The sequence below is a fragment of the Phocoena sinus genome, chromosome 10 (assembly GCF_008692025.1).
Source record: "Phocoena sinus isolate mPhoSin1 chromosome 10, mPhoSin1.pri, whole genome shotgun sequence".
Classification (NCBI taxonomy): Eukaryota; Metazoa; Chordata; class Mammalia; order Artiodactyla; family Phocoenidae; genus Phocoena; species Phocoena sinus.
In genome coordinates this window covers 10,998,722-11,136,271 of record NC_045772.1, presented here as the reverse complement: position 1 = coordinate 11,136,271, position 137,550 = coordinate 10,998,722, and the positions used below count along the sequence as shown (strand labels likewise).

Below are 137,550 nucleotides of genomic sequence, written 5' to 3'. Positions count from 1 at the left end.
GAAGGTTCAGATGTGTGTCTCTTTATTAGCACTTTCTCTGAGTGGAGGACGCCTCTTCTGGGTTGTATCTAGGACTTCAAGTTCTTGCTTTTGCTCTTTTCTTTCTCATCCAGTGCTTTCTGCAAGTTCACGTTCACCACATTTTTCCGGTGCCACCGTCCTGCAGAGAGCAGGGAAGGAACCAGCACAAATCACCCAGAGGACCTCTGGAGTGTCCAGGCCCCAGTGGTAACCCATATGTCTTCTGAACCCGCCCCAGAGTTCTAACTGCTGCTGTGGTCTCTCTCTGGACCTTGGAGCCAACACACCCTGCCCAGGGAGTGCCCACCTCCCACGCCCCCAGCGCCCCACCTACCCAGATCATCCGTCTTCCTGCCATGCCAGTGCTCTAAGTCCCTCACTGATTTCTCAATCACCTCAGGGGTGTAGGAGGCCCTCATGAGGCTCTTCATCTCCTGTGGGGCCCCTGTGGAACCCCATGAAGAAATCCCCAGAAGCCCCAAGTCAACAGAGTTCAGGTACTCCAGGGTTCCTATGTCAGTTTCCCCTGTGGATGGTGGATTGTGGAAGGGCGGGGTGTGCGGAGAGTTAGGCAGAGGGAGGCCGGCCTAGGCTCAAATACCAGCTCCATCACTTATGAACAGTGTGGCCTCAGACAAGATTTTAACGTCTCAGAGCTTTGGTCTCTTAATCTATTCAAAGGAATAAAATGTTCTCGCAAGACTGGGAAGATTACGTTCATTGGAGCAGCTGGCACGTGGCAACTGATACCTGTATTTTCAGAAAATGTGTATGTCTGTGTGTAAAGTTAAAACACACACATGCAAGAAAAGAAGTTACCGTGATCAAAAGTCAGAAAAATCATCAAACAGAAGACCAAATTCCAAAAGATAACAAGGATTTGAATGATCCGTTACAGAATATAAAATAAGTATCATTTAATGTGTGAAGTCGTGAAAAAGAGAGTAAAAGTATAAGCAAAGAATAAGAAACTAACACAACATGGTAAAGCAACTATACTCCAACAAAAAAAATAAAATAAACTAACACAACATTGTAAAGCAACTATACTCCAATAAAAAAAAAATTAACACAACATTGTAAAGCAACTATACTCCAATTTAAAAAAAAGTAACACAACATTGTAAAGCAACTATACTCCAATAAAAATTAATTTTAAATAAATAAATAAATAAAAGTATGAGAAAAGAATAAGAAACTACCCAGAAAGAACAGACAGATTAGTAAAAGAAGCAAATGGAATTTCAGAAATTAAACATAATAGTTGAAAGGCAATGGATGGTAAGAGGCCTGGGATTTGCTTCAGAATAAACTGGGGTGGGGCTTCCCTGGTGGTGCAGTGGTTAAGAATCCACCTGCCAATGCAGGGGACACGGGTTTGAGCCCTGGTCCGGGAAGATCCCACATGCTGCGGAGCAACTAAGCCCATGTGCCACAACTACTGAGCTCACGTGCCACAACTACTGAAGCCCATGTGCCTAGAGCCCGTGCTCCGCAACGAGAGAAGCCACCGCAACGAGAAGCCTGTGCATTGTAACCAAGAGTAGCCCCTGCTCGCCGCAACTAGAGAAAGCCCGCGCGCAGCAAAGAAGACCCAACGCAGACAAAAATAAATGAATAAAATAAAATATAAATGATATATAAATAAACTGGGGTGGGAATGAATGGGTGAGTGGGTGGGGAAAAAGATGAAACAAGGTTAGTCTTGTATTGATAATTGTTGAAGCTGTATGATAAGTGCACCATGTATTTATTAAACTATTCTAAGTTTGAAAATTGACATCATAACGTTTAAAAACAAATTCAACAAACAGGTAAAAGAGCTGATTATATACAGCTGAGAAAAAATGGTAAACTGGTAGATATATCTAAAGAAATTAACTAGAATGCAGCACAGAATGGGGAAATAATGATGTGGAAAATATGAAAAAGCTGTTAAATGAAGATTAAATGAGAAGGCCTAACATATGTCTAATTGTAGTTCTGAAGGAGAGAGTGGAGAAAACGGGGAGGGGCAATAGGTGGAAAGCTAGTGGCTGGAATTTTTCCAGAATTGATGAAATATATGAATCCTTAGATTCAAGAATAACAATTCCCCAGTGAGTGTACGTGAAAATAATTCCTTACCTAGGTACAACCAAGTAAAATTTAGAACACCAGAGACAAAGAAATCTTAGAAGTAGCCATAGCGAAAAGACAGATTAGTTACAAAGGATAACGAGTTTGATTAACCATCAAAGCCAGAAGGAAATTAATTAACATCATCAAAGTGCTTACAAAACGAAATCAACAATCTAGAGCTGTTTACAATAACTGTCTTCCAAGAATAGGATGAAATAAAACTTTTCTGAGCTTAAAATTTACCAACAACAGAATCTCTCCCCAAATATCTTCTAAACAACATACTTCAGAAAGAAAAAAATAATCCCAGAAGGAAAATCTGAGATAAAAGAAGGAGTAGTAGGCAAAGAAAGTGGAAACCTTGAATAGATCTAAATACACATCAATTATGATAACAGTAGCAATGTTGAATATATGGGCAAAATAATGACTGTGATAGATAAGTGAAGATTTAACATATGCTAAGCACAGTTTTCATTCAAAACTTTACAGAACTTACTGAAATCAACCCTAAGAAGATGGGGGTGATTATTACCCTCATCTTGCTGTTCAAGTCACTGAAGCACAGAAAGGCTAAATCACTTGTCTAAAGTGACACAGCTGGTAAGTGAAAGATGGAGGACGCAATCCCGGACCTGTGGCTCCAGAATCCACAGTTTAAACTACTTTGCTTATGTATAGTAAAAAAAAACCCTGTAAAATAATAACATGTTAGCTGATATGGGGGATGGAGAGAATAAATGTGAAGCTGTCCAGCATCCTTATATTGTTCAGAAAAGCTGAAATACCTTGATTAACTTTAGAATTTGCTAACTATGCATGTAAAAATGTCAAAGATAGGGAATTTCCTGGCAGTCCAGGGGTTAGGACTCCACGCTTCCATGGTCGGGGAACTAAGATCCTGCAAGCCACACGGCGTGGCCATAAAAAAAAAAGTCAAAGATAATCACTGAGAGAATAGGAAAAGTAAGGACAAAAATTGGATTGGGGAAAAAGGGAAGCTCACTCAAATCCAAAACAAGGGAAGGAGAAAGAAAGCAGCATAGAAAAATTAGGACAAATGGAAGATACAAAATAAGATCATAAAAATAAATCCGAATATATCGGTAATTAAAATAAATATAAATGGAGTAGGCCAACTGATTAAAAAACAGATGCTCAGGCCACAGAAAATATTTTCCAGATATATATTAGTTAAAGCATATTTAAAGCAAAAGGACACAAAGAGGATAAACATGGAAATACAGAAAAAGATTAATACCACAAAAATACAAATCAAAGCAATCTGGTCATACTATACTAATATTGGACAAAATAGACTGTAAAGCAAAAGCACTATAAGAAATAAAAGCAGGGCTTCCCTGGTGGCGCAGTAGTTGAGAGTCCGCCTGCCGATGCAGGGGACGCGGGTTCGTGCCCCGGTCCGGGAAGATCCCACATGCCGCGGAGCGGCTGGACCCGTGAGCCATGGCCGCTGAGCCTGCGCGTCCGGAGCCTGTGCTCCGCAACGGGAGAGGCCACAACAGTGAGAGGCCCGCGTACCGCAGAGAAAAAAAAAAAAAAAAAGGTGGGGAAAAGCCTCCTGGTGGGCTTCCCTGGTGGGGCAGTGGTTAAGAACCCGCCTGACAATGCAGGGGACACGGGTTCGATCCCTGGCCCGGAAAGATCCCACATGCCACGGAGTAACTAAGCCCGTGCACCACAACTACTGAGCTTGGGCTCTAGAGCCCACGAGCCACAGCTACTGAAGCCACCCGCCTACAGCCCGTGCTCTGCAACAAGAGAAGCCACCGCAATGAGAAGTCCGCGCACCGCAACTAGAGAAAGCCTGTGCTCAGCAACAAAGACCCAACACACACCAAAATAAATAAAAGTATTTTTTAAAAAAACGCCTCCTGGTAATAATGTGAACTCTGGCCCCAGACTGCCAGAGTTCAAATCCCAATCCCAACCCTGACTATCCCTAGCTGTGTGCCCTTAAGCAAGTTACTTAACCTTTCCATGCCTCATTTTTTCTTTCTTTAAAAAAAAAGGGGGGGGGGGAATTATAGCACTATAGCATTCACTGTATAAGATTCTTGTGAGAATTAAAATGTACATGAAGTACTTAGAGCAGGGCTTGGTGAATGTTACACGCGACCCATAAATGTAGCCATTATTATTATTTAAAAATAGTTCCAAAGAATCTACAAACAAATTATCGGAAGTAATAGGTGAGCTGAGTCAGGCTTCTGGATATAAGACTAAAGAACAGAACTTAAAATTGCCTCCATGTATACAAGCAGCAAAGTTAGAAAATGTGATTTTTAAAAAGTTACTAGGGGGAAGGGTAAGCTGCGACAAAGTGAGAGAGTGGCATGGACATATATCCACTACCAAACGTAAAATCGATAGCTAGTGGGAAGCAGCCGCATAGCACAGGGAGATCAGCTCCAGGTGCTTTGTGACCACCTGGAGGGGTGGGATAGGGAGGGTGGGAGGGAGGGAGACGCAAGAGGGAAGAGATATGGGAACATATGTATATGTATAACTGATTCACTTTGCTATAAAGCAGAAACTAACACACCATTGTAAAGCAATTATACCCCAATAAAGATGTTAAAAAAAAGATACTATTTGCAATAAGCAGCAAAAAAATAGATAAATAAGAGATTCTTCAAAACAGGTCTAACAAAAAGCTGCGTAATCTTTATAAAAAAAATGACAAAATGTTATTGACGGATATTGAAGGAAGATTGAAATTAACGGAGTTGTAGACCATACTCATGGATTGGAAAATTCATTATCATAAAGCTGACAACTGTCCCTAAATTGAGCTGCAGGTTCAATGTTCTTCCGATCAAAATACCAACAGGGTTTTTCATGGAAATTGACAAGCTGATTCTAGAATTTATATGGAAGAGCGAAGAACCTAGAATAGCTAAGACATTAGCTGCTTCTGCTGCTGGTGATGGAGTGGGGACAGCCCAACCAGATATCAGACTACTTATAATACCTTGATAATTAAAAGTGTAATATTAAACCAGTGGGCAGAACAGAGAGCCTGGAAACTGATCCATGCACACAGGGAAACTTGATGGATACCAGCGGTACCACTGCAGGTCACTGGGGTGGGGGGAAAGATGAGATTATTCAATAGAAGGTACTGAGACAATTGCTAATCCACATAAAGGAGGAATTAACAGTGAATCTCTGCTTCACACTGAGAAGAGAAATCAACTCCAGATGGTTTAAAGACTTAAATGTGAAAAGCAAAACTAAATATTTTAGAAGACGATGTAAAAGATTATCTTTATGACTCAGCATGGCATAGGAGTTCTTCAACCCACTCCTCCTGGAACCTTCTCTATCTCAGTAAATAACAATTCCATCTTTTCAGTTGTTCAGGTCAAAAACCTTGACATCTGGGCTTCCCTGGTGGCACAGTGGTTAAGAATTCGCCCACCAATGCAGGGGACACGGGTTCGAGCCCTGGTCTGGGAAGATCCCACGTGCCGCGGAGCAACTAAGCCTGTACGCCACAACTACTGAGCCTGCGCTCTAGAGCCCACGAGCCACAACTACTGAGCCCGCGTGCGGCAACTACTGAAGCCCGCGTGCCTAGAGCTTATGCTCCACAACGAGAAGCCCACGCACCACAACGAAGAGTAGCCCCCGATCGCCGCAACTAGAGAAAGCCTGTGCGCAGCAACGAAGACCCAACGCAGCCAAAAAAATAAATAATTTAATTTATGAAAAACAAAAGAAAAACCTTGACATCAACCTTGATTCCTCTCTCACACACCCCAAATCCATTGACTAGCACATTCTGTTTGCTCTGCCTTACACACATAGCCAGACTCCTCCTGCATCAGGTCACCTTCACCATTATCTCCCTGTGCCGCCATACTGGGAGTATCCACTAGAGTCATGCAATGCACCAGCCCTGCTCTCGAGACCAAGCCTCCATCATTAACCCCACCTGGATTTTTGCAGTCACCTCCTCACTGCTTTCCCTGTTTCTGCCCAGCTCCCTTACTTTTCTTCTCAGCATAGCAAAAGTAGTGATCCTTCAACCTAAGTCAAACAGTGCCCTTCTCTGCTTAAGACCTTCCCGTGGCCTTCCGCACCTAGCCCGTTTCCTCTCTGATTTCTTCTCCCTCGTCTAGCCACTGCTGTACCTCCCCAACCTGGAGCAGCAAATGCCAAGATCTGGGCGGCTGGAAACAGAGGGGGACACATGGGTGAGGCACACTGACAGTTGGCTGCAGAGAGCAAGGCCCTAATTTGTAGCACTTGCCAATTTGTGGAGTGTCAATGCAGTTGACCCTTGAACAACATGGGTTTGAACTGCTCGGGTCCACCTACGTGTGTATTTTTTTTTCAATAAATATAGTACCTGTATGTTCCTTTTATAGATCTTTAAAAATTAACTAGGCATGGGGAAAGTTTGTGTTTGGTAGGAAGTCACAATACATGGGATCAAAAGAACTAGGGTTTGAGTCCTGATTCTATCCAAACTATCTCAGCTTCCTGGCCTTGGGTGAGTCATTTATCAGTTCTTTTGTTTTTGGGTCAGAGATAGCAGTACTTGGATTTTTGACTGTGGGGTGGTATAGGCGGGGATAGTTGGCACCCCTGACTCCCCCGTTGTTCAAAGGTCAATTGCACGACCACGGCTAATTTTAAGATCGCTCGTGATGCCAACAGTTCAGTAAAATTTAACAATCGACTCTTAGAAGCTGGAGCAAGCTGGTTTGCACTGGTTCCAAGGGTTTGCCCCCTTGACACAGTTGTGTTTCTCAGGCTGGGTGAGGGGTACACAGACGCTTTTTATATCATTCTTTTAAGTGTATGTAAACATCACCGTATAAGGGCCTACGTAAGAACTACTGAGTGATCATTGTTAAAGACAAGTGGAAGGCCGATTCCTGAGGCCCAGAACAGGACAATCTGAGCTGTATTCTCTCTCCTCTCCCCAAGCACCACCCCTTCTTCAAGCTCAAAGAAAAACCCAGAAAGGCTTCCAGTGGCTGTCTGGTTCCTCGGGTGATGGGGATCTGAGCCAGGTAGGAGGTTTACCAGGCCCTGGGGACACTGGAGAAGGCATGGCGTAAGGATGGAGGAAAGAAGGGGGCCAGAAAGACTTGACCTTTTGCAGTGAGGTCAAACTAGAACGTGGGGCCGGAGAGAAGCCACCACTTGCCGACCAAGGACCGGCATCCGAGCAATCGGTTAAACGCTTGGGAGCGGGGTCCTAGCTCCGGAGGTGACCCAGTGCCGGAAGAAGACTCTGGGACTCAGGAGGCAGAAGAAAAACCTGGATTTGAGTTTCACATCCACCTCCTACTACTCCGGGCAAATTGTTTCCCATCTGCCTGTGACATGGAGCTAGGAGCACTCCCCGGACAAACAGGACCGAGGGGGACCCAGAGGACACATTGCGGATGTCCGGGCCTCCGACCCACACTTTGGCCCAGAGGTGCCACCAGTGGGATCCGAGAAAGAAAAGCGCTGGCTTGTCAGCTAGTAATCACTCACTGTGGGAATTCCCGGGCGATCCAGTGGAATTCCATTGCAGGGGCCACAGGTTTGATTCCAAGCCTCAAGGCTCAGCCAAAAAATGAAAAAAAAGAGGACTCACTGGGGGCTGCAGGCCAAGCTCCTCCATAGAATCCTGCCATGTTATTAGCCCCATTGTACCAAGAAGATTGGCTGAGGCTCAGAGGTTAAGGATCCTGCCCGAGGCCACACCCATCGGCTGAGCTGACCTTTGAACACAGGAAGCCTGGTACTGTCCCTGTAACCAAAGGTGGCCAGACCAGGGGTGCCCCGGCCTCCTCTTGGCAGATTAAGACACCAGAGGTACAGGGAGAGTAAGGGCTGACTGCCAACTGGGAGGGACCATCTGTACAGTGAGGACAGACTCGCCAGGGTACTGGGCATTCCCAGCACTCGGCATAGAGCCTGGCACAGAGGAGGCCCGTGGTGGCCGTGAAATGAGTGTCCCTGGAGATGTATCCTGGGGTCTTAGATTCCTTTGGGGGTCCAAGTCCTCCCTTGCCCAGTGCCTTGGGGACTATGGGTGTTCACAGCCCCCACCCTTGCCCTTCAGCCTGACCTTGAAACAAGTTTGACCGCATGTTGTAGCCCAGATCATAGTAGCCTGAAAAGGCGGTGGTGATTTCAGTGGGACTCTGGATCCTGCTGGGCCGTGAGCTTGCCCTTTTCTGGCCCTCCAAGGCTTCACCAATGGCCCTTTGAGCCTGAGTAGGGAGGGAGGGAGGGAGGGAGGAGAGACAAGGGGTAGAGAAGCAGCGTCAAGTCCCCTATCTCCCCTCTAACTTCTCCTGCCTCTGACCCTGCCTCCACCACCCTCACCCCACCCTTAGCCTGCAGCCTTCAACCCACTCCCAGGCCTGGGAGCTGGCATAGCTGAAGTCCCTCCACACTCCCACACCACCCCACCTCCCACATGGGCCTCGGGCATCAAGCATGAGAATGATCACGAAAGCTTCTCCCTACATTGGGTACCTACTATAGAACATCACCAGGAGACATCTTTATAAATTAGGAAAACTGTGCCTCAGGGCAGGGACTTGCCCATCACATAGCTGGTGAACGAAGCCCTGGCTTGCCTACTACAAAGGAAGCACCACACAAGTCAACTCTAGGTGGCTCCTTATATTTCACCAGGGGCAGCTCCTTCCTTGTACCAATGGGGAAACTAAGGCCCGGAGTGGTTGAGCTCAGGCCTAAGAGTCATTAAACCTGGGTTTGGGTCCCAACTCTGCTATATACCAGCTGCTGATTTGGGCAAGTCTTTGCTCCCCTCTGGGCCTCAGTTCCCCTCCTCATAAAATGAGGGTGGGGGCAGAACTGGGTGGCCTTTGAAGTAGCTTCCAGTTCTGATATTTGCTGGCCTGATGACACTTGTGATCTGGGTCACAGCTGGATTAAAAAAAACAAAACAGGTCTCTTGATTTAAGCCCAGGACCACGATGGCCAAAGAGAGAAATGTTACCTTCCCAAAGCCAGGAGGTGCAGTGAGAGATCGTGACCATACAGCCAACCTTAAGTTGGGACAAGATCCTCCAAGTGGGGCAGGGAATTTAGGATTGTGACCTCCCAGACTAGCAGGTTGTGGGGTGTGGGGCGGTACCCCCACCTTAAGATGACAAATTGAAAAGGGGCCCCGCCCATAGCCTTTGTGACCCTGGCTCTCCTGCTTGCTCTGTGTGACCCTGGGCAGATCGTATCACCCCTCTGAGCCTCAGATTCACCATCTGTTAAAAAAGGAAGCAATGACTCCTGCCTGGCCTGCTGCTCAATAGTCACCATGAGGGTTGAGACGGTGGCTCTGAAAATACAACTTGAAATGCCAGAGCAGGTGACCATTTGACCAGAAATGGCAGTTAAGTTTCATCTCAACTTTCAGTGGATCAGCATTGAGTTCCTAGAATGATGTACCAAGTAGGAAAAAGTGCCAGAATCGATTAGTGATGTCTGCCATGAATGCGGGCTAGGAGAGTTATGGAATGCATGCTGTGTATTTGCCAGCCTGATCTAGTCTAACTGCCTCACTTTACAGATGTAGAGACTAGAGCTCAGAGAGGAGAAGTAACTTATCCAAAGTCTTTCAGTGTTCTGGGGCAGAGCCAGGATTCAAACCCAAGTCTTCTGATTTCCAATCAATCCTGTCCCCTTTAGGAGACTTGAGCTAAAAGCATCTATTTCAAACACAAGACTTCTAACTGCAAAGTCATATGGGCCAAGGCTCCAGAATCTGCTAGCCAGTTTGGATCCTGTTTAAGTTTGGTTAATTTACTTAAGCCTGTTAAGCCTTGGGCTTCTAATCCATAAAATGAGGATAATTATAGCACCTCCCTCACTGGGAAGATTGAACGGTTAGATGCGAAGACTAAACAGTGCACAGGATCTGGCACAGAGCACGTGCTCAGTAAACACTACTTTCTGATGATATTATTACAGGGACTCAGTACTCAAGAGCAGCTTCCTTAGGGGTCCTCATTGTCAGTCTCCATGCATGACCCTCCTGCCGCCCTTAGCCTCCTGTGCCCATTCTGACACCTGCTCTTCGGAGATCAGCTGGTCCACCACGTTGCTCCCAAACTTGTGACGAATGTTGTTGGGAATACTGCTGCTACTCTGGCCCTGTGCTCCCAAGTTGGGGTCTTCCAGCCCCTGGCACGGCTGAGCCCCCTCTCGGAAGGAGGCCCTCCTCTCCTTCAAGGAGGGTCTGTAGCTCTCCTTCTTCAGGGACCCCGGCTGTGAGTCCCTCTGGGGAGAGTCCTGGCTGACAGCCTTCAGGGGTGGAGGCCGGATCTCCTCCAGGGAGGCCTGCCCGAGGGAGCTGCCTCGGGGGCTGTGTCCTTGGTGCATGGATGGCTGTGGGGAGACTGGGAGCTGGTACTCGCCCTTGGAGGTATCCAGTGGGCTACGGGCAGTTCTCCAGGGGTCCGTGTCCTGCTGGCCTTTCTTGCTGTTGTTCAGATGGGCCCTGGTCAAAGTGGTTGTACCTAAAAAGGGAAGAGAGAGGGAAGGAAGGAGAGGAGACAGACAGATGTAGAGAGTGGAGGGCAGGAAGGAAGACGGTGATGGGGGTGGGGGTGGGGGGAACAGACAGACACGGAGCCGCAGAGATCCAGAGCAGGAAAAAAGACAGGGACGGAAAGAAGTCATGGGAGCCAGAAGCATGGGTGAGAAATCAGGAGAGAGACCAAGGGAGAGGGTAGTTCAGCCTGCCAAGCCTCCCGCTGGACAGGGCAGCCCTCATTGTTTCTGACAATAGGGACTGCAGCCCAAGCCTGACCAGCCTTGAGGCTAGCTGTGTGACCTTCAGCAAGGGCTGTGACCTCTCTGTGCTTTAGTGAACCTGGCTCCATTTGGGTAGTTCCCTTCCCCACCTTGAACCCCTCCAGCAATCCAGCCAGGAAAACCAGCAGCTGTGGAAGCTGGCAGAGGGCATCCCTCAGCTTGATCAAGTCACACGGCTGGAAAAGTACTAGAGCTGGATTGAGCCAGCCTTTGCTCCACATTTAGAGCTGCTCCCCAGCCCCACTTCCCTCCTCTGTTCTCCAGCTAATGGAGCGGTGTTTTCCCAGCTGCTTCCGGGCTCTCCCATCTCAACAGCTCCCCTCCCCTCCCCCCACCCCACTCCTGCCTTGACTCCCAGTTCCGAGGATCTCCCGTTCCCAGCTTACAGGTCTTCTCCTCATTCTCTTCCCCCATCCCTGGCTCCAGCCAAACAGACCACCACTTCTTCCCCACCACACCCTGTGACGTCCAACCTCCCAGCGTCTGCTCAGGCTAGTTCGCTGCCCGGAAGGCCAGCCCCTCATTTTCCCTAAGTCAAAATCCTACTGCTTGGGCTTCCCTGGTGGCGCAGTGGTTGAGAGTCCGCCTGCCGATGCAGGGGACGCGGGGTCGTGCCCCGGTCCGGGAAGATCCCACATGCCGCGGAGCGGCTGGTCCTATGAGCCATGGCCACTGAGCCTGCGCGTCCAGAGCCTGTGCTCCGCAACAGGAGAGGCCACAGCAGTGAGAGGCCCGCGTACCGCAAAAAAAAAAAAAAAAAAAATCCTACTGCTTCCTTCCAATGCAGCCCCACCAGGAAGTCCTCCCTGACACCCACCCCAAGCTGCCAGGGCCATCGCCTCCTCTCAGCGCCACAACTCTGTCCCCAGCACGCTCTACAGGTCTGTCTGGATTTTCCCCTTCTCCAACCTTGTGAGCTACAAACCCTCTCATTTCTCTCCTCCATGCGGGAGGGGAGTCACTGAGGCAGGTCCACAGGTGAGTCAGTCCTGAGCCTCCCTCAGCACCCCCCAGAGCCCTGTGTACCAGAGATGTTGGTGACACCCATCAGTGAGCGAGTGAGTGAATAGATGGCTGCGGGGGTGTCAGACCCAGGGTCACCCTGCACCCCATCAGTTCTAAAATGTCCTTCCCTCTCATGTTAGCATCGCTGACATCAGGCTGTGTCTGGCAACCAATGGGCCCTGGTCTAACCAGCGATGTTTTCTTTCTTAGTGACAGGTAAGTAACAGTGCATCTTACAACCCACTGGATGGAGACTTAAAATACACGTTTTGAATAATGTTTTACACATTATAATACCCAAGTAATATGTAAACTCTTTCTTACTGGGCAAAATCTAGAAAACGAGTCAGTCCCCACCCTCTCCCCACTTCCAGCTATGCCCACAATCCTCAATCCCAGGTTATAGCTGTAAGCTTCTTTGAAGAGCTTCCCTCCCAGACGTTCTAGGTGGGTCCTAGCGCTTTTGAAAGATGCATAGTTTGGCTTCACTTTGGTTTATAAATGCGATCAGATTCCATGTATTGCTTTGTAACCTGCTGTTTAAAAATTTAACACTGTGCCTTGGGGATCTCTTCTTGGCCACAAACACACACCTAACTTTCCTTTCAGACCGTGCAGGCTTTAGCGGCTGCCCTGCCGGTGGATGTCCAGGTTTCTTTTTCAGAGAAAGCTGCTGGAAATGGCAGGTTTTGCCGGCCACAGAGGTTTTTATTTCAAGCCCCCCTTGCCCACCCGTGGGGGCTGCAGACCCTTCCCCAGGGCAGTAGAGACAGAGAAAGCTGAGGACCAGGCCTGCCCGCTTCCTCCTCGCCCTTCTCCTCCCCACCATCCTCACCCCACAGAGCTGAAGTGGGAGGATCCTCTTCTTGACCTTTTGTCATCGACACAAAAGAGGAAAAACCTGTTCCCCAGAAACCAGACTGCCTACCCTCCCTCCCGTCCTGGGTTCTGCCCCAACAAGCAGATAGCCGAGCAAAGGGGCGCTTCTGGGGACAACTAAGGCTTCCAGGACGGGGACAGCGACCCTTCTCAAAAGAATGGAGGCAGAGAGCATTAAGAGCACTCAGCTCCAGCCTGATCAACCACGGCCCTCCCTGTGCTCGTGGGGAGACTGAAGCCCAGCGCAAGGCTGGGCTCCTGAGCCCATAGGTCTCAGGGCTCAGGACTCCAGGATCCGTGCTCCCATTTCTCCCAGACTGTGCTCCTGCCCGCCTCTAGACACAGTGTATATAAATTGTCTGCTCACCCTCCACCTGCCCTTTGGGCTTATGAGCGCTCTAATGGTCAGGACCTTGTCTCGTGTCCCCTGGCTCAGAGAGCCAATACCTTCACCAATTCAGCCATCAGGCAAGCGCCTACTGTGTGTCAGTGCTGTGCTAGGCACTGGGGCCCCAACAGTGAGCTAACTGGGTCAACCCCACCCCCCCTTGGGCTTAAATGTTTGTGGAATGAATGAATGAATGTCTGTAGCTGGCATTCCAGGAATCTCAGTGCAATCCCACGCTTCCTCCACTCCCTCCCCCTGTACAATGGTCAGAGTTCATCCTACTTTACTTGCTGTTGTGAGGATCAAGCGATCAGTCATCAGAGTTCTCCAAGCTGCGTCATTTATCAGAATCCCCTTCAGGCACTCTTTAGAAATACAGATTCCTGGGCCCCTCGTAGAGCTGCTTCATCAGAATCTTCTTGGGAGAGGCTGGGATCTGAGTGTTTAACTAGGCCTCCAGGTCATTCAGGTCTTTGGAGAGAGCTTCCAGCAGGAGCCTTGCCCCAGCGTCCCTGGATGCGCCTCTCTCCACATCCCACCCGCCAGCCCCAGCCGCCAGCCCCTCACCCGTGGGGACCTTTCTCAGAGCTGACCTGACCCAGTCATTCCTACATGGAAACCCTTCCCCTCATCCTCAGGGCAGAGGCCCTGCCCTTGGGATTGGTCCCAGGACCCCAGCCCAGCCTCCTTGCCCACCTCCCTTCTCCAGCCTTCAAGCCATATTGAATTTCATTCAGCTTCACCAAGTCACCAGCCCACTCTAACTTCCAGACCTTTGCCTGCACTATTCCCCAGGCCTGGGACACGCTTTTCTCCCCTCCTTGGGCCACACCACTCCCTGCTTTTGGCTCACTCAGGACCTACATGGACCTTCCACTCACAGAGACCAGGCCCCTGCTGTGTTCTCCCATATCCTGCCTTTCTGGTGCACAAAGGGTTGCTGCTTTGCCCCTGAGCCTTGAGAGTGAAGCCAAGCAGGACCCTGTAGGGCCCTCCTGGGCACAAAAGCCTTTCCGGGTTCCCCATTTCTTATTTGCAAGTTAAAGGCTTCAGCCTCCCTAGACCTTCCCTGAGTTCCGAGGGGAGATTCAAACAGCTGCTACTCAGGGAGAGGAAGGGATTCGGAAACAAAGGAGGAACCATCAAGAAACAGTAGTGCAGGGGATTCCCTGGCGGTCCAGTGGTTAGGACTCTGCACCCTTGCACGGGTTCAATCCCTGGTCCGGGAAATAAGATCTCACAAGCCACGTGGTGCGGCCAAAAAAAAGAAAAGAGCAATAGTGCAGTGATTAAAGCAGGGTCCTGGTTCCTCCTCAAGGGATGTACATAACAATATCTTCCGGTTCTTCTTCAGGAACTAAGGTGCCCATGCAGGTGGAGGATGGTAACTTCAGGCCAAGCACAAGACTCCTGGAGCACCGCCCTGCTACCTCACCACCAGCCAATCAGAAAGAAGGCACACACCCTGCAGCCCTCACCCTAAATGTTGCCTATAAAAACTTCTCCCTGAAAACCATCAATGAATTTGGGGGTTTTGAACATGAGCCACCCATTCTCCTTGCCTGGCCCTGCAATAAAACTTTCTCTGCTCCAAACTCCGATGTTTCGGTTTGTATGGCCTCACTGTGCCTCGGGCACATGAACTTGTGTTCGGTTACAAGAGGGGACACTGCGGTGGGGTCATAATCCCCAGGCCTGGCAGATGGGAGAGGCTCAGCAATACTCCGTGCCCTCCCTTTTCCTTCTCTCTTCGAACAGAAGCCCTGGGGAAGTTAGGGCCACATAGTGGGTCCGGAGGCCAAAGCAAGACTGAGGGAGAGAGGGAGGGGGTTAGTCTCTGCTGCCCCCAGGGGGTCCCTCCGGAAGTCCTGCATGTGCATTCAGCATGTCCCTGGTCCCCCGTCCTACCTGCTTGGTGGTCCAGCTCCATCAGCTCTTGCTCTGTGACAGGTAATGCCAAGCTTAGTTCTGCAGACAAAGAAATACACACAGTCATCTCAGATGACAGAGAGGGCTGAACGGGACGGTCTGTGACCGTCTGCCCAGCCCCTGACCAGAGGTCCCTCCGTGCTGCTTCCAGTACTCTCAGTCACCCAGGAGCCCCCACCCCATCCATCCACCACCCCTGGCAATGGGTCTGCTTCCTTGACCCTTGCAGGCTGTGCTGTCTGTGGAAAGCCCTGGTCACCCCCATCACATGTGCCTTAAAGGCCCTTCTCAAACAGACTGGGGGCCTGGGACTCCCCTTCTTCCTTTGCAATCTTTTTCTTCTATAATATTTTCTTCCCCATCTGTACCACCCAACACTCCCCTAGGAGCCCCCAGCAGACCCCTTGCTGGGAGGGGCATTGCCCCAAGCCCACCATCCTGGCGACTGTTTGCCTCTCTGCAAATAGGATTTTGCCCGTTCTTTTACCAGCTGGTCATTCAAGGAAAGGAACCAGCTTGGCCAAGGTGGAGGAGAGCCAAGAGCAGGAACGGACTCTGGGATGATCTCAGCCTTTCCTCCAAAGAACAGGCCTTTGGGTCAAATTAGAGTGTTAGCATCTTCAGAAGCCTCTGGAGCTTTCAAGTTTGGGTTCCTTTTTCCTAGGTCATCTTTTTCTTATTCATATTCTCTTATTTCATTGCATGTGTTTTTTTAAAGGCTTCTGTGAATTTTGTAATTCAACTAGGGTAAGACAATTTATTGTATAATTGGATAAGGAAAGCATAGAAGCAGCAAGTCAGAGCTGGAAGGGATCTTTGAGATTAGCTGATCCAGTCCCTTCGTTTTATTTATTGATTTTTATAAATTTATTTATCTATTTTATTTTTGGCTGCGTTGGGTCTTTGTTGCTGTGCAAGGGCTTTCTCTAGTTGCGGCGAGCGGGGGCTGCTCTTCATTGCAGTGTGTGGGCTTCTCATTGCAGTGGCTTCTCTTGTCGCAGAGCAAGGGCTCTAGGCACACGGGCTTCAGTAGTTGTGGTGTGGGGTCTCAGTAGTTGTGGCGCGGGGTCTCAGTAGTTGTGGCGCATGGGCTTAGTTGCTCCGCAGCATGTGTGATCTTCCTGGACCAGGGCTCGAACCCGTGTCCCCTGCATTGGCAGGAGGATCCTTAACCACTGCGCCACCAGGGAAGCCCCAGTCCCTTCATTTTACAGGTAAAGAAACTGAGGTCCCAGGGAGAAGGAGTGACTTGTCTGAGGTCACCCAGCAAGTTGGTCTGCTGGTAAATTCAGAGCAGGTTAAGAATCAGATGAATTTTGTAAAATCACCAGGCAAAACACCCTATTAATTCTGACTTGTTTGGTGGTTGTGCCGCTTCTGATATGACTTTTCACGATCCTTATCCTCCTGGTATTCATACACTATGTTCCCCGCCTAACAATTGAGTGTGGGCCGGACCTAGTGACTTGCTTCTGATCAAAAGAATATGACAAAAGTGAGAGGATGTCACATCCAGGATTAGGTTAGTGACTTCTGTCTTGTTCACACTCTTCCTCTGGTCTCCTTGCCTTGTTCGCTCTGATGGAAACAGTACCATGTTTTGAGCTGCCCTACAAAGAGACTCATGTGGAAAGAACTGAGGGTGGCCTTTGGCCAAAGCTAGTAAGGAACAGAGACCCTTATTCCAATAGTCCTCAAAGAACTGAATGAGGGACTTCCCTGGTGGCGCAGTGGTTAAGAATCTGCCTGCCAATGCAGGGGACACGGGTTCGAGCCCTGGTCCGGGAAGATCCCACATCCCATGGAGCAACTAAGCCCCTGCGCCACAACGACTGAGCCTGAACTCTGCAGCCCGCGAGCCACAACTACCGAAGCCCAGGCACCTAGAGCCCGTGCTCCGCAACAAGAGAAGCCACCGCAATGAGAAGCCTGCACACTGTAACAAAGAGTAACCCCTGCTGGATGCAACTAGAGAAAACCCGCACGCAGCAACGGAGACCCAATGCAGCCAATAAATAAATAAATAAAAATTAAAAAAAAGAGAACTGAATGAATCCTACCACCTGAATGGTTCCTCCCCAGTTGAACCTTGATATGAGAATACAGCCCACCTGACACATTAATTGTAGCCTATGGTAGACCCTGAGCCAGAGGACCTAGTCAAGCCACACCCAGGATTCTGATCCATAGAAACCGCGAGATAATAAATTTGTATTTTTTTAAGCATTTAAGCCACTTAAATGGTGGCATTTAAGCCACCATTTTAAGCCACTAAGCTTCGTGGTGATTTTTTAAATGCAGCAATAGATAATACGTATTTTGGTGCCAAGAGTGGGATGCTGCTGTAACAAACACCTAAAAATGTGGGAGTGGCTTTGGAACCAAGCAGTCAGTGGAGCCTGGAAGGATTTTGAGCAACATGATAGAAAGATCCCAAGTTGCCTTAAACAGAGGGTGCTGCCAGTACAGGCACAAAAGGAAGTGAGGAAGATGTTCTTAGATCCTGGAGGAGGACTGGTCCCTGTTACGTAGTGGCAGAAACATGGTGACTCTGTCATCAGCAGTTATGTGGAAAGCAGAATAAGTGACTAATGAACTGGGTGATCCAGTGAAGATTTCCAAGCAAAGTATTGAAGGTGCCTCCTGGTTTCTTCTTGATGCTTGTAGTGAAATGTGAGAAGAGAGAGAGAAATTTGAAGGACGGACTGTTAAATAAAAATGAGGCAGGACTTAGTCATTCTGGAAATTCTCATCCTCTCCAGATGTCAAAAGATGCTAAAATTAAGAAATAGCTTCAGAGGACTGTTGGTAAAATGTAGCCAAGGCTGTGACTGTTTGTTATATCCTTAGAAAGATGAAAGATCAGAGTATTATTCAGTCCCACAAAAGGCCCTTTAAAGAGATAAGGACGTGCCTCACAAATCCTCTTAATGGAATAGGGCCTCTCAGAAGTTTAAGGATGCTCTCCGTCAACAGAAGCCCCAGTGGAAAAGAATGTGACTTTTGGCTAATGGAGAGAATCCCTATAAGTTTCACAGCTTTTGAGAAAAGTATATTGGTGAAAATACTGACAGCACAGAGTGAAAGGGACAGAGAGAGTACAAAAGGAAAAGAGATCAGTGAACTCCCACATTCTACTGGCAGAAAACAGTCTGAGAAAACTACTCAGCCGCAAACATGTGCTCCCTTAAAAAAAAAAAAAAAAGAAAGAAAAAAAAAAGATATTGTATCAAGTAAAAGCAAGAGTCCATACATATGGCAGAGCAGAGAGCCATGGACAATTATCTCCAAACCTTGAAACCAAATCAAGGAAAGTCCAACATTTGCCTGACTGGATTTCAGAATTGCTATGGACCAGTGGATACCTCATGTCTGAATTTTCCTCGTTTTTGAACAGGAATATCTATAGCTCTTATCCTATATCTGCCACACCATTGTACGTTGGGTGCGTTCAGGCAGATAGCTTAGTTTCACAGATCTACTGATAGAGAAGAATGACACGCAAGGAGCCTCATCCACACCTGGACCCGATTTCTAGGGCCAGATTCTAAAATTGAAGCTGTTGCTGTAATCGGATGAGACTTTTGGAGCTCTTGGGAGAGGATGAATGTATTTTGCATGTGGAAGGGATATTTAGCATCAGAGGCTAGAGGGTGGACTGAGGTGAGCAGTAACATGGCTCCCAGTGACCCTTAATTCCTCAGTATTTACACACTTGTGTAATTCCATCACTTTGAGTATGGGCTGAACCTACTGTCTTGCTTCTAACCAGTAGAATATGGTGAAAATGATGGGAGGCCACTTCCAAGATGAGGTTATAAGATTGTGACTTCTGTCTTGTTCGCACTCTCTCTGGCTCTTCTCGGCTCTTCTTGCACTGATGGAAGCAGTTTCTTTGTTGTGAGCCGCTTTCTGGAGAGGCCCACGTGGCAAGGAATTGAGGGCCTCTTGCCACCAACTCGAGAGGAACTGAGACCCTCAGTTCAACAATCTGAGGAAGTAATCCTGGCCATGGAGAGGGCCCTTCTCTAGTTGAGCTTTGAGATGAGACCGAAGCCCTGGCCAATATTTTGATCACAGGCTGTGAGAGACCCTGAGACAGATGGCCCATCGAAGCTAGATCTGTATTCCTGACCCACAGAAACTATGAGATAATGAATGTTTTCTTAAGTCACTAAGTTTGGGGTGACTTGTTATACAGCAGGAGATGACAAATACAGCTCATGTATTAAGTATTCTCACATCTAGTAGATTAGTCTCTCTTCACAAGGACTCAGTGAGGTGTTTGGAGAAAGTATTAACTCACCCTCTTTCGCAGTTGGAGAAAATGAGGCTCAGAAGAGAAATAGGACCTCACCCAGGTGGTGCTGAAACCAAGCCCCATTTCTATCTCCTTCAAGTTCTCTTTCTGCTCCTGTCCCCATTCCCCATCCCCAGCCACCCACCTGATGTGTCCACAGGAGCTGCCCATCTGCCCCAATAGCACCCTCAGTCCAGAGTGGCCCGGACTGGCTTGAACAGAAGTGTAGACTCACGTCAGTTTCTGATTTGGAGAGAAAATCCCAAGAGACGTCGGGTCAAGGAGGGAGGGAAAGTAGATCCTGTTACGGTCTGAGCATTCCACTCACAAGCAACTCTGAATAGAGAGAAGGAAGATGAAGCCCCATGTCCTGGCAGACCCCTGGCCCACCTTGAGGTCCCTGCCTCACCTCTCCACTCTCTCTCGTAATGTCAGAAAACGGTGAACCACCCTGGTGTGTGCGGAAGCCCAGGAGTGCAGATCTGCGCAGCACAACTGCTGCTGGAGACCAGTGGATGGATGCTGGGGGGCAGCCCCCCACGTGCACTGGAGTTGCCACGGCAATCACTGTACACAGGGCTCTGTTACCTCAGCGGAATGATAGGCCCACCCTGGGGAACAGAGGCCAGGGAGAGCCAGTACTAAGAGGGCAACAGGGGGCTTCAGGTGTTGTTTACTCTCTCATCCCCTAAAAATGTCCCCTGAGTATGCACCACAGGCCGGGTTCCGTGCCTGGCAGAGAGGGCTCAGATGCCATCAAGTGTGAAGGATGTTCTTGGGATTACAAAGCATTAAGTAGAGGGATTGATTAGTCATTTCTGTGAAATGCCCAGCACACTCCCTGGCACAGGGTGAGGTGTCACCTGTAATTCTCAGCCAACCCCATAAGTGATTCAACAGCAAGTCCTGCAAAATACACCAAACTCACACCCCTTTACCCACCTCCACATCCCCGCGGCCCCTGGTAGAAGCCAGCACCACCCCTTGCCTGGGTTACCAGATTTGCCTCCTCCCTGGTCTCCTTCTTTTGCTCCTGTGCCCTGCATTGATTATCTACTGCTCCATAACAGCATTACCACAGGCTCAGCAGCCTAACATACTTTATCACAGTTTCTGTGAGTCAGGGTCTGGGCATGGCTTAACTGGATTCTCTGCTTTGGAGCCTCAGAAGGCTGCAGTCAAGGTGTTGGCTGGGGCTGTGCTCTCCTCTGAGGCTCGACTGGGGAAGGATCTGCTTCCAAGACCATGAGGTTGTTGGCAGGACACAGTTACTCATGGTTTGTTGGGCCGAGGGGCTCAGCCAGAGGTCATCCTCGGTTCCTTGCTATGTGGGTCTCCAACACGTCACTCACTTCATCCAAGCCAGCAAAGGAAAATGCCCAGCACAAGATGGGCATTATAATCTCACGTACTGTAATCACAGAAGTTCAACTCTTATAGACTAAACGTTTGTGTCCCCGCTAAATTCATATGCTGCAGCCCTAACTCCCAATGTGATGGTATTTGGACGTAGGGTCTTTGGGAAGTAATTAGGTTTGGATGAGGTCATGAGGGGTCCCCACGATGGAATTGCTGTCCTTAGAAGAAGTGAAAGAGGGACCAGAGCACTGCTCTCCCCCTCTTCCCCTCTCTCTCTCCAACATGTGAGGACACAATCAATGAGAAGCCAGGAAGAGAGTTTTCACCAGGAACCAAATCCACTGGCACCTTGATTTTGGACTTCTAGCCTCCAGAACTGTGAGAAATAAACCTCTGTGGTTTAAGCCAGCCAGTCCTGTTATAGCAGCTCAAGATAAGACAGCATCCCACACCATTGCTATATTTTGTTGGTTAAAAGCAAGTTGCGGTTTCCACCCACACTCAAGGGAGGGGATTGCACAGGGGGTGGATGTCAGGAGGCAGAGATTATGAGGACAACCCTAGAGTCTATCCACCAAGTCTCTTTCCCACCTCAGCAGCCAAGTGATCTTGTTAGAACTTATTTGGATCACGTCACCCCTCTAATCAAAACCTTCCAGTAGCTTCCCACCTCAACCAGAGGAAAACCTGTCGTCCTTCCATTGATTTGCAAGGCCCTACCATAGATGTCCACCCCTTTCTCTGACCTCATCTCCTCCACCTTTCCTGATCACTCCCTTGGCCCCAGCCATGCTGGTCTCCTCTGTTTCTTGAACACACCAAGCCCAGTCCTGCCTCAGGGTCTTTGCACTGGCCATTCGCTTTGCTTCAACTTTCTTTCCCTAGATATCTATGTGGCTTACTTTTCCAACCTCCTTTGGGACTCTGCTCACCTTCCCAGACCACCCTTTAAAAAAAAAAATCGTAACCCACCCCACACTCCCCATTCCCTTTATTACTCTTTTTTCCCACAGCACTTGTGTCACCATCTCATACCATATATATATATATATATATATATATATATATATATATATATATGTACATTTGTTCTTTCCCCCAGGTAGGATGTGAAGCACACATGAAGAGGGAGATTGTGTTCACTGCCATGTCACCAGCACCTGGACCAGTGCCCACCTCACAGTAGGTGCTCAGTAAACATGTTGATGGAATGAGCTCTGGGACTGGAGAAGGAGGAAGGGGTGGGGGGAGAGTCTTCATCCCCTGAGATTGGCTCTTTGGCCCCCAAAGGCTCCAATAACGGACCTAAAGCTGGTAGGAGAAGGATGGCATGGAGGCAAGAGGGTTCCAGACTGCCCTAGCCCTCTTCCACTGCAGACCCCATGGGCCCTCAGCCCCCTGCCACTAACCCAACACCCGCAGCAGTAACAGAGCACCTGATTGCCCCAACGCTGGGTTAGGGGCTGGGGTCCATCACTGACAACCTCGGTCCCTGGCCCTACTCCTCTTGTCCAAACTTAACCCAGGAAGACTGGACAGCTGAGATCAGAGAATCCCCATTAGGTGGGGCCTGGAATCATCTTGAAGCCCCAAAGGAGGGTTTAGACAGTCTGTTTCCGGGAAACTCCAAATGCAGTCACATAGGTCCCAGTCTACCAGGTTACTTGCTTCTCCTGTAGCTTCCTGATTCCCACTGCCAGAGCTCAAAGACCTTCTCCCAGGGGCTGATGCCGCTTCTCCAGCCCCTCCCCGCATCGCTCCCCGAAGGGTCTTATTCTGATCCAGGAAGGGCACCCAAGGTGGAGACCACCTTCCTTTGGCCTACTTCTTTTTTTTTTTTTTTTTAATTTTATTGGCATAAGTTGATTTACAATGTTGTGTCTTTTTTTTTAATTGAATTTTTATTTTATTTTGGGGTATAGTTGATTTCCAATGTGTTAGTTTCAGGTGTACAGCAAAGTGATTCAGTTATACATATACATATATCCATTCTTTTTCAGATTCTTTTCCCATATAGGTTATTACAGAATGTTGAGTGGAGTTCCCTGTGCTGTACAGTAGGTCCTTGTCGATTATCTATTTTATATATAGTAGTGTGTATATGTTAATCCCAAACTCCTAAATTATCCCCCCGCCACCTTCCCCCTCTGGTAACCATAAATTTGTTTTTGAAGACTGTGAGTCTGTATCTGTTTTGTAAATAAGTTCATTTGTATCGTATTTTAGATCCCACATATAAGTGATATATGATATTTGTCTCTGTCTGACTTACTTCACTTAGTATGATAAACTCCAGGTCATCCATGTTGCTGCAAATGGCATTATTTCATGCTTTCTTATGGCTGAGTCAGATTCCATTGTATATATGTGCCACATCTTCTTTATCCATTCCTCTGTTGATGGACATTTAGGCTGCTTCCGTGTCCTGGCTCTTGTAAATAGTGCTGCAGTGAACACTGAGCTGCTTCTGAGCATCACCTCTTCTGAAAGGCCCCAGGGCCTGTGGGACACCTCTTTGAACACTCATTTCAGGTGAAGACCAGCTGTCTCCCCTCCCACCCCCTCCTCCTAGAGGGCTGGACCCACAGCAGGAAGGGATGGTGCACCGGCTAACCTAGGTTTCACTCTGTCTGGCTTCCTGGTACCCCTTCCAGGAAAGGTCCCAGCGTGATCCATCTGACAGGCGGCAACAGGCGGCTTCCTTTGCCAAAACTAAGTAATAAAGCAGTGTCCCCAGCGTGTGGGTGTGTGTGGAGGTTCCCTTCCTCGGTGGATTCTAAGGAATCTGAAGGAGAAGGAAACATGGGGTAAGGACGGAACCAAGGGAGAAACGGGCTCACACAGCTACTCGGAAAAGGCCAGTTTTATTCCAGTGTTGTTGGGAAAAGAAGCGCTCTACCCATTAACTCTAAAAACTTGTTCGTCTCCTTAGCCGATGAGGCATGGACCAGCTGCGGGCCATGCTGGGGTCACTCCACTGGCAGGAGTTGTGGGCGAGGGTAGGAGAGGCCACTGCTCACGCCTTCCCGCCTTTCCCCTGGGACACCCGGGTCTCCGGGGGGGCCCGGTGGAACCACTCGAACCAGGAGCCATCATAGATGGCCACATCGGGCTTGCCGCAGAGGTAGGCGGCCAGGGCGATGTGGCAGGCAGTGACACCCTTTCGGCATGTGGCGATGATGGGCTTTGCGAGGTCCACCTTCTTGGCCTCGAACATGGCACGGAGCTCCTCCGGGCTCTTCTCGAAGCCATCCTCCATCAGGAAGTCCATGAAGGGCATGTTGACTGAGCCTTGGATGTGGCCCGAGTCCAGTCCTGGGCAGGGGCAGAGGACAAAGGGAAGGACAGGGTTAGGAGCGACACAGTGGATGGGGGTAAGTGGGGCCTGGAGGTCACAATCAACCGTGGCTATAAGGAGCGGGAGCTTTGCAAATAAAAATAACATCTTTGCCCTTCTCAGAGCTCAATTTATTCCAGCCCTACCTACATCCACTGCTCATGACACCACCCCCCCCACACCAAAATCTGCCTTGAAGCAGGAATGTCCTACCTGCTTGAGAGGACAGGGAGGAGTCCTGGCTCTACCATCTACTAACCTTTACCTTGGGCAAATTGCTTCACTTCTCTGAACCTCAGTTTTCTCATCTGTAAAATGGGCTCAGTGGTACGTACCTATCTCATAGGGTTGTGGAGAACAGCAAATGGGATGATGACTGCAAATGCTATGGGCTATTGCTGAGAACACGGTGGTGAAGGGGAGACACAGCCCAGGCTCTCAGGGAGGTTAGTCTAGCAAGGAAGATAGAGGTTAAACACATAACCACATAATTCACTAAATATAATGTCACGCCATTTTACAGATGAGTACACCGAGGCTTGGCAAAGTGAAAAGGCTAGCCTGAGGCCACACAGAGAGGTAAAGGCAGATCCAGGATTACACCGAGGCCCGTGGTTTTCCTGTCAAGCACACAGTGTGGAAAGAGCCTGTGACTTGGTTTTAGACGTAAGTTCAAATCCCAGCTCTGCCACTTACTGGCAAGGTGACCTCAAGCAAGTCACATAACCTCTCTGGGCCTCAGTATCCCCGTGGGTAAAGTGGGAATGAGTGTTTGCATGTGTAAGGGCTGTTGTATAGGGTAAAGCACTGACTTACTACAGCTGGCCGAGCCACCCTGATGCTGCTGCTTCTCTACCACTTCCCCACCTACGATGGGGTACAGGTGAGAATGGGGGCAGTGTGGTCCCTTCAGGACCTTCCTAGCAGCCCTGAGAGGCTTTGACGGAAGCAGAATGGGGGCGAGGATAGCTCCAGGGTCCATTCCAGAACCTTCTCTGCACCCAGGAAGGCCCCCTGCCAAATCTGCCTTCAGAATAGCCAGCATGTGGGGCAAATGGGGCCGGGCCATGGCCAGAGCTGGTGCCACGTGCAGACCCGAGGCCTAGGTCACTCCTTGTCCCCAAGCGCCCTACACCCTGGCAGACTGGGCACTGGGAGGGGGGCCCGAGGAAGGTTGGGGTGTCTCTTTGGGCTCCCCTTCCTCCAAAATTCCCCACTTAACCCAGACTGTGGGGCAGGGCAGGACCAGACTGGGCAGCAGTGGGAGGGAAAGGACCTGACCGGGGGTAATCAGGACACCAGCATGCAGCCAGGCATGTCCTGCACATCTGAGCCTCAGTTCCCCACCTTTGAAATGGGGAGATAACTCCACCTTCCTCACAGGCTTGTTGGGAAGTCAGCTTCTGCAGATGAAAACCCCTAATGACCGTGGGCACCCAGGAGGTGAGCAATCATGCCAGCAAAGTCCCATTCTCCTCACCCCGAGGCCAAAGGATTCAAAATTTGCTGGCACGAATCAAGCGCTCCTTTGATTGACTAGATGTCCTGACTTATAAATTCTTTTTTTAAAAGGATTTCCTTTTTTTTTTTTAACTTTTTCCTTTTTTTTTTGCCTGCATTGGGTCTTTGTTGCTGCGCACGGGCTTTCTCTAGTTGCGGCAAGCGGGGCTGCTCTTCGTTGCGGTGCGCGGGCTTCTCATTGCAGTGGCTTCCCTTTGTTGCAGAGTATGGGCTCTAGGCGTGCGGGCTTCAGCATTTGTGGCACGCAGGCTCAGTAGTTGTGGCTCGCAGGCTCTAGAGCGCAGGCTCAGTAGTTGTGGCGCACGGGCTTAGTTGCTCCGCAGCATGTGGGATCTTCCTGGACCAGGGCTCGAACCCATGTCCCCTGCATTGGCAGGCAGATTCTTAACCACTGCGCCACCAGGGAAGTCCCCTGACTTATAAAATTATAGTGGTTTCTTCCTGTTGTGATTTCACTTTTTGCCTAGAAACTTTGATCTGAGATCAGATGTGTACTGACCCTACCAATGAAGGGCAATTGGTCTGTTGGCTTCAAAGGTGTTCTTTTCCAAGAAACCCAACTTTAAAATATTTCAAGGAGTTCCCTGGTGGCCTAGTGATTAGGATTCCATGCTTTCACTGCTGGGGCCCAGGTCAGCCCTTGGTCGGGGAACTGAAATCCCACCACAAAAAGAAAAAGTTTCAGTACCCAGGCCGTGGGCTGGATTTAAGTACATTGAAGAGCACAAGTGCTTGTTGAGTCCTGAACGCTGTTTTGTTTCTTTCCACCCATCCCTGATGAAACAGCTTTATTGTTTTCTTCTAATTAATAAAAGGCACCACTCTGAGTAAAGAAGTTGGGGGCAGGGCGTTCTACAGACTCCAGCCCCCACACTGGGCCAGCATCAGGAGGTGGGAGCCTTCCCTTTCTGCCAGGGAAGGCTCGGGACCTGTCTGAGGAATTTAAATGAGCAGGAACTGGCCGCCTTCATGGGGGGAGGGCTGAGATGAACTTGGCCAGAGAACCTCGGAGAACAGCCAACGAGAGGAAGGGCGCTTGGCGCCCAGGGACAAGGGCTCCTGCTGCTGTTCCAAGTCCAGCTTCAGCTGCAGGCTGGTGGCTCTCCCTGGCCCCAGCAGGCGTGCCGCCAAGCTCAAAACCTCTGGCACCAGACAATGGGCTATCTCAAGAACTTTATCTTCCTCAATCCTCACTGAGCTGGGGAGAGAGATGAGCCTCCTGGCACGAATAGGGGGCCCAGGCCCAGAGAGGTGAGGTAACTTGCCCCATGACACACAGCACAGGTGTGATGTGCAGTCAGGTGTGCCCAACCCCAAAGCCTGAGCCTTCCTGGAAAGAGTGGCTGAAGCAGGGGAATGGCTGAGATGACCTCTCCTGATGCCTGCTCAGAGGTCTGGGACTTGATGTTCCAGCTTTGGGCAAGGAGATGCTAGTCTAGTTGGTGAATTAGCATCCCTCGGGTCACTGATAGGTATGGGTTTTCAAGGCCAGGAAAACCTGTGTAGCTCTTTCTTGCTTTCGTCCTAAAGACACTAAGGAACCCAGTGCAGGCAGCCCCAGTGGGCAGCCCCCAACCCTGGCGGCTGGGAGGCTGCTCAGCACTCCTCCTGACCCCCACCCCAGTCCCCATCCCCGGGAGGAGACACAGGCAGGAGCCATACAACCCCATGATGCAATGTGAAGCAACACCTGGAAGCTATGACCTTTCCCCGCCACCCTCCAACCCTATCCCCATGTTTGCTTACACAGCAGTGGCCTTGGGAAATAACACCACTTTGATCCTGCGACTGGGGTCAAGTCTTGGCCTCTGTGTCTGGATAGAGAAGTTTCTGCTCCCTTTCCCCACCTGCAAAGTGGGACCACTTTGAACCCCCGCCTGCCTCCCCTGTCAGGCTGCTGTAGGTACCCGGGGGCAGAATGTATATAAAGTGTCCTGCAAATAATAGTATGCATTAGGGGGTCAATACCCTTCCTCTTCACCCTCATGGACCCCCCCACCTGGGGTGGGCGGTGGGGAGGAAAAGAGAATAAGGTTTATAAAGACACTGAGCTGGATCAACTCCCACCTCTGTTCCCTCCCTTTCCCCAAGGCTCCTACAAGGTAAGTGGTGTCCCTTTCATTAGGAGGAGGGCTCAGAGGTGGAGGGAACTGCCCGAGGCCACACCAGGATGTAAACTCAGGTCTGTCTGACTCTCACCTTTTGCCCCTTACAAACAGGACTGAAGGCACTGGGGGCACAAAACTGAGGCCAGAGGGGAAATTACTCGCCTGAAAGCGGCAGGAAGTGGCTGTTGGGTTTCTAAGGCCCTGTTTCCAGCTCCTCTTGGGGGTCTTTCCTTCCAGGGACACCCACACTTCCCTGGATGTTACATCTGGACAGTTGAGCCCACGGGGTGCCTCTGTGATCCCACCACAAGCGGGGGACTGTGAACTCAGCAGAGCCTCACGTGCCGATATTCCCCAAATGTCTTGTACGGGAGGCTTTCCAAGCAGCCCGGCCTTTGCACAGGTCCTCATCCTTCTCAAAATACCTTTCCAGCCACTGCTGCATTTAATAAATACACAGCCAGGTGGGTAGGGCTGGCATTACTCTTTTCATTTTATAAGGGAACCCAAAGAGGCCAGCAGTTAACTGATTGAGGTCCCAGCACAAAGGAGGAGCAGGGCTTAAACTGGGGTCCATGCTCCCTGGTCTCCAGATGGGAACTGGAGGAGGGGGGAAGCGGGCCACAGAGAAGGGGAGGGACTTTAGAATTCAGGGCTTTCAGGAGGTCTTACCTGCAGCCGCAGGCTTTTCCCCTCTGAGCCTCAGTTTCCTCATCTCTAAAATGGGAGTAAGGAGATGGGATCTGGCGTCTCTAACCTCTCCCTTTACTTATTCTGTCTGCTTCAGAGCAAGATGGGGAGCAGCTAGAGAAACAATTCCACCTCTCCTCCCTCCAGCGGCAGCTTAAGTCCCAAGGAGTGAAGGTTCCTTGAACCAAGGCCAGGAGGAGGCTGCAGGAGCTCCGTGCCAGGAGTCTCTGGAAGGTGCTAAACAAACTTGAATCTTCAACTCCAGAACTTCAGAGAGCAAGCTGGGCAGGAAGAACACAGGGCTCGGAGAAAGCCACGATGGGGAGGGCAGAGCCCCGCTCTTTCCACTAACTACCCAAGTGGGCTTGACCTACTCCTTCCTTTGTGCACCACAGCCTCTCTTCTGACTGAAGCGTTGACCTTTCAGGCCCTCCAGCTCTAAGAGTGTTGGAAGCAGCTTTCACGGCGCTCTCTCCTCAGAGGCGCAGAAAGGAAGGGATTTTTCAACAAGTTAGTCCAAACGTTGCACAGCAGTTGGATTCCACAGAGGCGCCCTGACTGAGGACAGAGCCGCAGCCCCCTCCAGCCATCCTGAGGGCTCAGCCAGCCTGGGCCCCGAGAGGCCCTGAGAGCAGTGAGGTCCTGGCCACCAGAGGTGTCCAGGCAGGGGCTGGAGGGCGCCCAGAAGGGCTGATGGCAAGACTTCTGTGGTCCTCTCTGTTAGGAGTTTCTAGCTAGAACTCAGCATTTCCTCTCCTGAGACTCCCCCCACCTCCAGCAGTGTAGAACCCTCCCCACCCCCCCACACACCCTTTGTCCAAAGGAGAGAACTCATGAGCCATCTCCCTAAAGATGCCTAGCGGAAGGGCTCCCTGCTGGCCCTGGGAGGTGCGGAGTGGGCAGAATGATGGTGCATCCTGGTTTAGAGCACTGGTTTGAAACTAGGCAGCACTGGGTTCAAATCCTAACTCTGCCACTTAACTGAGCAAGTAACTTAAGGAAGGTCAGGGGGTCCAGGAGAGCTGGAGGGAGGGATGGGATGCTGGGGAAGAGCATTGTTCATGTCTCTAAGAATTTCTGAAGAACTAGAGAGGTCCTGAGGAAGCTTCTGTTCAGCGACGCATGCGTGGCTCACGGACACTTTTGGGCATGTGGTGGAGCTAGCGCCTGGGCGTGGATGTGGGTGGATATGTCATCAGTCACCTCTGCTGATGCCACTCCATACAGATGCTAGGTCGCGCCTTAGCATGTGGCTATGGGAACACATGCGTACGTCCTCATGCATCAGAGCTTGAAAAGCCTTTAGGTTGGGCTCTACCCTCTCATTTTACAGATGGAAAGACTGAGGCCCGCATGGGGGTACTGAGGGCAAAACCTGGAGAGGGTCTCAGACATCCTACTTCCCATCTCTCCATTGGGCATTGCTCCCCTGGGACCATCCCCACCACGGGGACACCTACCTACTGCATCTGGCTCCGGCTGCGTGCCCAGGTACCGCCCTTGGGCCCGAGAATCCACCAGCTGGAACCTCTTCGATTCGAGGTTCTCCAGCACCTGCTCGTAGGTCTTGAGCAGGGAGCGGTCCAGTGTGGCTTTGAAGACAGCTGGCTCTGGGCGTGAGGGCTCAGATGTCACCGGGTGGCCCTCCTTCAGCCAGTTCCGGAAGCCACCATTGAGCACGGATACGGTGCGGTGGCCAAACACGCGGAACATCCACCAGACCCGCGGCGCATAGAAGCTGCCCAAGTTGTCACCATCGTACACCACCACGTGCGTGTCGTTGCTGATGCCCAGGCTGCCCACGTAGTCGGCGAAGCCCGCCTTGCTGGGCAGCATCATCTCGTAGGGCGACGCTCTGTCCCGGCACTCCTCTATGTCAAAGAAGGAGGCGCCGGGCACATGGCGCTCTAGGTATTCCTTGCGGGCCTCGCGGGTGCCCGGCGAGTACCAGGAGGCGTCCAGCACTCGAAGGCCAGGGCCCAGCCTGCCAGCCCGGACGGACTCCGCCAGCCACTTGGTGGAGACCAGCGCCCGGTACAGCACCTGCTGAACCATGGTTTCAGCTCTCCGTATCACCTGGCGCGGGTGGGAACCAGGAAAGAGACCGGCAATGAGGACTGTGGGTTCAGTGGGGTGGGGCCTGGGAGGAGGAGCTTTTTGCCCACTGCACTCCCCCACGGGTGTCGTGTTTACAGCAATCAGGCAGTGGGGTTAGGTTTGCAGATTCCCGAAGGAAAGCCTGCTTCCGCCGCTCTCTGCTACCCCCTCCCGCGCAGAAGGGGCTGGGGCAAGCGGGCTCCAGATGGACGAGTTGGCGGGGAGGGTGTCTGGCCCCAGAAGCTACAATACTCGCCCTCAGGATCCTGACAGAGAGTGCGGCGAAAAGATGTCCAAGATGGGGGAAGAAGGCATCTTGGGCTTAGAGCCCCCTTTCCTGGTAGGGTAGGGGAGTGGGCGCATGGGGAAGGGTTCGCACACGCCCTCGCCCTCGCCCCCGCCTCTCCTCTAGCAAACCTTCCTGCGGCCTCTCAGCAACCTGGGCTCGCCCGCCTCCTGAATGCCTGAGTCCGGCCCGGTCCAGTGCCCTCTGCCCCAGTTGGGTCCAGGGTTCCCGGGGCACCCCGCCCCGCTCTCGCCACCGGGACCCTCCCCTGGATGGCAGGTGGTCCGGTCGGCGGCCCAATCCCGAGCGGCCCGGGCGCCTGCCTCCGCCCCACGCCGCCGCACTCACTCGCCCTTGCCGCCGCCCCGGCGCTCACCCCTGCGGGCTGGAGAAGTTGGCAGGTTCAAACCCTGAGCCCGCAACTCCCCGGCCGGCCCACACCATCGCGCCGCCGCCTGGGGGTGGATCGCGCGCCGCCCTCCCTGCCCCGCGCCCCCGACGCCGCGCCGCGCCCGCCCCCGGCCACCCCCCGGGCTCGTGCCGCCTCTCGGACCCCCGAGGATGCGCCGGGGGCGCCGGGCGGCGCGGGGGCGGTGCGGAGCGGGGCTGGGCGGCGCGGGCACCCCCCCCCGCCACGGCCTGGCCAGTGGAAGGCGCCGGCAGCTGAGGGTTCCGAGTGGCCTCGGGGTGGGCTGTGCCGGAGTCTCCTCCCTTTGGCCGGCCGCAGGTTGGTGGCGGGAGCGGGGGACAGCTGAGAGCGCGGGGAGGGGGCGCTCTGCGCTGGGCCATGGCCGAACCCGGAAGCCGGGAGCCCGAGACTGGGGTAACTGCTGCGGCGCTGCGCTTGCCTTTCTTTAGGGGGAGGTCGACCGTCCGGGTGCGCGGCTCAGGGCTCCCCCGCGGGGCCTGAGCGGAGCAGGGGGCCGCAGTCTCGGAGGGAAGGCACGCCCCTGGCTTCACTCTAACGATGGCTGTCCGCGGCAGCTGGGGGCGGCCCGCAGGGTGGGGTCGGGGTGAGTGGCAGGGGGAGGGGGACGGGGGGGGCGGGATCCCCTGGTGCTAGCGGAGAGGGTAGGAGGGAGGAGGACTAATAAAGCCTGACGGAGAAGCCAGGGAGGCCAGCTGACCCAGAGGCTCCAGGAGAACAAACTGGCAAAGAACTTGCTAGAGTGAAATGGAGCTAACATTTGTCAGGGCCTGCTTGGTGAGGCACTTTACTGGGTACTCCCACGGGTGTCACTTACTTCCCACAACAACCCTGCGGAGTAGGCCAGAAACTTATTTAAAGACCAGAGAGAGAGGCCCAGCGAGTTGCCTAGCGGCCTGCGGTGGCAGTGAGGCCAGGCTGTTTGTTAAGCCCGATGGGAAACCCACCTGGCAGGGGCTACTTTTGTTTACCTTGCTCATCCCTGAAGCCACATACTTTTATTTTTTTTAACATCTTTATTGGGGTATAATTGCTTTACAATGGTGTGTTAGTTTCTGCTTTATAACAAAGTGAATCAGCTATACATATACATATGTTCCCATATGTCTTCCCTCTTCCACATACTTTTAAAACACTGCTTTTGTCCTTAATTTAACCTATTTCATTGTGAATGTATATAATTTAATTTTTAACGGTGGCTGTGTTTAACAACCAGTTGGCCTAATTCCTGCAAATCTAACAACTGGTTCTTGGGAGCTGGCGGGGACACCACTGCCCCTACTCAGCTTTTACATATGCTGTTATACATGCCTGGAATGCTCTTCTCATCCCCCTTTAAAAAATTCTTTTTATTCTGAAACAATTATATTCTCACCGAAAGTTGCAAAAATTCATACTTTGATAAGCATTTACCCAGGGAATCCTCTGAGCTTTGTGCTTTGCAGTCAAGGGAGAGAGGGTGCCAGGAAGGGCGAGACTGGGGAAGGCCTTGCAGAATGCCCAGTCTGACTGGAGCCCTCTTATTCCAGGGCCCACCCCAGATGGCAGCCTGGGACTCACCCTTCCCCTAGCACAGTTGTGTACACTCTGGAGACGGGCCTGGGGCTGTCCTGTTTGTCTTGGGGTCCTTGACTCCCGGAGAGGGCCAGGGGACCTGGTCCACACCCTTCAGTGACACACACAGCCTGCTCTTCCGGAACCTCCTCTACCTCCCACGGTCCTTTCTGAGAACTGCCAATCCAGCATAGGGGGCAGCGTGTGTGTGTGTGGGGGGGGGGGGCGGGCAGGATGAGCCACCTATGAAGTAACTTTGAAGAAATAATGGGATTTTCTTTTGCGGTACGCGGGCCTCTCACTGTTGTGGCCTCTCCCATTGCGGAGCACGGGCTCGGGACGTGCAGGCTTAGCGGCCATGGCTCACGGGCCCAGCTGCTCCACGGCATGTGGGATCTTCCCAGACCGGGGCACGAACCCGTGTCCCCTGCATCGGCAGGCGGACTCTCAACCACTGCGCCACCAGGGAAGCCCGAAGCTGTTTTTAATGATTAAAACCAGCCATGTGCAGGGCATTATGGTGGCGCCTCAACGTTCATTATTTAACCTCACTGTAAGAGGTGAAGGTTGGAAGCTCCACTCTAAGAAATGGAAATGGCGCAAGGACCCTCACATGCCCGCTTTCACACTCCTAGTTAAGCAGGGGAGTGGATTTGCACTGATTTGGAGGGGCTCTGGCTCCAAAATCAGGGTTCTTTCCACTCTAAATGGATCCTTGGGGAAAACACCAAGGAGCCCCAAGAATGGGGAGGGGGCAGGGGCTGCTGTGGTTCACAATGGGGTCTTCAAGTAGGGGCCCGCTGTATCCCCCAAAATTATCTAGCTGCGGCGGAATCCACAGGCACTGCACTGGGATCGCTCCTTAGCCAAAGCCTCTTTGGCAGCCTCACCCTGAAGGTCAAACTGTGGTTTCCAGTTTGAGCGCAGCAAATCAGTTTGGACTTCCCCTCCTCCCACCTTCCCCAGCCTTCCCACCCCAGGCTGAGCTAGCGGCCCCCCTGTGCTCCCACTGAATTCCAGAAATTCTGCAATTACGTTGTCTCTTGAGCAGGCCTGTGGCTGCCTTAACTCCCAGGGCCGGACAAAGTCAGGAGTTTCTTAGTGTCCAGCATAGGGCCTGGCCACGTGGAAAACATGGTTTCCAAAAGCCAGGCTGCAGCGAGACTGCAGGAGGGCGCTGGGCACCAGGTAATCCGCCGTGGACTCCTTAGGCCCTGGTCGTCATTGACCTGGGGTTGGGGAATAAGTCTAGCCTGAGAAGTTGCAACCTGGCTGCAAATCCTGAGGCTGCCCCTGACCAGCTCTGTGACTGAGGGCAAGGCATATCTCTAGCCACCAGTGGTCTTATTCAGAAACAGGCAACCCCACAGTCACTACTGAAGGCTGTGGTGCTCATTAGTATATGGTCCGCAGGGGCACTCCACAACACGCTCCGTTCTCTACCCACCCCCTTCCCCTTGGCGCCAGGGCTGCCTGGTACGAATGCAAGGTTGCGCCCTGCACAGGGGGTGCATGGCTGGGGGGTGAGTGGAGCTGACCTGCAGCTCACACTCCACTCACCCAGCCCCATGCCCTGGTGAGGCTCTGCCTCTGCCTGGCTGAAGGGGCACCTTTCTCTACCCTGCCCAAAGGCACCTACTGGACAGGGCGGACGGTGGGCGGGGTGGGGGTGTGGGGGGAGGTGCTTGCCTAGGCGCTTTGCCCGTTTGGAGCATCTCTGGAGCATCTCTGCCCTGGAAGGCCGTGAGTTGACTTGTCATGGTGCGCTGGTGAACTGCTGTACACTGAGCTACTGGCCTGCAAGGGAGAGGAGGGGCCGGGAGGGAGTGAGGCCCTAAGTCACTATTTCCAGAGAGGAAACTCCAGGGGCAAAATCTGACCTTGCTGGACTGCCTGGTGTGAAGCCTGGCACCACCACTACTTCTTAGCTGTTGACCTTGGTCAAGTTAGTGCACTTCTGTGAACTTCAGTGTCCCCTCTGTGAAACAGTGAGGAGAAAAGCAACCTTCTTGAGGCTACCCATGCAGCAAATAATTGAGAGCCTCCCCTGTGTCCCGCAGTGGTGTAAGGTGTGAGAATTAAAGGGCACATAGGGAGGACTCAGTCAATTCCAGCTGCTATTCCTCTGAGGCCGCTTATATAAATGATTGATGAATGAGTGAATTCCACCAGGGACCTTGGTTGATTGCAAGCAAAGCTGAGCTACGTCTTAGGGAGGGACTTTGCCCCTACTTGCCTTAAAGTGCCAGTGGGGCCTTCCCCTGCTTGGGCCCTCTCCCTACCCACCCCGCAGCAAGCACCGGCGAGGGCCCCCGCCAAGGGGTCACGGTCATTCGGTCACTGCTCTGTGTATATATCCAAGGCTTGGCAGGAAAGCAGAGGGAAGGTCCCGGTGACCGACGTCTGCCTCTGGGTTCACCAACGCTGGTTTTCCGCATTCCCTGGACTCTGACCTCCCTGGGCTCCACCGCCCCTTCCGGCCCTGGCCGCAGCCCCGCCCCAGTCCCAACGACACAGGCGTTTCCCACCCCCGGCCCGGCCGGCCTCTTCCTCGATTCCCTCCTGACATCCTCCTTGTCGGCCAGGCCTGCAGCCCCAGTGTCGCCGCCGCTATGGCCTCGCAGCAGCTCTTCCGCGCGCTCGTGTCGGCGCAGTGGGTGGCCGAAGCGCTCCGGGCCCCGCGGGCCGGGCAGACCCTGCAGCTGCTCGACGCCTCCTGGTACCTGCCCAAGCTGGGCCGCGACGCGCACCGCGAGTTCGAGGAGCGCCACATCCCGGGCTCCGCCTTCTTTGACATCGACCGGTGCAGCGACCGCACGTCGCCCTACGACCACATGCTGCCCGGGGCTGCGCACTTTGCCGAGTACGCGGGCCGCCTGGGCGTGAGCGCCTCTACCCACGTCGTGGTCTACGACGCCAGCGATCAGGGCCTCTACTCGGCGCCGCGTGTCTGGTGGATGTTCCGCGCCTTCGGCCACCGCACCGTGTCGGTTCTCGACGGCGGCCTCCGCAACTGGTTGCGCCAGGGCCTCCCGCTGAGTGCGGGCAAGAGCCGCCCGGAGCCCTCAGAGTTCCACGCGGTGCTGGACCCCACCTACGTCAAGACGTACGAGGACATCAAGGAGAACCTCGAATCCCGGCGCTTCCAGGTGGTGGACGCCCGCGCCGCAGGCCGCTTCCGGGGCACCGAGCCCGAGCCCCGAGAAGGTAACCCCGATGTGCGAGGGGCCCGGGAGGTCCCTGGGGTGCGGGGTCAGGCGCACCTTGAGCACTGCCCTCGCCTCGCCCTTGCCTTTAAAGGCCACCGCGTGGGGCGGGGGCCGAGAATTGCTTTCTGGTCGCCTCACTGGCGTTATTCTAAAGTAAGGGCGATAATACTTGTCCCACCTCCACCCCAAACTAGTTGGGAACCCAGGGGGCCCAGTATAAGTGTGAGAACCCAAACAGCCCCACCCCAGTACTATGGATGTAGGGGTCACTGCCAAATAGGAGGGGTGGGCAGGCCCAGTTGAGGAAGAGCCCCAAAGAGAGGGGGCTTGATCAGGTGTAGGACCATCTCTGAGGAGGATGAAGCCGGGGAAGAGGAGTCTGGGGTGGAGAGTGAAAGGCCCTCAGAGGGACCAGAGTCTTGCAGAGGGCAGGATAGAGCGGCGCTAAGTAGAGAGAGAGGTAGCTGCCCCAGGTTGGAGCGGAAATGGCTGCCCGCCTGGGTTGGGGCAGGGCCTTCTGCCCATGGGCTGGGTTCCCCGGGCAAGGAGCAGAGGTGGGGAGGGGTCCCCACAACGCAGGTGGATCAGTGACCCCTTTGGTGTGGGCTTTTTAGATGGGTACTGTTATCATACCGAAGGGGAAATGGAACCTTAGAATGGCTGCCTTGCCCCAGATCTCAGGAAGCAGCCAGGCATTGGACTCCAGTACCTTTACCTGCAGTGAACAGCCAGTAATCCCCCAGCCATTTGTCTCGTGTCCGCTTCGAGGCGGGTGCAAGGATCTTGCCATTTCCTCTGGGAAGCTCTCCCTGAAGGGCATCCCCCATTCCCCTGAATCAGGGTTGGATGGAGCTTCTGTTTTGTTTCTAGAGTAGCTTGGGTTCACCCTGTCCTAGCACCGTTTGGGGTGACCTGAGGGCCACCATGCTCCCAGCGCATCCTAAAGACTAACCCAGTAGCTGGACGGAGTCGATACCCCAGAGAGATCTGGTGAATTCACAAGGTCCCTGCTACACGGAACCCTGCAGAGCTGTTGACATAAGGTCAAACTGCAGGAAACTGCTCATAGCCAACCATTTTTTATTTTTTAACATCTTTATTGGAGCATAATTGCTTTACAGTGGTGTCTTAGTTTCTGCTTTATAACAAAGTGAATCAGCTATATGTATACATATATCCCCATATCTCTTCCCTCTTGCATCTCCCTCCCTCCCACCATCCCTATCCCACCCCTCCAGGCGGTCACAAAGCACCGAGCTGATCTCCCTGTGCTATGTCAGCCAACCATTTTTGAATCTACATCGGTGGCAGTTTAAGACGGTTCAGCCTAATGGGGATGCCGCCTTGAACCTGTGGGGCACTTCAGCTCAGCCCCCTGGGTGGGGGTGGGGCTGGGGGGGTGGAGCAACATAGGGCAGCGAACCAGAGCCAGACCTGGCTTCAGAACCCTGCCGCAGGTCGCACCGTCTGTGTGACGTCTGGCAGGTCACCTAATCTCGGAACTGCAGCTTCTGCATGTCAAAGTCAGGGTAGAACACAGAGCTTAAAGGATGCAGTGAGGGTCAAATGAGAGCAAGCGTAGTGTGTAAAGCACTTAGCTCCGTGTTTGCACACACAGGATGCACTCAAGAAACGGGAAGTGATAAAATTAACACGTGCTTCCCTGGCTGTGGCTCTTTACAGGGGTGCTTAATGCTTACCTCAAGCAGGCTTGCGCATTCGTAAAATGGGAGCTAACAGTAAACACCCAGCAGGCCTGTTGTCAGGGTGGCTGAGCTGATTTGTGTACAGGCTCCATCTAAATCAGTGGAGAATATCACCGTCCCCATCGTCCCCACTCCACAGCCTCAGACCTGGCCAAGCGCGCCTCTAATTTGCCACATCGGTCCGGCAGGGAGGTTCCCTTGCTTGGTGGGGTTCGAGGTATGGGGACAGCCCTCCTCTGACAGTAGCCACCCTGGGTTCAGAGCTGAGGCCTGGGTTCAAATTCCAGGCAGCAGTCTGCTAGATGCGTAACTTTGGACAGTTGCGAACTTCAGCATCTCCGCCTGTAGAACGGGGATTCCTGTAAACAGTGCCCGGGCTTCCTGGCTGTGAGGACTGTATGAGACGATGCTTGCAGAGGGTTTAGCGCGTGGCTCCATGGAAGGCTCTCAGTACTGCAGGGGCCACTCATACTGCCCTTGTATTTGTTCCCTGCATCTCGCTCTCCCGCTGCAGGCATCGAACCCGGCCACATCCCTGGCACTATCAACATCCCCTTCACAGAATTCATGACCAAGGAGGGCTTGGAGAAGAGCCCCGAGGAGATCCGCCGCCTCTTCCAGGACAAGAAGGTGGACCTGTCCCAGCCCCTGGTGGCCACGTGCGGCTCCGGCGTCACAGCCTGTCACGTGGCCCTGGGGGCCTACCTCTGCGGCAAGCCCGATGTGCCCCTCTATGACGGCTCCTGGGTGGAGTGGTACATGCGCGCCCAGCCCGAGGATGTCATCTCCGAGGGCCGGGGAAAGACCCACTGAGGCTTGGCGGGACACAGGAAGCTCGGGTGACACCCAGCCACCAGCAGTGCCCAGCCTGGTGGTTCTGACTCTGCTTTGACCAGTATAGGGTTTCTTCCTCCAACCCAGGTGGTGCATAGGGTGACATCCCAGAGGCCAGCAATTCCGCTGCCTCGTGGGCTCTCAGTGGAGGCAGCAGAGAAGGTGGTGACGGGAACAGGGGGAGGGGAGCTGCCCACGTGGTGCTGAGCTGGAGCCCCACCTCCCCTCTATTGAGGAAATAAAACAGTCAAGTGCTAAATCCTTCTAACTGAGGCTGCCTCAGCTTTCCTCGGCTCTTTGGCCAGTGGTTCCAACATGCCCAGCGAGGGAGCTTCGTGGAGCGGGAGGGTCTTGAGGACGCTGTCCCTGCCTTCTGAGCGGTGCTGGGGTCCCAGAGCCCTTCCAGTCCTGTGACTGAATGTCTCCCAGCGAACTGTCTTCTACTTCTACGGCTGGGGTCTCCCTTCTGGCTTCTGGGCTATTTAAGGTGTGTCTGCTGTGCTCTGTCTGGAATCACACCCAAACACCCCCTGCAGGTAAGCCATACATCTCATTTCAAGACAGAGATGGTTCTAGAACTTAATGGGAAGCTATCCCACGCTGTGGAGTACTGTGTCAGCCCAGCCAGGATGTTCTGGAGAAGGGCAGAGTTTAGCCAAATCGGAGGAGAAGCAAGCTCTCGACTCTGAGAGTCACACTTGGAGGCTAAGCTCTGGGAGCTCCACGGGGGTGGGCATTCTGGGAGTTTGATCCTTTCTGCTCAAGGAGAACCCTTCCCCCAAGGCTTCCCCAGTAGGGGCTCTGTTCCCCCTCTGCGTTTGTCTTTGTGCAGAGGTAGACATGGGTGTCTGAGAAGGCCCCAGGCTCCCCCTGTCAGAACCTGGGTTCTGGGTTACCCCTCCCCATCTTCCAGCTCCCGGGGCCCCTCTTGGTAGCAAAGGGCCAGGTGTCAGCCAGCACTGGGGGGAACCCTAGAAGGAAAAAAAAACCAGAGGGGGCAGTGACTTACCCAAGGTCACGTGATGGGTTCACAACAGAGCTGGAACCAGACCCAGATTTCTCAGAATTTACTCTTTCTCACCTACAGTCCCCAACACATTTCCTCTGAGGCTGAGTTGTGTCTCCCAAGACCACAGGATCTGTGGGGGACCAACATGACAGAATCCTGGTTTTCTGAATAAGAGGTCTAAAGCAGGCCCCACCTCTCTGAGCCTCAGCTTTCTTATCTATAAAATGGGAACAATACGTACTTCAGAAGAAGGGATTTCAGACAAGGACTTGGCCAAGAGCCCCGTGCTGAGTCCCATCTTTCCAGCTCAAGGTTTCTCAAACTCGGGATGACTGACATTTGGACTGGATCATTCTTTGTTGTTGTAGGTACTGTCCTGTGCATTGGAGGATGTTTAGTAGCGTTTCTGGCCTCTACCCACTAGATGCCAGCAGCACCAACCAGTTGTGAGGACCAAAAATGTCTCCAGATATGACCAGATATCCCCCGAGAGGCAAAAATCACCCCCCAGTTAAGCACCAGTGCTGTAGGAGCAGTGGCCACACTTGACCACAGCAGTCAGGACCACTGTAGACAGGGATCCCCACGTGGAGGGGACCCCTGTCTGCCCATCATAAACCCCTTCCCCTGGGGGCTGAATTTAACAGTTTAGAAACTTCCTTCCTTTCGCACTGGTTTCAGACAGACCTCGTTTTCTCTGCTAGAAATGTCTGCCTCTTCAAGGAGCTTGGTTTGTCAGCAAACACATGTGAGGCTCTGATCTGGCTTCTGGCTCTGTTGCCCCATGCAAGGCTGCCTGACTTTGGACACATGGCTGAGCCTCTTTGAGCCTCAGTTTCTTCATCTTTAAAATGGGAGTAATCGTACCTTCCTTGAGCAATATGGGGGTTCAGTGAGAGAATCCATAGAAACTGTTTAGCTTGGTGGCAGGCACAGCGTCAATATCAAGTGTTCTTGTTATTTTTTAAAGGGCTTTTACTTATTCAGCATGTTCAGTGCCTCCTGTACCTCCAGCATTGTGGGGGCGGGGGGCAGTCGGAGGGCAGGGCGGGGAACGTGAGTATGAGAATTGTGTCCCTGCCCTGGAAAAGCCTCCCAGCCAGGAAGGAGAAACTGGCCTGTGGTATATTTTTAGAGAGAAATAGTGAAATGATCTCTTTTACAACAGACTCAGAGATGTTGAGTGATTTGCCTAAGGGCACACAGCTATTTTGAGAGAGGCGCCTAACTGGAGTTAGAATTCTCAGAGTAGGAGCCTCTCCAGTGGGTTAGGAAAACCTGAGTTGGTTTTCCCAATTTCAGGATCAAAGGGAGAAGGGAGTGGAACTCAGGGTTTGGAAACACACATGGCAAGCTCATGGAAGGTGGCCAAGTGTCACCCAGCCTCCACAAGGAGACACCTTGAGCTGAGTCATGAGATTTAAGCAAGGAGATTTGGTTAGGCTCCCACCCCGCTCCCCAGACCCACCATCCCTATCCCGCTAGCAAGGAACCCCGGCTGATCTGAGCTGGGGCTTTTTCCCCCTGGGAAGGTTCTCCATGGATCTGGACAGGTTCAGAAGCGGGAGAAGGGAGATGGAGACGTGCCTTTCTAGGTTTCTCGGAGCTGCGCTTGGTTTAACTTTGCAGGAGTTGGCTAGGAAAGACCCAGGGCCACCCTGAGCCCTGCCCTGCCTCCTGCATGTCTGAACTCCCAGAATAATTAATTAACCACTCCCTGCAGAGTCCAGGCCTCTGCCAGCACCTGTCCCACCCGCCCCACGTGTTCCAGGCAGGAACTTGCAACATCGGACAACGGGGATGATGAAATTTTTGTCTACTTGGCAAATATTTGCTGAGCACCCGCTCTGTGTCAGGAACAGCTGGAAGATTGCCAACCTTGTCTCACCAGCTGCACTGGATCGTGTCCACTCCCTGGCTCGTTGCCTCCAGGGATCATGGCCCGAAGAAGCCCCCACCCCACGCCGTGGGCTGAACAACAGAGCGATGTGCTTATTTGGTCCTGGCACTGCTCGAGGCCCCCTTCCAGGTCGGGGCCTCAGTCATCTCATCTGGAAAATGGGAGCAAACTGCCCTGTCACACCCAGGGTGGGTGTGATGTCAGATAAGGGAAAGCTCTAAGGCGTTTTCTATTGTAGGTCATCCCTACTGGAAATAACCCCAACTAGTCATTATATAAGCAGCATGGAGCTTATTATCCTTAACACATGGAGAATGAGTCATTCGGGAGAAGATGAAATTTTCAGGTTAACTGAAGCTTTATAATTTTAAGCACCCCCCAATTTAACAGAGGGTGGGACACAGTGTACTGAGGTTACCCAAACTCTCTGTAGCTCTGTTTCATCACTTTATTGTGGCCGCAGTTTGCCCCTAAGCTAAATGGCCCCCATTGCTGTGACTTTCCAGTCCTCGAATCCTTGCAACTCCAAATCATCCTTGCCAACTGTCCTTCCCAGTTACTATCTGTGTTCTGCAGAGTCTCCACCTGCTTCTAGGTGGGTCCACTCCCCCGGTATAATACCCCCTATTCTAGGCCTTAAACCACTGTGTTGAACCAGGGCTTCCAGCAGCCTGCTGGGCCCCTCACCCTGGTCCTCTATCCATGTCCCCTATCTCAGTGTGCATGGCCACCGCACAGGGGTCACCTGTGCCCAGACCCGGCAGCCAGTTCTCCGGATTTGGCCTCCCTTCCCCACAGCCAATCAACACCCAGGCCCGTGATTTCCGCCTCTATTCCCACTGCCTTGGTCCGAGTCACCGCCACCCTGCCCCCCGGCCCCGTGCCCAAGACACATAGATGCAACCTGTCCAATTGTTAATTCCAGCACACACCCACAGGGACAGGCCCTGTACCAGGATCTGGGGCATGGAGGATAAAGACAGACTCTGAGAGGCGGAATTGTCCTAGTGGAGAGGGGCGGACAGACAGACCATGGCAGGTGTGGCGAGGGGTATCAGCGATGAAATGGAACAGGAGAGGGTGGAGCCGGTCGTTCTGGGTCTGAGAAGCAGCTCTGCACAGGCCAGTAGCCCCTTTCTGAATCCCCTGGACTGTTCCCCCTCGCTCCATGTAGAGAAGCAGCAAGGGATAGCATTTAAAGCACAGCCTCTGGAGGCATCTGGACCTCCAGCTCCCTGGCTGTGAGTGTGCTTTGATTTCCTCATCTGTAATGGAATAATCCAGTACCCACCTTACAGGATCAGATTCACACAAGCACCGAGAACAGAGCCTGAACAGTAAGCCCTATATACATGCATTATTCATTACTAAGATTCTGTCCTACTCAGGTCGCTCCTGCCTCCCTGTGCTGGCCTGGATGCCTTGAGAGTAACATATTTTATTCATGGTTCTCTTCCTGGCCCAGCACAGTGACAGGTCAGGGCTTCACAGATGTTTGACGTATACATATTCATTTATTTATATTTTGGCCTCACCGCGTGGCATGTGGGATCTTAGTTCCCTGTGCCCCCTGCAGTGGAAGCACAGAGTCTTAACCACTGGACCTCCAGGGAAGTCCCTGTTTTACATATACATAAATATCCCGGCCAGGCTAAGAAAGACCCTAATAATCCCTCTTTACCTAGCACTTTCCATGTCCAGGGAGGTTGCTAAGTGTTTTGTACCCACTTAATCCAACAACCCTGAGAAACGGGTGTTATTATATCCCCTACTTTACAGGTAAGGAAGATGGTGGCTTAGAGAGGTCAGGTGACTCGCCTGAGGTCCCAGGAAGGGTAGGGCTGGGATTGGAATTCTGGATGGAATGATTTCATCATTGTGAGACAGAACTGGGGAGGGGGTCCTAGATGCGGGAGTGGGGGTTCTGTCTGGGTGGGGGGTTTCAGAAGCCCCGTACAAGCGCACTCACACAGGCACACATGCTCACACCTCTGCTCACAGGTGAGGAATAATGGAACCAGAGCCTAACTGGCTTGCCAGGCTACATGTGCACTCTGATACGTTTCTCCAGGACTCGATAAAAGATGTACTTCCCTGGCAGTCCAGTGGTTAAGACTCCGTGCTCCCAATGCAGGGGGACCAGGTTCGATCCCTGGTCGGGGGACTAGATCCTGCATGCCACAACTAAGAGCCCTCGTGCCGCAAGTGAAGATCCCGCAGACCACAATGAAGATCTCACGTGCTGTAACTAAGACACGGCACAGCCAAATAACTCCAGTGGTTAAGACTCCACGCTCCCAATGCAGGGGGACCAGGTTCGATCCCTGGTCGGGGGACTAGATCCTGCATGCCACAACTAAGAGCCCTTGTGCCGCAACTACATATCCCGCAGACCACAAAGAGGATCTCGCGTGCTGTAACTAAGACCCGGCACAGCCAAATAAATAATTTTTTTTTTAAAGATGTACTTCCTCTCTTTAAAGAACATAGTAGCAGTTGGCAGAGAAGAATGCAAGGATGGAGGCAATCACTGAGTGCTAAAAACCATGCACAATAATTAGGTGCAAGCATGTGATAAACTGCAGAATTGTGTGGCCCAGAATGAGGTGGGAGGGGCTTCCAGAAGTTCCTAGTGAGCTGGGTACCAGGGAGGCTTCTGGGAGCCAGTGCAATGGTGCAGCCCCCTAGGGAGGCTGGTTCCTGTCCACTCTTCATTCTCACCCTCTTCCCCTGTCAGCCTCCACTCCCTCTCACTCCTGCCTCTTGCAGCTTTTCCCCATTTCTGAACCATGAAAGGCTTGAAAAATCACATAGGTACTAAATGAAACTGCATATGCCTTTACCTTGTGAACCAGCCATCCCACTTCCAGGAATTTTCCCTGAAGATACACCTCCAACAATAGGAAAACACTTATGCATAATTGGGTTACTTGTTACAGCAGTACAGTATTTGTCATTGTAAAATATTGGGAACAACCTAAATATACGTGTATAGGAGAATGGTTAAATAAACTCTGGTACATCCACACAATGGAGAGCTGTACAGATGTGAGAAGAGTGAGGAAAATCTCTACAAAATGATGTGGCCTGATTTCTAGGCTGTATTGTTAAGTGCAAAACGGCAGTGGAAAAGATGCTACTTTCTGTGTAAGGAAGAAGGGGCAATAAGAAAATAGGCGTGTATCTGTAATTCCTGCAAAAAGAATACAGGAAGAATAAACCAGAAACTTTATTTAATGAACTGACTACCTGTGGGGATGGGTGGGAACAGTGTGGCACAGATGGGGGACACCTTCTACTTTTCTGTATATGATTTCTTGCTTTTTTTTTTTTTTTTTTTTTTTGTGTAGGCGGGCCTCTCACCGCTGTGGCCTCTCCCGTTGCGGAGCACAGGCTCCGGACGCGCAGGTCAGCGGCCACGGCTCACGGGCCCAGCCGCTCCATGGCATGTGGGATCTTCCCGGACCGGGGCACGATCCTGCGTCCCCTGCATCGGCAGGCGGACTCCCAACCACTGCGCCACCAGGGAAGCCCTTTTGCATTGTTTTGACCTTAAGAACTATGTTATGTCTTGCTCACTCAAAAATTTATTAGATTAACAAGTATGTGTGGAATAAAATGTTAATACCAATAGAACAAGTAAACCTACCTCTACTTCAAATGGATAATATAACCACACTGAACAGGGGAAGAGAACTAACCCAGTAACTCCCCCCACCCATCCAAGTAACTCTTGAACATGGCTTTTTTTTTTTTTTCCGGCCGTGCCACACAGCTTGTGGGACCTTAGTTCCCCGACCAGGGATTGAACACGAGCCACTGCAGTGAAAGCACCGAAACCTAACCACTGGACCGTCACGGAATTCCCTGAATGTGGTATTTTGGCTATTTCGAATATATATATCCTCTCAGTCAAAAGACAGGAGAAAAAAAAAACCTGAAAATAAATATTGAACTCTTGTGAGTAAGTTTGTTTTTCACAGCGTTATGGGTTACCAGTTATGAAACTGTTACAACTGAGCAAATAAGTAAATGTATTGCAGGTACGGGGAACTGACATTTTCCGTATTGGAGAGAGGAAAACAAATGTGGAAAGGCTGAAGGCTAGAATGAAATCCGTGATGCCGGATTGGAATTGGAGGTATCAGTGTGAACTCAGGATTTCTGAGATAGAGATACGAATAGATGTGTGTACACGCGTGCACGCATGCGCACATGTTTCCTAACTGGAACTATTCCATGAGAGGGCCTGGAAGCAAAGAGCCTAGCTAGTACTTACCTTGGCTCTAAATACTGTTAGCATCGAAAGGAACGGGAGGTGCTGGGGTGGGGAAAGTCCAATGTGAGCCTGGATCATTTTGCTGTGCCAGAAGCTAAGGAAGTTCTGGCACAGCAAAAGTGAAGGGCAGGTGTCAAAAGGATACAGAAAAGGGGGGAGGGGAAGTTATTGTTTAGTGCAGGGGTTGCCAACCCCTGGGCCGCAGTTAGGAACTGGGCGGCACAGCAGGAGGTGAGCGGTGGACGGGCCAGTGAAGCTTCATCTGCCTCTCCCCGTCGCTCCCCGTCGCTCAAGTCACCGCCTGAACCAACCCACCAACCCCACCCCACCCTGTCAGTGGCAAAATTGTCTTCCAGGAAACCAGTCCCTGGGGCCAAAAAGGTTGGGAACCACTAGTTTAATGGATACAGATTTAAGTTTTTCAAGATGAAAAGGGATGGTGGTGATGATATGGCTATAATGTGGATATACTTAATGCCACTGAACTATACCCTTCAAAATGGTGAAGATGGTACCAAGGAAAAACTCGTCCTCTACCCTCTCAGGTTTGTGTTTTGGGGGCCAAGACAGAGAGAAGAGAAGAGAGTTTTAGTTGTTTTTTTGCTTTGTGGTTTGCAGGATCTTACTTCCCAGACCAGGGATTGAACCCAGGCCCTGGCAGTGATAGTGCCAAATCCTAACCTCTGGACCAGGGAATTCCTGAAAGAAGACAGATTTTAATCACAGACGTACATCTGGGAGTTCACAAAGAAGTATGACTCAAGGAGGGAATTTGGGGCTTAAATACTATTTTAGTAAGGGAAAGGGAAGGGAAAACAAATTACTTTTAGGAAAGATAAATGGGTCCTTAGTTTTGAGACAATGTCTGTTTAGGGGTGGTTTGGACTTGCAGTCTCCGAGGATAAGAGTCAATTTTCCCTGGTTGCTCCTGGAGAGGGGATTTACAACAAGTTCTTTTGAGATTTTGGGGAGTCTCTGCTTTTAGGCTGATAAAGTAGTTCAGGAAAAAAGCCTACTCTCAAATGCCTTCAGCTCAAAATAATTTTTCTGCCACAGTGGCATAATCTGGACCCCTTCAATGGTCAGTTTTATGTTAAGTGTATTTTACCACAATTTTTTAAAAAGGTGAAGCACTTTATTTAAGAAAGTATTTTTAAAAAAGGATACAGGGGCCAGCTTAGACGAGTTCCTATTGACCAACTCTTAGACTTTCAGCATCAAAATACAGAATAATAGTGACAGTGCTAGGGCCCCCAAGGACCCGGGCAGACTGGTGCGCCCCCTGCCGGTGAAGCCGAATCGCCGGCCACAGTCCCGCAGGGTCAAGACCGGCCGGGAGCCCACTGAGGCCCCGCCTGCTGGTGGAAGAGAGCAGCGCGCAGGCTGAGGGCATCCAGCCGGGCCCCGGGCTGGGAAAGCGGCACGTTCAAACCCAGCTACACTTTTGTGCAAACTGGAGAAAGGCACACCTCCCTCCAGACCCTTGGCTGCCCTTCCGCGATGCGAATGGCGCCCCCTGGAGTCTGCAGACATTACAGGCCCACAGTAGGGGCTCTTCAAGGGGAGTAGGGTCCGCATCTTCATTTTGGAAACGCTAAAATCGAGCGCTTGGGGCAGGCTCTGTGAATATTTGTTGACAAATTAGAGGAAGTTCCAGGTAAATGCATTGTAGCATACTTGTTACCTTATAGATATTCAAGTTTGTGGACCAATTATCTCTGAGCCCCGTCTGTAAAATGGGTATAATAATACCCATCTGGGCTGGAATACTTCTAGCCCAGGTGTGGCACATAGTAGGTGCTCAGTCATAATAGCTAACATTTACTGCATGTAATAACACTAAGAAGTATGAATAATGTTATGATGTAAATATTGCAAATGGTGTAAAGTGAGAGTTGAAGAGGTTACGTAACTAATTAGCGAGGTCTCACAGCCAGGGAACCATGGAGCAGAGATGCAAACTCTGGACCCCGGGCCTCTGAAAGCATGTTTGAGTACTTCTGGCTGGTCAGGACACACTCCCTATATGCTTGTTCTTCTGCTCAGGTGACCTGAAAAGGTGCTGACTCAGAAACAACAACCTCCACTCCAAGGTAAGAGGCAGAACTGTCAGCCAAGGCAGGGAAAGGAGTGGATTTGATGTAAAAGAAAAACCACACACAAAAAAGGAAGAGTTGAGACTAATCAGAATGTTCTGACATTCTGAACGTGGGGAAGAGGAGTACCGAATCCAAAAAACCCAGCAGGGACGAATGACATCTTAGTCGTGGAACTGACAGCAGATGTGAACAAAACCCTCAGATGTGGGGGACGCTGATTAGAAGATGAGAAGTTCAAAATAGGACACAGTGATGTGCTCAGGTGAGAACTTCAGCATGCATTTTCTGTTCCTTCAGCTCTATCTGGCAGTAGAGAGTTTCCCGGGTCCGTTTAGTTCTTGGGGGTTTAGCGTGAGGAAATGGCAGCCGCTCTGCTCTGGAAGCTGGGTCATTCGGGGTGGCCTTTCTCTCTGCCTCTCCCTCCGACCCCAGCAGGGAAGTGTTTGTTGGGTTGGTTCATCCCTGGCCAATGGGAAATGGATCTTAAGGGGCAGCCTTTGGCTCAGTCTCTGATCTTTGGCCCAAACGACCATAGACGGAGTGGCAGGATCGGCTTCACGAAAGCCAGGATTCACTGAGGCTTTGCCCCGACAGTGTGCTGAGTGCTCGTCATGTGGCTTCACGTGTTAGCTGATTGAATCCTCACAACAACTGCATGAGCCAGGTACTATTATTCCCAATTGAGATATGGGGAGCTGAGGTTCAGAGAGGTTAAGTAACTTTCCCAAGATCACCCAGCGAGCAAGCTTCAAAGCCTGGGCTGGCATCCTTACCTGGGAGCTTTGTGCCCCTTAATCACCTCTCTGTCCCGTCTCACTTTCAAGCCCTCTTCAGAGCCATGTTAAAAAAACACCCGAGAGCTGCTCTTCCCGGAAGGGGACAGCAGGGGGCAGTGCAACCAGCCGGCATTTGAAGTTCGGCTGTCCTCCAGGGTAACCAATCTCCAGAGAAAGTCTCTAAGGGATGCTTGGTTTTATCCTCTAAATGGAGAATACACGCATAAAACTATGAAGAGTACCAGTCTGTGATTACAAGCAGAACAGTCTGGGATTCCACGTTTTGTCAAAACCTCTCAGACTCACCTCCCCCAAACCGAAGCCCCGTCTAGGGCAGGGACCGCCTCTGGCGCCTTCATCTCTGTGTTTCGATGTCTGTCATCTAGTCGGTGCTCAACAGACAGTCATGGCACTGAAAGATGATTGGTGGGAGGGAGGGTGTTTCTTCAGGTGGGAACAGTTCAGATGCTTACTGAGGGGACGCTGGTGTCTAGGGATAGCTGGGGGTTTCTGAGGAAGGAAGTGGGTAAGACTGGATCATCAAAAGCCTTTCCCTCCACTCTGGGACCAAAAGTGCTGGCCTAGCCTCCCCGACACTTTCAGGACCCCAGCCCACGATGGTGATGAGCCCTGGCACTGGGCTAAGCGGGTCTGCACTGGACCACCCATGTGAGTGCAGTTTCCCCATCTGTACCTGGCGAGGTTAAGAACGCCTGTGCAAGGGTGCATCGAGACTCCGTGTTGTCTTGGACTTCAGAGTCGATGAGACAGGCTCGGAGGCCGGCTCTGCCCTTGGTAGCCGTTCCCAGCATCACTTAGGGAGGCCCATGGTCTTGGAGCCTCAATCTCATCTTCCATAAGATGGAGGTGGGAATAGGATCAATTGCATGGGGCTGTTGTGAGAATTATGCACGGGCTTGGCCTGGTCCAGAGTAAACCCTCCATCGGTGACAGCTGCTGTTGCTGTTACAGAATGCCTGGGACACGGTCTCTGGCATGTTAGATGAGTAAAGGGTGGCTCCTGCTATCACCTGTCTCCCTGAGCACACCTGTTACATGGGGTGATGCGCTTAGAATAGCATCTGGCACATAGGAAGCACTGAAGCAGTGAAATAAAATACAGCGGAAGCCAGTGTGAAGGAAGAAGACCGATCCCTGTCCTAAAAACACTCCCAGCATTGGGGAGTTTTTGTTCCATTCGCCCCTCCTAAGCCAGGACCAGTGACACCTGTGATACAGCAGCCCAGGGATCGTGTCTGTCCTCAGAATGATCACTGTGCAGTGGGGGAAACACAAGAAAACAGGATATGAGCAGGGAGGAGGAGGGGGCTCTGGGCAGGTCACCCCCATTTCTCCCTCCCGGCCCCAGGTTCTTGCCCCAACCCGACTGTGCACCAACGCCAGATTAAACTTCCCCAAGTGCCACATGGATGACATGCCTCCCTAGCTTAAAAGCTCCATGCTGTCCAAGTGTGCTGCGTGGTCCCTGCTCCTCGCCAGGAGAGGCAGCCCCAGGGGGGCGAGGGCTGGCCCGAGAAACCTGGGGTCTGCTCCACATCCGCTGAGTAATGCCGTGCAAGTTTTCTACGCCTCCCGGCCCCGGCTTTGTCACATCTGCAGCAACAGGCTGGGTCAGGCAAGCCCTGGGCTCCCGCGGCTCCATGATGCTACACTTCCGCCTTCTCAACTTTCACTCCTCATATGAACTTGTTCATTCAAACCGGCCCCCTCTTGGTCTCTGGGGTATGGCTCTTGTTCCTTGCTCTCCAGACTTTGCCCCGTCCTCTTCATCCACTGGAGCCACCCCCCCCCGAGAGGGCCTTCCTAGGTTCCTCCCCACCCTAGGCTGGGGACAGCCCCACCTGTCCTCTCCAGTCCACGCTGCTTTCCTGAGTATCACACCTGCAAGGACAGTTTTTGCTTGGCCCACAGGCACTGCAAATACAGGCTCCAAACCGACCTCCTCAACGCTGATCACTCCCCATATCTGCCTCTCCCGCTTCAGGGAAACACTGTTGGTTCAAGCCAGAAGCCAGGGCTGTCCGTGTGGCCCCTCCTCCTTCCTCCTCCTCCCTCCTTCCCAGTCCCTTCAACCTTCACTTCCGCCTCCCAAGTATCCACTGAAGCCGCCCACTCCTGTCTGGCCCAGTTGACAGCACCTTGGTTGGGGCTTCCCCACTTCTCACCCAGGTGGCCTCGTGGCTGGTCTCTTGGGGCTTCGAACCATCCCCTCTGCAGCCCCCAGAGTGATCCAAGTTACATATCTGAGCGCATCACTCCCTGCCTACACCCCTTAAGTGGAAAAGAAATAGTCCCTGCTCTGGTTTTGTTTCAGCTGACGGTGCTTGAGGACTCACCCACCAAGTGCCAGGAGTCCTGCTGACCTTCCAAGGCCAGTTCGTATCCTATAACCCATTTCATTCATTCACTCATTCATTTATTCAGTATACTAAAAGCCACGGGCTATGCCAGGTGTTTTACCGACATAACTTAATCTCAGCAATGTTCTCCAGTAGCAACTATTCTAATTCCCACTTTGCAAAAGAGAAAACCGAGGTCCAGGGAGGAAGTTGCTCAAGATCATACTTGGATTTGTGTTTAAGAGAACACGAGTCCCCAGCAGCAGAAGTCTAGCAGCTGTGACCCATTCCCTGCCGAGGGGAAAGGTTTACGGAGAAAGCAGAGCCCGAGGGGTAACGGAACCCGCCCCCCCAACCCCGCCACTGCCGTGCAGGACCAGGCTGCCCAGTGTGTGACACTGAGACCACTGAGGGGAGCCTCAGACCCTCCCCCCTTAATCCAGGACCAGGACCGAAATAGTGAGAAGGAAAGGAGGTTAAGGAGGACAGCGTCCCTTCAGCCCTTGTCCCTCCCTGGTCCCAAACCACATGAGGAGCTGCTCCCTTCCCACATCCTGCAGGGCCTGCAATAGCAGTCCCACCTCTGAGTTATCTGGCTCAGAAGGGCACCCACAGAACCAATCCCTCTTCCCCCTCCTGAGTTACAGATGGGTAAACTGAGACCTCTCCCAGCACTTCACCCTACAAAAGCCAGGATGAAAACCCAGTTCTCCAAACATTCATCCAGCACCCTCCTGACCCTTCCTCCCGAGAAATCTTTCCCGAGGAGCAGGAAAGGGGCCTTGGTGGTGGAAATGCACTTGGAACCCACCTGGGTTCATGCCAGCCTGCCACTCACCAGCTGTGTGAGTCCAGCAGGTCACTGCACTTCTGTGTCCTCATCTGTAAAGTGGATACAGTAACAGCGACCTCACAGTGCTAAGAGCACCAATGAATAATATTGGCTTGGCCAAACAGTTCGTTTGGGTTTTCCGTAAGATGTTACAGAAAAACCCCAACGAACTGTTTGGCCAACCCAATATAATAGATGCATAAAGCATCTGGAACATAGAAGGTGCTGAGCCAACTTTTAAGCCCGGCTGTGGGGTCCTGAAAGAATTTATGTGGCGAAAGAACCCAGCTCTCCTCACAGCCCCACCCCCAAAGGCAGAATGAAAGAATATTAGAAAACAGATACAGGTAAATGCTATAGGAATTTGGGGAGGGAGAAGTTCCTTTTCCTGTCAGCTGTTTGATAACCCAAACTGGACAAAGGGAAAACAATGTGGAGACCAAATGGGAGGATCGCTGGTTTGGGGTATCACTATTTTCCCAGTGACCTCGAACTTGACCTTCCCAAACACAGAGTAACTTGGCCAAAGAACTTCTTTACGAAACTCCCGTTTGTAGCCCTCCCAGGAAGGGCAGAGTAGGGCGGGGCTGGAGAAGGCGGGATAGAGGGCGTCGGCTGACCCTCACCCCTGGCCACACTCAGGCGGGGCGGCACGGACTACAACTCCCGGCATGCCCGGCGCGCGGTACATGCCCGCCTCCAGCCGCCTGGCAGGCAGGATGCAGACGCTGGGAAGAGCGATGAGGATGGAGGCCCGCGAGGCAGCGCCGCCGGCGGGGGCGGGCGGCTGGAGCAAGTGGGTGAGGCTCAACGTGGGGGGCACGGTGTTCCTGACCACCCGGCAAACGCTGTGCCGCGAGCAGAAGTCGTTCCTCAGCCGCCTGTGCCAGGGGGAAGAGCTGCAGTCTGACCGGGTGAGGCCCGCGGGGTGGGCGGCGGTCGGGGATCCTTAGCTCGCCGGAATCTGGTTGTCCAGCCTGGCCCGCCCGCGGGGCTGGAAACCCGGCTGGGTTTATTTCCGAAGAGCTGGAGGCGGGAAGAACTGGCCGGAGGAGGGGAGAAGGAAATGGATCGGAGAGTGAGGGATGTGCCCATTGCCGTGGCAACAGGACAACGCCGGGCTGCGCCCATTTGGAGTTTTTGAGCGCTGATCTGGGCTCCCAAGCCAGGAGGCTGATGGATAGGGACTCTCCCCCTCCTCTGGGGCTGTGGGAAGAGACAGACACCTAGGGCATTCTCTTCTGCCCAAACTGGACTCCTGCACCACGGAAGGAGTTACTGAGTCCGCTTTTCCCCGCCTCCCCGCCCTTTGGGGTATATGGGTAGCCTTGGGGTACAGGGAGCTGGGTGGAGAAATCCCGGGGTGCCTTCTCAGCTGGGCTTCATCAGGTAGGAGCGCTGGCCTGGGGCACCATTTCTGGGTTCCCGTCTCGGCTCTGCTGCAAACCTCCTGCATGACCTTGGGTCAAACCCTATCCTGCTCAGCCTCCTGTCTGTAACCCCAGAGGGCTGGCCTGGCGATGACCTCTAAGGCCCCCTCTCTGCTGTTTCCTGACCCTCTGATGCTGTGACCTTGGGCAAGTCCCCTCACCTGGTGATGTCTCCGTTTCCTCTCTGTAGAGTTTTACTGATGCCTGCTCTGCCTCCCTGCAGGCTGAGGGTATCCAATGAGATAGTGGCTCTTTTGGAAACTCGTAAACATCCCCAGAAAGCCAGGGGATCTGGTGGAGACAGTGTAGGGCTGGCTTCAGGGAATAACCTCTAAGAGGGACAATCCCTGAGCCCTATGCTGGGTCAGGTGCCACTCAGACCTCACTGGACGCTCACAATGCTCTCCAGTTATGGGGAAGAAGAGGGTGGCTCCGAGAGGCCAAATCACTGGCCCAAGGTCACACAGTCAGGAAAAGGCCGGGGCAGGATTTGAACCTGGGTGTATCCGACCCCAAAGCCTTTTTACTCCATCGGGACGCTCTGTTCTGGGGAAGAGCAGACACTCCACCCCCTCCTGCCCTCCCTCTGATCCTTTACTGGGACTGAAGTGAGACGTCAGGCAGGGGAGCGGGGCTCACTCTTCTCTCACTGCCTGTGCCCCTCACCTTTGTAGGATGAGACCGGGGCCTACCTCATCGACCGTGACCCCACCTACTTCGGGCCCATCCTCAACTTCCTCCGGCATGGCAAGCTGGTGCTGGACAAGGACATGGCTGAGGAGGGTGAGTTGGTCCCGGGGAGGCCGGGGCCCATACCCTAGCCCTGCCCTCTGCAGTCTGCTGGGGCCTCCTGTGGAGGCGCAAAGCCATTTCGTCTGTCCTCGGGGGACATCTGCTTTCTTCCATGTTTCCTGCTTCTTCTCATTCCTGACAGGACTGACTCCCAAAGCCTGTGTCCAGGCCGAGCCTAGGGACTGTGCCAAGGTGACTGGCCCATGCTTCCACTGGGTGCTGCTGGGGAGGTGACAGAAACACGGAAGCAGAGGATAGAGGGAGCCAGTGAGGCTGGGCAGGGATGCCCTTTCCCCTGGCCTTCTGGGAAGCCAGTTGTGGGTGGAGATGGCCATGGGGAGAGGTGTGGCTCTCTTTGTCTGGGTGATGGGGTATCTCAGATGCGTGGTGAGGGCTCACGTGGGTCCGCAGGTGTGTCGAGTGGGTGACTCCTCGCCCAGATCCGGCAGCCCCTGCAGCACAGTTGCGGGTGAAGGCAGGGGTGGGCGGAGCCTGCTCTCCAGCAGGGCTTTGGTCCCTCCCAGGCCTGGCTGGCTGAGGCCCTGTAGATGCCCACTTCTGGGCCCAACAGACAGTGGGGAGAAAGACCGGATGCCTGCCTGGGAGAAAGGCTTGTTGGCAGAGCCCCTGCCAGGAGCCAGGGGTGCCAAGTCCACTTTTCCTTAGGGCACAGGGTGTGGCTCTGGGTCACCTGACCCAGCCAGGCCAGCTTGGACATGTCACTTCTCCTTTCTGAGTCTCCACTTGTGTATATAAAGGAGGGGCGGTGTTCTACATTAGGGACATGTTCTGGGAAAACCAGATGTCATGAGTCCCGGGGCTTGTACCCTGGAGGTGTCTAGCACAGCCCCTCCCTCCTCACTTGGGCCCACGGTCTTCCCTCCTGACCCCTGTGGGACACAGTGATCTAGAAGCCGGGTGGCTCCCCAGAAGGCCACAGCTTCAAAATCAGAGCCCGCTGTAGGCATCGGCTCTGCGGAGCCCTACAGCTTTCCCGGCAGCCCCTGGGGCAGCAGGTACCATGGGCGTGGCCTGGGCCCAGGAGTAGGTCCCATGGGGAGGGGAGGTAAACACTCCAGCGTCACGGCCAACACCTGTTTACAGGTTCTGGGTCTGTCAAGCCCTGGCACTCCCAGCACCTTTACACAGGGCTAGAGCCCCGATGCAAGGGCCCAGGGGATCCAGGAGGAAACTGACTAGTTGTGTGACACCTGGAAAGTCACTTATCCCTCTGTGCCTCCATGCCTGCGTCTGCGGAATGGGGTGACGATAGCACCCACCTTGCTGAGCTGCTGTGAGGATAAAAGGAGCTAAAGCAAGTGTGTCACTTAGCACAGTGCCAGGCACTGCGGACCCGTGACGCAGAGTTAGTTGTCTGTCCTCTGCAGGGCTCCACGGGGGGCATCCTGGCAGTAGCAGTCGCTCACTGTGTCCTCTGTATTAGGTGGGTGTGGGCGCCGGGGACATCAGACATGGGCCCTGTCCCCGGGGAGCCCAGAGTCCAGTCATGGAAAGGACAGGAAGTGTCTCTGCCCCGCAGGAGCTTAGGGGAGTCCTAAGGCCGAGGGTTGTCCCGTTCACTGGAGAGGGCACTCGCTCAGTCTCTAAGACTCTCAGTCTCCGTAACTGTATGGGGACAGTAGCGCCTGCTTCCTCCATGACCCTGGGGCTTGTGGTGAGCACAGGAGGGGCTTTGCAAACTGTGAAGTGTAGTGACTGGGGAGATGCACGTGCACAAAGGTTATGCATTTAGGACGCAGGGGAACTTGAGTGTGAATCCCAGCTCTGCCGAGCGCCAGGTGTGTGGCCTTGCACAGCTGCTGCTTTGCCTGGTCCTCGGTTTCCCCGTTTGTTCAGTGGGGGTGATGAAAGTACCTACTTCCTGTGCTGAGAATTAACTGCAGTGAAGAGTGTGACATACCTGGCACGGTGCCTGGCACTTAGCGTGTGCTTCGTAAATGGGAACATGTAATCGGGAGCCACCCAAGCCCCTTCTCACTGTGGCATAGGGTCCAGTCCCAACGGGCCCACTGCCTCTGGATAGCCCCAGACTAGAGGGCTGCCAGCCATCCCTGGGCCACCGTGCTCGGCACAGCAGGGATACGGTGCCACTGAATGGCAGCCTCTCACCCCTACTACAGTGAGTGTGGGGCCCAAGGAAGGAAGTGTTCCCTCTTGCCTGACCCCAACTCAGAGGCTCATCACCTTTGTGTGACTGGAGCAGGGGGTGGAGGTGGAGGGGACAAGGTGAGAACGGGGCACGGGGGCAGTGGGAGTGACGGGGGCGGGGTGCTGCTCTGTCTGTGCCAGGGGTCCTGGAGGAAGCGGAGTTCTACAACATCGGCCCGCTGATCCGGATCATCAAAGACCGGATGGAGGAGAAGGATTATACCGTCACACAGGTCGGGGGGCTGCAGGGCAGGGGGTGGCGGGGACGGGGGAGGGGGGTCAGGAGGAAGTTTGGGAGAGGCAGAGCCAGTTTTCCTTGGGGAGGCCAAGCTCTCCTATAAGGGGAGGAGTGGTTGTCCAGCTCCCAAACTGTTCAGCAAAGCCCCAGACTGGGAGACGGACTTGGGGTTCTTTCCCTGCCTCGGCTCTGTTTGCTGTGTGACCTTGAGCCAATCACACCCCTCTCTGGACCTTGATTTCCTCTTGTGGAATATAGAGGTGCTGAGAACTGCCCACCCTTCCCTTCCTCCCAGGCAAAATGGGGTCACTGTGGAGGTACAGGGGGCCCTGTGGGAGGCAATGTGGGATTATTACATCGTCCACTTCATGGGCTCAGGTGGTCCCCTGGAGGTCACGGCACAAGCTTCTGGAGCTGGAGTTTCTGAGCTTGGACCCTAGGCCTAAGTGGCCAGGCTGTAGGAGGAGCTGGAGAGATTCTCTGCCCACCTTGGGGGAGACGTGGAGGGTGGGAAATGGGTAGTGAGGCACCGTCTCCCAGCCCCAGGAGATTGAAGAGAGGGTGCCCCGCGTCCCCTGGAGGACCCGCCTCAGTTAGTGCCCCAGGATGTCCCCTAAGCCCCTCCTCCTTTCCCACTTGTATCACCTGTGTTCCAATTCTGGCTCTGCTACTCTCTCGCTGGGTGACCTTGGGCAAGTAACTGACCCTCTCTGAACTTCCATGAACATCCCATAACTCCTAGGGTTTTTGGAGGGATTAAGTGAGAACATGCACGTCGAGTGCCTGGCACATAGTAGGTACTCAGAACATGGTTCCCATCTCCCCTCCCCCACTTCTGTCCTTCTTAGGGGTAGATGGTGGGGGGAGGACAGGTGCTCTTCCCGCCCCCGGGGTGCCTGGCACTCCCACAGGTGCCCTCCACGTCCCCCCTCTGCCTGCAGGTCCCACCCAAGCACGTGTACCGCGTGCTGCAGTGCCAGGAGGAGGAGCTCACGCAGATGGTCTCCACCATGTCCGACGGCTGGCGCTTCGAGCAGGTGGGCTGGGCCACACCCCCAGGCAAAGCAAGTCCCTCCCTTCCCGCAGCCCCAGCCTTGGGGTGCCCCATTCAGCCCTCACCCGGGGTCTTAAGACAGACTAAACAAGATTAAGAAAGGCCACACTTGGCAGCAGACTGACCAGGAAGGGGAGAGGAGGGAAGCCCCGGTGGCCGCAGGGCAGCTCCCGGGAATCATCTTTAATGGGAGTCCTCCCAGCAACCAGGTAGCGGTCTACACCGTAGTGTGTGAGTCTCTGGCCCCCAAGCGACAGCTCTGGTGCGAGGAGACAAGATCCACATAGGAGAGCGGAGGTCCCCTTGGGGCCACACCTTGTGTAACAATTCCATAGGCATAGATTCCAGGTCCCCGCAAGGGACGTGCCCAGTTCCAAGCGTTGCCACATTCAGGGCAGCCCAGAGCAGCAGCTTCCCATGAGGTATTTATGGTGACCTGTACTTCCTCCCAGTACCTATGCAGTTTACCAGCAGGAGAGATTTTTATCATAAACGGTGTTGCCCTAGTAATGCAGCTGACGTCACACCTCTCTGAGGTTTCCAGAGGATCAGAGCCAACAAGTTAACCCAAGGTCAAATTTGCCCTTAGAGAAGGGGAAGGGTTGGGTTACCCTTTATCCTTACAAGCTCCCTTGCACCTGGAGGTTGAAGAAGGCCAGGCTTCCCAGGATGGCCGGGCAGGATGGAGGAACTAGTCCAGTCCAGGAGCCGGAAGCCTGGATTCATATCTAGACCTCGCCACTGACATGCTGTGTGAACTTGAGCAAGGCGTATCTCCCTGGGCCTCAGTTTCCTAATCTGTGACATGGACCAGTAGTACTTCCTTTGCAGGAATGTTGAAAGACCTCCATAGAAAGACCATGGATAAAGTCCCTAGCCCAGAGTAGGCCTCTAAACATTGGAGCTAGCTAGCACCCTGTGAATTATTAGAAGCATTTAAGTCCATAGGACCCCTGAGAGGACTCGGGGTCCCAGATTCAAATCCTGAATTTGAATCCACATTCACATTCAGATTCTTCCTGGCTGTGGGACTTCACCACCTCTCCAAACCTCATCTGCCGAAGGGGCTGATTTTTCCTCTCTGCAGGATGAGGGCTCCTGGGGGCCGAATGAGACCCATCACGTGCAGGGCCTTTATCAGTCAGAAGGGGCCCTGCAGGTGTGGTTATTTTAGGGACCCCAGAACAAAGGTGGGGCCACTCTTGAAAGCCTAAGGGAGTCTTTGGCAAGTGCATGGGCTCTCAAAGGCTGAGCGGGCGTGTCAGGGACCGCTGGCGTAAGGAACGGGTGACCTGTTCTACCTCTCCTTCCAACAGTGAACAGAATATTCTATGGAGCTCCACCAGGTCATGCCAACCCCATCCTGCGGCCTGGTTCTGGGGCTGCCTCAGCCACATCTGGGACAGAGGGAGACAGCCTGCCCATTACAGGCCTCTGCCTGCTTTTAGGACGTTGCCTGCTAGATATGGGGGAGGAACAGCAGTGATAACCCTTCTCCGCTAAGGATCAGGTCCAGCCAAGCCATGTCGGGGGGCTGGCCCTGGAAATAGCCCAGAGCCATAGGCGGGGGTGGAGGGGGAGAGGACTGTGACTCTGCACCAGAAGTGTCCTCTGGAAACCCAGGGATGGCGCTGAATGGAACAGCAAGGTCAGGGCACAGTTGACAAGTGCCGGTGTCCGCCCACCCCGTCCCCTCAACCCCATCCTATCGTTTTCTCCCCATGCTCCGCCCCTCCAGCTGGTGAGCATCGGCTCCTCCTACAACTATGGCAGCGAGGACCAGGCAGAGTTCCTGTGCGTGGTGTCCAAGGAGCTCTACAGCTCCCCGCACGGACTGAGCTCCGAGTCCAGCCGCAAAACCAAGGTGAGCCCTCTGCCCCAGTCCCTGCCCTGCCCCGACCTCGGCCTCCCTGCCTTTCCTCCCTCCCCTCGCCGCCCTCCACCTAGCCATCCGAGCTTCTTTTTCCCTCCCGCTGCACACGCCTGACCCCCTGCTCACAGCCGATGCCATCCATCCCATGCCACCCACCGTCCTGCCTGCTCACGCCAGTTACCCAGGCCCAGACTTGGGGGACAACGAGATGAGATTATCCCCAGGGCACGGCGAGGGTGGACTTAGGTGCCACTTGGATGGTGGTCGCATGGTGGCCACGGGGCAGCGTAGCACAAGGGGGAGTGCACTGGGCTAGGGGTCTGGGCGTGGTGTGAGCGCTCTGCGTGACCTTGGAAAAGTCCCGCCCCCTCTGGGCACCTTGGTTGTGTTCTCAGAGGAGTGAGAGGGGTGGACCACCGGCTTGCAACTTCTGGGATCCAAAGGGCCAATTTATTTCCCAGGGGCCTGGGCTGGGGCAGGGAAGCCGAATCCGTTAATCCTGCCCCTCCCGCAGGCTCCCTCCCAGGACTCAGCAGCAGAGGGGTCTGGAGCCCTTGGGGTCCGGCCCTGTGTTTCCACCCTGGCCTGTGAGGCAGCGTCAGCTGGCTGGGGGGGAGGGGGCTAATCGGAGGTCCCGCCACCCTGGACGCAGAGCTGATCGGAAGCCTGAGGGGCCTTTGGTAGGACCAGTGGGGCAGGCAGCTAGGCAGGCTGGGAAGAAGGGAGACCGTTCCTTCTAGGAGCCTGTCCCTATGTGCTGGAGACTTAGGAACTCCGCTTCCCGTCTGGCCGTCTGCCTCCCTGGGCTGTGACTTCCCCTGCCCACCCCAGCCCCATGGGGGCCAGCGGCCGGCACGGCCTTGCAAGGGTGCAAGGTGAGCTGGCTGCTCCCGCGTCTCTGGGAGAGACCTCAGGACCTGGGGTGCGAGAGCCTGGTGCTGACATCTCAGATCTGCCTGGGCCTCCCCTGGCCTCGTTTCTGCTCTGGGTCGGTCCTCCTAAAACGAGGCCTTCCCAGGCAGCCCTCAAGGCTGCCCTGGCCACACACCCACCCCCTTCCTCTGACACCACCCCCCCCCCACCGCCTTGCTCCACGTCCCAGCAGCCAGGCCCATCCGTGAGCATCTTCAGCAGGACCCCACCCCCTGCCGGTTCCCCCAGGCCCCTCGCAGGCTTCCCCGGGGATCCGACAAGATGCCCCGGCTTCTGTGGCTGTAGCACTCCCCTCCCCGGGAGGTGCCCCTCGCCCGTCCCCTTCACGCTGAGATGGGGGCCTGCGGGGACAGCCACCAGCGGGCCCCGGCCCCCTCGTTAGCTCTGCGCTCTTTCTTCCCTGGGTCTGCCGGCTGGTCCACAGCGCGCCGAGGAGCAGCTGGAGGAGCGGCAGCGGCAGGAGGTGGAGGTGGCACAGGTGCAGGTGGAGGTGGAGGCAGATACGCAGCAGAAAGGTGCAGCCAACCCCCGAGGAGAACGATCGCTAACAAAGGCCGTGCCTCCCGCCGGCTCCCCGCTGGAGCCCGCTGCGGAGCCTGGGGTCCCGGGACGGCCGGGGGGCGGGCCCTCCAGGGTTAGCTCAGCCACGTGCCTGGTGCCTCACCTGCATAACCATCCCTTCTCTCACTTTCTCTTTGCAGCCCAGTCATCTCAGGATCCCGCTAACCTTTCCTCCCTCTCACCACCGCCTCCTCCTCCTCCGCTTCCCGCCGGAGGTCCTGCCTCATCTCCATCCACCTCTTCTTCCTCCTGGATCTCATCTGCACCCTGCCTCTTCCCTCTCTGCCCCTGTCCGGGTTTTCTCTCTGCCTGCTCACACCTCCATCCCGGGGCTGCTGTGGTCCCAGCCTCCTGTGCCCTCCACCCAGGTGCCCCGGCACCGCATCCCAGAGCATCCCGCCTGCCGCCTCCCGCACCCCTTCTGGCACCTCCCGCCTCTGGGCCCGGGGCAGAGGGGCACAGCTGCATCTCCTTGGTGCCCGCCGACCCCGCCGGGCACATCTGAGGCCGGGCCACCCTGCTGCAGCGCCTCACCTCCTCACGTTTCCTCCTTGCAGGTTCCCGTCTGCGCCCCCTCAGACCTGAGGCTGCGCTTGCGGTGAGGGCTTCTCCTGGGCCCCTCGCCCGCCCCCAGAGCTGCCACGCCTGGTTTGTAGCTTGGCAGAGCTGGAGGCAGGGGCGGAAGCCAGGAGGGTGCTCATCTCTTGTTTTTTTGGACTTGAGCCGAACTTCCGGCTGATTTGCTCCCCTCCCCCAAGTCCCTCAGCCTATCTTGGCCTTGGGGATGAGGCTCTGAGATGAGACAAAAGGGGGAGGAAATTCTTTCCCACCTGCCCAGCAGCATCAGAGCCACACTGGGAAGGAGGGAAGGGAAACAGAAGCCAGGTGCCCTGACCTCATCCCTGCACACGCGGGAGCTTCTGCATCACAGCCTCGAGGCACTGGGTTCCCTATTTCTGCGGGGGTGGGAAGGACAGGCCACACTTGGATTCCCTCGGCCTAGGAGGAGTCAGCCGGAGCTGGCTGAGGATTGGGCTGTGGCAGAAAAAGCCCTGGCCAGGTGCCCACAAGCCCCCACTCAGTCTTATCTGCCTGCTGTCTGACCTTGGGCAAGTCACTGTCCTTCTCTGGGCCACAGTTGCCTCAAAAATGGGGACAGACAGCTGCTCTCTGTGACCTTCTGCCTGAGACAGTGGTGACCAGCCTCTGGGCCTCGACCCCCTGGCCAGAGCCTTGGCAGAATGTGGCCTCCTAGGCAGCCATCCCCCGGCCCAAGGTGGGGCATGGGGCCCCTGGATGGGCGAGCTGGGTCCTCTCCCCGCTTCCCCTCCTGCTCAGCTCTGAATACACTTTTTCTGGGCCTCAGCCCCCCTCCTTCCTCCCAGAAAGGACCTCGTGACTCACCTGACTCTTTCTCTCTCCCTCTCTCCCCACCCCTCCCTCCCTCCATTCCAATCTCCTCTCCGCCCTGCTCCTGGCCCTGCACTACCCCTTCCTCACCGGCCTCACCCTCTCATCCTCCTCCCGGTGTTCTGACCACTCCCCACCCCGTCTCCCTGCCCCCTCTTATTTTCTAGCTGTTACAAGCCAGAGGCACCCGGATGTGAGGCCCCAGATCGCCTCCAGGGACTTGGGGTTCCGTTCTGAAATCCTTTATTTTTGTACCGCGGGGTGGGCCCCCAGCCTGAGGCGGAGGAAGAGCTCTCCCCGCTGTCACCTCTGTCTACACCTGCGGGGCTGTGATTTACCCCTGCCTCCGGGGGCCGGGTGGGGGCCCACTGGGACCTCGCAAGGCCTGATGTGGGCCCTGGGACCCCTGGGCAGAGCCGCCTGCCGGTGGTCAAAGTGTGGCACTGTCCAGCTGTGTCTTCCAGGCCCCTACGTCCCCTCCCTCAGGTCCCCCAGCTGCATGGCAGATGCCCTCCCCCCGCAGCCCAGTCACATCACCTCCTTTAGTCTCCCTGTCTGTCACATGGGTTCACTTCCTGCCCTACCTACCTCAGGTTTGCTGTGATTTTACCGAGAGGAGCAAAGGTCCCCGAAAGCCCTCAGGGAGGGCACAAGGCGCAGACTCGGACCTGCCTGACCCAGGATGGAGATTGAGGGACTGGTGGGCAATGAAGGGCGTGGCGTTAGCGCTGTTGAAGGAGGGGATGGGTGACTCGACCTTCACCTTGCCCGCTCCCCGTGCCCCTGCTGTCTGTACTGCTGGTCGCACAGTGCCCTGGCCAGGAGGAAGGGAGGCATTGGTTCAGCAGGGGCAGCGGGGCCACTCAGGAGCTGGTGACAAGGGAAAGGGGGACACTCCCCCCTCTGCCCAAGGGAGAGTCTGGGGTGGCAGGGGCTGAGCAAGGTGCCCCTCCCGCGTTTATGGCCTCCCCGGCTGGATACTTGCTTCTCAGCGGTGTCCAACACCACCGTGTAATAAAACCTGAAGAAGCAGCCAGCCCGGCTGTCTCCCTCTCTTTCTCTGGGCCACGTTTGGGGACAGGGGCTAAACTTAAGGTGGTGTAGACAACCCAAGGTAATGGGGCTTTTTCATAAAGCCCAGGGACCCCGCCCTGTTGTCACTCTCCCGTGTGTGCTGGGGGGATGCGCATCACGGTTGCATCCTCTGTCCCGTGGCCGGACACCGAGGGTACCAGCTCTGCCTTGCTGGGTGAACTTTGGAAAGTACCTTCCCCTCTCTGGGCCTCAGTTTCCTCAACAGTAAAGTGACGGGGTGGACCAGGTGACTTCTGAGGCCCCGCCCCCTGGAGTCACGCAGGTCTCTTCTGGCCTCCAGGCAGACCTAGATTAGCTGGGGTGCTGAGGGGTAGGGAATTGGGCCTCTGGGAATCAGGATACCAGGTCCTCCCAAGCCTGGCTCCCTACGTCCCAATTCCCAGTCTCACCTCGCCATTCAGGTAAGGTGCTCTCCTTTCTGGCTTCACCCTGCCACCTCAGCTCCCTCCTAAGCTAGCAGGACGTCCCCTCTGCTTCCCGCTGTGATAGCTTCTGGTCACCTCCACCCTCTGCCCCAAGTCCTAGGAAATACAACCCCCAGTCTCCCCTCCATCTTCTCTCAGAGTCTGACGGGACCCCCACCCCGCCTGGCCAGTTCCTTCACCTCCCGGGTCCTACTGAGTGTCTGCCTGGCTCCCCAGCCCCGCCCCCCAGCAGTTCAGCGCTGCCGGGGGACATCTCTGCAAAGCAGTGCTCCCCTTGACCGAAGCCTCCCCAGCCCGCTCAGCAGGCTGGGGGGACCTCACCATTCTCCCTGGGGCCACTCGGCTCTCTGAAGTTGACCTCGCTTTTTGTGTCCAGCTTTGCTTGCAAAAGAGTCACCAGGAGCCTTGTTAAAAGGACAGATTACCCCCTACCCCCTAATTCCTACTAATTAAGGCTGGGGTGAGGCCATGAATTTGCACTTTAGCAAAGCACCCTCCAGCAGTGTTCTGCTCCCCCTCTGAGATCCCTGAGAGGCCACCCGGGGTAGTCCTGCCCTCACCCCAAAGGTGTCCCCCCCATAGCGTCTGCGCCATCTCCACAGGCAGGACCCAGCGGGTGGAGGGCTCTCCACACGTGGATGTGATGGCCGTTCCCTGTCTACCTTTGAAAACCCTCTCGACACTAGGCCCCCTCCAAGGCTCCCCCGCTTCCTTCTCCTCCCAGCTAGGCTCCAAGAAAGACTTGTCCGCCCTTGACACCCCGCTTCCTCACCTCCACCAGGGCCCGGCCCTGTAGGCCTCCCTGACCACTCCCACGCAGGCCACAGCCCTGGCTGCTAAGACTCCATCCCCCTCAGTTGCCCTCAGCCTCCTACTCCGGACCCGCACGTCTGCAGTCTGTGTCTCCCCCACCTCCTCCGTCTTCCCCGGACCACCTTCCTTGCAGGGCAGCTCTAAAATCCCTCCTCCAAACCTCTCTCAAGCTCCGCCTGCCTCCTGGACATCTCCCTCCCAGAAGCATCCCAAGTTCATGACACCTTCCCAGAGCTTTTCTCTCTCCAGGTGCCCTGGGTGGGAGTGGTCCTGGGTGACTCCTCCCTCACGTCACCCCATCGACTGGGGCACCTGGAGGACAGTAAGGGTCCTTCAACCCTATGTCCATCCCCCTTGCCCTGCTCGGTCCAGGCCCCATCCTCTTCTCCCTGGAATTCCGCAGTGGCCTCCTTACCAGCCTCACTGCCTCCCACTTCCTCCAGACTGGTGCCGGTGGTGGTTCTAAACTGGGAATCCATACTGTGTCAGTCACTTCCCTGCTCTAGAGCCTTCCACGGCTCCCCAGAGCGCCCAGGGTCAATTCATAGCTCTACTCCAAGCTCTTTGCCATCTAATCTCAGTTTGCCCCTCCCCATGCATTCCTTTTGAGCCCTACCGCCCACCCCACCACCAACCCTGCCAACCTCTGTTCCAACTAAAAACAACTTACTGTTCCCTAACAGGCCACTGACTTTGGGGACTGTTGCCCTCGCACATGCTGTTCCCCTGCCTGGAATGCTCTTCCCCACCTTGGCCACATTTGAACCCCAAGTCTCCTCCAGGCAGCCTTCCCGAGTTGCAGGCTACCCCAAAGCCCCTTCACCCTGGATCAGCATCCCCACCCCTCCCCAGATGAGGAGCCAAGTTCTGTGCAGCTCTGTGACCCCAGTGCGGCCCTTGGCACGTGGTAGGAGCCTGTGAGCTGCTCACTGAATAAATGACTCAGAATGCAGAGGCAGTGCCGTGCCAGAGGGGAAGTGGTAGCCTGGGAATCAGGAGATGGGGCTTCCGCTCCAGGCTCCACTCCTGACCCCTCCCTGGTGCGATCATGAGATTCTCTGCCCCTCAGCTTCCTTCCAAGCTTCCAGAAGGAGCGCATCACTTGTCCCAGCCCTCACTCTGGCCTGAGGGGCACCAAACCATTGCCTTCCTGGGGTTGCTCCCAGGACCTAGGCAGCTGCCCTGGAGGCCACCGCTGCCCCCACTGACCGCCCCCACCCCTTAGTCTCCTGGACGCTTAGCCAACAGGCTGAGCAGATAACAGGGGCTGCTCAGTCAAAGGCATGAGATTGGTGCCCGGGGCCCCATTCAATCCCCAGAACAGGACCTCGGGTCAGACAGCTTTATTCCACAGGGCAGCTGAGCTCACCTCCAGGTGAGCGTGGGCAGTGAAGGCCCGAGGAACAGGTAGGCGTGGGAGGACCCTGGACCTGGGGCTCCCCACCCTTTGGCCTGCAGTGGCGGCTGGCCCACTTGGCTGTCTCTAGGGCTCTGAGGGCCCTTCCTGCGGGAGCACCTTCCTCCCCCACCCCTCAAGTTAGGCCAAGGGCTTCAAAGGCTGGAATCTGGAGAGGATGCTGTCTGGAGAGGATGCTGGCCCAGCAGCCTCTGCGCTGGGGCGGGAGCAGGCGGGGGGCCCGGCAGCCACATGACTGCTGCTCGACCCTTGCCCACCAAAGTCAGCAGCGGAGGAAGGGGAAGGAGGAGAGAGAATCAGGAGGGGACAGGTTGACCTGGTGACCATCCCAGGCCCTCAGGGGAAGTCTCGACCACCAGCTGATGGCCCTTCTCCCTCCTTGTGTCCTCACTGGGGCAGATGTCAGGCAACAGGTTGCGGGAGAGGAGAGACACCACCTCCTGTCCCCATGGGGCCCTGCCACCGGCAGAATACTTGCTCCCGTGCCTGGTGGGCGCCCTGGGCTCTCTGAGTCCAAGAGGTGGGGGCCCTTGCTCTGCGGGGGCAGCTTCTCAAGTCAGCACCTGCTGGATCCAGCCAATCACACCTGTGATGCGGGTGTAGACGCCAAAGTAGTTGGGCCGGCCACAGCCCAGACCCCAGCTGACCAGCCCCGCCAGGAACCAGCGGCCACTGGGCTCCTTGCACACCAGCGGGCCGCCCGAGTCACCCTGTAAGAGGGGAAGAGACAGGGCCAAGTCAGGGTAGAGATATCCCCTTCCAGGCAAGGGTCCCGACTGCTGGGGGTGTTCTGAGTGACACGTCCCCTTTGGAAGCCTCTGATAGATGGAGGCGGCCCAAACCAGCTCAGCCTGGTCTCCAGCCGGGCCTGGCTTTCGCGGAAGCGTGGGATGTGTGTCCCCATGCCCTGCCCAGCCCCGCCTGCCTTCTGTGGGCTCTAGTCCTCTCTGCTGCCTCACTTGGGCAAAGCGCCTCGCGGAGGGCAAGGAGCAGAGCTGGGCTTGGGCCTCAGCCCTGCCCCCCTGGGGTCTCTTCTGATCTGGGGCCTGCAACCTGGAGCAAGTCTCTCAACCTCCCAAGCCTCAGTTTCCTCATCCATAAAGTGGGGACAGCCAAGCCCACCTTGCCGTGAGGCTGCAGCAGGCCCTGGGTGACATGAGCAGCGCCCTCTCTCCCCGATCTGGCCCATCCCGCAGGAGTCACCTGGCAGGCATCCTTCTTGCCCCTGCGGTAGCCGGCGCACAGCATGCGGGGGGTCACCTGGTAGCGGTAGGCCTCGCTGCACAAGTCCTGCGGGATCAGCTGCACGTCCACCTTCTGCAGGCCGTTGCTGGTGGGGCCTTCCCGGCGGGGTCGGGGGCAGAGGCGAGAAGATCTGAGGTGCCCGGGGCCCCCACTCTTCCCGTGGCTCTTCCTCTTGCATCTCAGGAGCCCCCTTCCTCGCTCCTGCTCTGCCAACCCTCCCATCCCCGCCCTCCATGTCTCCATCACTCTGTTCTGGCTCCTCCTCCGAGAAGCTCATGGTGACAGACCCCACCCCGACCCTGCCCAGGGCCTATCTGGACTAGGGTCCTCCTTAGGTCCTCCCCCCGCCACCCCTCCTGCTTGAGGCTTCTTGGCTGCCTCCCCTCCGCTCTGTGACAGCCCTGGGAGATTTTTCCAGAACACACATCTCACCCCTTCACTCCCCCCTAAAACTCGTCAGCGTCTCCCCACTGTCCAGCCAGCGCTTCTCCCGAGGAGCTTCAATCAACACTGTGCCTAGTTCCACCCGGAGATCCGGTCTGTTCGGCTGGGCTGGGCCCAGACATCTGTGCTTTTTCTCAAAGCCCTGATGCTTCGAGCAGGTCAGGAGGAGGACTCCTGGCTCCGGATCCACACCCAGATCCACCGGCTCCCCTCTGGTGCTGGGTGTTCTCAGGGCTCCCTGGGTTGCCACCTGTGCTCTCGTCAGAAATGCCTTTCCCCTTCGCTGGGACACTGCTGACCTATCCTCCAAGCCCGAGCTCAGCCCACCCTTCCTCTGGGCTGCCACTGCCCCCCGTACCTCCCCATCCGTGTCAGCTCCCCAAAGCATGTTTCCTGTTTGTCTTTATATTTCCTTTGTCCAACTCGATGCCCGGCATATAGCAGGTGCTCATAAATGTGTCATTGAATGAATGAATGAGGAAGTGGACCAATCCTTGTTTTATACTATTCTCTGTCATCCTCTTGGACGTGTCACTTTTCACCTGAGCCTCAGTTTCTCCGTCTTTAAATTATCCCTCAGTCCTGCCCACCTCCAGATTGTAAAGCACAGTACACATTTTTAAAGCCACCACCGCGAAGGGTGCAGGGCGTGGCTGTAGTTATGTACAGAACTGAGAGCTGGCCTCTAGGGATGGCCAGCTCCGGTCAGTGTAGGAGGGAAGGGGGGAAACTCATGTTTCTGAGAGGCAGCATCCAAACAGCAGGGGCTCTGGGGTCAGATAGTCCTGGGTTCTAGTCTCTGCTCCAACCCTCTCTGGCTGTGTGACTTTGAGTCACAGCTAAATGTCTCTGAGCCTCCGTTTCCCCGTCCTTAAGATGGGGTCCGTGATAACCAATAGCTAGGGTTATTGGATGGATTAGATGAAATCATGTTCCCCTAAAATCTAACCTCCATGTGGTAAGTGTTAATAATTAAGAGCCTCCCCCCAACACAGACACATACCCCGCCACCCGCCGCTGTCCAAGGAGCAGAGGGTTGGAGCTTGCCCACGGGCTGTGGGGTCCCTGGCCTGCCCCATCACTCCACACTTATCCCCTAGGATATCCTTCCATGACCTTGGTTCTCCTTAAATGCCCTTCTGGCAGGAAGGGAAGGGGAGAGGCCCACGGCCATAGTTAAAGGTTTTTTTCCGTGAAATCCAGCCCAATTTAATCCCAGGACTAGCGGGCCTCTGGAGGGGAGCCCCAGGGCCCCCTGCCACTTCACCTCCAGGCTCAGAAGCTGCATGAGGGGGACCCATCCCATCTCCCCTGCCCGCAGTCCAGCTCACCACCCTCGCGCAGGGCACCCCAGCCCGTGATCCAGCAGTGCAGGCCCGGCTCGAAGAAGTGGGAGCGCGCGGGCAGGCAGACGGGGTGCACGGAGGCCGAGCGCACCACGGGGTGGTCGAGCTGCAGCAGGGCCACGTCATAGTCGTGGCTGTCCTCCTCATGGTACGGGTGCAGAAGCAGGCGGCTCACCTTGAAGGACACCTCACCCGGCCAGCGAGCGCTCTGCCACACTTTGCCCAGGAACACGGTCCACAGCGCCGGGGATGCCATGCTGAGGGCAGCGAGGGGGACTCGCTCAGCGGCCGCCTCCCCGATCCCATCCCAGATCCCTAGGGTAGCCAGCTTCCCCCCCGGGACACCAGCCTCCGACCCATCCCCGCCCTGCTCTGGAAGGCCAGGCAGCTGGTGGTACGGTGTTCAGTGTTGGCCCTGAGCCCTCCTGCCTGGGTTCCAGCTCCAGCGTCATCCCTCCCGAGGTGTGTGTGCACCTCTCTAGGCCTCAGTCACCCCATCTGCAAAATGGGAATAGTATCATCTACTCATATGTTCCTGGGGGGATTCAATAAGACCGTGTATGTAAACAAACTAGCACAGTGCCAAGCATTGGCAGATCATTCTCTCCTTTTTTTCTGTGCACTTTATAGATGGGGCAGCTGGGAACGCCCTGAAACTCGCTGGTCCTCAGGAAGAGGGGGAGGGAGTTGAGTGTGGAGGAATTGGCAGAGACTGGGCTGTGCAGACCCCTGGAGGCCGGGTCAGCATCCAGGTCTTTCTCTACCTTGTGGGCAGTGGGGAGCCAGGGATGAAGTGAAAGAAGCTGGGTAGTCAGACCGCACCCAGAAGGGCACCCGGGCACCTGGGCAGAGGATGCAAAAGGGAACTGGGCTCTGGGCTGCCGGGGTGACCCAGGGGTAATGGTGGCAGCGTGGACAGGCAGTGGCTGAAGATTCTCCAGACCACTGAGAGGGCTTGCTGCCTCGCTGAGTGAGGGGAGGGGGTGCCCTGGTGGCTCCAGGCCTTTGGCAAGGACTGTGTAGACCCAGGACAGAGGAGAAGGTGTGGGGACAGAGTCCAGAACTGGCCGTGCTGGGGGGGGGGGGGTCTGGGACACCAGACATCAGGCTAGGGGTGGAGAGTGGGTGCTGTCAGCCCACCACGGAGATGAGGAAGATGTCTGTAGGGCAGGGTGAGACGTCCCTTCTTGTGGGTTTCTCTGCCCCAGGTCACAGACAGGCATGCCTGGAGGAGGGGGTTTATGGCCTATGACCAGGTCAGGCAGTTCTGTTTTCTGCTGTCCCCCAGTGTCTAGCACAGCCCCTGGCACATAGTAGGAGCACAACGAACGTAGTTGAATGGATGAATGAGTAAATAAATGCATCACTGACCCAGCTGAAAGCAAGATACCAAAAGTAGAGCACAGAGAGGTCAAGCAGCCTCTCCAGGGGCACAGAGCGTGCCCGCGGTGGAGCCAGGGCTGAACCCAAGTGTCGGAACAGCCAGTCTGAGGGGCTTCCCACCGCCCTCCCCTCTGTCTGCTTAGGTTTCAGACACACCGTCCCCCGTCACAGCCTTCCCTACCCCACGTCTCGCGGCCCACGTCCCCGCGCCGTCCCCCTCACCTGTCCTCCTGGAAGCAGTGGGCAGCTGTGATGACCCAGCGGTCAGCGATGAGGGCCCCCCCACAGATGTGTCGGCCCCGAACCTGGAGGCTGGCCTGCCAGGGCCACTCGCCCTCCGAGGACTCGACCCCGCCCACGATGCGGCCCGAGGGGCCCTGGAGGCCACAGTCTAGGGGTGGAGGAGGGGGCAGGGATGGACAGAGGGCGAGCGGCCGCAGAGAAACAGACACAGAGAAAAAGAGAAGGGGGAGGCATGAAGGGCGAGCAGAGGAACGACACGAAGGGGACAGGGAAAGAGAATGAAGGGGCGAGGGAGGGAGAGAGGCGGGCAGGACCCACAGCAGGGGGCAGAGGCGGGGTAGAAAGAGACTGATGGACAGACGATGAGCTCTCCCTCCAGCTCCGCAGGGGGGGTACCTCCCTCGCTCCCACGCTGGTGGAGGGGCATGCCCCCAGGGCTCACCGCAGTACTGCTCGTCCGAGCCGTCCTTGCAGTCGGGGTGCCCGTCGCACTGCGGGTTGGGCTTCTTCACACAACTGCGGTCCTCACACTGGAAAGTGAAGGTCCCGCAAGGCACCCCTGGAATAGAGGGGGTGGGGGCAGGGCTTAGAGGGTGGGTCCCTGAGCCCAAAGGAGCCTCCAAAACAAGGCCAGGGAAGACAGAGCCTGGAAGAGGCCAGGAGGCGACCGGGGAGGGGTCTCTTGACCCCACTAAAGGGTTCCCTGAGGCTTCTTTAAGGTCCCCTAAAGGCCATGTCCCCTCCGCACCCCTCGCCCCCCACGCTGGTCTGTTAAGAGAAGGCAGTGTCTCCCCTCTCAGACCTGGGCTCCTGACCGTAAGATTATGCCTCCCTCCAGGTATGGTACCTGAGGGCAGACCCGTGCCTCCACTTTCAGCCCAGTGAGGCTCCCAAGAGCGTGGGTCTGCCTCTCCCATCAGACTGAGCTCCCCTCCCAGCCTGGCAGCCCTCCAGGCCCTGCCCCACCCAGCCACACAGCTGCACCTCGCCGCCTTCACCGTGAACAGCTTCCGCCTCCACAGTTTTCGCCTGCTCTCCTTTCCTTCGCTACTTAAATTTTACCTCCCTTCAAGGACCAATGGACAAACCCGTAGTCAGAGAGATCCATGGATGCGTGGATGGAGGATGGAACAATGGACATACACAGAGGCAGTTGGGTAAACCAGTAAGTGAGTAGATTGATGGCTTAGCGGATAGGGAGATAGGTGGTTGGACAGGCCGATGGATGAGTGAGTGAGTGGATGTATGAATCAATGGACAGACAAGATGGTTGGGGAGACCAGAAGATGGATGGATGGATGGATGGACGGACATATAGGCATACTTATAAATGGGTTGGGAAGCATTTGGACAAGAGGGCAGAAAGCTTTGCGGAAGAAGCATGCAGAAGGGCTGGGCTATCTGGCTGAGCCCGTTCTTCGGATCGCCTCTAGATACCTGGTCGTACCCCGCCCTACCTTCCTGGCACAGCTCTTCATCACTCCCATTGAGACAGTCAGGCTGCCGGTCACAGACCCTGGACAGTGAGATGCATGTGCTGTCCTCTTGGCACTGGAATGTGGCTCTGCAAACTGTATGAGGACACAGGGAGGGGACAGGTGGGAGGAAGCCAGAGGCACCGGGCTGGGACTTGGCACTGCCTGTGACTGTGCATTGTACTGCACGTCATGACCACAGATCTCTTTCTCAGCTACTTTACGCCTGAGTGTCACAGCAACCCTGTGAGATACTCCATTTCATCGGTGGAAACAGAAATGAAGTGACTTTTCCAAGGTCACCTGGCTGAACCGGAACTCGATGCCAGATGTTCTGGTTCCAAATAGGAGGCACCTTCACGAGCAGGATAAGAGGATCGGCGCAGAGGCAGGCACACCTCCCTTCCCTCCTGCTTCTCTCCCCACATATGTAAAACTTTGATGGGATGCAGGTGGTCTGGGGAGATCAGACTGGAACAGGCTGTACTGATGGTGACTCTGGGAGCCAGAAGCCAGGATTCAGAGGCAGAGGTATTGATCCAAGGGAGCCCTGGCCCGGGGGCCATCAGGGCCCTGAGCCCCTTCTGCCAGGGCTGGGCAGTGGTGAGCACAACCTCAGGAAGAGTTGGCAGCTCCAGTCTGAACCCCTGCGGTGGAGGACCCCACTCGGAGGAGGCAGATAAAGGATCCTCTCCTTGGCCAACCTGGGTCTGCTGGGCTCTTCTTGATAGCCTTCCCCCTTCCGGTCCTACCCTCCCTCATCTGCTCTGTTCCTTCTTGGATGGCTGTCCTGGCAGAAGGCTGGTGGGGATGGCCTGGTGGGGAGAAGCCCTGAGCTGGGAGTCAGGACACCTGGGTCCCAGCTTGTCCCTGTCACTGCCCCACTGGGTGGCCCTCAGTCTGTGCTTCCACCGTGCCATCTCAGCACCGCGAGGGAGCCGTACTTCCTGGCTGCTTCTAATGGGAGCTGCCTGTGTGGGGCGGGTTTCGAAAGGGTGGGCTCAGCCCAGCACAGAGGTGAGGAGAGAGGAGCGACGGGGTGGGCGGGCAGCTCACCACAGTTTCTCTCATCCAGGCCGTTGGGGCAGTCTTTGATCCCGTCGCAGGCAGGCACACAGAGTCCATTCACAGAGCAGAGGAACTCTCCGGGGCAGGCTGGACAGGGAAGGAGCCATTAGGACACGCGTCAGCATGAAAACACGTGCAGACACGAGGCACCCGTGTGCTCACGTGTGTACCCACACGCCTGTGTACACGGTCCGTGTGGACATACATGTCCGGGCACATGCACACAGCACACACTCGGGTAGGTATGAGTGTATATACCTCATGAACACGTATGACTGCCTTGCACACGTAAGCACACACAAAGCTGCATATGTTCGCGCACACACACACACACACACACTCCTTTTGACCAGCCTCTTGGCGCCTCCAGGGACAGCTCAGAGGCAGAGAGAAGCTGCGGGCGCTTAGGGGGTCCCCGCCCCAATCCCCAGCCTGCCCACACTCACGATCTGACTGGTTGTACAAGCCGTAGTGCACCTGCACGCCGGGCCCGGTGAGGGAGATCTGGGACGTGAAGTTGATGGTGATGCCAGCAGTGGCCACCACAGGGATCCTCTCGGCGTAGGGCTGCAGGGTGCGCAGGCCACACAGCCTGGGGGTGACCAGAGACAGACTCAGGGCCACACGGTCTGGTCCAAGGCAAGGGACAGCCTGGGTCCCCGTGTACAGACAGGGCAAGGACAGGGCAGTCGGAAAGGAAGGGGGAGCCACAACCCCAGCCCACCCCCACCTCCTCTGTCTTGATTTCTCCCTTGGGTGGCCACTCACCCCCAGAGTCATCTAGAAAGCAGCCTGGCTATGTCACTCCCCTGCTCAAAAACCTTCAATGGCTCCCCATTGCCTGCAGGATAAAAGTTAACGTCTGGACTCTAGTTCCAGTCACCTAGGAGCTGTAAGAGTCTAGCGAGTCAGAGTCCCTCTCTGAGCCTCACTTTCCTCCCTTGTAAAACAAGGGAAATTATCATGTCTGTCGACCTGACATCTGACAAAAGTCTCCAATGTGTCAGTGGAAGCAACAGTCCTTGACTGGTCTACTCTCCATAGACTGGAAGGGATGTTCCTCTTGTGCTCGGTGTGGAGTGAGAAGGCAGCCTCGCTCCCCATTCAGGCCGTTCCCTCCCACTGAGAAGCCTCCACAGCCCTGGTGGCTTCCCTGTGACCCTCTGGGCATGAGGGAGGCACCAGTCCCGCTCCCACGATCAGCAGTGCCATGCTGATGGGCAGCACCTTCTCCGTGAGTGGCCACACTCGGGTGGGACCACCCCCCAGCTGTGGGAGCACGCTCACATCCCTGTCGGACACCCCCGTCCCCATCGATCACGCTCTCGTTCCCACAGAGCAGGTGGAATTCCCCGCAGAGCGCAGGTAAGAATCCTCCCGACTCCAGGGTGAGGGGCACGGCGCTCATCCCACACGGTGCCTGGTCACACCTGGCCTTACAGAGCAAGAGGCCATGCTTTCATGGAGCGGGCGCAGCCACGCCCCCCAAGCAGCGGGACCCTCCTCAGAGAGCAGCCTGGGGTTCCCTGCCTTCCCAGGCGGGACACCCCCAACAGAACAGATGGGTTGGCCCCATCAACTCCTAGGAATGTCTCCCACAGGGAAGGGAGTATCCTCACAGAGCAGACAGGAATGCCTTTACAGGTGAGGGAAACACCCAGAACATGGGTGGAAAGGTCTGCAGACAGAGGTGAAAATGCCCCCAGCAGAGAAGGTAGGAGGAAGTCAAGAGAGCAAGTGGGAGTGCCCCAAAGCATGATGGGAACATCCCACAGCAGATGCAGCAGCCCACAGAGCCAGAGGCCAGAGGCTTCCTCAGAACTTCCAGAACACGGCAAGCATTTAATAGTTCAGTAATAGTTGGAGGTCCCGTTGCATGGGGATTTTGAGGTTCTCACAGCAACTCCACCCTGTGAGGAGGGATTGTTCTCATCCCGCTCTCCAGATAAGGCTCAGGAAGGGAAGTGCTGAGGTGGACGAGAAGCCAGCCTCCTCGGGACCCAGGAGGCCCCACCCAGCCTGCACTGTGGGGAGGTGCACCCTGACCGTCACTGCCACATGAGCTCTAGGGGCTGAGCCCTCACGTTCCCCATGACTCCCCTCAGACCTGGCCTAAGGTTTAGTTTCCCCATATACTGTTTGCCTGCAGTGATATTCTTGCCCCCATACCAATAAAGAGTTCTCAAAGTATGGTCTGGGGACCACTTGGGGTCCAGAGTAAAAATTATTTTTATAATAATTCTCAGGTATCATTTGCCTTTTTCACTCTCTTCTCACACAAGGTAGAGTGGAATTTTCCAGAGCCTATGTGATTGATGTGTAACCCATTGAATGCGGAAGCAGGTGTGGGGATTCATTTGTGGTCTACTAATCCAATTATTAAAGAAAGTTGCAAAACTGTAAAACGGTGATATTATTCCTCGCCAAATGTTTTTATTTTGGGAAATATAATTAATTTTTCATAAAATATGTCCTTTATGTTAAAATGTAATGGGTTTCTTATTATTTTAAATGAACTGATAAATATTTTAAAATGTTCTCGGTTTTCATTTCTAATACTGTAAATATAGGTTAAAAATATAGTTTTTATACAAGGCATAAAACTCTCTGGGGTGCTCCATAATTAAAGAGTATAGAGGGGTTCTGAGATGGAAAATTTTGAGAACCACTGCTCTGCAGCCCAGGGGGACCAGAGCGGGATGAGGTGCCACCAGGGGGCGCTCCTGAACAAGCCTCGTCCTTATCCTTTTAAAACTAAGGAAGCAAGGGGGCGTTGTGGTTTGTTTTTAAAGTAGATAAACAAATGCTATCATGGATTACTATCCCCAGAGAATTGCCCTGGAGAGTGGACAGGGGATCTGGGGGCTGGGAAATACCAGGCAGGGGGAAATGAGGAACCAGGTGCATTCCTGAATAAGGTTCAGGGGCCTGGGGCACCGTCCCCAGACAGTCACGGGAGACTGTGGAGAGAGGCAAGGAACCGGAGCTGGGTTGGAGGGCAGTGGAATGTTTCAGTTTATAAGAATTTGAGGGCTGCGTGGTCACCTCAAGCCTTGGCCAGAGGCTCTAAGACACCAGCGTCAGCCAATAGGACATTTCTCTACTGGCATCCAAGAGAGGATTCCAGGATCAGCCTGGTACTCAGGAACTGCTCAGCCTGGGCAGCATTCAGTTCTCACCCTGGAGGCCTGGGGCAGACAGGAGGTGGCAGAATTTCTGGGGCGAGGCTCTTCATTAGCAGGAGCCAGAAAAGAGGCTGTAATCTGGCGACTCAGGCTGAATCACTCAGCCCGAGGGTGATCTGCTTAGCCTGTGCAGTATTAAAAACTGCTTTTCAAATGCAGTTGCCAGCTAATTTCACATAACATCTTAGATTCCTGCTTCTGAAAAATAAGCCCTAGAAACACTGGCTGGAAGTGATCGGAGGCTGCCCGAATTAGGCAGGGCACGTGTGGCCCAGCTAACCAGGTTCCTCCCGCCCTCCCTCTCCCCCACGCAGCCTGCCTCAAGGAACTACGCACGCACTGGCCTGGCCCCTTTGCACATCATCATTTCTGGTTCTTGCCGAAGTGCCTTCTGCGTGAGGGTTTGCGTCCTCTGGCTCTCCAATCCCTCCCCATCCACCAAATGCTGCCGCCTCCCCCCAAACCCTGTCCAAGGCGCACCAGAAGTCTGAAAGCTGTGGAGTCCACATCTCTTCTCAGCTACAAAGTGCTGGGGGCCTGAAAGCACATTTTTGCACCGGGGCTGCCTTGCGCTTTCTCACTTTTCTGGATTTGGAGAATTTTCCTTCTTGCCTCACCTAGACAGTAAGCAGGGATCCGGTCAACCTTGCATGTCAGCAACTCTACACAGGGAGGAGTTCAAGAAAGATTGGATGGTAGATGGATGGATGGATGGACAGAAGGAAGGAAGGGTGGGTTGGTGTATTGATGGATGGGTAAATGGATGGAAGGAAGAAAGAATTGGTGGATGGATGGACGGATGGATGGATGGATGGATGGAAGGAAGGAAGGATGGAAGGATGGATGGAAGGATAGATGGATGGATACACACATACATGCATTCCCTTCCCTAAAGACAGGTTAAATGGGAAAGACAGTCAGCAAAGACAAGCACTAAAAAAAGGGAGGACACCAGTCTCACTTGGTGGCCAGAGCGGTGGACCTGAAGCTGCAGAGCTGAGGCTGAGGCTGGGCTCTGCCACGTGAACCAGCTGTGTGACCTTGGGCATCTGGCTCAACCTCAGCAAGCTCCCATTTTCAAGTCTGTAAGATGGGGTGATAGCTCCCTTGTAGGGTGTTTTATGGCATGCGTGAGAAATGGTTTCTTTGAAAACCAGCTGCTATCGTCGGGCTGTGAGCTCACCAAGGGCAGCAGCTGGAGCTCCTTCTTCCTCATCGCCAGCACCCGGCAGTGCCCGAGGAGGCTCTGTGGCCGCCCAGGGGATCAAAGGAGCAGAAGGGCCGCCCCATAGCCAGGCCGGGCCTGAGGGGCTCCAGCAGGCCTGAGGAGCCAGGGGCTCTGCCTGTCCCCATCGGTGAAGTGGAAATGGTAGCCGGATTTCACGAGGTCAGCTCCCTGCCCCGCCCCCAGGCCACTCAAAGGGCCTGAGGCCTCTGCTGGGGAGAAACTGGGTAGAAAACAGGGAGGTAGGGGGAAGGCAGAAAGGGCTCAGGGGAGTGAGGTGACAGTGCCCAAGGATGCCCCGCCCGTGGGGGAACCCGCCCCAGCCTCTCCTCATCGCTGTGCTGGCACCTGAGGGGTGAGACACCCTCTCCCCACACCCACCCTCTGTCGCTCCTCGTCAGTGGCCATGCTGGGCCCCAGGACTGTGCCTCCCCCTCCCTACAAATCCTGTGCCTCGAAATCTACACCCTTCCCCGGACCTCTTGTGTCTTTGCCACCCACACAAGCAGATTTTCCAACAAATGCTTATTCAGAGAATTTCCCAGCAACTACATAGGCTGCTGGTTATCAAAAAAGATCAGAACTAGAGGAAATGGTTTGTCCGGTGCTTACAGTCTGGAGGTACACCTCTGCCTTCCCTTCCACCCTCAGACACGGGCAGGAGCCTGGGGGCAGGGGGTCACGAGTCTCCACCGCGGGACCCCGGACCCTTAACGAAGGTCTGAGAAGTCAGGGATGGGACTTCCCAGGCTGCTCTCGGAGCCGACGAGAGGAGAGCCCCAGAAGCTGTCCGTCCCCTCAGCGGGATGCCAGTACGTTAGTCGGGATGGCTCGGCCAAGGGAGGGAACAGCTGGCACAGCTGCTCGGAGGCTCTGCAGGAAGATTCCGCTTGAGTGTGAGCGCACAGATGAGCACGCGTACGTGCATGGATGTGCGCACACAGGCCCGCACGCCGCCGCACACGCTCTGGATCACGCTGCCTAGCTCAACTCCGGTTTCTCTAGTTACGAGCTGGGTGACTTTGTGTGAATGTCTTTGCCTCTCTGTGCCTCAGTCCCTCATTGGTCTATGAAGGAGGCAGTGCGGGGCCTGCTTCCTCACCAGGTTGCTGAGGGTGACGGAAACGGCACCTGAGCTCTGGGCCTGCCTGGTGCAGAGCCCAGAGCCGGTTACGAACTCATGGCCAGTGCCTTCTGGAGCTCCTGCCCATCCCGGCCTGCAGGAGCCGGCGTCCTCCACCCACGATCTCACTTACTCCTCCCTGGATGGGGACCTGCTGCTTGCCCACTTTTCAGATGAGTTACCTGAGGCTGGGAGGGGTGAGTCCTTGCTGAATGGAAGGAGAGGAGCCAGGGTTTGAACACTGCTGTGTCTCATTTCAACAGCTAAGCTCTTTCCACCTCTCCAGCCCAACTTGGAATGACGTTTCATTAGGAGCTAATAAACACAACTTATTGGAAGACATCTTTCTGATGGGTAAATAATAAAAAGTTGGGGCCCTGGACCCTGGGCAGGCTTAACCCCCTTGTTTTACAGATGAGGAAGGGGGTGTACCCAGAGTTACATGCAGAAACCAGGTAACCAGACTACCCCAAGCACATCTTCAACCCCCCCAACAGGTGAGGGAGGCTTGGGAAGAGAGAGGAGGGGGTGGGAGTGCCAGGTCTTGTCAAGCCTCACCCTCCCACCCCACCCACAACCCAGCTGCACCCTGGTCCCTCGCCACCACTTCAAAAGTGCAAAAAGACAAGGACAAGAAGCCAAGTCTTTAGTCCTCCCTAGACCTCAGTCTTCCCACCTGTACAATGGGTGAGGGTAGGGCTCGATGGTCAGCCCAGCCCACTTTCTATAGCTCAACGGTGCTTTGAGACAGTGGGGAGGGTGAGACCCCTCCAACCCCGACAGACTCTGTCACAGTGCCTGAAATTTCACCATTGCACTATCATTCCTTCTGATGAAGACTCTCCCCATCTGTGGTCCACACTTGAAACCCAAGGGTAGCTCATGAAGTCCCAGCACCCAGTGCCCACACCTTTGCCTGACCCTCCTGGCTACGTCAGGGAGGCAGGAAGAAGGCCCTGCAGGGGGAGCACGTTATGGACCACCGTGTGTCCTGCTGTTCATGGCTAGTGGTGGGCACGGGAGAGAGGCCCTGACTGCGGACCCACCTGGGTACCACTTAATCCCACTGAGCCTCGATTCCCTTCTCTGGGAAATGGAATGATGATGCCTCTGACATCACAGGCTGTCGGGCCATGAACTGATGCCCTGTGCTGAGCACCAAGCAGGTGGAATGGGGCGCCTGGTGCCAGGGCCTGTCTCCCGGCTAATGGAAGAGCCATGGCGCTGGGGGCTAAGTGTGGGAGCATCAGACCCAGGCCCTTCTCGCCCCTTCCTAGCCCCTCGCCGAGATATCAGATTCAGCTCTGGGGTTGAGAGGGTGGCGGGAAAAAACGTTATCATCACGTGAAGAACACTCTCAGGGTCACTCTGGGCTCCTGACACTAGGGGGTGGGCCCAGCCATCCTCAGTCTGGGAAGCCCCCAGGCAGGTGGGGAGGGGCCCTGAGGGAGCACCACAGAGGATCAAGGGCGCCAAGCCCAGAAATGCCACCCACATGCTGGGACCCGTGGGACAAGATGCCTTCTGCTCTCCAAAAAGCACTGGGCCGGAGTCACACCACCTGACATCATCCCCAAACAGCACAGGCCTGAACTCACACCCTTGGCATGTCTTCTTTTTCCTTTTAATCATGGTCCCTGATAAATTGCAAAATCCCTGGAAAGGATGATGACGAGTCAACGAGCATCCCTGTCCCCTTTTGTCTGGCAGATGCTTCTCAAAAGGATCAACCGATAAGCAAAATACAAGCGTTGGACTTCCCTGGTGGCGCAGCGGTTAAGAATCCGCCTGCCAGTGCAGGGGACACGGGTTCAAGCCCTGCTCCGGGAAGATTCCACATGCCACGGAGCAACTAAGCCCGTGCGCCACAACTACTGAGCCCGAGTGCCACAACTACTGAAGCCTGCGCACCTAGAGTCCATGCTCCGCAACAAGAGAAGCCACCCAATGAGACGCCTGCGCACTGCAAGGAAGAGTAGCCCCCGCTCGCTGCAACTACAGAAAAGCCCGCGTGCAGCAACAAAGACCCAACGCAGCCAAAAATAAAAAATAAATAAATAAATTTATATATTAAAAAAAAAATACAAGCATTGGTGAATGTGGACACCAACCCCAGAATCCAAGAATTCCAAAGTCCTAGAACTTTCCAATTTTAGTGTACTGGAATCTTGGATACTCAAAATCTGTGAAACCAAGAAATCGAGAACCTTGCATATTAGAATCCCAGCCTCCGTTAGACCCCTAGGAGCTCAGGGTTGGAAGGCGAGCAGAGGCCCAATCTGCTACTAGATGGAGAATCTTCTCTTCAGTATCTCTGGACCGCAGGTGGGGAGGGGTCTCCCCAGATCTGCAAGGCTACTTTGAGATCCCTTCTCTCTCCCCAAGCCTCTGTCCCCCCTGCAAAAATGGAGCCATGGGAGGGTGTCCTTCTGCTTTCCCTCCATGCCCCCAACTCCCCTCCCGCCCCGTTATCCCCTGTGCCTGACCCATCCTCCCTGCCTCTAAGGGACGCTCCCGCACAGCATTCAGACACAGAGCCCCTCCCATTGTAAATATCCCCTCCCTTGAATGCCCTAGTTCTCTCCTTCACTCCCCAGACCAGGGAAAGCGCATCTGCACTGCCTCCACTCCCTGCTTCCCTTGCAGCTCTCAGGACCAACAGTGGCCCACAGGGTGCCAGCCGCAGTGGGCATTTCCCAGCCTTCATCCGACTGATCAAACTGCAGCACGCCGACCAGAGGATGGCCTGGCCACGCTGTGTCCTGCCCACCTCCCCAAGGGACTCAATTCTTCCTCAGGAACTTTGTCACCGGGGGGCCAAGGGCAGGACAGAGAGCAAGGGCTGGCGCCCCACAGGGGGCACGGGTGACTCAGGGTGGCCCTGGGAAGCGGTCGGGTTAGCAAAAGCAGCACGGGCGCTGGCTCTGCAGCTTCACAGCCGGGAAGCCGCTTGAATGTGGCCAACAGCAGGGAGCGGGATAAGGCAAGTGGTGTCTCCATTTGCACTTGTGTGGGTTTAGGGAAAGGCACCCTAGCACTGCTGAGTCCTGTAGCTCTGCATCATCTCACTTAAGGATTTGGGGTGACAGCACCCAAGGAAATGAAACCATTTCACTCTAACTAGGACCAACATCCAAGGTGGCTGACGACAAATGTGTGTCTGAGACTTCTGGGTGGCAGGAGGGGAGGCTGAGGCCTGGGTTGGGGGCCGGGACAGGGCAGGGACTGGATCAAGGGTGAGGCAACGGGCATGATGCCCCTCTGAGGTCCCAGACCTGGGCTCCCGAGGGGGGTTACCTGCAGGGACAGGAAGGGGGTTCCGGGCGGGTACCTCCGGTTCTGGATGGTCCACTGGCCTTGGGTGCACGGCATGTCGTATTTCTGCCTCCGCAGAGTGTACGCATCAAACCAGAGGGCCAAGCCGTAGTCCAGGGAGGGCACCTGGGACAGAGGAGCCAGTCACCAGGCGGCCACCTCCCAGGACAACAAAGCGGGGAAGGGGCCTGCCAACACAGAGTGCCAGCTGGGGCTGAGGTCTGTCAGTCACTCAGCAAACAGGCGTCGCCATGGCAACAGAGCCATCCCACCCGCCCTGGAAGGATTGGTACCCAGAGCTCAGCCTGTGGGTGCTTCAGCAGAGGCGGGACAGTGCTCCCCCCCCAGCTGGGATCCCCGGAGGTCTATAGGGTGCTCTGGGAAGAGGGTAGGTGGGCTCACCGTGAGGTGCCAGGAGCAGTGGGTGCTGGGTGAGTAGTAGCTGGGGAAGTACGGCGTGCTGAGGACGCCCTGCAGCTCCAGCCGGCCTTCCAGGGTCAGATTCACCTCACAGGCTTGGCCCGGAGAACAGAAGTTACACAGGGTGCCTTGGACCCACCCCGCTGCACCTGCCAGCAGGCGGGGGGCAGCTGAAACCCATGCCCCCTACTGCCACTAAACAGTACAGCCTGATGACTGAGTGTGAATGTGTGACCTTGGGCCTCAGTTTCCTCATCTGTGAAACAGGGACAATGACAGTACATACCTCATAGGGCAGTTGAGTGGATTAAACAGACGTGGTATGTAGTAAGTGCTCAATAAATGTTCGCTGCTGACATCAGCTGTGCAACCCTTCACGGTTTACTGAATGTGCTCACTGCTGCGCCAGCCTCACAGTTACGGGGGCTGGGGAGGGAGAATCGCTCCCCTTTTCAAAGATGAGGTTTGGGGAAGAGGAGCCACTTGGCTGACGTCACACAGTGAGAGGGCGAGGCATGGGCAGCAGGTGTGTTCCCAGCTAGCACAACACCTTCCATGGAAGTCAGGGGCCCTAAAGCCCCCATTCCCTCCCCGTAGAGCTATGTCAGAGACGTCCATGAGAGTGGGCAGCAATGGCACCTCTTTAGCTCCAGGGACTCCCAGGGGTCACCTGTGGACCTGGGCCACCAGCAGGAGACCAGTGGGGTGGACACCAGGGGACGGAGGGGAAAGCCGGTGGGAAGAGGCAGACTGACGGCAGAGGCAGGGAGAGGCTCTTTGTGTAGTTCCTGTTTGCAACCCTCCCTTCCACTGAGCCCAGGACAGCCCAGGACAGCCAGCCATCGGGTGTGAAGGGTGGGACATGCTCTTCCTGAGAAAGGGGGTGGAGGAGGGGGAATCTGAAGCAGGAGGAGAGTGGGGGAGTCTCAGTGGGGCAGCCTGGGGGACCCTTTCCCAAGGAATGCTGTGAATCGCCCTCCCCTGAGCCATCTCCAGGGACGACTGTGTGGTTGGCCTTTGGTGTGAGAGGGTTGTCTGGTGGACCCCATGCTCCAGGTTCAGCCAGGGTGGGTGCAGAGGGAAGAGGGGGCAGGGGAGGACAGAGAGAGGAGGGCAGACAGACAGTAACCTCAGGAAAGAAAGAGTCAGGAAGAGGGCAGGAGAGAGAATGAGGGGGAGATGAGGGAGGGCGGGAGAGAGGGGCAGGGGAGGGGGTGAGGGAGAAGGTGGGGGAAATGGAGTGAGAATAGAGAGAGATAAAGGGGGTCCAGGGGTGGGGGTGAGGTTGGAGAGCAGAGGCACTTCCAGAACCTTCCCTCCCCCATCCCATCCCCAACCAGAGCAAAGAAGGTGAAGGCAAGCCCGAGGAGCACCCCTGGCTTCTGCCACTGTGCCCCTCCCATCCCCTAGGGACCCCTGACCCCTCACCCTGGAAGGCCACGGGCTGCACGGAGAGCACGAAGGGGTCATAGTAGCTGTGCAGGCCCTTCTTCCAGACCACCGCCATGATGGCGCCCGATGCCAGGACCTCCACCACGGGCTCCTGGCGACTGCAGCCATAGACCCTGGTGGGACAGAGAAAGGCGGCGACAGGGGAGGCAGGGTCTGAGACGGGCATCAGGGAGGGCAGCGGGTTTCCGGGAGGAGCAGAGGAGGAGGGATTGGCAGCCTATATATCTGGGTCTTCGGCTAGTCTGCTGTGTGGCCTCAGGCAGGTGTCTGACCGTCTCTGGCCCAGGGGGCTGACTGGAGGCCCTGTAAGGGTCAGGCCAGCTCCTCACGGGAGAGAAGCCAAAAGGTTACCCAGACTTCTGGAGCTTACAATTCGACTGTGATGGCTCATTCCAGGCCCATAGCACCCCTCCACCCCCTCAGAATCCCTGTGACCCCTGAGTGCCCAGTAGGCAGACCAGACTGGCACTATACCCGCTGGCTGGCCACACATAACCCCTGGCCCTGTTCTGGGCTGGAACAGAGAGAAGACAGATGTGCGGTCTGGTGATCCCTTGAGCACCCCAGGATTCTACCCAGAGCCTGCCATGGGGGAGGCACAGAGGAAATAGCAGTATCTTAGAATTCTAGACTCTTAGAGGAATGTCAGCCCTGAAAAGGCTTTTCAGAGATTGTCAAGGTCAACCGCTTGGTTGCCAGGTGGGGAAACCCAGGCTCACGAACGTGCCAAGGCCCCACCCTGGGTCCACAGCAGAGACAGACCCACGCTAGGCACTGCCTGTGACGGCGTCTGGCGCCCCTGCCGTGTCCATGCCCATGGTCGGCCCATCTCAGGTGGAGTGCTCCCGGCTTCCCTCTCCCTCACTCTTTGCCAACATCTGCCAAACTTCCCCTTGCCTCCGACAGAATTCTCTGGAGCCCTTGCTAATCGGTAGACCAATGCCCAGAAAGCTAATAACCCTGCTTCCCCCGGAGGGGGCACGCCAGCATCCAGCTGCGGGGTACTGCCTGGCCGGCGCCGGCCCTGGAGCTCTGGCCTTGACCGATGGGAGTGGACGGCCACGTGGGGGGCTGCAGGCACCCAGGGAAGTGCGAGAAATCCAAGCACAGCCTCAAAAACACCACCCACAGCAGCCCTGGCAACACTGGCCACTGTGGAGGGAAGACCCAGGAGGGTCCTGGTGCCCCAGGGTCCTGGGAAGGGGCATTTCCCCTGGCCTCCGCCTGCCCAGGCACTGGTCCCCACTCCGCTGGCTTGATCTCACTGCGGGGGTCGGGGGGAGGGGTCCACCCTGAGGTACCAGGCCCTCCCCGCCTCCACTGCTCCTCCCCTCCAGGAGGTGGGAGGTAAGATATTCGGATTAAGGGGGACCTGAGGTCGCCTTTAACGGTTTCTTTTAATATTGGGGATTTCTTTTATTTACTTAGCAGCTGAGCCCTTGTTGTAACTAAAACGAGGTGAAAGTTGGTGGAGGCCCCACCAGCTCCCCCCGCCCTCCAACCCCGCCCCCGCGTCTTCCCATTACTACCAAAGTCCCCCCTTCATGGCCTGGGGTGCAAGTCTGAGGACCTCCCCAGTCTTGTCTGACCCATCATTTTACACCTTCTCCAAGGGTCTGAGACGGAGTGAGCCACTTGTTGCCACCATGAGTAGGAACAGAGCTGAGCCGGCAGTCAGGTCCCCTCTGCAACAGCAGGCTGCAGGGGGGCACTTGGAGAAGCCCCAGGGAAAGCGCTGAAGCGTTCCCACCCTCATCAGTCCTGGAAATGAGCTGTGTCTGGCTTCTCTGGGCTCCCCAGAGCCCTCCAGGAACCCAGCCCACGCACACGCCAGATTGCGGTCAGCAGGTGTCAGGGCTGTGGGGGGGGCGGGGGGAGGGCTGCAGATGAGAGCCAGCCTCAGACCCTGGAGAGCCAGAGAGGCCCCGGGGGAGGGGGCCGGGGAGAACCTTCACCCAGCTCGCCCTTCAGGACTGCCCTTGATCTTGAACATGCAGGTCCCACCCCCATCCCGAAAGCTGGAAGCTGGGCGCCTGAGAAAGACAGAGGAGGCAGCAGCCGGGTGCCCCAGGGTGTCCCCTGACCTCCTACAGACCTACTCCCCTCTCCCACCCAGTGGGGGGGGTGATCAGGCTCCTGGAGGCCAAGGCCATTTCCAGCCCCTTCCTGGTCTCCCCACAGCCCACCACCTGCCCGCCTTTTGCATTCCATGTCATATCCTAAAGCCCTTCTCCTCTGCTCAAGAACTTTCTGTTAGTTCCTCACTTAGCAAGTATTAAAGTTCAGATAGCTCCTGGCATTCCATGCCCTTCGTTACTCAGCCCCAACTCGACTATACATAATGATAGTAGTAATGGATAGCTACTGGATGTTTAATGGATACATTTAATGTATGGTAATAATGGACAGCATCGCTATGTGTGAGGAGCCTGGCCCAGCAGGTCTGATTTAAATCCTCACAATAGCCCTGCAAGGTAGGCATGGCTGTGCACCCATTTTACAGGTGAGGAAACTGAGGCGCAGAGAGGCAAAGTAACTTGGCTTAGAGCACACTGCTAGAAAGCAGTAGAGTATGGTTGGAAGTCTGGGGCTGCCAGACTCTGGAGCATTCTAACAAGATCACGTCGCCTCCCAGAGCTGACTTTAGGGGTCATCTAGTACACCTGTTTTGTTACAAATGGGGAAACTGAGGCTGGGGGAGGGGAAGGGGATTGCTCACAGCACACAGCCTTTTCCAGTCTCCTCTCACCATCTCCCTCTGGGCTGGCCTCACTGTCTCCCGGATACCAAATACCAGGGCCTGGGGTCACACAGCCCCTTGTCTCAGAACACTGGGTGTGGCTTTGACCCCACACCATCACCCCCTTCCCAACCTTCCCCCCACTGCCCTCCCAGGGACTCACGAGGTGAGAAGCCTCCTCTCGAGGGGCCCAGCCACATCATACATGGCCAGCCGGTCCCGGCAGTCAGCCAGCATCCACTCCAGCCGGAGCTTGAGCATGAGATCCTCGGGGCCCTGCAGGTGCCACAGGCAGCTGGAGGCCAGGGGGTCGGGACCCTTCAGCCGGAGGACCTGGCCCTGGCCCACGTAGCTGTAGCGGTAGCAGCCTGGAGTGGGGAGAGGGACAGGCCCCCTGACCCCTGTTAGCTGGGAGGAGAGACCCGCAGTGGGCCCAGCCCTGTCAGGTCCTCACCCAAGCAGGGGTGGGGCGGGGAGAGTAGCTGGATGGGGGTCAGCCCAGATATGCTATATCCCAGCTTTCTGTTTCCCTACTGCTCCATCCCCAGCCTCCTCAACCATGCACTCATTCATTGGTTCATTCATTCGTTCCCTTAGCACTCACTGAGCTCTCCATGCCAGGCGAGTGCCAGAGAAAGGTCCCGTCACTTTCCGGGAGCAAGGAGAGCAGCAGGGAAAGATGCAGGCCCTGGGCGGAATAGCTCAGAAGTGAGGGCTCCCAGGGAAGTCCTGGGAGGTCACAGAGTAAGGAAAGGGCTGCAGGCCGGCGCGGACAGGGGACTTTGAGTCAGGAGGGCAAGTGGGAGGAGGCAGGCAGGACCCAGATCACGCCCAGGAGAGAAGCCTTTTCCTCCTGCGGCCGTGGGAGCCATGGAAGGTTAGGCAGGGCTGGGACACGGTCGGGCTTGGATCACAGACTCCCCTGGCTACTGGGAGCAAAGCTGAGGAGGCCGGGAGGCCAGTGGGATGGCCGAGCAATAAAGGGAGCGGGATGAGGGCTTCATTTCAGGTGGAGAGAAGGGAGTGTGTTCCAGTGGGGCTGGGAGGCAGCCCGGGTAGAGGAAGTGAGCGCAAGCTAGTATGCTGCCATAAGTATGTCGTTTAAACGTCATCATGAGCCTGTGAAGCAGGGAGGATGGGTGCTCTGCCCGGAAGCAGTAAGGATTCGGGAGTAAGCCCCGGATGCGGGAGGCAGCCTGGTGTGCGGGGAGTCCAGACGCTGCGTGGTCGTCCCGGCACCACCTCCTATCAGCTGCGTGCCTCTGGGCCAGTCACTCAGCCACCCTGAGTTCTGTCAAGTGGACAAAGTACTAACCCCTGTCCCACCTCCTTCTCTGTGTGGTTCTGAGGACCAGGAAGGGAATGGAGGTGAGCGAACAGGCTTTGCTCTGATGCTGCTGCCTCTTGCTCAGCGCCCTCTTCCCTGGCCATCCTGACTCCAGCTGGGGAGCCGACCTCCCCAGGGAGAGAGCTCTGACACCTGCAAGGGGAAGGGTCAGGACCCCTGGGGAAAGGTACCTGGCTGTTCCTAGGCGTTTATATTCTTTAAATCTTGCTCCAAGGTGATGCTTTGCTTTTGCCATTTTAATAATTACTTTTTTTGTGAAGCAAATTAAGTAGAGAGGGATGTGCTGGTCTCTGTTGATAATCAGAAACATCTTTGGGGAGGCTGGGCGAAAGTAAATGAAACGGCCTTCTGTGTTCTCCTCACCTGGCCCCTTCCCCGCTGGACCTGACAGATTCCTACCTACCCCCCAATCCTGAGTCTGTTGCCCCCTCCTCCATGAAGCCTTCCAGGAGCCCCCGGTCAGGAGCAACTCCTTCCTCCCTCTAGAAGCACATCCCTTCCTCTGCTTTGGCTCACAGCCCCTGTGCATCTCCCTCATGGGGCTCAGAGCTCCTCCGAGGGCAGGGGTGAGGACACGGTCAGCTGGTGTCTTCAGAGCAGGCATGGGGCCTGGCATGGATAAACTGCCCCAAAAGCCCGTTTAAAGGACTTGAATTGTCATCCTCGCCCCATTAGGCATTGCGCTCCAGGAGGGCAGGGGCTCTGGACATGCACTGAACTAAATAAGGATCATGATAAAGCAGCTGCCAGAAACCTGGGGACACGTGGACACCCGGCACAGCCAAGGGCAATGGAAAGGCCCATTCCAGACCAAGGGTCAGAGCAACATGGGCACCAATGCAGTGTTAGATGATAGACAGATGACAGATAAGCACAAGATCTGTTTCTCGTGCTCTCCTTTGGACACAAGGAGGGAACATCTTCATCAGTGAGTTAAATAAATCTCTGACACGTGCTCATATCTTTGTATGAGAATATCATGATTTCCAGTGTTTGAAAATCGTCCTTTGACTCCACCACCTCCATTCACCGAGGAAATAAGCATGTGACCAGCCACATGGGAGGAGAGGAAGGTCAGAAAAGGTATAACCAGGATTTTAACTCTGCCTCCCTAGGTAGTCTAGGAAGAATCTGGGAATTTTGGAACTCATGCTCAGAGCCACAGGGTACAGTAGCCTAGGTGATGCACTGCACAAGTGCAGGAGTCTCCAGTCACACAGACCATAATGTGGGCAGTGCCCCCTGGCGTTGTGCAGCATGGTGGCCCTGCTGGTGCTTTGCTTCCCGGGGTTCAGTGGGAAGACTGGAGCCCCTTGGAGAAAAGCAAGGTGACTCTAGCAATAGGGCATGGGGGTGGGGTGGGAGGAGAGGGCAGATTAGCCTGGCTGGCTGAGAAAGGGAAGGAAAAGTTGGAGGGAGTATCCTTGAATGTGACAGAAATATCTCCCAAAGACCAAGTTTTAAAGCCAAAGTGATTGATATACCTCGAATTGGCAAGATTATTTTCTACCATCAGTGGAAATGGTAGATTGTGGGCAAATGGAATTCCATGATAGAAAAGTAGGGTCACATTGATGTGCAAATAAATCTGCTACTCGCTCACCCCCCCACACACACGCAACACACACACACTTTTGTACAAGAGACACACACACACACACACACGTGTTCACATGTGCACAACACCTCCTCCCCTCCCCCCCACAAGCCCCCAGTCTCGCTCAGGACCCATCACTGAGGCCACCGTGGTGCCCCCTGGGTAACCCCAGACCATGCCTCCTGCACCCATAGAAGCCATGTGGACCCCTGACACTCAACCAAACCAAGGAAAACACCAACTCAAAAGGAAAGTGGGGAGGAAAAACCAAAGTCGCGTACCCAGCGTGGAATTCAGTGCAACTATGTCTTTCACGCTGGCTTCTGTTAAAAGGAAACAAACAAATAAACAGATCAAAAATAAATAAATAAAATGAAATACAAAATAAAAATAGAAGAGACTATCACAGCCAGCCTGTCTGACTGCCCACCCTCCCCCATGCCCCCGCCCCTCAGTCCTGGCTTCTGGCCACTCAGTGGGGGGGCCCATCCCCGAGAGCATCCCAGCCCTGGCAGCAGCCTTCCCAGGCCTTGCCAGACCGTCCCACGTTCCCTGTCCCCAGTACTGACCCAGGATCACCAGGCCCTCGGGGTCCACCTCATACTCGGCCCTGTAGGGAACAGGGGCCGAGCTGTTGGCCGTGGACAGCAGCTCCTCCACCAGCAGGGCCCGCACCACCTCGGGGCTCAGCATCGGCCGGCGGTGCTCGGGGATTTGGAGGATGAACCAGAAGAAGCAGGTGAGCGGTCCCTCCCTGATGTGGCAGCAGTGAGAGGGGCTGGGGGCGGAGCCTGGACTTTGGGCCCCGCCCAGCACCCTGCTCCTGATGGGAGCTGGGGGAGGACACCAACTGCGGCTCATGCGCATTGAGCGCTTACTACTTGTCCGGGTCTGCTCTCCACTATCACTTGGAAGTCTCCTAACAACCTCTGAGGGAGGGGCTCTCAACAGCCCCATTTCACAGATGAGAAAACTGAGGCACGAGAGGTTAGGTTGTGTGCCACGGACCCTGTCATAAGTGAATGGGACAGCTGCCTACCACTCCTCCGTGTCCTCACCTGATACCCATCAGGCCGTTGCTAAGGGCGCCACGGCCACTGTCTAGGGTAATCCCTACCACACCATTGTGCCTATTCTCCAGATGAGAAGCCAAGCTGGGTGAAGGGAGGTCACATGCAGGAAGCCAAGTTTCCTCTCCGTGCCTCAGTTTCCCCATTTTAAAACATGAAGCCACTGCCTCAGAAGCCTACAGTGTCTTTCATTCTTTGAGTCTAAAGTTCTAGCAGGGGCCGGTCGTGGGGCCCGGGCGACTCACCCAAAGGAGTAGACGGAGCTAGAGTTGTAGTAAGTACCCAGGCAGGTGCTGGCAATGAGCTCCTTGAGCTAAAAGGAGGGGAAAAAAGCAGAGCCCCCTGGTGACCCTCTGTAGAAACCCCCTCCTGCCCTGAGATGCCCTTTGCCCCTCCCAGCAGCCCTGCTTGACAGAGGAGCCTATGGGGTAGAGAGGCTTGCCCACGGTCACACGGTGGGCAGTGGCCATGCCAAGAAACAAACCTCATTCCATCTTTTTACCCCTCCCCCTACACCCGGGCACTGCCCCTGACACCTCCACGTCTACCAGCTCTGACCTCAGTCAGACCACCAGTGGCCTCTTCCCCTCATCAAAAGTCACTCCTCGACTCTGAGAAGCCCCACTAGGCTCCCGAGTCCCCTCCTCAGCCCCAGCCGCCAGCCACGGGAGCTGAGCTGGCTGGTCTTCGCACGTGTTCAGTGGCAGTGCCACTGGCAGGGTGGAATGGCAGGACTGTGGGTTCTTAAAGCACTCTGAACGGCGTAGAGGTAACGTCCACACTCTCCTCTCTCATTTCAACCCCACGACAACCCTACAGACAGACACTGTTGTTATCACTCCACTTTACACGAAAGGAAAGAAAGCCTTGGGTGGGTCTCCCAGAAGCGGGTCCTGAGGCAGGCGGTTTATTTGGAGGTGATTCCAAGGAACACCAGTGGGGAAGACAGATGGGCAGGGAGGGAAGGTGCCGGCCAGAGCTGTGGCAACTGAGGTGCCATCCAACGGGGACCTCTGAGAGACTGCGGGGGCATCTTCAGAACTGCTCCCACCAAGGGCCAAGGGAGCCGGGGTATTTATCCACCTTCTCCATCTCTCACGTCTGAGGGCTGCTGCTGGGAATAACTCCTCAGCACTTCCGGCCCGCCCTTCAGGGTGCTGTCCTGCGACCTAAGAGTGGCAGGTGCTGGCCATGGGAGACCATCCCCAGTGAAGTAAGCCATTGCCCGGCAAGAGAGGGTGTGTGAGTGGGTCCGGGCAGCATCCCTGCACTGCCCTAATTTCCTAAGGTCATGCTTCTACTAAGTGGCACAATCAGGATTTAGTCCTAGTGCATTTGACCCCAGAGCCCGCTACCTTTCCCACCGCCCTACACCACCTCGTTTCCATTGTGCCTGGAACGGGGCTCTGATCCCAGTGAGTGTGTTGGGTGGACTAACCCACTGGCTTGACGTGATCAGGCCCCTCCCCTCTCCCTTCTTGTCCCCACCATCCTTCCCTCCCATCCCCGCAATCCTTCCTACCATCATCTGAGCTTTGGTGGTTTCACTGCGGAAGGCACTGGACTCCCGGCGGGCGAGGTCCTGGGAGAAGTGACGATTGAGCACACGGAGGCTGCCTGAGTACACCTGGCTGACCGTCATCTCCGCCTTGTGCCCTACCCAGGAAGAAAGCAGCAAAGTTAACCAAGGGAACAGATGGGGACGGCTCCTGTGTCCCCCACACCTTCTTCTGCCACCCTGAGCCCCCAGCTCAGCCACCAGCATCCTGGGCCTCCAAGGCACCACCACCGTCATCATCATCTTTGTCATTGTCATTCAGAGTTTGTGTAGTGACAAACGGGTCCCACAATGCCAGGGAGGAGAGAGGCCAACTGATGAATGGTGTCCCAGAGGCTCCCAGGCAGAAGCTGACATGGTGATCAGTCCAGGACATAGATGCCAAGAAACCCACATGGGCCCAGCAGGTCAAGTCCTTGGTTTAGCACCTCTGTGTTGTCCAGCGGGTTGTCCAGGTGGCACCTACTATGTGGGGTACACTAATAAACCAAGACAGACGGGTCTCCCTGTGTGGAGCTGACAGTAGTGGGTAAGGCAGATGTTCCCCCAGTAACCATACAACCTGTGGGATTCATATGCCAGCAGCGTCTTGAAGAGGCACAAGTTGCTATTGAGGGGGGGACATGGCAAAGAAAACCTGGGCCAGGGTGACCCTCCATCTGAGCTGGGAGGAGTGGAGAGTAAACTGGGAAGAGGGGAAAGAGGGAAGTACCTTCAGGGCAGCAGGAATAGCACGTGCAAAGGCCCTGCGACAGAGGGATCATGGCAAGGACCAGGGCCAAAAGCCTGTTTGGCTGGAGCAGTCAGATAGGGGGAGGCATAATAAAAGATTGAGACATCAGCAGGGCAAGACTTTGGTCTTTCCCTCATGAGCAAGGGAAACCACGAAAGGTTTAAAATCAGGGATGATGTCATCAGATTTCCGTTTTGCAAAGATTGTTTTGGCTGATGTGAAGACAATAGATCCACGGCCCAGGGTTTATACCCCTATTCAGTCATTTATTCATTCATTCAATAAATATTTATTGAGAACCTGCTATGTTTAGGGACTGGTCTAGAGCACTTGGGAATATACCAGTATAACAATGAACAAAATAATCAAGAAAAAACAAACCTGTCCTTCAGAGATTGTAGTCTAACAAGAAAGACAGACTATAAACAACAAACATAGGACATAACACGTTAGAGATGTAAGTGGTGTGGAAATCAAGAGCTGGTGTGGGCTGCAACTTGGAGGCCAGAGAAGAGGGAGATGGTATCAGCCATGTGGATGTTAATCTATGGGACGAGCATTTCAGGCAGCAGACCGGCAAGTGCAAAGGCCCTGAGGCAGGAGCTTGTCTGGATGTTTGAGGAACAGCAAGAAGTGAGCTAGGGGAGAGCAGGAGGAGATGACATGGGGGAGGGGGAGGTCATGTAGGGCCTTGCAACCCTGGAAGGACTTTGATTTTTGCTCTGAGTGAGACAGGAGTCCTGGGAGGCTCTAAGCAGAGACGTTAGATGATTTGATTTGCTTTGTAAAAATATCCCTCTGCCTTTGTGTTGAGAACAGGCTCTAAGGAGGCAAAGGCAGAAGCAGAGAGAACTACAGGAGGCTCCTGCAGCCGTCAAGTGAGAGTGGTCTGGGGGAGACTGGACCAGGCTGTGCAGTGAAGAGGGAGAGAAGTGATTGGAGTCAGGGTATGTTTTGGGGTTAGAGAGGACCAGGTTTGCTGGTGGCAAATTGGGGCTGGGGAGTAAAAGAAAGAGAGCAGTTAGGGGAGCAACAGGAAGGATGGAATGGCCACCATCTGGGATGTTCTCTCCATTTTTTTTTCAATTTTAAAGGATTTTCTTAGGCCACTATTTTTATTTATTTATTTATTTATTTATTTTTTGCGGTGCGCGTGCCTCTCACTGCTGTGGCCTCTCCCGTTGCGGAGCACAGGCTCCAGACGTGCAGGCCCAGTAGCCATGGCTCACGGGCCCAGCCGCTCCGCAGCACGTGGGATCTTCCTGGACCGGGGCACGAACTTGCGTCCCCTTTATCGGTGGGCGGACTCTCAACCGCTGCGCCACCAGGGAAGCCCTCTTAGGTCACTATTGATGATACCCTAAAGTTATATACCATTTTCTCAACATCTCGAACTTCCAAAAATCTCATATATAAACACACATTGCCTCTGAAACATGGAAAATCAATAGTTCAATATCATTTTATATTAACAACTGGTAAACATCAATTAAAAATGAAAGCCCCGGGGCTTCCCTGGTGGCGCAGTGGTTGAGAGTATGCCTGCCGATGCAGGGGACACGGGTTCGTGCCCCGGTCCGGGAAGATCCCACATGCCGTGGAGCGGCTGGGCCCGTGAGCCATGGCCACTGAGCCTGTGCGTCCGGAGACTGTGCTCCGCAACGGGAGAGGCCACAGCAGTGAGAGGCCCGCGTACCGCAAAAAAAAAAAAAAAAAAAAAAAAAAAAAAAAAAAATATATATATGTATGAAAGCCCGTTTAAAATATACTCAAAAGGTAGACTGACAATTCACAAGAGAGTTAACCGTGAGTGGGGTCTGAGATGCACTTAGACATCCTGGAGGAGGGGCAGGCCCCGGTGATACAGTGGCGCTCAAGGGAGAGGCCCAGACTGGAAATGAAAATTTGGGAATCTTCAGGGCATAAGGGAATGTCGGGGTTGGGGGGGGAGCAGAGAGGAGGAGGAGGAGAAGTCACCATGAGCTGAGGGAAAAGGAAGTGTGGGCGCCCTGGAAGCCAAGTAAGGATAACGTGTCAAGGAGGAGGCAGGGAGGCGCCCGGTCACTTGCTGCCAATGGGACAAACTGACCGCCGGATTCTGCAACGTGAGGACTGGTGACCCTGACCAGCACTGTTGGAGTTTCGGGGGTGAGGGGCAGGGAGTCAGGTCGGAAAGGGTGCCCGAAAGAGGCGTGGAACGGGAGGCTGAAGCGTTTTCAAACAACAGGGATTTGCTGCAAAGGGGAGCAGAGAAGTGGCTGTGTGTGTGTGTGTGTGTGTGTGTGCGGGCACGAGAGGGATTCGGTACAGGAGCAATGAGAAGCGCTGTACAGTGATGGATGATGCCACCGGAGGAGAGAGGGGACATGGCTGGAGCCTGGCCACCACGAGGACAAAGGGAGTGGGATCTGGGCCGGGAGGACAGCTGACTTTAGATGGGGCAGGGCTGGTTCACACGTGGGGATGGGCGGAGCACAGAGCACGTGGGTACAGCTGGGAGGGCATCTATGGGGCTTCCCTTCGGAGTGGTTCCGTTTTCTCATTGAAGCAGGGGGCAAAGCGGGTGGGGGGTGAGGGAGGTTTGAGAATAAAGCATAAAACTGTGGCCCAGGAGAGCAGGAGAAGGAGAAGACCAGGGAAATACAGCTGGGTAGCATGAAGGGCCCCACTACTGGGCTCCAAGTGGACCAGCCCAGGGCCCACCGGCCTTGGGAAGCCGGCCCCCACCCTCTCCTCTCCTGGGCCACTTTCTGGGTCAGGCTGCCACTTAACCAGTCATTCGCTCCTTCAGGCTTATCCTGTTCCAGTGCAATAGGCCTCTCGTCCAGCTCCCCTTCCAGACCAGACACGGCGTGTCTCTGACTCATCTCCTCGTCCAGTGCCCGGTACCCAGAGCACAGCCTGGCCCAGCGCGGGAGGAATCGTTCACATATCTCCGAAAGTGCCTCCTCTGTCCTCATCCCTCTGGGGAAGGGGTTGGCCTCCCTCAGTAGAGGCTTTGGGGCACTCACCCCCTGGGTCCTCAGCCCCACGGAGCACCCGCCCCCAGCGGGGTGATTCACTCTAGGAGTGTAATCAGGAGAAATCAGACTCTGAGAAGAAAGACAATTGGCAGGTGAGTTCCTGGCCCTCCAGCCTGACTCTCTATGGTTTCCCCTTAAGACTAATTATCGCACAGCCTAAGGAGGCCTCGGCAGCCCCATGTTATCTGGGGCGCCGGCTTCCTGCCGGTGGTGAAATGAACACAGCTTCCACTCCCGGCCTTCGTTGCTCGGCTCTGAACAGAATCACAATCCATCCGGCATCACGGCAGGTGGGTCCTCATCAGACCCAGGCTTCCTAACAGCTTCAACCCGGGGGTTCCAGAATACCCCCCCACCTCGACCCCCTTTAGAGCTGGGCCGAGGCTGATCTCCCCAGTGGCTGCTCCAAAATGGGTCCCCATTCCTTTCAGTGGACCTGAAATTCCACCAGGAGATGCAGTCAGTAAGAAAATGATCTAACTTTTGCAGAGTGCTTAATGGGAGGTCTCTGATCACTTGGGCAAGGTGGGCTGTCCCTGCTAGGGTTCCACCGGGGCCCCCTCTGCTTTCTCTGTCCTAGCACATGCCAAGCTTTATGGTGAGAACAGAACTATCTCTACAGCCTGGCACAGAGCTGGCATATAGGAGGTCCTCAGTACTGAATGAATGAATAGAAGGATGGACGAATGGACCCAGAGCATGGGCCAGTTTCTCCCGGGGTTCCAGGGGACTGACTGAGAGGGCTGTGATACCAGAGAGGGAGGGCCCAAAATTCAGGACATGGGAGATGCCTGAGCTACCTGCTCTGGGCATTCTTGCCCTCCCCCGACCCGCACCCACATTCCCTCTGGGTTGAATTCCACATGTGCCCATGCTGGGGTATAAAGCCATCTACGTGCATGGACACCCCCCTGGACACCTGAGTTCTGTGCCCCCCTCCCCTTCGTTCCCACTCATGCTGGGCCCTGGAGACCCCAAGATGATAGAGCTGTGGTCCCCACCCTAGAAGAGCTCCCAGATCGGGCTCCAGTGAGCAGACGCACTCATTGGTGCCAGGCACCACCAGCACCGCTGGGCCTCCTCCAGCTGAGCCAGGTGGCTCCAAGCCCCAGGGGCAACCCAGGAGGGCTGCAGGCAAGGGGAGGCAATGTTTACACCCCTTCAGCTTGTCACTTTACAAGAACTGGGCACTGGGAGAGCACTCCTTCCGCAGCTGCTGAGAACTGCGGGCACTAGGCCCCAGCACGGAACTTGCACTCCCATCTCATGGGACAGGAACGGAGACTCAGAGAGAAGCGCGTGTCCAAGGTCGCACAGTGGTTTCTAGGCATTGCTGAGCCTGGAATCCTGATCTGTCCTGCTGTGCCCCCTCGACCACCCCAAGTCCTCCCCAGGTACCTCTCCCAAGGTCCCCGCAGTTACCTAGGAGATACCAGAGCAGGACCCCGACTGATGCCAACACAACCAGGGCCAGCCACAGGGGAGCCAGGCGGAGGTAGTCGCGGACTTTTCTCTTGGAGTCCTCGGGGGCCTTAAACATCCCCTCCGGCTCTGCCTCTTCTCCATCACCTCCATCGCCCTGCCCGCCAGCCGCTTGGGGGGCCTTGGCCATGGGCATCCTGGCAAGGAAACAGACCAGGGTAGGAAAAAGCCTGGCATTTGCAAGGGAATCTTTACTGAACACCAACCTTGCACAGAAGTAAGACGGCATCCCTGCCTTTTGGGGGAGGAGGAGAATAACGCCAGCTAGCAGTCATTGAAAGTGAGCACTGAGCCAGCTCACAGAGGAGCGAAGCACGTCTCAGAGCAACTCGCCCAGGTGACCAGCTGGACCTGGTCTGGCTCCAGAATCCCTACCTTTGCATCTGCGGTCAGAGGAGAGATGGAGGTTTCACTGCCTGAGCCCCACCCCCCAAGGTACCCGCAGATGGAACTGGGGTACATGCATGGAGTACAAGTTTCTGTAAACCAGGTCCTCTTGCCCTCAGCTTCCCTCCCATTCGGGGGATGTTTTTTCCTTCCTCCTGTTTCTCAATAGCAAAGCTTCCACAACATTGATTCAATCCATTCACTTCACCCTCCCCCAGAAGCCCTGAGCCGGCTCGGTGCCGAGCCAGGGACCGCCTTCCAAGGAGCGCCGCCCCTCTTTTCTCCCCACTGACCCAAAGTCTCTTAGGGGCAGAGGAAGGAGAAGGAGACAAAAACTAATATTCATTTAGTGTTTGTGCAAGACATTTTACGGATATCACCCCATTTAATCCTCTGGTCACCAGGATGGGGGGACCATGGTCCCCATGCTCTTCCTCAGCCCAGTCTGTGTAGACACTTTACATATATTGTCTTGCTTAACCTCCAAAAGCCTTTCAAGGTTCTGCACCCATAGGACAGATGAGGAAACTAAGACCCGGAATGTTTTAGCAGTAACTCAGTCCAGGGGTTTCCTAGCCTCATTTTCCCAATGTGATTTGAATGTCTGGCATTGACAACCAGCCCATTTTGCAGATGGAAAAACTGAAGCCCAGAGAGGCTAAGCCACTCGCCAAAGATCACACAGCAGGTAAGTGGGGGTCGAGCCCAGGTGTCTGACTCCCTGCTCTTTCCACTAGTCTGGGCTACTTCCTGTAAATGAGCTGTTAATTAACAAATCATGATGAAATAATACCTGAAGGCCACCCTGGTCAGTGCCCCAGACCTGTGGCTGTGTCTCTAGACCCCCAGGCAAACTTCTGAGTGCTATTTGCCTTCTCTGGCAGGTTTTCCCACAGTCCAGAGAAGGTCCTTCACTTGCCCACCCACCAGCAGAGCAAGTAGGAAATTAGCCTCCTCTTACCACATCCCAAAAGGCCACTGCGGCTTTAAAATACATCCCCAGGTGTGCGTGGGTGGGTGGGCGGGGTGTCCTTTGCTTTGGGTCTTGGATTTTCACACAGAGGGATTCTGAAAACAGAGATCTTTTGTGATGCTCAAAGGTTCTCAGTCAAGGATCTCTGGCTCCAGCCACAGGGATCTCCTGAGTGGCCCCCATGGATGCAAGGAAGGGAGGTGACCGCAGGTGATTCTCACCTGGGTATAGGACTCCCCTCCACCCCAACCAGAGGACATCTGGACATCTGTATCAGGCCCTGCTGGCTTTCACGGGGCCAGGGCCACGGATGGGAAAGGTCCTGCATTGGGTGGGGCAGCCCCTCCATCCCCGCCCACTGCCCGGAGTGTCCAGGGCACCCCTGGTGAAACTGGCTGTCCCCCGTGAGCTGAGTGGGTGGCTAGAGCCGGGAGAGCCCAGCGACGGGCCGGCTTCTGCCCTCTCTCAGCCCCAGGTCCACTCCCTCTGCCAGAGAGGCACATCCCCATTTTACTCCGAGTCTGGATCACCAAGGAGATACTGGGGACTCCGGGAGCACAGAGGTGATCACAGCTGACATTTATTTGAATCGTTTCCCGTGCTTTATACGCACTGTCTCATGTAAGCCTTCCACAGACCTGGAGGGGGGGCGGATAGGTTCTCTCATTATCCCCATTTTACAGATGAGAAAGTTGAGGCTCAGAGAGATTGAGCAACTTGGCCGAGACCCCACAGTTGGTTGGTAGCAGAGCCAGGCTGCAAACGCAAGCGGTTTGTCTCCAGGATAACGCCTTGACCACTCTGCTCTACTGCCCCACAGGGTACGAGGGGAAACTGAGGCTCAGAGAAGGTCATAGGTCCATTAGAGGAGGCACTTAGGGGAGCAGTCCCAGGTAGGATGCTCAGTACGCCTCACCCTTCCTCTCCCCATTCCCCAAGCCAGGCTTTCACTCCGTGGATTTTGCCTCCCTCATAAATGGCTCTCACATCCATCTGGGAGAACTCTGAGTATCACAGAAGATCCCATTTTGAGAAAACCCAAGATTAGACACAGCCCAAATTGGTGGGGGGGGCCATACACCAGGGGTTCCCATTGCCTCCCACCTGGACTCCTGGGGCAGCCTCCCAACTGCTTTCCTGCCTCGCAGCTCCTCCTCCAGCCCCTCCTCCACATTGTCAGGAGAGAGCTCTCCCTGCCCACCTCCAGCCATTCACCTGCTCAGAATCCCCTCAAGGTTCCCAGCCACCTCCAAACCCCTCACCGTGGCACCCAAGACCCTCCATGGCCAGGCTGCTGCCCTCGTCCCTGGAGCCCTACCTTCCGTCACGCACATCACCCTGCAGGTCCACAAGATGCTCCTTTGTACAGACACACCCTCTGCCTAAAGGATGGTGGAACCCTTAAAGGCCAGCTCCAAGGCCACCTGCCCAGCAGCGATGGGCTCTGGGCCCTGGAGAGTAAGCCACCTCCTCCCCTAGGCAGCCCTTGGTCAGATCAACAATCTGACTGGCTTTTGGCTTCGTTTCTCTCCCCCACAAAAAAGGCGGGCCTGTGTCTTATTCACCTCTGGATCCCCATAGAACCCAGCACAGGGTCTGCCACCTGAACAAATCCTCCGGGAAAGGGTGGATGAGTAGAAAGCAACCTTTAAAAACTGAATTAAAATTGAAAAAAATACAATTAGAAAATATAAAAAAGAAAGAATGGGTGAGTAGAGCCCCCAGGGCTCCAGACTCCCAGTGCAGTGCTCTCTCCTACATCTTACTGCCTTAGGGGCAAGGGCATGGAAGACGGTGCTGGTCTCTGGGGTCCTAGATTCCGTCCCCAGACCCCTCCATATTTATTGAGCACCTGCTTGGGGCCAGGCTCTGTGCTGGGCACGGGGGTCACACTGGTGAATATAAGAGACCTCGTTCCCATCCTCTTGGGGCTGACAACCCAGCAGGAAGTGGACAGTTGTGACAACTGACAGCTGTGAAGATGACCCCAAGCGCCTGTCTTTTATTCTTATTATATAATGGTTCCCCCATTGTTCTGAGGATCTAGTCACCAGAAGAGTCTGTGCCTCTACCTTCCAACTAACCCCAGAACCCAACCTCTTCTTGACACCTCAGTGGCTCCCACCATCATCCAGGTCGCCGCGACTCCTACACTAGCCAGTGGTCCGGCCACCCTCACTAGCCAATTCCCACATGACCACCAGAGGGGTCTTTACCACGTGCCCTGCTCACAAGCCCCACCTAGAACAGAGCCCAAAGCCCTCGTCACAGCCCACCAGAGTCTCCGTGATATGGCGCTTGTGCGCCTTTCTGTCCTCTCCCTCCTTCTACTGTAGCCACACCCAGCTCCTGACCTTCAACAGATGGAGTACAGGTCGCCTCAGGGCCTTAGCACTTGCTGTTCCCTCTGCCAGAAATGTTTTTCCTTCAGTCTTGCCTCATGACCTGCTCCTTTACCTCCTTCAAGTCTTTGCTCAAATATTACCTCTTCAGTGAGACCTGCCCTGACCACTGCCCTCTCTCTGCTACATTTTTCTTTATCGCTCTTTTCAAGACTAACACGGCAGGATATGCTTCTGTGTCCTTGGTCTGTGTCCTCCCAGGCTGGAATCTGCACCAGAGCAGGGGCTTTACTCTGTTTGCCCTGTGTGCCCTGCGCTGAGAGCAGACAGCGGTTCCTTCCTGCTGGGCCAGGGTGCTGGGTGCACGTGTGGCCTGGCCAACTTCTTCTGCCTCCTTCTCCCCTTTCCCGCTCTTCCCTTGCTGCACCCCAGCAACATTGGACTTCTCGGTGATTGATTCTAAAAATAAAGATGGTAGAAACCTTTAACAGATCTAGGGTTCTTAGCCTGCGCTGGGTGAAGAGCATCCCACGATTGTTTCTTGAACCCTGAAAGTTCTTGCTTACCACCCGCTTTCTTCCTTCTGCCTGGGCTGCACACCTCCTGACCTGGCCCCTTCACACCTCAGCTCAGCTCTCACCTCCTCCTGGCAGCCCTCCCAGAGTGCCTCTGGAGGGGTGGCTGCTTCTCTGAAGCATCCTGGGCCACCCCCATCAATGCACAGCTCATCTTGGGGGTATTCTTTCTGTCCCCCGTGTCCCCCTGAAGGTGAGTGCCTGGAGGGAGGGACTGGGCGTACCCCCAATTTCCACAGGGGCCTGAGGCTTCTCGCCTGATCCAAGAACCTGGACCCCAGCCTGGCACCTGCTCCTCAGCCCCTCCTGCCCTTCTGACCATTGGCGGGTCCTCGGTCTGCCCACAGGAGGCTGAGCTCACTGGGGCAGAGCCGTTCCTCCTCCCGCGTGCCAGCCTGTGCTGGCTGTCGCCACAGCTGAATTCCATTTCAACCTCCAGCAGCCTTGCTGTCTCTACTTAATGGCTGGGGAAACTGAGGTACAGAGAGAGAAAAGGATGGACTCGAGGTCACTCGGCCAGGGTAGAGCAGAGCAGAGTGAGGTAGAGCTGGGATCCTTATCTAGGACCTACCGGGGAGGCCATTCGGGCCATGAGCTGCTCTGACGCAGAGTCCCCAGGCGTGGGGGGAATGGGTGAAAGTCCCTTCCCTACACAAACTCATAAACTCACACACAGATGAAAACACGCTGAAGTACACGCGCAGCGATCTGTGACATACAAACTGCTAGATGCACGCTTGCTCACACACACACACACGCGCACACACACGCGCACACACACACACGCACACACACACACGGCCACATTCAACTCTGAGCCTGCCCCCTGTATAGTGCAGTGTCGGGGGGCTCTGGGCCTGTCTCCCATACCGGAAAGCCCAGGTGGGGTACCTGCGTACGAAGGGGGCAGCTTGTCCAGCCCAGAATCAGGGTGGGGTGCTCAGACTGGCAGACCAGGCCTCTCCCCTGCCCCGTCCCTGCCCCAGAGTCCACCAGCTCCAGCTGAGCCCCAGGCGTCCCAGCCCCCGGAACCTGCAGCACCTCCACTGCCCCGCGCCTGTCCATACACCTGGCCTCCGACCCCAGCTCTGTGGACCCCTCGCCTTCTGCTCGCTGGGTCACTCTCTGGCCCGTGAGGCCCGGCAGACCAGGCCTCGGAGCGGGGCAGTTGGCTTAAGCCCCAGGGAGCCAGGCCTGGCTCTCCGGGTAGACGCTGTCACCGGGTCATTCATAGATCCTGGTCCCCTGGCCTGGAGGTCCCCGCTTACCTTTGGGAGTGGCAGGTGGGTGCCGGGCCTGCCGCACGCAGACCTCAGAGCCTCTGTTTGTCCAGACCAAGGTCTCCCCACCCCCTACCCAGCCAGCCTGGGCTGGATCAATGGCCCACAGCCATGGCCGGGGTGTCTGGCCCTTGTCCCCTGTGGCCTGTGGCCCCAGGCTCCACGGGCCTCCTGTTGGGCTGGGGACAGCACTGTGACTGGGCACGTAAACAGGCCGGAGGCAGGAGGCAGGCAGTACCCCGCCCCGCCTCGCCCCGCCCCGTGGGCACCCTGGAGGCTGGCGGGCAGGTGCAGGAGATCTGAGCTCTCCCCCGAGGCCTGTTGCCTGGTGACATTCCTGCCTGGTTACAGCTCCTGGTCCCCTAGAGCATGAGGTGGGGTGACCAAGGACTGGGGGCTGTGCGGGGGCCCGTGCAGGGTGGGCAGGGGCTCACGCGGGTCTCCTTACCTGGACAGGTGAGACCAGAGGAGCCAGTGGCTCCGAGAGAGACAAGGAGGCTGGGCCCCTGTGCTCTGGGGACGGGAGGGGAGAAAAATGGAGTTGGGGTGGCGTTGGTGCTGTTTTCTGTTTAGCTGGAAATTAGTTGAATTTCTACCTGATTCTGGAGAGCTGTGCTGTCCATTTTGGTGGCCTCTGGCCACATGCAGCTCTTGAGCCCCTGGGATGCGGCCAGTCTGAACTGAGACGTGCCACACGGGCAAGATATATACCAGGTTTCGAAGACTGAGTGCAAAGAATGTAATATAAGCTCAAGGAGCATTTCTTATGTTGATCACATGTTGAAATGATAACACGTTAGCTGTATAGGGCTAATAAAATATATTATTGAAATTCATTTCATCGGCTTATTTTTACGCTTTTTAATGTGACTACAAGAACATTGGATACTTCAATAAAGTTTTTAAAAATATCACATTTGACCAAAACAGAACACTGGGATCACACGTGTGGTATGGAACGGAGCTGCAGCAGAGATGGTGGGTTTAGACGTGACCGTGCTCCAAAGCACGTGTTGAGAACCAGGGTTTTCTGGGTGTGTACAGACTGATGGCCACCTCCAGGCAGGGGAATGGCTGGGCTCAGGCTCAGGCAGGGGGCACACTGAGGGGCTGGGTGGGGAACACCTTAGAGATTCTGGGGAGGGAACACCTTCCCTCTCTTCTCCTACCCCTCAGCCCTGCCCAGGGCCTAACCCTGGCCTGAGGTCACGGACCCCAGCCTTGCCCCCGCCCTGGACAATTTTCCCTACTCCCTCCAGTCTCCCCTCCTCTCAGGCCCTGGCCCCACCCCCCTGCAAACGTTCCAAGGGACGGGTGCTTAGGATGGGAGCAAGGAGCATTGGGGGGCAGGTAGAGACACCCACAAGCCTTGCCTCTGTCCCCTTCCAAAGCAGCCCAGGCCCCCGGACCAGGCAGGCTGGTAGCTGGACAGTCTTTGAAAAGCAGAAGATCTTGTGCAATCACGTCCTCTGTACTTACCTGCCGCCAAGCCATCGATTGGCCACAGCCTGGAGGGGGAGGGCTGGCATGGGGGGGGGGGGGCAGCAAAGGGTTAAGGGAGGCATTTGAAAGCAGGGGCAAGGGTGCCAACTCCCCAGTTGCTCAGAGAGCCGTGGTTGGAGACTGTCACTGAGACAGGCTGCCCTCTGTCAATGGGGCAACCATATGGCCTGGAGACTGTTGTCCCTGAGGCAGCGGGACACGGTCACAAACAGGGGATGAAGGCCTTTCTGCTCCCTGGGAATCTGCATTTCACACTAACACTGGGTCCTCTTGGTCTGCAGGGACAGAGGAACCACCTGGAGGCCTGGCCGGTGAGGCCTGGAGGCCACGGGGTGCAGCAGGCTGACCCAGCAGGACAGGGAGAGACAGGCTTAAGCATGTACAGGGCGACAAGGGTCCAGCTGGGGGCTGGAGAGCAGAGGACCTGGCCTGAATCTCAGTTCTTCCACCTGCTGTGACCTGGCAAGACACATCCCCTCCCCAAGCTGCCGTCTTGTCACCTGTGGAACCGGGATGATAAAGCTGGGATGTGAATGGCAGACGCTGTGCCTGGCGTGCGGGAGGCCCTTAAAAAACATTAGCTGCCTTTCTTTCAATCCAGGTTTAGGGTAGAGTCAGGGGCAGGGGCAGGCAGCTACACCCTCCCTCACCCTCCAGGTCCTGGCTGATGCTGTGACGAGGGCTCCCTATGGGCCAGGCATTGTGCCCAGCACTTCTTGCATTATATCATTTACTTCTCACAACCATCCTTTTGTCGATACCATTTTTAGCCCCAATTTGCAGAAACTGAGGAGGCCCTGGTGAAATTTGAACCCACGACTCCTGGTTTATTAATCACTCAAATGTATTAAGCACTTACAAAGTGTCAGGCTGTGCTGGGTACTGGGGGCAGGGACATGAATGAGACACGTCTGACATCTGCTCAACAGAGCTGGACGTTATGTAAAAGTCCTTGGTTGGAAAAGAAGACAGTTGGATGTTAGCATCCCCCTTCATAAGACATTCTGAAGATGAGTTGACACTCCAAGAGGGAGGCCAGGGGGTGGCAAGTCACAACCCTGACCTCAGCCCTGGGTGCCTCCCAGCAGGATGGCTGCCTCCCAGAGGGATGTGCGTTGCCTGCCTTCCTGGTAGTCCAGAGAAGATGCTTGTGATGTGTTGACCTCCCCCCCCACAATTCATATATGGAAGCCCCAGTACCTCTGGATATAACCTTATTTACAAATAGGGTTGTCACAGATGTAATTAGTTAAGATGAGGTCACACTGGAGAAGGGTGGGTCCCTAATGCAATATGATTCGTGCCCTTATGAAAAGGGGAAATTTGGAGACAGACGCAGACACACAGAGAATTCCACGTGAACATGAGGGCAGAGATCAGGATGATGCTTCTACTGGCCAAGGCGAGCCAAAGATCGCTAGCAAGCCAGCGGAAAGTAGGGAGGAGCCGTGGAATGGGTTCTTCCTCACAGCCCCCAGAAAGAACCAACCCTGCGAACTGCCCTGAACTCGGACTTCTCATCTCCAGAACCGTGAGACTTTACATTGCCAGTGTTTAAGCTGCTCAGGTTTGGGAACTTCCTGGCGGTCCAGTGGTTAGGATTCCGTGCTTCCATTGCCGGGGGGCATGGGTTCGATACCTGGTTGGGGAACTAAGATCCCGCATGCCACGAGGCCAAAAAACCTGCCTGGTTTGGGTGTTTTGTTACACAGCCCAGGCAAACTAACACAAGGTGCTGGGCCAATACCACAGCACCTCTGTGCTGTGTGAACACACCAAGTGCTCACAGCTGGCCACCAAAGAGGTTGAAGAGACAAACATCTGAATTTTTAGCGCTGTCTCGAGCTCAGTCATGGTGGAGGAGGCTGGGGAAGCTGACCTTGTCTGAACTCAGGAAAGCCCCGCAGAGAGAACTCCAACAGCCCAGATGCAGCTCGTGTCACAGAGTGTCTCTGAAATTATCTCCCCCTGCTCTCTCCACCCCTAGACTGTGAGGCCCGTGAAGACAAAGAGTTTGTCTGTCTGGTCCCCTGCTGGATCCCAGCCTAGAACACTGCCTAGCACACAGGACAAACAAACATTTGTTGAGTGAACAAATAACAGTTCCTGTCTACTCCACTGATAACACAGTATTTTGAGCTCTGGGCCCCCAGTTGGGCCCTTCACAGTGATGCCTCAGGTTCAGGCTTGGGAGTGGGACTATGTGTCTCCACTCAGCAGAAGAAGAGACCAAAGTTCTGAGAGGAGAGGTTGGCTTGCCCCAGGGTGCACCGCCCAGGGCGGGTGGAGCTGGTCTTCTTGATGGGAAGTGTATCGGTTTCCTAGGCTGCCTTAACAAATTACCGTAAACTGGGTGGTCTGAAACAAAAGGAATCTCTTCTCTCACAATTCAGGAGGGGAGGCCAAAATCAAATGTCTGTCCATTCTCTCTCTGAAGGAAGAAAGAATCCTCCCTTGCCTCTTCCTAGCTTCTGGTTGTTGCCAGCAATCCTTGGCGTCTCTTGGCTTGGAGAAGCATCCTTCCAATCTCTGCCTTTATTGTCATGTGGCCGCTTTCCTGTGTGTCTGTGTCTCTGGGTCCAAATTTCCCTCTTCAGATATGGACTCCAGTCATTGAGGATTTAGGGCCCCCTCTAATCCAGGATGACCTCATCTTCACTGGCTTACGTCTGCAAAGACCGTGTGTCCAAACAAGGTCATGTTCACAGGTTCCCGGTGGACATGAGTTCTGGGGACACTGTTCAATCCAGCTCAGGGGTGAGGGTACTGTTCCAGGGGGATCAGGCTGGGGGACAGCGGGAGAGCTCGCCTTCTGGTCCAGCCCTGGAGAAGGTTCTCAGCCAGCTGAGACTCCTCTGAAACCCTCTGAGGAAGCACAGGGCTCACAGCCCTGGGGCTGCAGTGAGGGGTGCGGGGCGGGCTCGGGGTGCCCCTGCCAGACGCCGTCTAGACAGTGTCTGGGAAAACGAAGCTCTTCTAGGCCCCAACGCGGAGTAGTTGTTTCCTAGGACTGTCCTAACACGGTACCATCAACGGGGTGGCTGAAAACAACAGAAATTCATTCTCTCACGGTGCTGGAGGCTGCAAGTCCATCAAGGTGCTGGCAGGAACACGCTCTCTCCCAAGGCTCTAAGGGAGGACCCTTCCTGCCTCTTCCAGCTGTGGTGGCTGCTGGCCTCCTTGCTGTTGCTTTGGGTTGTGGCCACGTAACTTCAACCTCTGCCTCCTTTACTGCATGGGTTTCTCCCTGTGTGTCTTTCTCAGTGTCTCTTCTCTTCCTGCAAGGACACCGGTCATATTGGATCAGGGCACACGCTAGTGACCTCATCTAGTCACAAAGATGCTTATATCCAAATACGGTCACATCCAGAGCTACTGGGGCTTGGGATTCCCACATATCTTTTGGGGGACACAGTTCAGCCTGTTACAGACAGGATGAGAGGGTGGGAGCCAGCTGCTTAGTGACAATGCTGTGGGCTGCTGTTCCAAAGGTCCGAGTCACCCTGAGTCCTCAAGTCACTTCCGAAGCCTATTCTCTCTCTACACCTGAGCTCCTACCCTCCTCACCCTTCTCCTACACAGACACAGGTGCGACCTCTGGAGACTCCGTGTGGCTGGGAGGAAAGGAAACCCCATGAGCTGCACCCACCTTGCCCATTGTCTTCACCAAGCCTTCAGAGGCCGCCCTGGCAGGTCCCTCCAGGGACACTCTGTCACTTCTGTCCACTCGCTTCCTCCTTCTTTAAACAGGTGTCAAGCACCTACACGGTACCGGCCTGTGTGGACCCCAAGGCCATGGAACCAAGCAAGGCTCAGTGTCTGCCCTTGAGGGATGCAGCCCAGCCCGGGGGACACAGACAGTGGGACGCACGGCAAACACTCTGTCATCACAGCAGCAGACGGAGGACAGGGTCCTCGGTAGACTTAGCTGCCCTTCAGAGGCAGCTCCTTAGTGCTTCAAGGAAGGAAAATCCACCAGGATGGGCTACCATCGATTCAAATGGGAGACCTCTCAGGAGTCACCGCCTCGGTGGCCTGAGTTCCCTCACCTGCAGAAGGATTCAAGGTCCTAAGGGCCTCCGGGACCCTCACAGAGGCTAAGACTCTGTGACTTTATACTGCTGCTAACCAGACACAGGGCTGGCCTCGTCCCCTAATAAGAAAAATGGTCCCATTTTACGGGTGAGAAAGGGGCTCAGAAAGCAATTGTCATTTGCTCTTGGTCACACAGCCAGGACCCCCCGCCTTCAGAACCCTCTGACGTCATCCCCTCTGGGTGTGTGTCCCTCCCTCCTTGCCACCCCTCCCCTCCTGGCCCGCCCAGCCCTCCTGGGCCCTGGCCTCTGGGCTCTGTCTGCTGGGGGAGAACTCACAGGCCCCTGGCCTGCCCTCTCGCTGCTTTCCCAGCGGGCAGTCAGGGAGGTGGCTTCTTATCAGGGGTTTGAGGTTTGAGAGGCGCTGCCTCAAGCCAGGCCGCTGGGGACCGAGAATGGAAACTCTTCATGTGTCATTCAGCCTGGCCTCCTCCGCCGTGGGGTCCCCGCGGGAGGGGTTCCAGGCAGGAGGTTGTGGGGAATTACCCAAGGTCATGTGGCAAGGCTGCGGCAGGGGTGGGGCTGGAACCCAAATCACCAGGTCCCCAGTCCTGTGCTCCTTCCTGCATTCTGTCCAAAACTAAGAGTTTAAAAATAAAGTCGAAGGGCTGTATCATTACTGAACCTGCATGTCCTTAGGTGGAGAATTAACAAAAAGTTCCAAGACACACAGAATTCCAATTATATATATATATAATATATGTATATATAATTCTCTATATATTTCTATGTATATACTTTTCTGTGTGTGTGTGTGTGTATATATATATATATATATATATATATATTTTTTTTTTTTTTTTTTTTTTTTTTTTTTTGCCTCAAATGTTGTTGCAGCCGGAGCTCCTCCCTACAAGCAGTTGAGTTTGAGGGTCCGGACCTTGCTCTCCAAGGAGCCCCTTTCCTGCTTCAGAGGCAGCCCCAGCACTGGCTCCGGCCTTGGGTGGTGCCTCTCTTCTCCTGATACTCTGTGTCATCAGGGCAGCTGTTCGTGCTGGTGGGGCTGTGTGAGGTCCTAATGCCTGTGGGCTCTGTCCCTTGAGCCATCCACGTTGGTTTCTGATTTCTATGCAAGTCCAAGTTCTTGGAACCTCTAGGTAACTGCCCCTCCCTCCCTTCCTTTCTTCTTGCCTCCCTCCCCTCACCCCTTCACAGTCTACACGTTCACTCAAGGAACATCCTGTGGCAGGTGCTGGGATGCGTGACGGATGGGACTTTGAGGATCAGGGCCGGCAAAGGCGCACAGAGCAGCTCAGAGCACAGGGGCGGGAGGATGGAGTGCCCAGCCCAGTCGAGGTCAGAGGGAAGCGACCTTTTGCAATAAATCCCAGAGGATGGCTTTCCTTTCTTCCTCCTACGCAGACACGTTTTGCTTAGCCTGCTTGTGTTTCAAAGTTTTCTTTAAGTTAGTTATCGATATTTAAAAATCAGGACACTACACATAAAAAGCTGAATTTTCAGCTTCCCTTAAATGTTTCGAAGACCTGATCGACGTCCCAACGTGGCAGCCACCAGCGGTGGCTGCCCTGAGCGATTTCAGTACGACACAGACCCCACCACTCTCAACTGTCTCCACTGTATGGGTTAAAAACACAGGTACTGAGGTCAGCAGCCTGGGTTCAAGTCCTGACTCTGACTCTTATTATAAGACACATGACCTTGAGTTACAAGTTATTGGACCTTATTGTGCCTCTGCTTCCTCATACATAAAATGAGACAATAACCATAAGTGGCGTGAAAATTGAAAGAGATAACTTACGTGGGGATCTTAGAACAGTGGCTGCACCTACTAAGTGCTCACTGCACTTTGCTGGCATCATCTGCTATACTGTTGCTATTGTCTGCCCCCCTCTCCTTCTCACATCAGCGTCAGCATCTGAGTTGGGATCCTAGCGGTAATGGGTTTCATTGTTAGTTTCATATTTGCATAAATCGCAAGCAACAGACTTCATTTGCTGACTTAGCTCCTGGCTGACTGCTGCATCTGGCGCTCTCCTGCACCTACTTTTACAAGAGTCACTGGACCCTTTGCCAGGGGCACCCTCTCAAACACTGGGGTTGACCAACACCAAGCCCTGACCCAAGCAATCCCAGCTCCCTCCAATCCAAATGTCTGCTTTGAACAATGCCGTGCACACAGCAGGAGCTCAATGAGTTTATCAGAATGAATGAGGCATGGGTTGCCTGCTGCAGAGTGGGCTACCAATCATGTCACATGAGGTTTATCTAATTAGTAACTCCCCCAGGCATTTAAAATTTAGGTGGGGATCGCGGAGGAAAATTGCAATGGCAGATTTTCTGGGTCATCTTAGCCGAGTGGGTGGGGACACCATCCCAATCCTTCCAGAGACCACAGAACAGACTGGTTCAGCCAGAAGGAAGCTTCAAGGTAAGACAGCTTCCCCTCGCCCACACCTTTCACCCCAATTTACAGACGAAGAGACTGAGCCTCAAAGGGGACAAGTGGCTCAGAGTTGGAACAAGTGGGACAGCCTGAGTGCCCTTGGCCCCGGACTAGGCTGGTGGCAGCTCACATGGATGGATTTGAGAGGCAGGCAGAAGACGCAGTAGCTTTCTTTCCGCCTTTCTCACACCTCCTGGAATCCCCCTGTCAGAGATTCATCCCTTGGGGCATTTGAGTACCCATAGGGAGGGTCACAATTTAAACCATTATCCCCTGAGACCTACGCAGGTGCTTGGGGAGAGATAGACACTGCAGTGGCATCCAGCTCAGCCCCGCCCCAGACAGCATCACCAAGGCAGCAGAGAACATCTGAGAGGCTGCCCAGCAAGCCAGCTGCCTTCACACCTGCGGCCCTTGGGTTTCCCCTGGTCACAGCCCTGTCCCTGTCCCATCTGCCCTGAAGCCAGCTCGTCTCTTCTAAGTACTTTATAGCCACTCACTTCTTTAATCCTCACAATAGTCCTGGTACTCCTCCCTTTTTACAGATGAGAAAACTGAGGCACAGAGAAGTTTAGGCACTTGTCCAAGGTCACAGCTGGTAGGTGGCAGAAACAGGATTTAATCCAGGCCACTAGGTCTAGAGTTAGTGCTTTAACCATCGCCCCAGTTGTCCCAAAGGGGCTGCAGGGGCCTCAGGGCAGGCAGGACGGTGTTTCTTCCACTGCTGCATCCCTGGCAACTGGCACCATGCCCTGCACATAATAAGCTCTCAGTAAACGCACAGTGAGTGAATGAATGAATCTCAGAACAATTCCTCCCTCTTCCAAGAGCCAACCTCGGCCAACATCAGAAATCCCCCCTTATCTGAGGTTTCAGTTACCTGCGGTCAACCTCAGTCCGAAAACATGAAACGGGAAATACCAGAAATAAACAATTCCTAAATTTCAAACTGTGCTCTGCCCCACCCAGGCGGTGTATTATTCCTTTGTCCAGCATATCCTGCCTGTTAGTCACTTTGTAGCCACCTTGGTTATCAGATGGACTGACGTGGTATCTCAGAGCTGTGGTCAAGTAACCCTTACATTACTTAGTAATGGCCCCAAAACTCAAGACTAGTGACGCTGGCAGTTCAGATATTCTCTTACTGTGCCTCATTTATAAATTAAAATCTACCATAGATATGTAGGTATAGGAGAAAAGCATAGTATGTATGGGATTCAGTACTATTCTCGGTTGCAGGCATCCATTAGGGGTCTGGACTGTGTTCCTCTCGGATAAGCAGAGACTACTACTATGTGTGTATCTGAAACTAGTGGAATGCGGCTGAGCCCCTCTTGCTAAAGCCCCATACAACGTTCCACCCTCCATGCCCGAGTTAGGAGACTCCAGAGCCTTCCCAGGTCGGGCATTTTCAATAGAGGCTCTGATTGACCGCCTTCCACAGCGGGAGGCTGTGACTGTCAGTTGACTTATCTGTGTCCTCCGTGGTCATGCCCTCCCCCACAGGGCTGGGGCCTCTTTGCAGACCAGACAGCAGGCCAGCCTCCTCTCTGTGGCCAGGGCTTGGCGTGTAGCCAGGTGCACAGAGGAATGGAAGATGATGCCTCTCCCGCCAGCTCCTCCCTCCCCTCTGCATCCTGACTTCCTGGAATTGTAGACTGGGTACCTTTTATCCCCACAAGCAACACTCCCCCCACTCAGCACTTCCGGCCTTGCTTTCTCACAGCTTTGTCCGACGCCCTCCCTCCTGGGCGCTGCGATGGGATGTGTGTCATACCTGCGGTGGTGGAAAATGTCTCAGAGCCAGCCGAGGGGATGTCCCGGGGCTGTCTTCAGGGGCCAACTCCAGGCTGCTGATGCTGAGCTCAAGCTGAATCAACACCCCAACCCCCCCTCCCTGCCCCCAAAGACAGTGGCCATGAGACAGCAAGATGTAGGGGTGAGACCCCAAGTTTCTAGTCATCCCTCCACCCACACTTACTGAGCGGCCTGGTAGAGGGCGCCATCCTCTCAGGGCTGCCTGTCCGGATCTGTGACGCAGAACCCAGAAGTTTGGTCATTCCTGCCTTGCCAGGTCTCTGAGAGGTTGTATGAGATCCTTGAACGACCACACTTTACAGCAGTAAAGAGCTTGCCCGTGTGAGTGCTAAAGACTGCCTGGGTTCAAATCCTTGCTCCACTGTGTTCCATCTGTGTGGCCTCGGGCAAGTCATTAACCACTCTGTGCCTTAGTCTTCTCATCTGTAAAATGGGTAAGAAGAGTCCCTCCCTCGTGGCATTGTTGTAAGGATCAAGTGAGTTGATAATACAATGCATTTAAAGCAGAGCCTGACACCTGCTAAGTGCTCAAACGCCCCTCTTGAAGAGACGCTGTAGGATGGAGAACATTCTACTGTGGCCCTCACAGGTCCTCGTCCCCATAGCTGTCCCTACCCCACTGCCTGTTGATAAAATCCAAATTACCAAACGGTGGCTGCTGATCTGTGAGAACAATTTCTCTCTCTTCCAAGAACCATCCTCAAACAATTATTTCCAATACAAGCTGACCTCTGGCTGCCCCTTACTACAGCCCTGCACAAAATTTTGTCTTCCTTCCCCAAGTTAGAAGCTCCTTCAGAGTCTCCTCACGTCTGGTATTCCCAAATAAAGCTTGTGCTAATGGGACTCTGGCTGATTTTCTTCCAGAACCATTATCATCACCCCTGTATCCCCAGAATCTAGCTAGCACAGGATCTGGCCCATAGCACAAAAGATGGTTCGAAAAGAGCGGTCTCAGGAGGAGACAGTAGAAGGAAGTAATTAACCCTAATTGGAATGAATTAGAGGGCCTCCGACAAGTGGGGATGCTTGAAGGTCTTGAGGGATGTGTAGGAGTCCGGGAGTGGATTGTTTGGACGGCGGGACTGTTTCAAACCCAGGGACCAGCATGTGCCCAAGCAAATGAGTCAGTTGCAGTCCCTGCTCTCGTGCCCACCCCCCGCAGGCCCAGCCTCCCACTCTTGAAGTGAAATATATGTAGTCCCAGCCACAAGCCACATTCCGTGTGGTACCTGAAACCACAGACTATCGGGGCTAGGAGAGCACTTAGAAATCACCCAGTCTGACTACCCCATTCACTGATGGAGCGACTGAGGCATGAAAGCAGATGAGACCTGCCTGAGGTCCCCGCGGCATTGACTATTACATTAAGGAGGTCGTCCAGGGTCCTCAGGGTTTAGGGAGTCACTGGGGGTTTCCCTGGGGATTTAGGCAAGGGTGTGGCATGGCCAGATGTGACCATATCTTGAATCCTGGATCCGCCAACAATCAGCTGCATTTCTTAGCTTCCCTGAGCCTCAGTTTCCTAATCTGCAAGATGGGGAGTATGACACCTGCCTCACAAGGTCCCTGTCAGGCGATGAAATGATGCTTGAAAAGTGTCTGGCCCCGTGTCTGGAACATAAATATTAGCCTTCTTCCCACTTTTAAAATGTGCTTCTTGATGATTTTTGAAATTGTCCTCGTTGTCCCCAATAATTAGGAGGACAGTGGTAAGTTATTCATCCTAGCTATGAACCGGTTCACCGTAATTTGCTTGGTAACTGCAGACATTGAAAGTTGCTTAGAGTGGGAATTGAGAGGTAGGAGGACAGCAGAGATAGTGGGGGATTGAGGAAGTGAAGGAACAAATACAGCTCAAGAAATTGGAGACCTGAGGGGCTGGAAGGCCCTCCCACCTCTCCTCCCTTTTCTTTTATACCCCAATCTGCCCTGGCTGCCCCCTGCTTCCTGCTCTGCATCTGACAGCTCTCCAAGGCCCTAGGCTGCCTGGTCCCCAGCTGGTGCCACTCCTCTCTCCTGGAATCTGACCCAGGCAAGCCTGTCTCTCCTTCATCCCTTCCACCCCTGCCAGCTGCTCCCTCCTTGCTCCATCTCCCAAGGCCTATACTCTAATCCACACTGGACATTCACACTGTGGCTTCTAGCCCATCAGTCCATCTCCACTTGGTGTAAGGCGGTCCCTTATGCCACACACTACCAGCTCAGGTCTCCCATCAGACACAGTAAGGACAGCTGGGTTCCCTGGGTGTACTTGCTCATAGGGCCCTCTCAACTTTCCAGTCTCCGCCATAACAGCCTCAATTTTCCCTGCCTAGAAAATCGGAGTCAGGAACAATAGTTTCTTATCTTATGTATTTATTTATTTATTTTTGGCTGTGTTGGGTCGTCGTTTCTGTGCGAGGTCTTTCTCTAGTTGCGGCGAGCAGGGGTCACTCTTCATCGCTGTACACGGGCCTCTCACTGTCGCAGCCTCTCTTGTTGCGGAGCACAGGCTCCAGACGCACAGGCTCAGTAGTTGTGGCACACAGGCCTAGTTGCTCCGCGGCATGTGGGAATCTTCCCAGACCAGGGCTCGAACCCATGTCCCCTGCATTGGCAGGTGGACTCTCAACCACTGCACCACCAGAGAAGCCCAGGAACGATAGTTTCTGTTGTGGAAGGAACCTGAGGGATTATCTGGCCTAGACATGTCACCAGGTACCAGCTATGATCAATCCGGCCTGCCTACAGAATCTAAGGCTGCATCCAAGCTCCAGAGAAAGGAGGAGTATGGTCAATTAGCAATGTCTGCCAGGCACCACTGCAATTGATTAGCAATGTCTGCCATGAGTGCAGCTTTATGAATGCCAGATATGAATGCTATTCATGATCTGGTCCAACTTTTCAGAGTCAAGGATACTTGAGATAGATAGATGTAAAATCAAGAGCAATATTTTCCCATGAGACCATATCAGATGGTGCCTGGACACCGAATAAGATAAATCTGACTCCTTTTAGTGAAAAAGATATTTCCCTTACAATCCTTCTGCATTTTCTCAAGGAAGAAGTCTCTGGTTCTGGCATGTCTTCATCAGCTTCCCAACACTTGCTTATCTCCCCTTTAAACTAAGAGATAGAGCAGATTTCCAGCAGGCAATAAATTGAAACATTTTGTTTTATTGTACTTACGTTGTACCATTACCTTTTATTTATAGTGAATATCAGTTTTCCCATTTACAGAACCAATATAAAACTTTTTCTTTAAATAAAAGTATTAAACAAAAAGTGAATTGATTTAAAGAAAAATATTAAGTAAACAATAACAAAGATGGTACACAGAGATCATTAAAATATATATATATACACACACACACACACACACACACACACACACACACACACAGGATCAACGCCTGAGAAATGTAACCTTCCCAAGAATTCTGCAAAGTGGAAATTCACTTGCAGAGAGATTTCCTGGTTTGCCGGAGGACACACAGCAAAGCTGTGGGCACTGAGCTTGGGTCTGATGCTCTCCTCAGGACTGAAGAGACTTACGGCCCAGAACACACAGCACCATATGGCAGGAGGTGGGAAGTGCGATGGCCCGGTTATTAAGCTATTCCATGGTAAGGATCCAAGGCTCAGACAACCTCAGGAAAAGGGAGTTTATTTTGGGCATAGAAGAAACAGGAATCCTGAGTGAAATGCAGTAACCCCCTGGGGAGCAGCAGTATTAGTCATAGGAGCCCAGGCCCCTCTGCTAACTCCTCTCTAGCCTTTTGGGGCTCTTCTCCACATGCACCTGCTCCTTGGGGCCACCCTCCTGCCCTGTATTCAAATGCCCAAGACTGAGAGAAACCTGATTGGCCAGTTCAGGCCCGGCCTCCCTGATTGGACACAGCTTCTGTTCTGAGTCATCTCATAGGCTGCTGATGAACCTATGGGTGGGCTTGTGTCAGGTGCCCAATCAGCTGCAAGCATGGCCTATAAATGCAGGCACTGTGTTTTCACACCTTGGGGTTAGCTGGGACCTGCTGGGGTCCCTGCCTTCCGAAGAACTCCAGTGAAGAAGGGAGGTTGTGATAGGCATCACAGGTGTGATCAGTGCCAGGGACAGAGGGAAGAGAAGTGGACGGGCGGTGGGGAGCACCGAGAAGGAAGGGGTTAGCTGTGTGTGGCGGGGGCGACTGCCACGTGAGGGGATGAGCCTCTCACTGAAGCGGGCATGCTGGAATCTAATGGGCCTGGATCGCCGCCTCTCCAAATCTTGACCTCAGAAATGTCAAGGCGCCAGGGGTGCTCCTGTGAGGTGGATGGTACCCCCTGCATGAAGGCAGCTGGGCGCAGGGAGCCCAGGCAAGATGATGCCAGATAGTTCATCAGTTCACCCAGGGAATATGATGGAGTGCCAAGTGCACTGTGCCAAGTGTAGTGAGTGGAGCTGCCATCTGGAGGCGGTGTGCCAGCCCCTGAGCCGCAGAAAAGACCAGTGGAGGCTGGAGCGGGAGGGGCCCAAGGGAGGGCTCCCTGTGACAGCATCAGGACCTGCCACTAGGAGGGGTTTACTTTCCAGCAGCCGGCTACGCGAAGCCATTGTGGAAAGATCCAGCCGGTGTCCGCTTTGCCGGGGCGTTTGTGTCCGTACTTGGGCCACAGCGTTAAGGATGCTGTAGCCAAGCATTCAAAGGTCACAAGAGATCCCAAATGGGAAGTGACAGGGCCACTTTCTTCAGCCACCCTGTGACCCTGAGAGTCTGTCCCTCCAGCACCGAATCTCAAAGTTTGCGCACATTGAAGGAGGTGGTGTTTCCCTCCCAGGGAAGCAGAACTGACACTTGAAGGCTAAAGGGAGCTTGTCACCTTGATGAGGGAGGCGAGGGCACCCCAGGCACAGGGAAGAGCATGTGTAAAGGTGTGGGGGAATAGGGGAGCTCCAAGTGGCTCCAAGTGGGAGGCTACCAGAAGGGAATGTCCCAACACGACGCTGGAGAGGCAAGGGGAGGGCCGAGAAGTGGTGCTGAGGGCAGTGGGGAGCCACGGCAGGGTTTTAAACCCGGAGCAGCACAGCCCTCTTTGTGTTCTGGAAAGAGCACTCTGGTTGTCCTGCGGTGGGTGGGTGCGAGGGGGTGTGACTGGGGCAGGAAGCCCTGTGAGGAGGGCAGGGTGAAGGCCCGTGGAGAACCCCAAATTCTCCCTGAAGAGGAGTTGCCGGGCTGGAGAGGAGGGACGCTTCAGAGGCAAAACCCACAGGACTCCATGACTGATGCGGGAGTGTGGAGTCAAAGTGCCTCTCCCCCCGAAGTTCTTGGCTTGGGTCGTAGGACCGGGGAGCAGCAAATGAGGTGTGGAAGTGAACAGCCGAGGGTGCAGGGCTGGGTGAGGGCCCTCTGGCCAGAGATGACCGGGGGCAGCCGGACACCGAGTGTCAGCAGTGGACAAGCCTCACAGACAGAGAGTCCTCAGCTGGGCCTGGTGCAAGAGAGGAAGGCCACCTGCCTCCCAGTCCTGGCCGTCTGTCTACACTGTGTGAGCCGGGTCCTGATCCTGGAGCTCTTGGAGGGACAGGTAGGCATCGGTGTTCAGGGTCAGGCGGGAGGTGGGGGCCCGGACTTGGCCTTGCCCAGGAGAGCTGGCCCAGGGGAAGCCGGCCCCCTCCCTCGGGCTGGGGACAGGCACCTCCTCTCCTGCTTCTCCCAGCGCATGCTCCGGGGGTGACTGCAAATCCACCGGGTCAGGGGCTTCCGGGGTGGGAGGCGCCAGGGGCTGGGGGGCCCAGTCTCCAGGGACTCCCTCCTGCGGGGTGGGGGGCAGCCTCTCTTCACCAGCCCCAATGCCCCCCAGGGCAGTGTTCGGGGGGCCTGGGCCACCGAGGAGACTGGGGGAGAAGAGCAGCAGGTCGTCCCCAGAGGGGAAGGTGCAGTAGGCGTCTTCCTCCCCTGGCGGGGGTGGCAGGGGTGGGAGGAGAGCCCCCTCTGGCACCCTGGGCCCACCCTCATCGGGCTCCTCCATGAAGGGGTCGTAGGCGAAGTACACCTGGCAGGCCTCGATCTCCAGCGCGTCTGGGAGGTGGAAGAAGAAGTAGCCCTGGTTGGTGAAGCAGCTGGTCACCGAGTGGCCGCTGGTCTCGGTTGAGGATGACGAGCCCTTGTCCTGCTGCTGCAGGAGGAGCAGCTGCGTGGCCTTGGCGTCCCTGTCCAGCACCTCCAGTGGGGAGATCTCGGGCACTGGGCCGCTGGGGCTGAAGGAGGACGAGGGGAAGGGAGAGGAGAGCCACTTCTGCAAGGAGAAAGAGCAGAGGGAGGGTGAGTGGCCACCTCTTCCGGACTCAGCAACATCCCCTATCTCATCCTCCTTCAGCAGTCCGCGCAGGGCTGCCTCCTCCGGGAAGCCCTCCTTGGCTGTAGCCCCCACTTCCCAAACACAAACACACACACACACAAACCCCGCCCACTGGTTTGGGGAACCCTCTGCATCAGCCCAGTGGGTGTGGCTGTTTCCCAGCCCCAGCACAGGCCTTCCCGGCTCTCTGTAGGTGCCCAGGGGATGTCTTGGTTCAATGTGTGACTGTTTATCGAGCAGCTCCTGTGAGACTGGTGCCGCTCTTGGTCCCGGGAACGTAGCAATGGGTAGAATCCTCAGAGTGTCTGGTGGGGACCAGTGTGAGTGTGTAAACCAACCAACCACTGCTGAGGCAGAAAGGGTCCCGAAAGCACATCACGGTCACCATACAGATGCCCAGAGAGGGCCTGTGCCCTGGCCCTGATCACACAGCCAGCAGGTGGGAGAGCTGGGTCCCAGGTTCCCCACTCACACTGCCATGGAACCATCTCCAGTGGGGAGCTAATTGTCCCCCAGTTGACCACTCCCCCCTGGTGCCCTGCAGCCCTCCACCCCCCACGCCCTCCATCCACAGAGAGAGGAAAGCACCCATCAGAGCACTTCTCAGTTGCTCTGGAGTCCACAGAGGCCTGGCAAGGAACAGGGAGACCCGGCTTCCAGCCCTGGCGCTGGCACTCTCTAGCTGTGTGACCCTGGGCAGGTCACTGCACCTCTCTGAGCCTCAATTCCACAACATTTAGCTGCCCCTTTCCTGACTTCCTCACTATGGGCCAGCAGAGAGACGTCAAAGAAGACAATGAAGGTGGAAACACCTGGCACAGGTAAAACGCAGACGACCCAGCAGAAGTGTAGGGGAGCGTTCACCCCTCAGGGCAGGATGATGGGGCCTCAAGAGGGTGCACTTGAGAACCCCCAACAGCCTTCTGTCCCGGGAGCCCTCTGCAGCTGGACTGTGGTCCCCCCAGCACAGGGACCAGGCCTGATGGGACCAGGCCCCCAGCACAGGGCCTAGGGGCCCAGTTGATGTTCTACACATGAATTAATGGACCAGAAGAGAAACATCCTGCTTCTCCATCCCCGGGTGAGTTCCCGGGGATGAGCCACTCGACAAAATCTACCCCCCTCCCCCAAACCAGGAGTTCATGTTACAGAGAAAAGGCCGAGAGAGAGGGACAGCGAGGACAAACTAAGGATGGAGGAATAGCAGGCTGGGGAGGCAGGGCAAGAGCCAGGTCAGGTGTGGCTCCAACACTAGGAGAAGCCGCGGAGGCAGGGCCAGGCAGCAGTGCTGAGCAGTGGCCAGAAGAAGCGGGCAGGCCTGGGGCCGGCACTGGTGTGCTGGGCCTCGCTGGGCCGCCCTCGGAGGTGTGTGTGGTCAGGCACTTCCTGGGCCTAGGCCTCCACCACAATGCCCTGAAGCGCAGGTGGGCGGGGGGCACAGGAAGAAACTCATCCCCCTTCACATACACTGGCACACGCACTCCCAGGTCCCACAGGCAGGGCAGTGGGCCTTGCGGTCGTGGAGCCAGGGGTTCTGGGGCGGAGAGAGAGACAGCAGCTGGCCTGTCACCCACATACAAAGGAGGGGGTGGGGTCCCTCTTGGCCAGCGCCCAGTCACGTCATGCGTCCCCAGGGCCTCCTCGGGATACCCCTTCCACACAGCAGGACTGGGCCAGGCATCTAGACCTGGGGATGACCTCGTGGGAAGATGGAGTGGCTTGCAACTCTCTAGAAAGGACCCCAGTCCCACGACAGAATGTCCTAAGCCCATAGAATGAGAAGGACTTCAAGGCAGAAGAGGTCTGAGGATGCATCTAGTCCTGCCTCCAGCCGGATGACTTGAATACCTCTGTTGATGGGGAGCTCACTACATTTAGGGCTGAAGGAGGAATTTTAAGGAGATACATTCCCCCACATCAAGAGTGCTGTAGGTAAGCTACCCCCAGTCATGGGAGTTTTCCGAAGAATTCCAGAAGGGGCTCTGATCAGCCCTGTTAGAGAACACCAAAGCCGACTCCTGACAGCTCTGGTCCAGCATGGCTTTCCAGCCCCTCAACTTTCCTCCTGGCTTCTCTCCGCCCCCACCTCACCCCTCCTCCACCAACACCAATCCAGGGAGCCTAGAGTGGGGGTGGGGTGGTAGAAGCAGCCCACCACATCCCCCTACCCCCTTGAAACTTCCTTCCTGAAGCATGTGTGGGCTGAGGGAGGGGAGACGACCAAACTTTAAATGGCGCTGAGTGTTCTGACATGTGGGCGTGCACTTTTAAAATGAATCTGTGTTTTGTAACTAGAAATGCCTAGAGGCCTTGCTAACGTCTGTGATAAGTCACGGAGCCGGGCCAGGGAGTTTCTGCAAGAGTAGGGAAATCACTAGCCCCACGGAGCAGGTCTGCACAGGGAGCGGGGTGGAGAGGACTTGCACCTGGCAGATCCTGCTCCATCAGCAACCTGGCGCCAGTCATTCTGCCTAGAGCTTCGTGAGCACTTGCTGTGTGCCAGGCAATGTCCTTGGGACCATACACATAGTAACATTATCCCCCCACCACCCATCAGTTTACAGGTGAGGAAACTGAGACACCGAGAGGTTCTAGAACTTGCCCAAGGCCACACAGCCAGGAAGTGGTGGAGCCAGGGTTAGAGCCCAGGCAGTCTGGCTCAGACGGGAGCTGCCATTCAGCCTGAGAACACTGGGGAAAGGGGCCCGTGCCCACACGCGAGGCAGCTCACTTTACATTTCTTCTTCCAAAAAGGGCAAAAACCCGCTGTTCCTGCACCTCCTCCCCACCCATTCCACACCCCCGCCCACCCTCTGGCCAGCCCGTGCCACCTGCCTACTCTACCCTCCACCTCCAGACGCCTACCTGGAAATCTCCTCCATGCTCGGAGCTCAGCTGGGAAAAGAACTCCGAGGGGTCTGGGATGTGACACTTCAGAACCTTCTTCAGCCTGGACAGGGGAGAGGAAGGGAGGGAAGGAGGGTGAGAAGGGAAGGGGACCGCAGTGTCCTGCCATCAGCCCCGCAGCTCTGAGGGCAGGGCGCACAGCTGTTCATTTATTTCGTCGGTATTGATCGTGTGCCCAGTAAGGGAGCGTATTGTGCTGGGCACTGGGGACACAAGAATAGCCAACAGAGAAGGTCCCTGCTCTTAAGGAACTGACATTCTAATGGGGGGGCCAGACAGTGAAGCAAGTGTGCAAGTTTACCGTTCATTGTAACGTGGAGACAGAGGGCAGGCTGCCATGCAAGAGAAGGATGTGAGGGTGGGGGACCATGCAAGCCAGAGCGGTAGGGGACAAAGAAGACTGGAGCAGAGTGAACAAAGAGGAGGGAGGTAGGAGAGAGGCCAGATGGTGGGCCACCTAGTCAAGGCTGCCATGGACGGTGGTTCAAGCTGTGCACTGCCCAAGGGCACCTGGGGATTTTTGGGGGGTGGGGGGAGCAGTGGTGAATGGAGACTGAATTCCAGCCCACGCTCTGCTTGCCAAGCTGAGTGCCCCAGTATCTGTGTGTATCTGCCTCCAGTCGTATGCCACAGCCTCAAAACCCCAGAAAACCTGGCTGCCACCCAGAGGTCCAGGCTCGGGTCCCAAACTCCTTTCTGGTCTCTGGCCACACCCACCTCCCTGCCTTTTCAGTTCCTGGAATGCTCCCGCCTTGTTCCCACCCAGGATCTTTGCACAAGCTACTTCCTCCTCCTGAGATGTGTTCCCCGACCCTTCCCTGCCTGGTTCACTTCTCCTCCAGATTTCAGTGGAATCATTACTTCCTCAGGGAAGCACCCCCCCAACCCCCGGCCACCCCTTAGCTGAGGTTCCTTTCCCTGTTGTCTGCTCCCAGTACCTATGGTACCTTCCTTCCTTCACCAGCCTAATCACGTGTGTTGTTATAAAAGTGCATGATTAAGATGTATCTGCCATCCCCCATGGGACTGTGGGTCCATGAAGATGGGACGACATGCCTGTGGTTGCCCTTGCGTTCCCAGCACTCAGCACCGTACCCAGACCAGAGCTAGGACTCAGTAAATAAAGGAATAAACAAATGAGTGCCCAGACGCATGAGGACCGCCCCCAACACACAGGCAGCTGGAACGTGCACACACACATGCTCAAGCCCTGGGTATGATGCTCTGGGCAGGGCTCCCACGGGGCTCTCCCTGCCCCACTCCCCTCGGGCTGGTTCCATGGGCTTCCATCTTTGGCGGAAATGCCAGGTGTTAGGCGGGGGGGGCTCTTGGGAGGGCAGAGGGGGCACTGGAGAGTGAGAGCAGGGGGTTCAGCCCAGAGCCTGACCTGGCGGGGAGGGGGTCGTGTCAGACAGGAGGATGAAAGACAGGGAAGGGAACGCTCTTACCACAGCCCGTTGTACCGAAAGCTGGTCAGCAAGTAAACCAAGAGGACGAAACCAAAAGTGCAGCAGAGGCCCAACACGATGTGGCCCATCGAAGGAAGGGGCACGGTCTTCTTCCTGGTTGCTGCCGGAGGGGCGGGGGGGGGGGGGGGGGGGGGGGGGGGGAGGAGGAGAAGGGGAGGGGTTAGAGAAGTGCCGCCACCCACCCTGGCTCAATCCAACATCCCCCGCCCATGACCTGGTGCTGAGGGACAGGCCGACCTCTGACCCAAGGCCTTTACAGGGTCCCAGCTGGTCCAGCAGAGCTGCTGTGTGCCCAGCCAACATGGGGCATCACGGCCGACATGATTCATCACAGCATCCCTGCCTCGGTACCATGGTACCCACTTTACAGATGAGGAAACAAGCTAACAGGTGAAAACAACCCACCCCTGACCTCGGCAGAAACCAAGAGTTTGAAGTTTCAGGGTGGAGAGAGTGGAAGGAGCCTCACCCGCCTCCCCACTAACTCACGAGGCCAGTGGCAAGTCCCACCCGCTCACTGATCCCCTGTTCCCATCTGTAAAACACGCCCATGTTGCCCACCCTGTGGGTCACATCAAGTGAGCTAATGATGGCCAAAGGGCTCTATACCTACACCCCAAGCCTCCCACACCAGCCACTGCCTCCCGCCAGAGCTGCATCCCCACCCCAGCTCCCCTTCAGTACCTGCAGGCCTCGTCCTGAAGACCAGAGGCTGGCTCCAGGGGCTCCAGGCCTCGTGGTTGCCTAGCTGGGGCCTGGCCCGCACCTGAAGCTCATACAGCGTGTCTGGAGCCAGCGTCTCCAGGGAGATCCATTGCTGGTTCTGCCTGAGGGTCAGCAGCGGGGTGTCCTGGGGCATAAACAGGGCTGTCAGACCAGAGGGGTCCCCACTGCCCACCTCACCTCCTGTGGCAGGGCTGGCCGAGACGCCGAGCAGAACAGCACCTTCCTCTCTTCCCTCCAGCCACCTGCCCTCCACTGTCCCCTCATCCTACAGAAAGGCTGCCTGACTACCCAGTTGCTGGGCCCCAAAACTCCAGGGTCATCCTAAATGCCTCCCACATCCAAAGCCATCTGCCAATCAGCTGGTTCCACGTCCAGAGCCTGGTTCCACCTCTGGAAACTATTTCTGCACCCTTCCGCCTTCTCTCCACTCCTTTCTCCTCCAGGTCTGAGCTCCCACCACCTCTGGGCACCATACAAGGTCGCCCTGCTTCCCCTCCACCCCCCCCCACCCCCCCACCCCCCCCCCCCACCCCCCCGTGCTCTGCTATAGTCTATTCTCCACTCAACCAGAAAGAGGGATTTCCCAAACACTTCTCCCACCTCTGCATCACCCTTTTTGCTTTTCTTCCGGTGCCCTAGACACACAGGCCATGTCTTGCCCTTGCAATGGCTCTTTCTTCTGCTTGGAAGACCCTCCCCAGATCCTCAAAAGGTCAGCTCCTGCTTGAGCCCCAGATCTCAGAAAGGCCTTCCCTGGTCACCTGAATCTGAAGTAGCCTGGCCCAGCCCTTCTCAGCCGTGTTATCACATTTAATTTTCATGATAGTATGTATCGACATCCCGTCGTCTCCTGTTTCTGGGCACCAGCTGTCTGCCCCCATCCCCCATGTGAGTTCCCTGAGAGCAGAGGCAGCTCATCAGGCCTGCCCTCCACTCTCTCCCCGCATCTAGCACGTAGTAGGTACTCTGTGAATGTTTGTTGAGTGAGTGAGTGAGCGAATAAAGGAATGGATAAATGAATGAGTAAGCGACCAACCCCTGTGGACTTGTTTTTTTTGTTTGTTTGTTTGTTTTTGGCAGCACCCCTTGGCATGTGGGACCTTATTTCCCTGACCAGGGATCGAACCCACGCCCCCTACAAGGGAAGGGAGTAGTCTTAACCACTGGACCGTCAGGAAGTCCCAACTCCCGTGGACTTGGACCACGCTGGATTTGAAGAGGGAAGGGTGGCTGCTCAGGGCCTCTGAAATCTCCAGAGAGGGCAGTCGCCTGCCTCTTGGCTTTGTAAGTCTTGCCTGGAATCCACCACCAGCTGGACCCCTGGGGTGTCAGGGGACACACGGAGGGAGGGGGAAGCAGGGCAGGCAGTACAGAGGAGCGGCAGGGGTTGCTTAGGGGCTGCTGTGGCTTTGCTGAGATGAAGGATGGACAGGGTGACGAGGACAGGAAGGAATCAGGGCAGGTCGGGATGGAGCTAGGTACTCACCTCCCAGCTGTGGCCCGGGGACCTTGTCCGGGCCTCAAACTCCACATTGCTTTGAATGTAGTGGGAGAACTGGGAGACATTCCAGGTTATGTTGCATCTGCGGGTCTCTATGTGGACGACTTGGAGGGAGTGGGGGGGCATCAGACGAACTGGAGACGGGAAGAGAAAAAAGGAGAGAGAAAAAGCTTGGGGGACACTGGAGGCTGATGCTGAGATGAAAAGCCGTGCCGGGCTCCCACGTCCACCTTTGTACGTGCTTCTCCCTCCCTGCGTTCCCTTTCCCCAGAGACTGGCAGGTCCCTGCTCACATAGCACATATTCAGAGAAGCCTTCCCCAACCACCCACCACTCTCTGTGCCCCTCGCCTGTTTCATTTCTCTTCCTAGCACTTATCAACACCCAACGTATTAAATATCTACTTCTGGTCCTTTATTCATTTTCTGTCTCCCCCACCAGACTCTGAGCTCATTGATGGCAACGACTTGATTCTTTCGGGTATCCTTGGTGCCTGGAACATTACCTGGCACATGGTAGGCTCTTGATTAAATACCTGCTGAATCAAGGCAGCCTTCCTCTGCACTCAGAATTGATCAGAGAGTTTTACCTGGATCATCTCATTTATTTTATTTAATTCTATCTCATCAACCTTATATGATTGTAAGATTGTATGATTCTGAAGTTCAATTGTTCTAAATTTTTATGCTTCTGAGACTCTGTAGAACCACACAAATAATAATAAGCAAATGTTTACTGAGCACGTGCTAAGTAGTTTCTGTGTCTTGGCTTATAGACTCCTTACAGCAACCACTGGCAGCAGGTAATTGGTTATCCCCACTTTACAGATGAGGAAACTGAGGCTCAGACATGTTAAATGATCTGCCAGTCAGATTACACTCAATTAAGGCAGGGCTGCATGTAGAACCCTGGATCTCACCCTCTGCCCCCGTCTCTTCCCTAGAGATGACCTCCAAGTTCGGGAAGGGAGGGGGGTGAGAGCTGGGGGTGGGGCAGAGCACTGAGTCGTTCAACAAACCTTCCCAGAGCACTGCCCAGATCGAGCCTGATGTTGACTATTCAGAATGGAGACACAGGGATGGCAGAGGCTCTACCCTCAGGGAAGTTCACAGCCCAGTGAGGGAGACAGACCCATAATCAGGCAGCAAAGACCCAGGACAGAAACACCCTGAAAGAGGTGGGGGAGTCTGGGAAGGACTCCTGGAGGAGGTGACTCTTCACTGAGCCTTGAAGGGTGAGTGGGAATTTTCCGGGTGGGAGGAGCCTTCCAAGCAGTGGGGCCGGCGCATGCAAGGACTCAGAGGCATGGATGGGCAAGTTGAATCTGGGGAGCTGGGCTTTGGCATGGCAGGAATATAGGCCACGAGAGGAGGCGTGCTGGAGAGGGAAGCCAGGCCAAGTGGCCTTGAACACCAGGGTAGCAGCCCGGGACTTCATGCCAAGTTCAGCGAGCAGTGGGTTGGTCAGATGTGGGCATGGAAGCTGATGGGGAGAGACTGGAGCAGGGTGGCCCCAGAGGGGGAGACAGGGAGGGAGGTGCCCACCCCTCCAACCCCCTCCCAGCCCCACCCTGGAGTCCTCTCTCACTGTTGTCAAAGGGCTTGAAATTCTGGGTCATCATCCTCCTCCACCTCTCCCCTTCACGGCACATCACGGTCAAGTTGATGACGTCAACTATGGTCAGTTTCTGAGACTGCAAGGGAAGGAGGCCAGGGATGTAGCTGCCAGCAGCTGGTGCGGGGAGGGGGAGGCTGCTGGGATGAGGACGGGGGAAGACAGGAGGGGAGACCGCGACTGCGACAAACAGGACCCCCTCCCTGAGCCCCTCCGCCTGAGGCAGGGCTCAGCAAGCTTTCTGAAAAGGGTCAGTTAGTTAATATTTTTGACTTTGCAGGTCATGTGGTCTCTGTCACAACTATTCAACTTTGCCGTTGTCGTGTGAAAACAGCCGTGAAAAAACATGACAGCAAATGTGCTTGGCTGTGTGCCAATAAAATTTTATTTATAAAAACAGGCAGCAGGCTGGTTTTGGCCCACGGGCCATAGTAAGTTGTCAATCCCTGATCCAAGTGAAGTGAGCTGCCTTGGGAGGGAGGGAGTTCCCCGTCACAAGAGGTGTGCAAGCAGGATGAGCCCCCAAGAAGGTGCAGGTCCGGACCTATCCTTGCATTATAGCTCTGAGTGTGAAAGCTTCCTCTCCGCATCTCTCTCCAGCCCCGCACCTTCACTTTTCTGGAAGGAAATGGCCAGGAACCGAGCATCTCCTGTGGGCAGGCCCTGTTCAGGTACCTTAGGCACTTCTCTGGCTGAAGCTCACAGCTGTCCATCCACACATTGCAGGTAAGAAACCTGAGGCTGGGACTGGTTAAGGACCTTGCCCCAAATCACACAACCGGTCAGCAGGGGAGCCTGGATGCAAACTCAGGCCTCTGCGTCCAGAGCCCCACAGAGACTGTAGCCCTGGCCAAGTGAACAGCTTACGGCGGCCTCCTCCCTGTGCGGAGGGCAGCTCTGCAGCCCTGCAGGAGGAGGGTCTGGTGCAGGCTCTGTTAGCATCTGCATTCCGGGGTCCGGGATGGTGTTTTCAGGCCCAGGACCCCGGGCACAGCCCCTCTGACCTGCCGCAGGGCCCACTGTGAGCAAACCTTGAACTTGATCATCAGAGTTCCTGGAGCGGAGAACAATTGCTTCGTCTCCACCCCGAGGACCCGTCTACCAGCTGCTGTGGGGGCCAGATGCTCCCAGATAATAATAGTATCATCACATTATTACAGGAAGTCCCCTACATATGAACGAGTTCCGTTCCGAGAGCACGTCCATAAGTCCAATTTGTTCGTTAAGTCCAACGAAGTTAGCCTAGGTACCCAACTAACACAATCGGCTACATACCACTGCTTCTACACGTGCTTCCACCAGGCATCCCGGGCTTGAAAGAAAGATACTGTACTACGGTACTCTATACAGTACTGTCCAGTGAAGTGTATAAAGCACAACCACTTGTAGAGGAAGCACGCACGTGACGATGGACGCCAGACACGTGAACTAACTTACACGACTGGACACGCAAACGCACATACGCACCTTTGAAAGTTTGCAGCTTGAAGGTTCGTATGTAGGGGACTTACTGTGTTACTATTAATGTCATTGTCGTTGTTGCAAAGATGCCAATAACACATTCTGCTGAGTACTGACCCTGTGCCAGGCATTCTGCTAAGCCCCTCACGTATATTATCTCATTTAATTCTCTCAGTACCCAATGAGGCGGGCACAATTACTATTCTCATCCTACAGGTGAGGAGACTGAAGCACAGAGAGGCCGAGGGACTTGCCTAAGGCCACACAGCTAGATGGGGCCAGGATCTGCAGAGCTGCAGGGGACGGGCACAGCAATCTGGTTCGAGGGGCTCTGCCTTTATCAGCTACGCTGTGTCATGTGAGCTCATCTCCACGTCCCCCTGCTCCTGGAGAATGTGTAGAACCTGATAAGGGTTGGAAAATGTGGTCTGGGCATCCCTGGTGCCCACCGCTGCCAAGAAGGGTTTGCCAGACAATAATTTGATGCACACGGCCTCCTGCTCTTTGAGAGGCAGCCTAGTGCAAGGTTGAAAGACCCAGGCTGGGGGTCTCACAGATCTGGGTTCAATCCCAGCTCTGCCTCTCCCTGGCTATGTGACTTGGGCAGGGACCTCCCCTCTCTGAGCCTCAGTTTCCTCATTGGTAAGAAGGGGACAGTGCTGGTACCCACGCACAGTCGTAAGGATCCCCTGGCAATCGGGTCAAGTGCATGTTCTGTTCTGGGTGGCATTCGCTTGATTCTCAGAACAACCCTACAGGGTAAGGATCGTTATTATTCCCCTTTACAGAAGGGGTAACTGGGACTCAGAAGATGCTCAACGTCACCCAGCTGGTATACGATGGAGCCAGGGCTGGAACCCGGACCGTCCAGCTGTGCGATCCACACTGTCAACCCCACCCCGCCCTGTACTTGCCCAGACCTCGGGAGGAGTCAGATATGGAGGTTATTATGACTAGTAGGTGCTCTCCCCACTTGATAAAGAACACAGGGGTGTCACGGCCCCCACAGAGCATGGGGGACACAGCAGGAGCAGAGGCAGAGTGGCCGATGCCTCACGTACCTCAGATCCCTCGACCCCCAGGTCAGGCCTCTGCTCTCCTTGGATGCCACCTCCCTCCTTCTGCCTCCTCAGCCCCAGAAGCCTGCTCTGTCACAACCCCCGGCCACTGGGCTTGCTGGGCCCCAGCTCCTCCCCCGGAAGGACGCCCCTCTGGCCTCTCCCCTCAGCTATGGCTACTCACATCTGGGGGTCCTAGGATGAGGTTACATGCCCAGGATCCCGGCTTCACTGGGAGCAGCTCACAGGATTCGTTCCACTGCCTTTCAAGACAAAAGAACCCTCTTAGAAGAAAAAGACGGACCCCCCCCCTCCCAGAGCTGGCCCTTGGGAGAGTCCCCATGCAGCGTTGCTGGTCTGTGCCCGGGCTCTATGCCAACCCCCACGTGCCCACCTCCCTTCGTGAGCATCTTTTCCTGCCTCTTCATCCCAGCCAGGCCTCACGGCGGCTAAAGCGATCTAGAAACAAACCAGTTCAGGACACACAGCCTTCCCCGCCTAAAGCCCTCCAAAGTCTCCCCATAGGGTTCAGGGTGAAGATGATCCTTGATAGGGCCTTCAGAGCCCCTTGGAATCACCATCCACCTGGGAGCCAAGGTCAAACCCCAAAGCCACCTCTGCTGGCTGCCACCAGGGTGTTTGGATTGCGGTGACACTTCACCACCTCCTTCCCAGTCTCCAGTCTTCCCCAGCCACTCCCCAGTTCCCTGTCCCCACAGCTGCCCTAGGCATCTGTCAAAATCCCAGGTTACTCAAAAAGTTTGGGGATCCCCCTTCTGCCCGTTTTGCCTCTAACACTGAGTCCAGCCTCGGCATAGCAGGTGAGCAGCCCAATGTCCCCAAACTACCTTGTCTGGCTCATGCCCAGCCCCTCCACTGCAGCCTGGACTGCACACCCCACTGCCACTCAGGGTCCAGGAGTCTAAATATCCGACCCCCAAGTTCTTCCAGACTTCTGTGACACCAAGAGTCTGTGGGTCCTATTATTCCAAGATTCTCAAAGTGCAGAGTTCTTGGGGTCTAAGAGCTAGGATTTCAATAGTCTAAAAGTCAGTGACTATCAGGTCTCACCTCCCTGAGATTCTGTACATTTGTCTGTCGACCCCACACACACCTTTTATCCGGCTGGGCATGGATGTGGCACGTCGTGACCTGCAGTCCCCCATCCCGGCTCCAGGCACAGGAGATATTGGCTCTCGAGTTGTAGAAGCACGTGAGCTTGGAAGCATCTGCTGGTAAGATGAGGCGTGCGTGGCTGGCTGCAGGGTGCCCATGGCCCTCTGGGGTTCGCCCGCCACTCCTGTACCTACCAGGTGAGGAAGTAGTCAATCCTGGTAGGCAGAGAAGGGGTTCGTGAATCCATCTGAGAGAGGACAAAACTGAGCCCCATAGCCTGCAGTGACCCCCAGACAGGTCGAGGCAGGGCAGGGACAAGAAGACGGTGTCTTCCTGCGGCTTGGAGGGGCACATGGGTGCGGTGCGGGCAGGTGGAGGGCTGAGGGAGAAGGCGGACACCTGGTCTCTGGTCCCACTGCCCCCCTCCCCCCCGCATCCTGCCCCAGCGGATGGAGCTTCTACCAAGAAGCAGGGGTCCTGGAAGAAGTTCTAGAAGGGCCTTGGCCTCCTCCCTGAGGGAAAGCACAGCAGTCCAGATGCCAGGGTCCTCACCGTTCACCGATGTAGATGCCCGAGGGATGGCCAGGGGCCAGAGGACAAGGAGGCACAGACACCAGGACAGAGCAGGAGCCGCCATCACAGCCACGGGTGGGAGCTGGGGAAGGGAGCCCTGGATGGAGGAAGCAGGGGAGAGAGCACGAGTGAGCACCCAGCCACGTCCTCCCCTGCCCAAGACACTGGCTGGGCCCTGTCCTCTCAAGGTGCACCCCTCTGCTCCCCACCATGCCAGCCTCAGGGCCTTCGTATCTGTTGATCCCTCTATCCCACACATGTTCTTTCCTCCCCTTTTGAGATTCTGGGACCCATGTTGTCATTGCTGAAAGGACTCTCAGAGCAGGCCCAAGCCCTTGTTCAAAAGCTGGGGACACTGAGGCCCAGAAAGAGGAAAGATTTGCTTACGTCCACATAGGGAGGCCAGCTCAGAGCTGGAATTAGAACCCACCTCCTCTCTACCCGGCTGCTCCCTTAACCACACCAAAACTATTTGTCAAGAGGTTTCTCTATGCTGGGCTCTATTTTGAACTCTTTAATTGCGGCAATAAGAGCATCTACTGGAGATACACTCATTATCCCCATTTTCAGATGAGAAACTGAGGCACAGAGAGGTGAAGCAGATTACCCAAGGTCACACAGCAGATAAGAGGCAGCTGTGGAATCTGAGCCAGGGTAGACTGCCTGGAGCCCAATAAACGTGTGCTGACTACCTCACAACAATACCTCACGGCAATACTCGTGGAGGGAGTGGGGTGGCGGGTAGGGGCTGAACACCCACCCTGTGCCAGGCGCTTCCCGTACACCAGCTTATCTAATCTGCCCAGCAACAGGGGGTGGGTGCGTGCATCGTCCCCTTACACAGATGAGGAGACCAAGGCTCCAAGCCATTAACCAGCCCAAGGTCACATCGCAGAAGAGGCAGAGCTTGGATTCCGTCCCCGCGCTCCACCCCAAAGTCCATTCCCTCACATGGTTCTGCCCTGCCCAGACCGTGTCCCAGGCGCTGGCCCCAGAGGTAAGGCCCACAATATCCATCCACACCCTGGGGAGTCAGGGACCGGCAGGGGCATGGCCGACCAGTGGGCATCTGGCCTGTGTGTGGAGAGGAGTCCAGAGAAGTACCCGGGGGCACCTCCTTGCCCGTCCCACTATCCCCACAGGGCAACACTCCCGGAGCGGACCTGGTTGCCTCTTTCTTTGGACCCTCCAACCCCCTATAGCAAAGGTCGCAGGGTTGGGTCCCCGTAGGGCACAGATCCCAGGCAAGGGGCTCCGGCAAGATCCCTGTGCCCCTCACTCATCGATCATGGCCCTGGGGAAGGGCCCTGGGGATCCCCTGGAGGGTGTCACCTGGGGCCGGACCCTCGCCAGTAGGGCCAGCCAGGACCAGGACAGGATCTGGCACAGAGCCTCACGGTGAGAGGAGAAGGGTGGAGGCAAAGGTATGCAGGATCACAGGAAGGTCAGGGCCAAACCACAGCCCCAGCCAAAGCGAGCTGGGCAGAAGTGGCATCATCTAGAATGAGCTCCCCTCCACCTATGGCCGAAAGGGTGCAGCAGTGAACCCCAAGAGGGCAAAGCGCAAGGAGGATGCAGGGGGCAGGGTGAGGAGGGCTTCTAGCAGTCCCCAAGGCTGACCCTCCTGCAGAGGAGGAAACCGAGTCTCAGGTAGCTTAAGGAACCTGCTCAAGGTCACAGAGCAAGGAAGAGGCCCAGCCTCAGGGAGGGCAAGTGGGACCTCTGAGTCCCCAGTGCCTTCCGTCCTGGATTCTCACGCACACCCACGCACGTGTGCCCTGCCCTTCGTGACTGCAAAGCCGATCACACTTACTGACTCATTAGGCCCCCAGCGCAGCCCTGAGAGTGTGTGTTGTCATCCTTATTCGATAGACACCGAGACTAATGCTCAGAGCTGCCCAAGGGATGGGAGTCAAACCCGGGTCGCCTGATGTCAAGTTAGAAGAAGAGGATGACAATGGTGATGACGGTGGTGATGGTGACGGTAATGACACGGCGGTGACGGTGATAATGACGATGGTGGCGATAATGACTAATACTCAGCCCTCACGCCGCCCGGCGCTGCCATTAGCACCTCGCAGATATTAACTCATTTAAAGTTCACAGCAACCCCATGAGTAGGTACCATTATGACTCCTTTTATCAGATGAGAAGACTGAGGTACTCGTTAAGCCTCTTGGGGTAAAGCTGGGATTTGAACTCAGTCAGTTGCTGTCTGAGGCTCTGCCAGGGCGGACATCATGGGATGTAGGGCACAGAGCGGCTGGGGGAGGACATGAAGCACAAGCTCGGTAGCCGGAGACACGTCCCACCTGACCTCTGACCTTGATGGACCCCGTCTCCCCTCATCCTCTCTGGCCAAACCCCCCACCACAGGGCTCCCTCTTGCTGTTTAAGTCTGGGGGCGCCTCCCCAGCTGGGCGTGGGATGCTGGCTGTGGGGGAAGCAGGGGGACGCTTGGGGATGGCTCCGCCTCTCAGGTGTTCCAAACACAGTTAAGGGTGGGAGGTCTCGGCCCCCAGGAGTGGAGGGAGAGCCTGACCCGCAGGGAGCCCCAGAGATGGAGTCCCATCCCCTCCAGAAGCACCTGGAGAGCCTACTGTCCTGACCGGTCACACAGCCAAGTCAGGGACAAAGCTGAACTTGAACCCGGGGGTCCGGCCTCCAGCCCAGGGCTCCCAGAAACCTCGCAGCACACTCACTTCATAGCCAGGTCTCAGAGGCGTCCCTCTCTTTTCCCCTCGCCCCACAGCCTCCTAAGGTATCCTTTACACAGGGGCACCTCCCCGGTGTAGGCCGCACCTCTCCCACCCACATCCCACACCGCCTCTGGGCACCCAGCATATCTGAGTCTCAGCTGGCCTTGCCCCTCCCAGGACTCCCACCTCCTTCCCCACCCCTCTGGGTTGGGGGGCCCAGCACAGGGCCTGGGGAAGCCCCTCATCCCAAAGTAGCCCCCGGCCTCCCATGGGGAGAGCTGGGAGGGAGGGAAAGCCTAGGACCAGGGACCAGCTTTTCTTCAAGCCTGAGCCATGAGAGCAGGGCCTGCCTTGTCACTGGGGGATTCTAAGGTAAGGTTGGGGGTGAGGGCTGGCAGATGGGAGTTCAGGCAGAAACTTCTGGAGGATCTGAGTCAGAGCTGAAAGTCAGCCCCATGACCTTCACCTCCAGCCCCCTGGCTGGTGGCAGGGGCCAGGAGGGAGCCCCGGGTGCCTGGGGACTGGGCAGGGGCAGGGTAAGGGCAAGATGAGACTTTACCTAGCTGGGACATGGGGCTGCGGCGTGCTGTCTCTGCTTCTCTCCACTGCTGGGACTGTAGCCATCTCCCCAGGGCCCAGCTCCGGCTCCCTCGGCCCAGGTAGTAGACGGCTGATGGGGCCAGCCACCAAAGACTAAAACCCCAAGGCCAGCCCACTTCCTGTGCAGAGGATGGAGGGGGCAAGGCCTGGGGTGGGGAGGCGGGGGAGATCTGGCTGGTTAGAAAGCCTGAAACTCCTGTAGCACCAGGGGCCAGATAAAGATCTCCCTCCTCCGCTGGGGGGGGTGAGGGAATGGGGGGGGTCGGGGGGGCACCCTGCGTATTGCAGCAGGAGGCGTGAGTGTACACCCTCACACACATGCTGTCTCTCACTCTCAGATAGATGCCTTGCTGCATACAGGAGCCCTTGGGGCAAGGCCCCTTCTTTTCCCTCCCACCCCATCTCACAGGCCACCTCAAGCCTCTGACACCTTCATCCAGTCACACACAGTAACACCCAGACCTCACTCAAACATGTCCCTTTAGGTGTACCCCAGCCATGGGATAAGACACCCCAACTTGCTGAGACTTCCCTTTTCACCCAGCCTTCCAGGAAGCCCCTTACTCAGTTTAGCATTCAGAGGCGACTATTTTGGGAGGCTTTGCAAACAATTTGATGGCTACTTATTGAACCTTCTAGAACCTTCCTCTTCTTCTCAAGTCATGGTTTATAATCCCTTTTTCCTCCTTTTTGGGGAGGAGGGATCAGTTCAGGGCTTTTTTTTTTTTTTTTTTTTAATGATGAAAAGTGACAGACCCCTCTTTGGAAAGGTGCATGTCTATCTATGTGCAGTGTCACAGGCCCAGGGATCCCGTGAAGTTCCATCCAGTTTCAGAAGAAGCAGCTCTGCTGTCTCCTGATTTTAAACTCTGCCTCCGGGGGTTTTCCTGTGAGCTGCTGCCTCTCTCAGAAAAGGGAATGGGGAGAGCAGGAGGGAGAGTAGAAAGAACAGCTCTGCAGAAGTTTCTGTCTGCAGAGAAGTGAGAAAACAGCATTGAAGACCCTGGGGAGAGAATCAGGCTGACTCCCTTCCAAGCGGGAAGCAGGACCCGATTTGAGGCTGCTTGGAAGCTGAGTGACCTGCTTCCCTGTGTTTCAATGTCCACACCTGTAGAATGAGGGGTAACAGTTCCTGCAGGGGTGTCAGGAGAACCAAACAGCAGGAGAGCATAAAGCACCTCACCTGGTGACCACGCGTCGTAGGCTCGCAATAAGCCCACTTCTCCTCTCCCCTAGAGCAAGGCTTTCTGGCTGCAGGAGAGGGTAATAAACAGAAGCACCACGGAGATGAGAATAATAGCCGAGATTTATTAAGCCTAGAATAGTTCTGGAAGCTCCTCAAGAAATGGGGAATGCCGGTTCTCCCAGGGAGGAAAGCCAGGTAAGGAGGGGGCAGGAAGGCCGTTTCTCGCTGTAGACACTTTTATACCACGTGCATGTATTTCCCACCCCCAAATTCATGAATTCAGTTAAAACTTTAAAAAATGCATGTAAAGAAAAAATCCAAGAAAGACAAATAGACAAATATCATGTGATATCACTTATATGTGGAATCTAAAATATGGTACAAATGAACCTATCTGCAGAACAGAAACAGACCCACAGGCGCAGAGAACAGACTTGTGGTTGCCAAGGGGGAGGGGGAAGGGGAAGGGATGGACTGGGAGTCTGGGGTCAGTAGATGCAAAAGCTATTACATACAGAACGGATAAACAACAAAGTCCTACTGTATAGCACAGGGAACTATATCCAATATCCCAGGATAAACCATAATGGAAAACAATATAAAAAAGAATGTATGTATGTGTATAACTAAGTCACTTTGCTGTACAGCAGAAATTAACACAACATGTAAACCAACTACACTTCAGTAAAAAATAAAAAGAGGGCTTCCCTGGTGGCGCAGTGGTTGAGAGTCCGCCTGCTGATGCAGGGGACGCGGGTTCGTGCCCCGGTCCGGGAAGATCTCACATGCCGCGGAGCGGCTGGGTCCGTGAGCCATGGCCGCTGAGCCTGCGCGTCCGGAGCCTGTGCTCCGCAACGGGAGAGGCCACAACAGTGAGAGGCCCGCGTACCGCAAAAAAAAAAAAAATTTTTTTTAATTTTAAAAATTAAAAAAATAAATAAAAAGAAAAATCCACCCCCAGGTGAAGGCAGAAATGCGCCCAGCTTGTAACAGTTTTGTCCGTGGGGATGGCCTTGGTCTGCCCTGCATGTACTGCCCAAGGCTCCTCATCCTCCATCCCTCTGTCCCTCTGTCCTTCTCTCCTTCATCCTGTAAACATTTACTGAGCACCCAGGATGCCCAGTGGCCAAGCCAGGCACGGAAGAGCCTGAGGTGACTGACGCCAGCCCTGCTTCTATGAGCAGCACGCAGGAAGGCTGGGGTAGGAACAGGGGAGGCGGCTCTAAGCAGCCACGTGCCCTGGGCGTCGGGGTACAGCAAGTGTAGCTATGAATGGGGCAGCCCCCAGACTCAGAATCTTCTAACTCAGGCCCCGGGGGCTCTGCTTTTGCCCAAGGACCCAGGCTAGGATGCCTCAGGTGGAGAGGCAGGTGGTGGGCTACGGAGAGCCGGGAAAAGTTCAACATTGCACACGC

General features: G+C 55.1%; 6 protein-coding genes across 24 annotated transcripts; 2 read left to right on the top strand and 4 right to left on the bottom strand.

Annotated features, from left to right (window-relative positions):
- Window positions 1–68: 68 nt before the first annotated feature.
- On the bottom strand, window positions 69–15,161 carry TEX33 (testis expressed 33). The gene is made up of 5 exons (XM_032646912.1): window positions 15,140–15,161; window positions 10,213–10,661; window positions 8,243–8,387; window positions 356–466; window positions 69–160 (listed from the first exon to the last, which is right to left on the bottom strand). Exons 1-5 carry the CDS (start codon window positions 15,159–15,161, stop codon window positions 69–71), a joined length of 819 nt encoding a protein of 272 aa, XP_032502803.1.
- An 8,503-nt stretch (window positions 15,162–23,664) lies between these two features.
- Window positions 23,665–34,493, bottom strand: TST (thiosulfate sulfurtransferase). Of its 4 annotated transcripts, none has more exons than XM_032645462.1 (3): window positions 31,707–34,493; window positions 29,936–30,551; window positions 23,665–24,134 (listed from the first exon to the last, which is right to left on the bottom strand). In XM_032645462.1, exons 2-3 carry the CDS (start codon window positions 30,528–30,530, stop codon window positions 23,836–23,838), a joined length of 894 nt encoding a protein of 297 aa, XP_032501353.1. In that variant the 5' UTR covers window positions 30,531–30,551; window positions 31,707–34,493; the 3' UTR covers window positions 23,665–23,835. The 4 variants fall into 4 exon arrangements, with proteins under 4 accessions (XP_032501353.1, XP_032501354.1, XP_032501356.1 ...); XM_032645463.1 differs by lacking the exon at window positions 31,707–34,493 and adding an exon at window positions 31,207–31,558; XM_032645465.1 differs by lacking the exon at window positions 31,707–34,493 and adding an exon at window positions 31,235–31,275.
- MPST (mercaptopyruvate sulfurtransferase) lies at window positions 31,453–38,856 on the top strand. 3 transcript variants are annotated; one of them, XM_032645461.1, is made up of 3 exons: window positions 31,453–31,585; window positions 35,425–36,046; window positions 38,269–38,856. In XM_032645461.1, the coding sequence occupies exons 2-3, from the start codon at window positions 35,452–35,454 to the stop codon at window positions 38,565–38,567; spliced, it is 894 nt and encodes a 297-aa protein (XP_032501352.1). In that variant the 5' UTR covers window positions 31,453–31,585; window positions 35,425–35,451; the 3' UTR covers window positions 38,568–38,856. The 3 variants fall into 3 exon arrangements, with proteins under 3 accessions (XP_032501352.1, XP_032501350.1, XP_032501351.1); XM_032645459.1 differs by having other exon boundaries at window positions 31,562–31,681; XM_032645460.1 differs by having other exon boundaries at window positions 31,566–31,681; window positions 35,202–36,046.
- A 13,705-nt stretch (window positions 38,857–52,561) lies between these two features.
- Window positions 52,562–68,213, top strand: KCTD17 (potassium channel tetramerization domain containing 17). 11 transcript variants are annotated; one of them, XM_032646249.1, is made up of 9 exons: window positions 52,563–52,757; window positions 53,948–54,056; window positions 56,376–56,467; window positions 57,414–57,509; window positions 59,265–59,390; window positions 60,757–60,847; window positions 61,034–61,108; window positions 61,451–61,541; window positions 62,471–62,677. In XM_032646249.1, the coding sequence occupies exons 1-9, from the start codon at window positions 52,563–52,565 to the stop codon at window positions 62,538–62,540; spliced, it is 945 nt and encodes a 314-aa protein (XP_032502140.1). In that variant the 3' UTR covers window positions 62,541–62,677. The 11 variants fall into 11 exon arrangements, with proteins under 11 accessions (XP_032502137.1, XP_032502138.1, XP_032502140.1 ...); XM_032646246.1 differs by lacking the exons at window positions 61,034–61,108; window positions 61,451–61,541; window positions 62,471–62,677 and adding an exon at window positions 62,897–63,333 and having other exon boundaries at window positions 52,562–52,757; XM_032646240.1 differs by lacking the exons at window positions 61,034–61,108; window positions 61,451–61,541 and having other exon boundaries at window positions 62,471–63,333.
- On the bottom strand, window positions 66,576–103,284 carry TMPRSS6 (transmembrane serine protease 6). Of its 3 annotated transcripts, XM_032646237.1 has the most exons (18): window positions 102,909–103,001; window positions 97,469–97,665; window positions 92,255–92,388; window positions 90,978–91,045; window positions 90,232–90,416; window positions 89,944–89,985; window positions 86,881–87,085; window positions 83,954–84,090; window positions 82,508–82,620; window positions 82,122–82,231; window positions 73,704–73,849; window positions 73,246–73,344; window positions 72,172–72,285; window positions 71,157–71,273; window positions 70,694–70,862; window positions 69,074–69,345; window positions 67,257–67,393; window positions 66,576–66,763 (listed from the first exon to the last, which is right to left on the bottom strand). In XM_032646237.1, exons 2-18 carry the CDS (start codon window positions 97,662–97,664, stop codon window positions 66,605–66,607), a joined length of 2,403 nt encoding a protein of 800 aa, XP_032502128.1. In that variant the 5' UTR covers window position 97,665; window positions 102,909–103,001; the 3' UTR covers window positions 66,576–66,604. The 3 variants fall into 3 exon arrangements, with proteins under 3 accessions (XP_032502128.1, XP_032502127.1, XP_032502126.1); XM_032646236.1 differs by lacking the exon at window positions 102,909–103,001 and adding an exon at window positions 103,074–103,284 and having other exon boundaries at window positions 66,612–67,393; XM_032646235.1 differs by having other exon boundaries at window positions 66,612–67,393.
- A 13,253-nt stretch (window positions 103,285–116,537) lies between these two features.
- On the bottom strand, window positions 116,538–135,050 carry IL2RB (interleukin 2 receptor subunit beta). 2 transcript variants are annotated; one of them, XM_032646644.1, is made up of 11 exons: window positions 134,909–135,050; window positions 131,630–131,747; window positions 131,272–131,292; window positions 131,076–131,190; window positions 130,146–130,224; window positions 127,416–127,521; window positions 125,814–125,962; window positions 124,286–124,451; window positions 123,581–123,701; window positions 122,091–122,175; window positions 116,538–119,162 (listed from the first exon to the last, which is right to left on the bottom strand). In XM_032646644.1, exons 2-11 carry the CDS (start codon window positions 131,712–131,714, stop codon window positions 118,404–118,406), a joined length of 1,686 nt encoding a protein of 561 aa, XP_032502535.1. In that variant the 5' UTR covers window positions 131,715–131,747; window positions 134,909–135,050; the 3' UTR covers window positions 116,538–118,403. The 2 variants fall into 2 exon arrangements, with proteins under 2 accessions (XP_032502535.1, XP_032502534.1); XM_032646643.1 differs by having other exon boundaries at window positions 131,076–131,292.
- Between the last annotated feature and the right edge of the window lie 2,500 nt (window positions 135,051–137,550).

What these genes read in the sequence shown, in the direction of transcription:
- TEX33 (XM_032646912.1), bottom strand. Translation starts at nt 15,161, where the DNA reads ATGGAGCTGGACCACCAAGCAG. An exon ending in GCGGTCAAACTTGTTTCAAG is followed by an intron (nt 467 to 8,242) that starts GTCAGGCTGAAG and finishes GGGGTTCCACAG; the next exon opens with GGGCCCCACAGGAGATGAAG. An exon ending in CAGGAAGACGGATGATCTGG is followed by an intron (nt 161 to 355) that starts GTAGGTGGGGCG and finishes TGCTCTCTGCAG; the next exon opens with GACGGTGGCACCGGAAAAAT.
- TST (XM_032645462.1), bottom strand. Translation starts at nt 30,530, where the DNA reads ATGGTTCAGCAGGTGCTGTACCGGGCGCTGGTCTCCACCAAGTGGCTG. An exon ending in GCCGGAGCCAGATGCAGTAG is followed by an intron (nt 24,135 to 29,935) that starts GTAGGTGTCCCC and finishes GCCCCTGCCCAG; the next exon opens with GACTGGACTCGGGCCACATC.
- MPST (XM_032645459.1), top strand. Translation starts at nt 31,646, where the DNA reads ATGGCCGAACCCGGAAGCCGGGAGCCCGAGACTGGG. An exon ending in GCCGGGAGCCCGAGACTGGG is followed by an intron (nt 31,682 to 35,424) that starts GTAACTGCTGCG and finishes CTTGTCGGCCAG; the next exon opens with GCCTGCAGCCCCAGTGTCGC. An exon ending in CGAGCCCGAGCCCCGAGAAG is followed by an intron (nt 36,047 to 38,268) that starts GTAACCCCGATG and finishes CTCCCGCTGCAG; the next exon opens with GCATCGAACCCGGCCACATC.
- KCTD17 (XM_032646238.1), top strand. Translation starts at nt 52,563, where the DNA reads ATGCAGACGCTGGGAAGAGCGATGAGGATGGAGGCCCGCGAGGCAGCG. An exon ending in AGGATTATACCGTCACACAG is followed by an intron (nt 56,468 to 57,413) that starts GTCGGGGGGCTG and finishes CTCTGCCTGCAG; the next exon opens with GTCCCACCCAAGCACGTGTA. An exon ending in AGTCCAGCCGCAAAACCAAG is followed by an intron (nt 59,391 to 60,714) that starts GTGAGCCCTCTG and finishes CCCCCTCGTTAG; the next exon opens with CTCTGCGCTCTTTCTTCCCT.
- TMPRSS6 (XM_032646236.1), bottom strand. Translation starts at nt 97,664, where the DNA reads ATGCCCATGGCCAAGGCCCCCCAAGCGGCTGGCGGGCAGGGCGATGGA. An exon ending in GAGAGGAGGCTTCTCACCTC is followed by an intron (nt 84,091 to 86,880) that starts GTGAGTCCCTGG and finishes CTGTCCCACCAG; the next exon opens with GGTCTATGGCTGCAGTCGCC. An exon ending in TGAAGAGCTGTGCCAGGAAG is followed by an intron (nt 71,274 to 72,171) that starts GTAGGGCGGGGT and finishes CCTCTATTCCAG; the next exon opens with GGGTGCCTTGCGGGACCTTC.
- IL2RB (XM_032646643.1), bottom strand. Translation starts at nt 131,714, where the DNA reads ATGGCGGCTCCTGCTCTGTCCTGGTGTCTGTGCCTCCTTGTCCTCTGG. An exon ending in CATGCCCAGCCGGATAAAAG is followed by an intron (nt 130,225 to 131,075) that starts GTGTGTGTGGGG and finishes TTGTCTTGAAAG; the next exon opens with GCAGTGGAACGAATCCTGTG. An exon ending in AGCATGGAGGAGATTTCCAG is followed by an intron (nt 119,163 to 122,090) that starts GTAGGCGTCTGG and finishes TTCTCCTTGCAG; the next exon opens with AAGTGGCTCTCCTCTCCCTT.